This window comes from Schistocerca serialis, chromosome 6, assembly GCF_023864345.2.
Source record: "Schistocerca serialis cubense isolate TAMUIC-IGC-003099 chromosome 6, iqSchSeri2.2, whole genome shotgun sequence".
In the NCBI taxonomy this organism is placed as follows: domain Eukaryota; kingdom Metazoa; phylum Arthropoda; class Insecta; order Orthoptera; family Acrididae; genus Schistocerca; species Schistocerca serialis.
This window is the reverse complement of record NC_064643.1, coordinates 310895960-311040138: the sequence shown is the minus strand read 5'-3', so window position 1 is coordinate 311040138 and position 144179 is coordinate 310895960. Positions and strand designations below refer to the sequence as shown.

General features: G+C 42.6%; 3 protein-coding genes across 3 annotated transcripts; 2 read left to right on the top strand and 1 right to left on the bottom strand.

Annotated features, from left to right (window-relative positions):
* The first annotated feature begins 9009 nt into the window (after nt 1-9009).
* LOC126484016 (ejaculatory bulb-specific protein 3-like) lies at nt 9010-11878 on the top strand. Its single transcript, XM_050107340.1, has 2 exons — nt 9010-9258; nt 11620-11878. Exons 1-2 carry the CDS (start codon nt 9063-9065, stop codon nt 11808-11810), a joined length of 387 nt encoding a protein of 128 aa, XP_049963297.1. The 5' UTR covers nt 9010-9062; the 3' UTR covers nt 11811-11878.
* An 11721-nt stretch (nt 11879-23599) lies between these two features.
* On the top strand, nt 23600-111219 carry LOC126484841 (uncharacterized). The gene is made up of 4 exons (XM_050108436.1): nt 23600-23832; nt 25632-25788; nt 107282-107685; nt 110963-111219. Exons 1-4 carry the CDS (start codon nt 23637-23639, stop codon nt 111151-111153), a joined length of 948 nt encoding a protein of 315 aa, XP_049964393.1. The 5' UTR covers nt 23600-23636; the 3' UTR covers nt 111154-111219.
* LOC126484015 (ejaculatory bulb-specific protein 3-like) lies at nt 55793-58945 on the bottom strand. The gene is made up of 2 exons (XM_050107339.1): nt 58712-58945; nt 55793-56119 (listed from the first exon to the last, which is right to left on the bottom strand). The coding sequence occupies exons 1-2, from the start codon at nt 58905-58907 to the stop codon at nt 55929-55931; spliced, it is 387 nt and encodes a 128-aa protein (XP_049963296.1). The 5' UTR covers nt 58908-58945; the 3' UTR covers nt 55793-55928.
* Nucleotides 111220-144179: the final 32960 nt, after the last annotated feature.

Sequence of the window (144179 nt, the reverse complement as noted above, 5' to 3'; positions counted from 1 at the left end):
ACAACACTGGAGAATCTGGTAGGAATTTACTATGAGCTTGATAGGGATCAGGTATGGTTGGCATCTACAAGCAAACGATACAAATGTGACTTTTCTGCTCGATGGAACGCCCAAGAAATATTTCAGTTTATGATTAAATGAGAATTCATCATCATCATCTTGGACAGTTTCCAGCCACTGGCTGGGTCTGTCGGGAACACAAGCCTCTCCATCGTGTTTTGTCTTTCCACCATTCCCCCTCTTCCACCTTCGTCCAGTTCTCTCCTCTTCTCGTCACACATTCCTTCACTCCCTTCACCCATCTATCTCTTGGTCTTCCCCTGGGCCTCTTCCCCTCCAGTTGCAGATCAAATATCCTCTTTGGAATTCTTCCCTCATCCATTCTCTTCATGTGTCCATACCACTGCAGTCTTGATTTTTCTATCCTGTCCTGTACTGGTTCCACCTTTAGTCTTTCCCTCACATACACATTTCGCAATCTGTCTCATCTTGTTACACTCAACCTGCTCCTCTGGAACTTCATTTCACTAGCTTGTATTCTACTTTTGTCGCTTTTGTACATTACCCATGTCTCACTTCCGTATGCCAGTATGGGGACAAAGTAGGTTCGGTATATAATTCCCTTGGATTTCTGTGGCACCTCCTTGCTCCAAATAAGCCCCCTAATGCATTTGAAGAACTGCCCTGCTTTTCTGCACCTTTCATTTATTTCCATTGCGTTCCCCCCCTTACTTTCAATCATGCTTCCCAGGTACTTGAAGTTCTCTACCACTTGTAGTTTTTCCCCTCCACAAGTTATATCCACATTTGGCCTATTCTTCTTCCTTGTTGTGACAATTATTTCACTTTTCTTTGCAGAGAAATGCATTCCATATTGTGCTGCCGTTGCCTCCCATACATCTAACTGCTCTTGCACCTCCTTCTCGCAATTTACCCATAACATCAGGTCATCGGCAAAAAGCACTGCTTTCATTTTATGATCTCCAATTGCATCTGATACTTGCTGTAGGATTTCATCCATAACAATAATAAACAATAAAGGCGAAAGTGCACTTCCCTGTCGCAGCCCATTTTCCAGCTTGAACCATGCAGTACGTTCCCTCCCCACTTTCACACAACTCTCACTTCCCTCATACATTTTTCTGACTTTTCGTGTTATCTCTTCATCTATCCCTTTTGCGTTCAGCACATCCCAGAGCTTGCCCCTATAGATACTGTCATACGCCTTCTCAATATCTAAAAAGGCCATGATTAAGTCCTTCCCGTACTCATAGTGCCTTTCCTGCAGTTGCCTTACCTCAAATATGAGGTCCGTTGTTGATCTTCCCGGTCTGAAACCATACTGCTCCTCCTGCCGTCTACTTTCAATACTGGTTCTTATTCTCTTCTCCAGGATCTTTTCATAGATTTTTCCACAGTGGCATAGCAGGGTGATTCCTCTGTTCTCACATCTCCTTTTATCCCCTTTCTTGAAGATCGGGACTATAATTCCTTTCTTCCAATCCTCAGGAATTCTGTTCTTCTTCCACACCACCCTCAGCACTCTGTATAGCCACTGGATTCCTGCTGCTCGTATCATATCCACTGTTACTTTGTCCCAACCTGGTGCCTTGCCCCCTTTCATCCTCTTTATGGCTTCTTCCACTTCATTCCAAGTTAGATCATCAAGTTCCCCACTATTATAATCGTCTGCTGCCTTAGACTCTCCATCGCTGTTAGTTACCCGCTTGACGGCATTCAACAGATCTTCAAAGTACTCCTTCCAAATCTTTTTGAGCTCATGCATTTCCTCCACAACTCTTCCATTATTATCCATGATCCTCAGGCACTCGCTTCTGTCGTTCCTCTTATTTCTTACCACGGTGTAAAGTACTTTTTTGTTCCCTTCACTGTCCTCTTCTAACATTCTTGTCCATTTTTCCATCCACTTCTTCTTACTATGGTCTGTGCCGCTTTCTTGCTTTCCTTATATTTTACCCTAGCTTCCTCTGTTCGGGTCTGGAACCATTCTCTGAAGGCTTTGTTCTTTCGAAGTACTGCCTCTTTACATATGTTGTTCCACCATGGGGTTTCCTTACTTCTCCTCTTTGTGCTAGTTCTTCCGCACACAGTCTCAGCTGCCTCAACTAGAGCCCTCTTAAAATCTCCCCATTCTTCTTCCACTGTTCTCTGATCTTCCTTCCGCAGCTTCTTCCTGATCAGTGTCTGGTACTGGGTCCTCCGTTCATCCCCTTTCAGCATCCATGTCTTCAACCTTTTCTCCTGTATGTCTGTTGCCCTCCTATCTTTTTGCTCTCTCAGGGTGGCTACCAACAGTCGATGGTCACTGTCTAAGGCCTCAGATGGAATGACCTTAACATCTGTGAGGCTGCTCATCATCTGCCTATCCACTAGTACATAGTCTACTACTGAAGTTTGGACCAGTCTTCACTGTACCAAGTTATTTTGTGGCTACTTCTCTTCTTGTACCACGAATTTGCGATCGCCAGCCCATTCCTCTTGCAGAATTCCAGCAACACTTTTCCTTCTCTATTTCGGTTCCCCCAGCCCTCTGGTCCCATTATCTCTTCGAATCCTTTCCTGTCTGTGCCAACATGTGCATTGAGGTCCCCTATTATAATCTGATTACCTCCATTTAGCTGCTTTTGCATGTCATCTTCAAATTCCTCCTTCTCCTTTTTTGTACACCCCACCTGTGAGAATTCAGTGAATTATTATCGTAAATGTCACTTACTATTCAATACTTCTAACCAATTGCGTCTTATATGCATCATGAGAGAGAAGCTTCTCTAAGCTGAAACTAATAAAAAATTATCTTCGCTCTTTATGAAGAAACTACCTCGTACTAAAGTTACAAAACTAACCTGGTATTATAAGTGTACAAGCTTTGTCTCTAGAAATGTGAAATAAAATGTAATTTTGTTCTTCTATTCTTTATTATTTCTTTGCACTTCTCTTGATGGCTGCTGCGCTAAATGCTTATTCGTATTCTAGGTTTCTCACTTATATCTTCAATTAGGTACGAGGGCTACTCAGAAAGTAGGGAACGTTTTGGCATTAAAAAAAAACTATGTATAAGAAATACATTTTATTATATGCATTTGAAAGAGCGATTGACATACTGCTTTTCGCGCTGCAGTCATGGACTGTGCGGTTGGTCCCTCGGGCATGGGTGTGCGTTTTTGTCCTTAGGATAATTTAGGTTAAGCAGTGTGTAAGCTTAGGGACTGATGACCTTAGCAGTTAAGTCCCATAAGCCCCATAAGATTTCACACACATTTGAACAATTTTTTTTAACATAACGCTTTTCCACATAGTCACCAAACACATTGAGGCACTTATCATAGCGGTCGACAAGGTCTGAAGGACCTTCGTCGTCACATTCTGCCGCCTGAGACTTCAGCCCGGACTTCCGCGCCGTGATCAAAGGGCAGCGTTGCAAGCTAGTTCTTCATCTTGGGGAACAAGTGGAAGTCGCTTGGTGCAAGATCGGGGCTGTAGGGCAGCTGAGGAAAAATTTCCCATTTGAATTAATTAAGTAGTTCTTTAGTGCACTTTTTCGTGTGAGGTCGGGCATTGTCGTGCAAAAACAAAATTTTGGTCGTCAGCTTTCCTCGGCGTTAGATTTTAACTGCTCTTCTAAGGCTGTGCAAAGTTTGACAGTACCGGGCAGAATTTATGGTTGCTCCACGTTCGAGAAAATCAATAAAAAGCACACCTTGCCTATCCCAAAACACTGTCATCATCAACTTCCTTGCTGACAAGGTTTGCAAACACTTTCTTGGTTTTTTTTTGGGGGGGGGGGGGGGGCTTTGTGTGCCCTCACTCCAAGGACTGTAATTTTGTCTCGCAACTGACGTGTTTCACGCAAGTCTCGTCACCGGTTACAATTCGATCCAGTAATGAATCATCATGTTTGTGGTAGGCGTCCAGAAATGTCAACATTGCCCCCATTCGCTGTTCTTTATGGCGCTGTTTAAGCGTTTTGGGCACCGATCGTGCACAAAATTCATGGCACCCTAGTTTTGAGTGACAATTTCAAACAACAATGTCCGTGAAACTCGTGAGAAAAGAAAGCGAAAGCTCCGTTATTGTGAAGCAACGGTTTCCACGAATCGTTGCATCAACTAAAGCGACAAGATTGTCAGTCACATTGTTTGGGCCTCCACGCTTCGCTTCATCATGAACATTGGTTCGGCCATTCTTAAACCGAATGCACCATTTCCGGGCGGAACATTCACTCATTACATTGTTTCCCGTACACTTCGCACAGTTCACGATAAATTTCTATAGCTTTTAGGTTTTTTGGCAACAAAAACCGTGTCACAGGCCGCACCTCACAACTGGCGGGATCTCCGATTGCAACGTACATTTCAAATTCGAATATCGAGAAAACCGGACGGGCAGAGACGTTCCCGCTATCACGGATGGATGCCGACTGAGCTGCCGAGCACGCACATACCAAAATATACGCGATCGGCGTCGCCTATCGGTGTCAGACGGAAACGTTCCCTACTTTCTGAATAGCCCTCGTATACTACGATTAACAGAGCGTAGAGTACACACAATATAAATGCTTAACTTTTTTTGTCAGACATTGCAAGTATATTATTTATGTTTTACAAAATATACATTATAAATGCATCAGTTTCAAAGCAGACTTGAGGCCCCATTTAATTACGATGTCACGTCCTCCCACAGGCTCAGTTCGACGCTGGTGTCTATCGAACATCCAAAGATTAAATTGCAGCCGTTGTATAACTGTCGTGAAGCTCCTGGATGTTTGTGTCAAATTATGTCACACGAATAGAATTGTGGCTGTGGCAGTGCGACTCCTTGAGGGCGCTGTCCGCGAGGCGGCTGCTACAGCAGCTCACGTACGAGACGCTGTGTGTGCGAAACCATTTGGAGTACTACCAACCAGTAACATGAGATGGAGCCCTGGAGTACCATCGGTCAGCCGAGAAGGACGGATTTGACACGACAGTCTGTTCCTGGCTGTTCCTAAAATGCACGAATTGGGGCAGCGTCTTGAGCTGTGTGTGTGTGTTGTCATACAGCGCTCTCCTCATTTCTGGCGCAAGTTGTTAACTCTCACTACCACTCATATCGTGATTATAGGTAACAGCAGACATTGGTACTGGTGAGTACATAGGCTCTTAGTCTGTGGAAGGGTGACTATATATTATTGCCGCCTGTTAAGCACTTCTGTGATAGATTACCTCTGATTCTCAGTACTTGTATTATAAGCTGTTTGGGCAGTTGTGCAGCAGTGCTCAGTAAACCACTTAATTCTACACCTGCATCTGTATCTACATGTCTATTCTGCAAATCACACTTAACTGCCTGGCAGAGAGTTCGTCGAACCGCCTTCACAATAATTCTCTGTCATTCCACTCTAGAACAACGCGAGGAAAAACAAACACCTATATATTTCCGTACGAGCTCTGATTTCCCTTAGTTTGTTTTGATGATCGTTTCTCCCTATGTAGGTCGGCATGAACATTTTATTTATTTGTTTTTTGCTTGCATTAAGAGGAGAAGGTTTGTGACTGAAATTTCGTGAGAAGGTCCGTCCACAACAAGAAACGTCTTTGTTTTCATGATGTCCACACTAAATCCCGTATTATGACTGTAACCCTCTCTCCCCTATTTCTCGAAAATACAAAACTCACCGTTCTTCTTTGAGCTCTCTCGGTGTACTCTACTAATCCTGCCTGCTAAAGATCCCACACCGCGCAGCAGGACTCCGAAAGACGACGGATAAGCGTAGTGTAGGCAGTCCCTTTAGCAGTTCTGTTGCATCTTCTAAGTGTTTTGTATTTGGTTAGATTTGCTCTGAAACAAAAAAAACTCATTTCAGTGAGGTGATGTTAGACCCATGCCGACTAGCGTGCCAAATTATTATAGTGGTAATTTTAAGTTTCGTAGTTTTTAGTAAGTACAGATTATTTATAAGCTTCTTTTCACGGCGCTTATATCTCGATACTTTTTTGCGAGTTATACAACTTTCTCCTGCCCAAATACAAGTTAACAACTATTCATGAACAACGCTGAATACACTACTGGCCATTAAAATTGCCACACCACGATGATGACGTGCTACAGACACAAAATTTAACCGACAGGAAGGAGATGCTGTGATATGCAAATGATTAGCTTTTCAGATCATTCACACAAGGCTGGCGCCGGTGGCGACACCTACAACGTGCTGACATGAGGAAAGTTTCCAATCGATTTCTCATACACAAACAGTAGTTGACCGGCGTTGTTGTGATGCCTCGTGTAAGGAGGAGAAATGCGTACCATCACGTTTCCGACTTTGATAAAGGTCGGATTGTAGCCTATCGCGATTGCGGTTTATCGTATCGCGACATTGCTGCTCACGTTCGCCGAGATCCAATAACTGTTAGCAGAATATGGAATCGGTGAGTTCAGGAGGGTAATAGGAACGTCGTGCTGGATCCCAACGGCCTCGTATCACTAGCAGCTGAGATGACAGGCATCTTATCCGCATGGCTGTAACGGATCGTGCAGCCACGTCTCGATCCCTGAATCAACAGATGGGGACGTTTGCAAGACAACAAGCATCTGCATCAACAGTTTTACGACGTTTTCAGCAGCATGGACTGTCAGCTCGGAGACCAAGGCTGCGGTTACCCTTGACGCTGCATCACAGACAGGAACGCCTGCGATGGTGTACTCAACGACGAACCTGGGTGTACGAATGGCAAAACGTCATTTTTTCGGATGAATCCAGGTTCTGTTCACAGCATCATGATGGTCGCATCCATGTTTGGCTGGTGAACGCACATTGGAAGCGTGTCTTCGTCAGCGGCATACTGGCGTATCACCCGGCGTGATGGTATGGAGTGCCATTGGTTACACGTCTCGGTCACCTCTTGCTCGCATTGACGGTACTTTGAACAGTGGACGTTACATTTCAGATGTGTTACGGCCCGTGGCTCTACCCTTCATTCGATCCCTGCGAAACCCGCCGGCCGCGGTGGTCTCGCGGTTCTAGGCGCGCAGTCCGGAACCGTGCGATTGCTACGGTCGCAGGTTCGAATCCTGCCTCGGGCATGGATGTGTGTGATGTCCTTAGGCTAGTTAGGTTTAAGTAGTTCTAAGTTCTAGGGGACTGATGACCACAGCAGTTGAGTCCCATAGTGCTCAGAGCCATTTGAACCACTTGAACCTGCGAAACCCTACATTTCAGCAGGATAATGCACGACCGCATGTTGCAGGTCCTGTACGGGCCTTTCTGGATGCAGCACGTACTCCAGATCTCTCACCAATTGAAATCGTCTGGTCAATGGTGGCCGAGCATCTGGCTCGACACAATACGCCAGTCACTACTCTTGGAGAAGTGTGGTATCGCGTTGAAGCTGCATGGGCAGCTGTACCTGTACACGCCATCCAAGCTCTGTTTGACTCAATGTCCAGGCGTATCAAGGCCATTATTACGGCCAGAGGTGGTTGTTCTAGGTACTGATTTCTCAGGATCTATTCACCCAAATTGCGTGAAAATGTAATCACATATCAGTTCTAGTATAATATATTTGTCCAATGAATACCCGTTTATCATCTGCATTTCTTCTTGGTGTAGTAATTTTAATGGCTAGTAGTATAGGTCTTGCAGGAAATCTTGCTTTCTCCCGAAATATGATGCGCTTGTGAAGCTTAAGATTAGCATTTTCACTAACGGCTCATTTTACTTGCTGTATGTCACAAAATAAAACTTCCAGCACTTCTCTGCTTGTTAGTAATATGAGTGTAGTTATTTTGTGTTTTATATCTCCTTCTAAAAACACGCTTTCCTTGGCACTGCGTAATCGAAGTTTAAATCTTAGTCAGCGACTGGAAAATAACTGCTACACGATCGCTAACAAATAAACAACTGACTGCAATGCAGCGGCACCCGCTGACAAGCTAGGGTGACGTCAGCGCGGCGTCTGTGGACATTCACGTTCAAGTCGGGACCATGCAGGAGTTACCAGTGGCTGATGCAGCCAAACAGTTAGACGAAAAGAGTAAGAAATGGCACAGATGGATATGTAATCCAGGTCTCAATAAAGAAAAAAAAAATAAAGAAAAAAATGTTCAAATGTGTGTGAGATCTTATGGGACTTAACTGCTACGGTCATCAGTCCCTAAGCTTACACACTACTTAACCTAAATTATCCTAAGGACAAACACACACACCCGTGCCCGAGGGAGGACTCGAACCTCCGCCGGGATCAACCGCACATTTCATGACTGCAGCGCCTGAGACCGCTCCGCTAATCCCGCGCGGCAATCCAGATCTATAGCCGGTAAACATAACAGTCGCTCACTAAAAGGTGTATGTTGTGTATCACAACTGTATAGAGTAACAATTTCAAAATCATCACATATCGCTTGTTTCATGCGAATGTAAATAGCGGTGTGCAACGCAAATGTTGTCCCGCCACCCCGTTTCGTGAACTTTCATCAGAACAATGCAAGTTACCATGCAGACCACAATATCCAAGAATCCATTTAGGTAAAGAATTACGAAAAGAAATGAGCCCATGCAGTCTCTTAAAGAGATTTATTTAATATGATGATATATCTGTTTCAAGGAGAGTATTTAAATGTAACCTCTTTCAATCACTAGCTAAAGCATTATGTCATGAACCACATCTTGGAAAATCTTGAATTGTATCAATTGTGGAAAACCTTTTTCCGGTATTTCCTATGGTTTTGTAGATATTTGATATTGACAGACCGGATTGTCAGTATCAGGAGGAGAAATATGATACATAAAAGCGCACTCTTTGCACACGATGTATGCTTTTCATACTCGTAAAAGGTGATTCACTCACAACTGACATTCGGAAACAGCTAATGAAAGCGTACGTGGATGGCTCTAAACTGGAATGGAAAAACCCGCTAAGCTGGTGACGCACAAACGCTTCCCAGGCCGGCAAAGACGCGTGCAGTTGCGTGGTGGGGGACCCGCCTGCTGTATATATACTGGCAGCAGGAGAGTGTGGGCATCAGCTGTGAACCCCGCACTGCAGACTCACCTCCCAGCAGACATGAAGGCCGCCCTGGTACTCGTCTCGGCACTGGCCGTCATTGTGGTAGCCGCCGCGGAGGAGAAGTACACCACCAAGTACGACAACGTCAATCTGGACGAGATCCTCGCCAACGACCGCCTGCTCAACAAGTACGCCCAGTGCCTGCTGGAGAACGACGAAAACAACTGCACAGCCGACGGAAAGGAGCTCAAGAGTAAGTTGCCTGGAGCGCCCGACACCGTTCACTACCTTCCATGTTCTGATGAGCCTAGAAAATGCATAAATATTCACTCACAATTTCCATTGCAAAGTGAAGATTCTGTAACTAACCAACTTCAATTAGATGCAGAGACTGAGTGATTTTGAGAACTGTGTAAAACATAAAACAGAAGATACACAGAAAACTTGTAGTATTGTGTTACTTGATAATAATGAAAAAATAATACAGAGACGTAGTACGAAAAGATGACACATGAAACAGTGGAGAAAAGGCCTCTGTATAAAATGTGTAAGAGGTGTGTATACCACTCTCTCATTAACGGGTGGATAGCTTGGCGCTAGATGATAAAGGCGAAAAAAAAAACCATGAGGACTAAATCAGAAAAGACGACAGCTGACAAAGTTTTCCATTAAGTTACACTGTCGGGTGTGAAGTGTCGAAACAGCAGGTTTGCTGCTTCAGGGGTTTATAGGAATTTTAACGGTAGTAATAATATAAGGAACAGAAATTGCTTCTGTCATGCAAATTGTCATCCCGCGGTAAGTGAGGACTAAAATTTTACAGACACCAGATTTATATGGATGAGAAGAGGTTCTCCAAACAATTTTCTAAGATAGCAGAGGTAAACTTAGTAGGATATAAGAAAGGACCCTGAGTGGGTTGGGTTAAGGGGTAAGTGGTGACATCTCTGACCAAACAAAGTGTAGGTTTCAGATCGACAGGTTCGAAGCTCTCACGATGCACAGAAATCTGACAATGGATGGTAATGGGGAATAAGATTCCTTGGCAGAGAAAGGATGTACCGATTTTGGCTGCGAAGAAAAGATCGAGTAATGTTTAATTGTTATTGAACATGGTCTTTAATGACCATCATCGAACTTACCGCAGCATTATCAGTGCCGTATATAAAAAAGAAAATTTGGGGAGCAAAATAACTGACGATGGTTGAAGTAGAGAGGATATAAAATGTAGACTGGCGATGGCAAGGAAAGCGTTTCTGAAGAAGAGAAATTTGTTAACATCGAGTATAGATTTAAGTGTCAGGAAGTCGTTTCTGAAAGTATTTGTATGGAGTGTAGCCATGTATGGAAGTGAAACATGGACGATAAATAGTTTGGACTAGAGGAGAATAGAAGCTTTCGAAATGTGGTGCTACAGAAGACTGCTGAAGATTAGATGGGTAGATCACAAAACTAATGAGGAGGTATTGAATAGAATTGGGGAGAAGAGGAGTTTGTGGCACAGCTTGACAAGAAGAAGGGGCCGGTTGGTAGGACATGTTCTGAGGCATCAAGGGATCACAAATTTAGCATTGGAGGGCAGCGTGCAGGGTAAAAATCGCAGAGGGAGACCAAGAGATGAATACACTAAGCAGATTCAGAAGGATGTAGGTTGCAGTAGGTACTGGGAGATGAAGCAGCTTGCACAGGATAGGGTAGCATGGAGAGCTGCATCAAACCAGTCTCAGGACTGAAGACAACAACAACACATAAAAAAGCAGCATGGAAGTTGTTTCAACTTGTAGTTGACATGCAAGAGACATTTCTTCATCAGAATTTAATTCTTATGCAGAAACAGATTTTTTTAAGTGTGTTGCCGTCTATTGTGCAGATCAAATTCGCAACCAGAATTTCAGTAAACTTGCTGCTGCTATATAACCGTGAGGATTCAATTTGAAAAGCATTTCACATTTATCCCTTTACTTAAATGAAGAAATGCTTTCTGTGGGCGTTAACATTGTGATGTTAGCTTGAATTATTGATGTACTGTACTGTACTAGTACTTTTATAAGGGCTCTAATTACAATGTTTTCATGCACTATTCATTTCCCTAATATAATGTTTGAAACACTTATGAAATATCAGCAGTATTGAGATAAAGCTGTTAGGCAGAAAGGAGATCCCCAATGTTTCCCTTATGTTCCATCCAATACTTCGTTCCTGTATCACAATTATATTTTGACTATTTCTGTTCATATGGTTGTCCCTGTCTGTCTGTCTTTTGGGACATGCTTAGTACTATCACTTGACCTAAAGCACATACTTCTTTGCAGGACACCAAAAATAAATAACTTAGAATTTGAAATTTCTAAAACACTGCTGATCGACTAAGGTTTCTTTTAAATATACCCTACTTCAGCTGTGACGTATCCGAAAGTAGAATTCATTGTTAAAGAATAAAGGCACTACCTTAGTTTCCATGACGAATAGAAAATGCGTACTGATTGGAAATACATAGCACAGTTGCAAGCAAAGAGTTGTAAGGACGGAGAGTTTTATTCACTAGTGAAATTACGAGACTCTACTTTGCATCTGACAAATTCTCAGGTTTACTCAATTGTTTTTCTGCCTGCAGGTCTCATCCCCGACGCGTTGAGCAACGAGTGCGCCAAATGCAACGACAAGCAGAAGGAGGGCACGAAGAAAGTGCTGAAGTACCTCATCAACCACAAGCCCGACCTCTGGGCGCAGCTGAAGGCCAAGTACGACCCTGAAGGCACCTACAGCAAGAAGTACGAGGACAGGGAGAAGGAGCTCCACGAATAAAGGCTGTACTCCCGCGTCTCTGTTGTATAAACGTTCTGTTATAATAAACTGTATTCTGTTACCACCTGCATTGGCTTTCAGGCAATAATTACTATTTACATCCAAAAACGAAAGAACCAGAGCTGCATTTATTAAAAACGCTGAGAGATGCAAATTTTCACTCACCATAATTGTTTACCTGTAGAACATTGTCAATATTTTGTGTTTGTCTTGTGTGAGAAGAGACATCGTACAGAGCCTGCCAGCTTTTGTCACTGCAAACCTAGACGCGTTGCAAAAGAGGTTTAATATTGTTTTCCTGACACGTGTGAAGGGCTTTCATAAAGTAATGCAATATTAATACTGTGTATTCAAGTTTTTAATAGTAATTAATAACGCATTTCTTTCTGGAAAGCGGTTAGTTTTGTTCAGGATTCCAAAACGTCATATTATCACCCACTTTCTTGGCACCAAAACAATGTTTTTAAACATTATCTGAGTTCACTTCGACGGCATTACTCCGCCTTAATGGTTGGGCCTATATGCCGGTATGGTATCACTCAATAGGTCGACGTCCGCACCAACGAGTGTGTAAGCACTACCGACAGAGACGTCCAGTTGAGCAGAGAGGTGTCTGATAGTGATCAGTCGATCACCTCGAATGAGAGCGTCCGCACGTCCCAACACTGCAGGAGTCACAGCTGTGTGCAGCCGGCTGCTCGTTGGAGATCGGACACGTTTGCGCGACGTTGTTAGGACAATGACAGACGCCTAGCCCAATGACTCACTGTGCTTTTGTTCACTGCCAGGGGTCCGCAGACATTCTGCAAGCCGTTATGAATACCTTACATGCTCTGGCTTTGGTCAAAACGAACTCAATGACAGCTCTCTGCCTGGAACGGATCTCTATTGCAGATGCCATTTTGAAGGCTACTTACAGCGCCAAGACTTATGTGAAATTCATGAAACTACAGGGGCTGCAGCCGGAAAATTTCACGAAGTCCCACCACTAACTTAGCATTTTTTCTTCGTAAACTTTCAGAGAAAAAACTGTGTAGCATTAATTATTGAACGTCCACTTACGAACAGTTGTTGTTTTATCTGATATTTTTCTCTGTGACTTCAGCACAACTTACAAAGCGCTGTAGTCATTAATCATCTTTATAAAGAAGATAACATTAGTGGTCTTGGAGTCTCTCATGTAAGATACTCAGGGGATTCAATGGATAATGTTAGTTTCGCTGTGGAGATGTCTGTCATACAAGATATAGAGATGGTTGCATTATACATCATCTGCATGCCACTGGTATCGGATTCCTACGACTCGTTTCCACATGTGCATAGACAACTGCATAAAATTCCCATTATTAGTGTGATCTGAATTTAAGAAAGTTATTACGAAATTTCAGTCCGAATCACCAGCACAGAAAAGTGGAAAGTGGCTGTATGTATCAGTGCGTTTGTGACTGGAACGAGAGTAAGCGGCAAGGGCGGCAGCAATTCGTTTCCTTAGTGTGGGTTGCCTATATCATGTGCAGGTATGCACATTTGAGATATTCTTCCCCCCTCAGCATCCCCCCCTTCCCCTTGGGAAACCGCCAACACACACCATCCCCATCGCTGCTACAGGAACACGTTCAGGTCTGAGTTACTGGAGTAGCCCCTCTTACTCTTATCAATTTGATTGGCTAATTAATTAAATTGATCAATTAATTAACATCTCTCTCTCTGGTAAACCCCTTACACCCCCTGTTTTCCTCCCAGAAATTGGCGGGCAAAGGGCTCAGTTGATCGGTCATTTAGGGGGAATTCGATTGCAGTCTACGGAATATTGTTAAAAAATTTAGACAATGTTTGGTATACCGTTTATTTAAACAATTTATGTGATTCAGGACAGTGTATGGAATATAGTTTATTTGTTTAAAGAATTTTTCAGGAAATCTATTCCCCCCTCCCCGCCATCCCATCCCTCCTTCTTCCCCCAGGATCTCACAAAGGGAAATTTAAGGGGTAAATTGTTAATTTATAAAAAAAAAATAGTTTGCAGGGCTTACATTTCTCTTGCTCATCATTCCGTGCTGTTTGCAAAGATGCAGGTCTTGTAAGAAATAATTAAATCGATCCCCATTCTTTTAATTGCGATCACACAGGAAATATTGTCATGAAACATCTATCACACATAATTACACGGTTAAAAACATTTAGATCGTGAAGCACTCACCGCCCACTGTCCCCTGTCCACTTGATTGCACAGAACGCCACCGCACACAATCCCAAGAGTCAGGATGCACATGCGACCCGACAGAGTGATGATTTGGCCGTCAGCTGCCGAATCACAAGCAGGAGCCAGTTCGGGTCCCACGAGCATCAGGTGTCAGCATCCCTTTCATACTTCACGCACCTGAGAAATACCTGTCATAACACGTGTCTACCTAGACACCATTGCTGGATCCCTGATGCATAGCCTTTGCACGTGCGGTGTAGCGTGCGTTCGTATAGAGGATCATCCTCAGCGACATGTTTGCATAGCGGCTCACAGGTGTAGGTGAAAGGTTGTCAGGGGTATACTGACGCCACACGTCTATGTAAATAATAGTCAACACCTTTTGCAATGGGCTACAGAGACCTTTTGCAATGCTCCGCAGAATAACACAGGATACATTCTTGCTAGCGATCCTAATGGGACAGCCCACCAGATACTGTTAGTATGCTTCAACATGTCTTTGAACATTTGCTTTTTCAGAACTTTCCATACATACCTTGCTTCCATCTTGTTCGAACTAATTTGTAGAGGCTCTTACGCCCCAGCACAAAGGACATCTTGCGAATGAATGGGGTATTCTGACTGGCTCTTACTGAATTTACCGTCCAAGTTACTGATGGTGCCATTGTGAGAGCACTGTCCGCCACTTTTTTCTGCAGACGAGACTTTCAGTGACCAAACTATTTTGTACAGATCGCCATATTGCACTGACTCTTAAACCCCGCAAAAGTGGTTTACAGACCGTCAAATACATCCCACTTACCCACCATGCCATTTTGCAGCACTGATGGAGGAAACTGCCGCCGTCAAAGTGGCCCATGACCACAGCTGCGGAAGAGCGTGTCCGCCAGAGAGAGTCCAACTGGCCGTGAATGACCCCACACCCCAGGAGAACCTCAGTGGTAAGAGTTCAAAAACACTCGTCGTATTGAATCTTCTCAAATTTGCGCAGAGTATACACGCGACAGACTTGGTCCCGATGGTGACTTAATGCAAACTTGGTCTTAGTTCACTATTCACCCGTACAGGGGAGCCGCGAGCTAAATTGCCATAAGCCAGAAGCTTTCGTGGACTTTATGAACTGGTGTGCAAAAGGATGGGCAAGCCCCATATTCGAACAAAAGCATCTGCTGAGATGGTGTTTCCTGTTCCGACCTACTTGTTTGATACTGTGCTTTCTACGGCTATCTCCAGACTCACAAGAACCAGGCGCATATTTATCAGTGTCACTACAATTAAATATTAGGATTGCTGCCACAGTCTGACACGGATCAATGTACGGGAAATGTCTCCTCTTGACGGCCGTGGTTCTGGAAAGAATCTCAATATCTATAGGCACATAATTTTCCATGTAAAAAATATCTTTCATTCCCCTTATGGCTATGGATGTGCTGAATCTATACCTACCTCACGATAGGACACACAGTAGTGACCACCAGACTCCTGTTCATATACCGTGAAGATTATTGTACAAAGGCTGGGTCAGTTCATCTCAGCACAAAGGCGTCACTGTTTATGGTCCCAACATTCTTGCTTACTTTCTACACCCAACTCCAGCCTCTGGGATTACAAGAACACATGTATTTTCACATGATTTGCCAGAATATTATACCACTTACGCGATACTTCTCGATATCAGGCACATAGTAATATCGCTTGAATAGCAGTATCGTTTGCACAGTGTAATTCCGAAGATATGGACTGGAAATTATTTATCTTAAAACCCAAAACTTAAGCGAGGTGCAGCATGCTGTAAAACACTGAGTTACTATAAACTTAGCCCATCTGCGAAGATCTTATCGTGAACACTTGAAATAAATAGAGGAAACTGATATCTCCACTCGCGAACACCGATGACGGTGATATAACAGATTCAAAAGTGAGTGGTGACATGCTTGCCTCCCACGCAGCAGGCCCGGGTTCGATTCCCAGCAAGGTCGGAGATTTTCTGGGCTGGGTGTTGTCCTCATCATTATTTCCTCGCTATAAGTGGCATGCAAGTCACTCAATGTGGCATCAACGGAAATAAGAATTGCACTCGGCGGCTAAACTTCCCTGGATGGGGCCACCCGGCCAACAATGCCCCACGCTCATTTCAACAGATTCCAAATCATTCTTATAATTTAAAAGTCGCGTGTAGAGGACCAGAAAACGTGTCTTAACCCATCTTTCACCTGCTAGATGGGCACGACACGATCGATGTTCTCTCAACCAAATAAAGAAAGGAAATATGCAGAAGTAGTCAATCGGAAAAGGTCTCTTTAATTTTCCTGTAGACAGTATCTATCTTACCCCTAGTGAGATAAGCCTCTACATCCTTAAATTTGTCCTCTAGCCATCCCTGCTTAGCAGTTTTGCACTTCCTGTCGAACTCATTTTTGAGACGTTTGTATTCCTTTATGCCTGCTTCATTTACTGCGTTTTTATATTTTCTCCTTTCATAAATTAAATTCAATATTTCTTCTGTTACCCAAGGATTTCTGCCAGCCCTCGTCTTTTTACCTACTTGATCGTCTGCTGCCTTCACTACTTCATCCCTCAGAGCTACCCATTCTTCTTCTACTGTATTTCTTTCCCCCATTCCTGTCAATTGTTCCCTTATGTTCTCCCGGAAATTCTCTATAACCTCTGGTTTAGTCAGTTTATCAAGGTCCCATCTCCTTAAATTCCCACATTTTTTCAGTTTCTTCAGTTTTAATCTACAGTTCATAACCAATAGATTGTGTTCAGAGTCCTCATCTGCCCCTGGAAATGTCTTACAATTTAAAACCTGGTTCCTAAATCTCTGTCTTACTATTATATAATCTATCTGATACCTTTTAGTATCTCCAGGGTTCTTCCATGTATACAACCTTCTTTCATGATTCTTGAACCAAGTGTTAGCTATGATTAAGCTATGCTCTGTGCAAAATTCTACCAGGCGGCTTCCTCTTTAGTTTCTTACCCCCAATCCATATTCACCTACTATGTTTCCTTCTCTCCCTTTTCCTACTCTAGAATTCCAGTCACCCATGACTATTAAATTTTCGTCTCCCTTCACTACCTGAATAATTTCTTTTATTTCATCATACATTTCATCAATTTCTTCATCATCTGCAGAGCTAGGTTGCATATAAACTTGTACTACTGTAGTAGGCATGGGCTTTATCTTGGCCACAATAATGCGTTCACTATGCTGTTTGTAGTAGCTTACCCGCTCTCCTATTATTTTATTCATTATTAAACCTACTCCTGCATTACTCCTATTTGATTTTGTATTTATAACCCTGCATTCACCTGACCAAAAGTCTTGTTCCTCCTGCCACCAAACTTCACTAATTCCCACTATATCTAATTTTAACCTATGCATTTCCCTTTTTAAATTTTCTAACCTACCTGCCCGATTAAGGGATCTGACATTCCACGCTGCGATCAGTAGAACGCCAGTTTTCTTTCTCCTGATAACGACGTCCTCCTGAGTAGTCCCCTTCCGGAGATCCAAATGAGTGGCTATTTTACCTCCGGAATATTTGACCCAAGAGGACGCCATCATCATCTAACCATACAGTAATGCTGCATGCCCTCGGAAAAAATTATGGCCGTAGTTTCCTCTTGCTGTCAGCCGGTCGCAGTAGCAGCACAGCAAGGCCGTTTTGGTTAGTGTTACAAGGCCAGATCAGTCAATCATCCAGACTGTTGCCCCTGCAACTACTGAAAAGGCTGCTGCTCCTCTTCAGGAACCACACGTTTGTCTGGCCTCACAACAGATACCCCTCCGTTGTGGTTGCACCTACGGTACGGGCATCTGTATCGCTGAGGCACGCAAGCCTCCCCACCAACGACAAGGTTCATGGTTCATGGACAGTAATTCTCTGTTATTCCGCTGTCGAAGTTAGTGCGAGCTCTGAGTTCCCTTATTTTATTACGATGATCGTTTCTCTCTATGTAGGTCGGCGTCAACAAAATATTTTCCCATTCGGAGCAGAAAGTAAGTGAGAAATTTCATGAGAAGTTCCCGCTACAACGAGGAACGCCTTTGTTTTAATGATACCGGCACCAAATCCTGTATCATGTCCGTGACACTCTTTCCAGCATTTCTCGATAATAGAAAACGTGCTACCCTCCTCTGAACTTACTCTGTGTACTCCATTGTTGCTATATTTCAAAGATATCACATCGCGGCAGCAGTATTTCAAAAGGGAAAGGACGAGTGCAGTGCAGGGAATCTCTTTAATAGATCTTTGCATCTTCCCAGTGTTTTCGATTTGGTTAGATGCACACTGAAAAAAAAAATCATTTCAATAAGATGACGTTAATCCATGCCAACTAGCCAGACGAATTGTTTATTTGGGAATTTGAGGTTTCTTAATTTTTATTCAACCCAATTAATTTACAAGCTTCTCATGGTGTTCACGTTCGAACCAGTGCAATCCAAATATTACAAAGAAAATGAAGTTTTTCAACATTACAGATTAAAAAAAAAAAAAAAAAACTTTAGGAATCTATCATGCGTGAAGTAATGCTGCGGAGGCCTGCCAGATAAAGTAAAATGTACAAATGTGATACTTCCGAGTTATGAAACGTAAGCTTCTGTGTTACCACAAAAAGTTATGAAACGATAACACATGCTGTACACTAGACAATGTCACACCGCAGTGGTGTCATAGTATAGTGCGACGCTATTACTACGCACATCTGGTCACTTTTTTGCGATTTACGCGACTTTTTCCCCTCCGAACGCAAGTTAATAACTATTCATGAACAATGCTCAATAGCTCTTATAGAAAATCTTGCTTTCTCCCGAAAAATAATGCACTTCGAAGCAGAAGATTAGCACTTTCACGAACGGTTAATTTTACTTCCCGTATATTATACACAACTCGCCATTAAAATAGCTACACCACGAAGATGACGTGCTACAGACGAGAAATTTAACCGAAAGGAAAAAGATGCTGTGATATGCAAATGATTAACTTTCCAGAGCATTCACACAAGGTTGGCGCCGGTGGCGACACCTACAACGTGCTGACATGAGGAAATTTTCCAACCGATTTCTCATACACAAACGGCAGTTGACCGGCGTTGCCTGGTGAAACGTTGTTGTGATGCCTCGTATAAGGAGGAGAAATGCGTACCATCACGTTTCCGACTTTGATAAAGGTCGGATTGTAGCCTATCGCGATTGCGGTTTATCGTATCGCGTCATTGCTGCTCGCGTTGGTCGAGATCCAGTGACTGTTAGCAGAATATGGAATCGGTGGTTTCAGGAGGGTAATACGGAACGTTGTGCTGGATCCCAACGGCCTCGCTAATCACTAGCAGTCGAGATGACAGGCATCTTATCCGCATGGCTGTTACGGATCGTGCAGCCACGTCTCGATCCCTGAGTCAAGAGATGGGGACGTTTGTAAGACATCAACCATCTGCACGAACAGTTCGACGACGTTTGCAGCAGCACGGACTCTCAGCTCTGAGACCATGGCTGCGGTTACCCTTGACGCTGCATCACAGACAGGAGCGCCTGCGATGGTGTACTCAACGACGAAACTGGGCGCACGAATGGCAAAACGTCATTTTTTCGCATGAATCCAGATTCTGTTTACAGCATCACGATGGTCGCATCCGTGTTTGGCGACATCGCGGTGAACGCACATTGGAAGCGTGTATTCGTCGTCGCCATACTGGCGTATCACCCGGCGTGATGGTATGGGGTGCCATTGATTACACGTCTCGGTCACCTCTTGTTCTCATTGACGGCACTTTCAACAGTGGATGTTACATTTCAGATGTGTTATAACCCGTGGCTCTACCCTTCATTCGATCCCTGCGAAACCCTACAATTCAGCAGGGTAACGCACGACCGTATGTTGCAATTCGTGTACGGCCCTTTCTGGATACAGAAAATATTCGACTGCTGCCCCCTCCAGCACATTCTCCAGATCTTTCACCAACTGAAAACTTCTGGTGAATGGTGGTCGAGCAACTGGCTCGTCACAATACGCCATTCACTACTCTTGATGAACTGTGGTATCGTATTGAACGTGCATGGGCAGCTTACCTGTGCACGGCATCCGAGCTCTGTTTTACTGAATGACCAGGCGTATCAAGAAGTGGTTGTTCTGGGTACCGATTTCTCAGGATCTATGCACCCAAACTGCGTGAAAATGTAATCACATGTCAGTTCTAGTATAATATATTTGTCCAATGAATACCCGTTTATCATCTGCATTTCTTCTCGGTGTAGCAATTTTAATGGCCAGTAGAGTAGTTTAATGCTTCCAGCACTTCTCTGTTTCGTAGTAATATGTGTGCGGTAATTTTGTGTTTCATACATCTTACTAAAATGACGCCTTCCTTGGCACTGCGTAATCGATGTCAACATCTTAGACTGCGACTCCAAAGTACGTGCGACACGATCGGAAATAAATAAACAACTGACTGTACTGCAGCAACACTGACTGATAAGCGGAGGGGACGTCTGAGCGACGTCTGTGAATATTCATGCTCAAGTCGACACAGGTGCAGTGCTGCGGCCGGAACAAAATTTTGTACAGCCTTGTTTTATAGTCATTTAAACAACACTCGAGGGTGACTACTCAAAACACTGAAGTCTGAAAAGGAACACCCTAGTGAGCATTGCATGTTCCTGCCAATGTCTTTCCCCACAACGCTGGTTTTGAGGTTCTGACAAACTATTATGGGAAGTTATTTGTAAACACTATATTATTGTATTGTGTTTTAGAATTGCAATAAAATGCCTTACGCCTTGTTGGAGTTATTGTCGTTGGCAGAGACTGTGGGCACGATCGTTCAGGGCAAACATTCATAGATATATGTTGTCACAGTTACAGTAAGTAGTTGATTCATTTTTAAACCTGAATGTGTTTTAAATTGTTGTCAATCCAGATGCTGCCTCAGTGTAATTTCATGACATTATTTAGTTTTAATTTTGTGACAAATATCTTGGGGTCTGTTACCTGGTTCCTGGTTTTAATTGACAGTTATGGTCTTGAATTTTGCCTTGACTGAAATGAGTTAGGTTTGTGATAGTAGTGGTACAACAATGAAGACTTTTCCGCGGCATACGTTGGTTTGGAGAGTTCCATGAGAATTATCTTCGGACTGAAGGCCGCAGCCACAACACCATACCTTGTTCACAAGATGCTACGTCCTGAGAGCCGATGTCTATGCACTGTTCAGTGATATTTCCAGTTTCCAGTCAGGAAATCAATGAATAACAGCCACAGCAACTTACGCATTCACACTTGACAGTAATGTTACTGGGAAGAAGTGTTGGCGCATACACTTCGACATGCAGTAAGAATCTCACCTGCTTCAGTGAATGTGTGCAGCTCGCAGACCTATCCTATACGTGTATTTTTACATCAGACACATCCTAGCCTAGAATTCCGCAAGGTGTCTTCTGCTCTCTTCAGCCTCTTCGAGTTGGCGGTGGTTGATGCACTAAAACATTTAGATGAGAGAGAGCTGACACACTGTGTTCTTTGACGAGTAATTAATCGCACAGCTTGTTGAGGAATCCAGATCTATAGCTGGTAAACACAACAGGATGTAAGCTGTGTATCGCAGCTGTCTGGAGTGACAATTTTTAAACCATCAGCTATCGTTTTGGTCATGGACGACAGTTACCTGCAAATACAAATAGCGCTGTGCTACGGAATCGATGTCCAACAACCCCATTCCCTGAACTTCCATCAGGACAATGCAAGTCACAATACAGTCCACAATCTCCAAGAATCCTTATAGGTGAAGAATTTCAGAAGGAAATGAGTCCATGCCAGTCTCTTAAAGAGATTTAGTGAACATGGCAATATATTTGTTTCAAGGAGAGTATTTAAATGTAACCTCTTTCTGTCACTAGCTAAAGCATAATGTTACGAACCACATCCAGGAAAATCTTGCATTATATCAGTTGTGGAAAACCTTTCCCCGGTATTTGCTACAGTTTTTTAAATATTTGATATTGACAGATCGACAATAGAAAACGTCAGACCACAGTGGTGTGACAGTACAGTGGGAGGCGATTACTATGAAACATATCGCTCCGGGCCTAGTCCTGTGAAATCGTCCTATTGGTTGTGGTGGCGCCAGAGCCTGCAGATGGTGGGCGGCAAAATCTCATTGAAGACAATAAATGATAACGTTGAAATGGTTCGGGGCCGTAGTCATGTAATTGTTTTTAATTGAAAGTTCCTCCATTTGACTGTATACGTCGTTTATTCTGATGTACAATAATGAATTCGGCCTTTGGCTATTTTCAAGTACGACAGTTCTGGGCATGATCAGACATCTATAAACGAAGTCATCGTCGAAATATGTTAAATTTAATTAAATAATGGAGTTGTCACAGCATAAAAACGGTAATATCTTGACAAAATGTTACCTTTTATTTCTGCCAGACATTTTCTGAATGTGTTCTCGTTTTTATGCTGTGACTCCTGCATTATATAACCATATTTAATATGCAGGGTATTTCGACGATGGCCACTTTTATAGAAGTGTGATCACGGCCAACAGTGTGATACCTGAAAATGCCGAAGGGTCGAAATCAAGATTTTACAATAGAAAAAACCAATCTATACACTCAAATGGCGGATCTTTCAGTAAAAAAATAATTTTAACTGTTACCCTCTTTCATCTGGAGGAGATTATCGGTGGGAAGTGTTAGAGCCTCTGTACTGACAGTATGTGGCGACCTTCCCTTCCATGTAAAATCTAGATCCATAAGTCTGTAAATGCCTGTACGTATAAATTTTGTTTCGTTCTTAAACTGTAGTATTATCACAAGGCCAATTTTCTCGTAAGACTTACCAGCACATAAATAAAACTACTACTACTACTAATAGCTTTTGCAGTCTCTTAGTCGTATCTGAGACGCTATGTGGAAGTAGTTGTACAGGAGTAGTAGTAATATTAAGTGGGCCTAGGAGGTCGAAGAGAGGCTGGAAGATGGTTAATAAAGTGATTTAATAACATAGAGCGCAGAGAATAAATCTTAACCCATCAATAAATACTTCGGAATAATCCAGTGAAGCAACACGTCACATAATTTGCCCCATGAACCGTAAACCGGTAGAGTGTATGAATTCTGGACACAGCTAGCGGTTGAACTTCGAGTTACTCTACGATCTCTCCGAGGGAGGGACGAAGTAAATGTTTCACCTAGTCAGATAACACGTACGCTACTGCAGCAAATTGTGAGAGGGTATGGAATGTCAAATTCTGAAATACTTGAAGTTTTGTTTCTCAGTTAATAAGTGAAAGCTCACCACCCCCTAACCGGAATGTCGATATCACAGGAGAAGAAGAATGAAAGATAAAAGCGCATATGCTGAATGCTTTGCATACTCGCAAAAGATGGTTCAGTTACAACTGAGATTCGGAAATATTAAGGAAAGCGTACGTGGATGGCTGTAAAGTGGAATGGAAAAACACGCCACGCTGGTGATGCACGAACGCCTCCCAGGACGGCAAAGACCCCTCGGTTGTGTGGTGGGGGACCCGCCTGCTGTATATATACTGGCAGGAGGAGAGTGTGGGCATCAGCTGTGAACCCCGCACTGCAGACTCACCTCCCAGCAGACATGAAGGCCGCCCTGGTACTCGTCTCGGCACTGGCCGTCATTGTGGTAGCCGCCGCGGAGGAGAAGTACACCACCAAGTACGACAACGTCAACCTGGACGAGATCCTCGCCAACGACCGCCTGCTCAACAAGTACGCCCAGTGCCTGCTGGAGAACGACGAAAACAACTGTACGGCCGACGGAAAGGAGCTCAAGAGTAAGTTGCCTGGAGCACCCGACAACGTTCACTACCTTCCATGCTCTGATGAGCCTAGAAAATGTATAAATATTTCGGTTGCAAAGTCAAGATTCTGTAACTAACAAATTAGATGCAGAGAATGAGTGATTTTGACAACTGTGTAAAACATAAAAAAAAGATATACAGAAAACTTTTGTAGTACTGTGTTACCTGATAATAATGAAAAAGTAATACAGAGACTTAGTATGAAAAGATGTCACATGAAGCAGTGGAGAAAAGGCCTCTGTATAAAGTTTCATTAACAGGTGGGTATCTTCGTGCTAGATGATATAGGTGGAAAAGAACCATGTGGGATTGTCTTGTAGAAATTGTTTAGGATTCTATCTGATACGTACACGTAGTGAGTGTATTAGTGATGAGTCGTACTGAGAACTAAGAATAGACGCTAGCTTACATAGTTTTCCGTTAAGTTACGTTCTCAGGTGTGAAATGTCAAAACAGCAGGTCGTTGTTTCAGAGGTTTATAAGAATTTTAACGTTACTAATAATATAAAGAATCCGAAAGTGTTACTGTCCTACTAATTGTTACCCTGTAGTAAGGGACTACTAAAATTTTATGGGGATCAGTCCGGGATGGATGTGAAGAGATTCTCAAAACATCTTTCTACGGTAATTGACAATAGACGTAGGACGTAAGAAAGGATCCTTAATGGACTGGATTATATGGTGACATCTCTGCCGACAAAGTATAGGTTAGAGGTGGACAGGTTTGAAGCTCTCACGATGAATAGAAACCAGACAGCGGATGGCCACAGGGAAGAAAAATCTTGGCAGAAAAACGACGTACAGATGTTGGCTGCAAAGAAAAGATCCAGTTATGAGTAATTGTTACTGAACATGGTCTTTAATTACCATCATCGCACTTAAAAACAATAATCGCTGCATTATCAGTGTCGTATAAAAAAAAAAAAAAAAACAGCATGCAACTTGTTTCAACTTGCAGGTTAGCTAAAATACAAATTTCTTCATCAGAACTTAATTCTTACGCAGGAACATAACTTTTCAAGAGTGTTACCGTCTGTTCTGCAGATCAAATTTGCAACCAACTACGTCAGTGAAGTTGCTGCTGCTATATAGCCGTAAGGATTCAATTTGATAAACTTTTCTCATTTATTCCTCCACTTAAATGAAGAAGTGCTTTTTGTGGGCGATAATACTATGCTGCTAGCTCGAATTATTGACGTACCATGCTGTACTAGTACGTTTATATGAACTTCAATTACATAGTTTTCATGTATTATTCATTTCCCAAATATAAAGCTTGAAATACTAGGAGGATATTAGGAGTATTTAGATCAAGCTGTTGGGCAGAAAGTAGATCCCCTGTGTTTTCTGTATGTTTCATACAATACTTCGTTCCTGTATCACAATTATATTTTACTTACTTCTGTTCATTTCTGTAACTGTCTATCTTTTTGGGCTTGTTTAACACTATCATTTGACCTAAGGCACATACTTCTGTGCAGAACACAAAAATAAATAACTCAGAATTTAAAAAACTGCTGAACCTCTAAAGTTTGTTTTACGTATGCCCTACTTCAGCAGTGAAGCATCTGAAGGTGGAATTCATTATTAAAGTATAAAGTCACTATCTAAGTTTCCAGAACGAATAAAAATGGTGTATTGATTGGTAGTACATAGCACAGTTGTAAGCAAAGACTTGTAAGCACGAAGAGTTTATCCACAAGTAAAATTAGTAGACTCCGCTTTACATCTGAGAAGCTCTCAGGTTTACTAAAATGTTTTTCTGCCTGCAGGTGTCATCCCTGACGCGCTGAGCAACGAGTGCGCCAAGTGCAACGAGAAGCAGAAGGAGGGCACCAAGAAGGTGCTGAAGCACCTCATCAACCACAAGCCCGACGTCTGGGCGCAGCTCAAGGCCAAGTACGACCCTGATGGCACCTACAGCAAGAAGTACGAGGACAGGGAGAAGGAGCTCCACCAATAAGCACTGTACTCTCGCGTTGCCACTGAATAAATGTTCTGTTATAATAAAATATATCCTGTAACTACCCGCGATGTCTTTCATACAATTATCAATAATTACATCCAAAAATGGAAAAAAATCATAATTGCATTGATTAAAAACGCTGATAAATCCAAATTTTATCTCACCTGAATGGCTTGCCTGTAGAATATTGTCAATACTTCGTGTTTGCGTTGTGTGAGAAGAGACATCGTACATAGCCCGCAGCTATGTGTCAATGATAATCTAGACGTGTTTCAAAAGAGTTTTAATAACGTTTTGCTGACACATGTGAAGGGCACTCAATGGGTAATGCAACATTAACACTGTGTACTCAAGTTTCTAACAATGATTACTAACGCAATGCATTTCTTTCTGAAATGAGGACGGTTTTATTCTTAATTACAATAAACCGTATAGTTACCTATTCTGTTGGCTACAGAACCCTGTTATTAAACGTTCAGTGCGACGGCATTATTCCGCCTTAATGGTAGGGCCTACATGCCGGTATAGTATCACTCAACAGGTCGACGTCTGAGCCATTGAGTGTGTAAGCACTACCGACAGAGACGTCCAGTTGAGCAGAGAGGTGTTTGATAGTGGTCAGTCGATCACCTCGAATGAGAGTGTCCGCACGTTCCAACACTGCAGGAGTCACAGCTGTGTGCAGCCGGCCGGGATGCGGGAGATCGGACACGTTTGCGCGACGTTGTTACGACGATGACAGACTCCTAGCCCAATGACTCAATGTGCTTTTGTTCACTGCCAGGGGTCTGTAGACATTATGCAAGCCGCTATGTATACCTTACATGCTCTGGCTTTGACCAAAACGAACTCAATTACAGCTCTCTGCTTGAAACGCACCTCCACTTCAGATACCATTTTTAAGGCTACTTGCAGCGCCACCACTTATTTGAACTTCATGAAAGTACAGGGGCTGCAACGGGAATATTTCACGAAGTCCCACCACTAATTTAACATTTTCTTCGTAAATTGGCCGAGGAAAAAAAAATACTGTGTAGCGTTAATTATTGAACGTCCACTTACGAACATTGCTCTCATCGACAAAAAATGCTACATGCAAATCACCGTTGCTGTTTTATCTGAAATTTTTCTCTTTGACTTCAGCACAACTTGTAAAGCGCTGTAGTCATTAATTACCTTTACGAAGAAGATAACATTAGTCTTGGTCTTGGTGTCTCTCATGTAAGATTTTGAGGCGGAGCTATAGATAACGTTAATTATGTTGTGTATATGTCTCTTATAGAAGATATCGAGACGGTTGCATTATACTTAACCCTAGGACGACCAAGCCTTTTTTTCTAACTTGGATGCCTAAGGGGGGAGGGGGGGGGGGGAGGTTCGGCGAGCCCATAGGTATTAAGTAAGTTTACTGACGAAAAATTACAACTTTCAAAATGGTTTATGCATTTTAACTTCACAATTTCTTCTGAATGTGTGTTACACACATGTTTATGACACTGACCACAATACTGTTTTGGTTTACTTAGATTGTTGTACTTGTGCTTCTTTGTTTTAGCTTCTCTTACACAAATATGATACCGGCCTTTCCCTGCAGAAGGCTGACGTGCTTCTGTTGTCACTTCTTTGATTTTCTTTCGTAGAATAGTCTCTATTAATTGAACAATTTGGTTAGACAACCCTCTTGCATTGGCATTTCTGTCTTCTACCTGCAATTACACTAGTTCCATCCCAGCTTGCAGAAGGTAAAGTTTCCGTTTGTTGTTTTTCTTTTCATTCCATCTTGGATGTTTCTGGATGAATATTGTGGTTGCATTGATAGCACAAATGCCGATGAGAGAGTAAAATACAGATAGAGGACATCTTTTTCTTCCTCTCTTACAGGTGTACATATGTGCCATTTGATCAATGGTATCAATTCCACCTTTAGTGGAATTATAATATGCATTTATCTCGGTTTATTCTTCTCTCCTCCAACAGTGCCTTTATCTTGGTGCATTGTTGACAACATCAGTAAGTTTTTACTTGGTTTCGTTTTTGCTATGTAGGACACCAAAGTTACTGGAGGCCTACCTGTTGATGGGTCTGTGAACAAGAACACTGATGAATATAGCTCTCAATTTGACGTGTTCTTCGTTATGTCTGGAATATGCTTCCTGTTTGACTGGAGAGCTCCTACTGTAGTAACTTTGTAGTCTTGGTATAACTCTTTCGCTAAATCCACCGACGTGTAGTATCGGTCTGTAGTAATATTTCGACGAGTATTTTTCACAGGTGCTACCAGATGTTTGACGACAGCTGCTGAACCCTGTTCTTCTTTCGACAAATTCCGAACATTACCTGCGTAGGGTTCCATATTCAAGAAGTATCTGTCAACTGCATCGGACATCATGCGTATAAGGATGCCATACTTGCCCGGTTTATCGTTCATAAATACTCTGAAGGTGCAGCGCCCTCTAAATGAACTGAGCATCTCATCAATGGTGAGGTGGAACCCTGGTTTATACAGTAGTGGAAACCTGTCATTCACTTTGTTGAAAACATCACGGATTGCTGTGAACTTGTCTGCTTCCCTTCTTAGCTGGCGGGTACTTTTGTCATCAAATCTTATGATTGCAATAAGTTCCTTGAAACTTTCTCTTGCCATAATACCCTTGTAAACTGGCCGACTCACTAAGTCTGACCAAAGATCGTGTACACTGACAGAATTGTCCTTATTTGCCCCCATAAGTATCAGGATTCCTATAAAGGCATACAATTCTTTAACATTAGTCAAAGTAACATTTCGCCTAACTGCCTCTTCATTTGAATGTATTAGTTTTCTTTCATGATGTTAGGCGTAAGAAGTAACTTCAAGGCTTCTCCAGGTGAATGGCAAACACCAGCTGGAGTTACTCCTGCCTGCTCTCTTACTATATTAGGAACAGACCTCCGAAGAATTCTAAGCTGTGTGGTTACGTACATTCTTCCAGACTTGGCCGCAATAACATCCTGATGGTCACTGCCTGAAGCTGCGCTATTTTCATCTTCTCTAACATCCACATCTCTTTCCCGATCTGAAGCATACTCTATAGCACCATCCTCATAGTCACTTTCACTCCCCGAGTCAGAATCTTCATCTAAAATTTCTTTCAGAACTCTTTCTAAAGACGAGTCACGTATTCGTTTAGTCATTTCTAAGTCTGGGTGTGAAGAGTAGGGAACTGCACTTACTCACTGCAAGTTTACAAGATAAATAACAACTGACTGACATCAACAATCCCTTCCTCTGAAAGTAAACCGATTGTTGTGAATATCAAGAATACCAACCAACAAGAAACTAACTTGCATTGTTCTAGAGATGAGAAATACGAAATCCTACTAAGAGAAATTTTCTATAGGATGGAAGCCTAAAGGAGGGGGCGGGGGTTGTTGGACCCATAATAAGTTTATTTATTTTTTCTTTCAAAGCAGGAATTTTCAATAAAATTTATTGACACTAACGTTTCATAGAATAGCCAACAAACAATAACTCAAAGGGAATATGGAGTATGAAAGTTATTTGGGCAAAAGCAGAGGACATAAAAAAATTATGCGTTCAACGAACCCCCCCCCCCCCCCCCCCCTTAGGCGTCCTAGGGTTCTGCTAGGCATTGGTATCCGATTCCTACGTCTCATTCCCACATGTACACTGACAACTGTTTCAAATTCCCGTTATTAGTGTGATACGAAATTTTGAAAATAATCACGATATTGGAGTCTCTACAGTCTGTATCAGTAGCACGGAGCAGTTATGTTATGTTAACGTGGAAAGTGGCAATATGCATTTGTGACTGGAACGAGCTTGAAACAACCCATTTTTCCTTATGGTCTCAGTATTTCTTATATGATGAGATTGCAGCAGTAATCCGTCAGTTACAAGAGACACCAAGATGCGATGAAAAATATGCGTACCGACACACACTCTCGAGCTAAAGCATTATGACCATCTGCTTCATATCGTGCAGGTCCGCCTTCGGACTGGGATACTGTTGTGTACATAGTTCCGCGTAGTCAGCGCGTACACAACTTCCCCACTAAAGCGCGCCCTGCTAAGCACAACAGCGCAGGTGCAGCGCTCGTCCGTCTCCGCTCTACGAGATGGCGCTGCCATAAAGACGGACCAAATTCTGCTTCCGCCGATCCGCGTATTAATATGTAACGCAGCCAATGAGATTGCTGCTAACGTAGAACCTTTTCTCCTCGCGGATCACACTCGCGCAGTGATACCTGAACGCGCGAGGTACTATAACGAGTGTACAGACCTCCGATCAGTCTGCATTTGTCTGCACCAGTCTATAGTCATGTTTCAGTCTGCGCCTAATAAGATTATCATATTCCTGTACATAGCCACGAAGAGAAATGTATAGACACTTTGTCAAGCATCAGAGATGTGAGAATAAGATTAACGTACCAAGACCAAAGGAACTTCAGATTGTCAATTTTAACAGCATCCAGAATCAAGTTACGTAATGTCTATATTTTTTATTATTTTAATAAATGTGTGTGAAAATTAATCAAGTTCTGTTGAAAGTTGGTCACCGTCAATCTGCTACTCTAAGCGTGCAAGTGGCATTTCTATCGTCTGACCTAACGGCAGAAGATAAACACGCCACGATAAGACCACGAGACATATTGCTGACACTCGCCTACTTCGTTAGAGCGACAAGTCAAATAATCTGATGGTGTGTGTACCGAAGGTCTTACAGTACGCACACCACAGATACCGCAGTGGTTCTGTGTGGCAGGGATTCGATAACTGTTTGGTATCCTTCTGGAGAGATCAAATAGTTTCCGTACCTTATGGATCGGTAGTTTGAGGACTTGAATCTTGCAGCCAGATGTATTGCATGGTATTGAGATCAATCGAGTATCGCGGCTAGAGCATAAGCATGAGTATACTATATAAAATTATAAACAGCCGACCAATTGCAATGGATAAAGAATTCTTTACCTAGGTTTCAACAAATTTAAATTTGTCTTCTTCAGAAGGTGGCAAATTAGTGCGTGGATCTTGCGCAGCTCACAATCGGTTGTGAGCTCTGCAAGATCCATGTACTAATTTGCCACCTTCTGAAGAAGACAAATTTATACATGAGTATACTTTCTTTTTCCTGAAACCACGATTCCTCGAAGTACCATTCTGTCGATGTGATACGATGTTGTCCTACTGGAAGATACCATCGCTGTCCTAAAAGACATCATCCGCGAAGCGATGCAGACAGTCCGCAATAACGTTGTCGTAACCTACAATTGTCACAGTGCCTTTAATTACTACCACAAGTTCCACAGAATCCCATATCACTGTCACACATAGCGTGATTCTACCCCCATCAGCCTGCGTGCTTGGAAGATTGCATGTTTCGAGGAGCTGTTCACCCGAAGGACCGCGTATCCAGACAAGACCACTGACCTGCTGTAACAAGAAACGTGATTAATCCGATCAGGCTACACGTTTCCATTAATCCACGGTCCGTTCTCGATGGCAGTTTGTATATTCTTGACGTTACCAGAACGTGAGTGATCTGTAGCATAATGAAGTCTGGAAAAAATCCAGAGGCAAGGCTGGTAGTAAAGTATTTATTAAAATGACCAGTTTCGATATAGCTACGATACCATCTTCGGATTTTCAACTTTACAATATATAAACTCTCCGTAATTTGTGATATGACACGGTGTACAAAGCGTAGATAGTGGAGATTATATGAATTGTAAAGTTGATATTCCAAAGATCCTCACATAGCCTTGCCGAAACCAGTCGCTTAAATAAATACTTTACTAGCAACTTTGCCTGTCTGGATTTTTCCAGAGTTCGATCACACTGTGTCCACTGCAAGTGTAACTGGGAATGCCGTTAAGCCAACATGCGAATACGCAGGCGTCGTCGGCTGTTGAGCCCCATGCTCAACAGCGTGCACTGAACGGAGTGCTGTGAAACAACTGTGCCTACACCAGCGTTATTCACTGCCTTCAGATCTGCCACATCTCGCCGCCTATCCTACTATACAGAGTGAACAAGCATCCGACTTGCACTTTATGTGATGCTGCGTGGACATGCAACACGTTGTCGCCTAATCGTGGCCTTACCATCTACCAGCCACTCCACAAATGCTTACAAAATTAACACGCGAACAGCCGACCAACTTTGCTCATTCCGAGATGATCATTTTCAGGCAGTGGGCCGTAACTTTTGTCAGTGTCGATTATGTCAAAGAATATTCTCATGTTTTCTCATTTACGGCCGTATCGTGGCTAGAACGATTTTCTATTCGACTCTACACAGCTTAAATAATTTACTTAGCGCTTCATCTATCCACATCACAATCAAGCTTCAGTCAATCTCGCAATGGATACTGGTTTTAACGTTTGGCTCGTGAGCGCATATTTTCGAGGGCTTTACTGCTAAAATGTAACAAGGCGAAGTGGAATAGAAGACATTCGAAGACAAAATGAAACCATACAAAGCAGTTTCAGACAGTAAGGTCCTAAAAATCAGCAGAGACAACACCCAACAAAGCGAATGTGTGTAACCAGTTAGTTAATGTTTTTTAGTCTATAGATCATATTCTGATTGGTATCAGACGTGACACGCTATCGGAATAAAAAAAAAAATTAAAATTAACTGATTTGTGCACACAGTAATATTATCTTTGTACTGTAGAATTTGGGTGGAGTGCGCTTCGGGCTAGCGTTTGTGCATGCAGCAGATGTTTAACATCTAATTTGTTGAACATAAAAGATTCTTCTCGACAACAGAGAAATGATAACAAAGCAGAATTAATAGTCCAATACAGTTCTTGAAGGCAGGGGTCAACAAGAGGACAACACGGTACCTTTAACATAATGGAAACAAAATTCAGTCATAATGGGGCCAAAAATAGTTTATGGTATTATAATATCTTACAATATCTAGCTCTTGGCCACAAACAGAAAAACGACAGTAAAAATTAAATTATGCAGTTAACTGCAGGGAAGCAAATGCAAGACAACTCTCTGATTGAATTAAGACTACTTCCGTTAGCACTCAACTAAATATATACAGAACAGCCAAAACATTATGAACACCGGCATACTGTCGATATAAACCCGTCCAGGCGATAGCAGCGTCAACTGGCGAGGAATGATTGCTGCTCAGATACACGCATGGTACGTGTATTATCAGTGAGCGTGCTGTTCGGGAAAGCGCACAATCTGCCTGAGTTTGACCGAGACCAGATTGTGATGGGCTGTACCCTTGGCACGAAATTGTCGGAAACTGCACAACTTGTCGGGTGTTCGAAGAATACTGTGGTGAGTGTCCTGAACAGGGGGCGAAATCAAGGTGAAACCACGTCCAGACGTTGTATTTTGGGTGGCGGTCCTTTATTGCATATCTCGGACGTCGAAGGCTGAACAGACGATGAACTGTGGTGGAAAGAACATCAGACTTTAAAGGTGAGCAGAGTACAAAAGTGTATCTGAACACACGGTGCGCCGAATATTCCTAATGATGGATCCCACAGCAGACGACCAAGCATGTGCCAATGTTAACACCATGACATCGGTGACTACGACTGAAATGGGCGCGTGACCATCGACACTAGACGTTGGCGCATTGCCAGAGCGCTGCATAGTCGAATGAATCCATCTACGTTCTTCATCATGCAGATGGGAGATCACGAATTCTTTGTCTTCCAGGGAACAACTCATTGACAGCTGCACTTCGGGATGGAAACAAAGTGGCGGCGACTTCATTATGGTCTGCGGAACATTCACGTTGGCATCCATGGGTCCAGTGGAGCTCGTGCAAGGCACCATGGCCGCCAGGGAGTGTCTCACACTGGTTGCAGACCATGCACACCCTTTCATAACTTCCATGTTTGCCGACGGCAGTGGAATTTTTCTACATCATAACGCTCCAAGTCACAACGCCAGGAGTGTGACAGAATGGTTTGAGAAAAACAGTGGCGCGTTCCAGTTGACGTGCTGGTTCCCAACTCGCCAGATCTTAACCCGATGGAACACGTCTGGGATGTGATTCAACATGGCGTCAGAGCTCATCACCTGCCCCTCCCTCCAATTTACTGGAACCAGGTGAATTTTGTGGTGCCAACTCCGTCCAGTGATCTACCCAGATCCCATTGTTTCAACGAAACGATGCGTCGCCGCTGTTATCCGTGGCAACGTTGGACATATTGGCTATTAGGCAGGTGGTCATAATGTTCTGGCTATCAGTGCTGGTCTATGCCTAACCCCTTATGGTCACTAAAGCAAAGCTACTATCAACCATTTACAGGATTACCTACGCAAATTTATCAATATAGTTTTCTGTACAATATGACAGACAGAACAGATCAGTCTTACAGGGTAAAACAACAAGATAAATGTCGATACAATGGCTTTAACAAAATCGTTCACCCTCACAGCGTTATACCAAAAGATCTTATTCTGCATAACTGCACGTATAAAATCAGTCACGCTCAGACAATGCAAATAACAAAATCAGTATCGCTCTCGCGTAAAGATAACATCCACACACTCAGTGCGCCTTCACATACTTATCCGTAACCGACGCACTGTGCCCATGGATCTATCGTTTGTAATATTACTGGTCATCTGATACACCGAATGCACCACGTGCGCTTCACTCTACACTTCGTTACATCACTCGCCCGATCAAAATACAGCTGTCGGCCTCTAGAGCACACAGTTAGAGCTCCTCCTGTGATCTGGAAGCCCCTGTCACCTTCCTCTCGCCCGGAAAAAGACACCAACCGCTCCACTGGGTTGCTTTTGTCCACAAAGTGGCCATGCCCCGCACTGACCGTTAGTGAGGTCCCACAGACAGATCCTTAGTGAACCAACTTGGAGGAGGCTTCTCGCGCTTGGCTCTCCACCAATTGACTGACTCTAACTGCTACACGGGAAAGCACTGGTCTTCATGGAGGGGTCAGTTTAATGGTACGCACGGTGTCAGCGACGACTGCGGGCCGCCGTCCCTTGCCGCCATCGTAATGAAGTCCGCCGTGCACCGCTGCTCGCAGTTCAAGGCCCGACTGCTCTGTCTGGCGCGCCCTCTGGTGAGTCCAAGACTCTGACATGATTGCCGGTCAGCCCAAAATCCGTTTTGTATGAATGCATGGTGTCTATTCTTTCGGCCGTGTCCGACGGAACAGGCACCACACAGGATCCGCAGCTGTGATATAATGTAAATTGAAAGTGGAGGGGGGGGGGGGGGTGGGGGGGAGGAACTAAATGAAAGGAAAGGGAAGGACTAAGATATGACGTGCATCGGGACTTTATGCGGAATCGCAGCGACAAGTGAAAACGGCCATCTAGGCGAATCAATTATACACAGCGCCCCACACAAAACTATTATGCCTCACTACCGATTAATCATATCTGTCGAATTACTTATGAAGAGGTAACAATGTGTCGAAATGCCCATGGCCACCACTTCCAGCAACGCTTACGAACATGTACTTCATGCTTTTTGTGTTACTTTTTTAGTTAGTTCATTGCTACTTGAATCTCAGTCGTGAGGCGCACCGGTTTTATGCGCAACACCCTCTGTGTATGTGTGGTCTTTGTTCTTTTCGACATGTCGGAAAGAACAGACACCACGCATTCATACAGCTGATCCGCCTCGATGGGCGACCAGTCCACAGATCCACTGCGGATGCACATTTACGTTCATCCTCCACGGAGTATCTAAAATTAGCTAGCATGGAGGACATAGCAGAAGATCTGTGTTCGAGTGCCAGGCCGACACACATTTTCACTTGTCGCCTCTGATTCCACATAAAGTTCCAATGCAGTTCTACATCTAAATCTACATACATACTCCACAATCCACCATACGGTGCGTGGCTGAGGGTACCTCGTACCACAACTAGCATCTTCTCTCCCTGTTCCACTCCTAAACAGAACGAGGGAAAAATGACTGCCTATGTGCCTCTGTAGAAGACCTAATCTCTCTTATCTTATCTTTGTGGTCTTTACTCGAAACATAAGTTGGCGGCAGTAAAATTGTACTGCAGTCAGCCTCAAATGCTGGTTCTCTAAATTTCCTCAGAAGCGATTTAGGAAAAGAACGCCTCCTTTCCTCCAGAGTCTCCCACTCGAGTTCCTGAAGCATTTCCGTAACACTCGCGTGATGATCAAACCTACCAGTAACAAATCTAGCAGCCCGCCTCTGAATTGCTTCTACGTCCTCCCTCAAGCCGACCTGATAGGGATCCCAAACGCTCGAGCAGTACTCAAGAACAGATAGTATTAGTGTTTTATAAGCGGTCTCCTTTACAGATGAACCACATCTTCCCAAAATTCTACCAATGAACCGAAGACGACTATCTGCCTTCCCCACAACTGCCATTACATGCTTGTCCCACTTCATATCGCTCTGCAATGTTACGCCCAAATATTTAATCGACGTGACTGTGTCAAGCGCTACACTACTAATGGAGTATTCAAACATTACGGGATTCTTTTTCCTATTCATCTGCGTTAATTTACATTTATCTATATTTAGAGTTAGCTTCCATTCTTTACACCAATCACAAATCCTGTCCAAGTCATCTCATATCATTAGTTCCTTCTCTTTCCTTTCCTTTCCTTTCCTTTCCTTTCCTTTCCTTTCCTTTCCTTTACTGTCGTTTGTCTCATCTCCGCCCTCAATTTTCATAAAACGTATCACAGCTGTGGATCCTGCATGTTGTCTGTTCTTTCGGGCATGTCAGAGAGAACAAAAAACATGCATTCATGCATCGTTGGGCAAAGAATCCACAAATTAGTGAGCATGAAAGAAATGGATGATGGTTGCTGATAGGTGGCGCTATGCGGGAATGTGAGTCGAGCGGGTTGCATGCCGAGATATTCTGCGCATTTGCAATAAACACTGAGTACAGGTGGGACAGTGGTTAATGCAACTGCCTGGTAAGCAGGAGGTACCAGGTTTGAGTCCCAGTTCGTTAATCATGTTCTCACGTCGCCTCTGATTCCGTGTTAAGTCCCGATGCAGCTGATATCACTGGTTCCTTCTCTTTCCTTTCCTTTCTTCTACCTCCCTATTTAATTTTCATGACGAAATCCTTTCTGACACTGCCCCTTCCAAGCTCAGTCTCCAAGCTCTCTACCCTGTCCACCCTCTGGTCCACCGGATTCAGGACTGCCTCCACTTGCTCCACTTGTGGGGCGTCTCTGTGGCGTTCCTCTGGATCCCAGGACATGTTGGTATCTGTGTAAATAAGGCGGCCGATATAGCGGCCAAGGCTGCAGTCTCTCTTCTTCGGCCAGCTATTCGCATGATTCCCTTCGCCGATCTAGGGAGTGTTTTATGTCTTCGTGTTGCTCTTTTACGGCACGCACATTGGTCGACACTTCCCAGTAATAAATTGCGGGACGTGAAAGCTCTTTCCTGTGCTTGGACCTCTTCCTCCCCGAACTCGTCGTCGGGGGAGGTAATTTTAATTAGACTCCGGATAGGGCACTGTCTTTTTAGCCATCGACATCTTTTAAGCGGCGATCCTCCCCCACTTTGTCCTCACTGCTCTCAACTGTGGACGGTGTAACACCTTTTACTTGAGTGCCCCTATTTTACTCCGTTACGCGCCCGTCTACAGCTGTCGCCTGATATATCTTCCATTTTAGCAGATGACACGCAATCAGCCGATCGCGTTCTCGAGTTCATTAGTGCCAGTGAGATGACGTCAGTAATTTGAAGCTCTTTTTGGGGACCAACAACCCCCCTTCTATAGTGGTTTTTTAAGCTTTCCTTCTGTTTTTGGGTTCCCCACGTTTTTGAGTTTTGCTCCCATTGCTGCTGGTTTCCAGTTTGGTTTTTTAGCTTTTCCGAAGTCACAGAGCGGGCGCTAATGACCGTAGCAGTTTTGCGCCCTAAAACTATAACAAAAAAAAAACACATCAAAGTTTTTCTAACACTATTTATTTGTATCACATCACTGTACACTGTGTACACTAAACACACACACACACACACACACACACACACACACACACACAGCTGGCATCAGGATCTTGACCATTATGTCACCATTCTATTGAATTCTTCGTATTGTCCCCCTGCCCTGTCTTTTAAAGCTGTTTTTCATACCACAATGAATAATTTCTTGAGCTCAAGAAACTGGAAAATATTTAGACTGGTCCTTCTCAAACCCTGGGCACAGTATTTTACAGTAACAGTGATTAAATTAGAGCAGTTTGTTATAGAATGATAATTGTTTATCAATAAATAAATTGTTATTTTTTTTAGCTCACGCTATTATGTGTTATATAAAACAATCCTTGACTTTGTAGTACGAGCTCTTTTCTAGGTACGCTTTAACTGACTTTTCAAGTATCTAGATTTTAGTTGCCTCTTTAATCTCGTTGGGCAGCTTATTGTACAGTTTTACGCCCTTACAAATGGCATGTTACTGTTACGCAGAGCCTGTGAACGAGTGTTACTGTCTTGAGCATCTACGGAAAGAGACAGGACAGTGAAGCTACCACTAGAAGCTAAATGGTTGGACTTCCACGACTCTTCACACAACGCGGTGTTCGGAGGTTTGTCTGCTCTGTAAAATAGAACAGATGGTGATCTGTGGCATCTCTGCCTAGAGAGCGTACCGTTCATGCACAAGTGTTTCGGAGCACACCGTTCATCGTACATTGTTTAACATGGTGCTCTGCAGCATACTACCCCTACATGTTCATATGTTGACCCAACGGGGACCACCGAACAGTGGAAACCTGTTGGCTCTTCGGGTGATTCACATTTTTGCTACACTAGGTCGATGGTCGTCTCCTCAAACGCAGTCATCGAAGTGAACGACGAGTCGAAACGTGCAGCACTCCACGGACGCAGGCTGGTGGGAGCAGGGTTACGCTGTGGGAGCATTCCCGTCCGCTTGCATGGGACCTGTGGTAATAGTCGCGGACACTCTGACTGCTGAGAACCACCTCCACGCCCTTCATGCTTGATGTCTCCCCCGGTGGCGATATCATCTTTCAGCAATACAGTTGTGTGTGTCTTGGAGCCAGAACCGTGCTACAGTGGTTTGACGACCACTTTACTAAACTAACGTTGATGTCTCAACTACCAAATTCGCCTGATGCAAATTCTATGGAACCCATCTGCGTCACTGTCGGGCCCACGTACAAAATCAGCGGCCCCTTATTTACGCGTATTACAAGACCCGTGCGTAGACATCTGATGCCGCACACCTCCACAAACCTACCAACAAACTGTCGGATCCCTGATACACAGAATTAGATACGTATATCGTTCCACAGACGGACAAACCAGCTATTAAGCAAGTGGTCTTAACATTTTGGCTCGTCAGTGTATATTAGTTTGGTCTGATTCTTTTCTCATGTTCATGAATGCTGCTGTTTGTAAGTTAATTGTTGATGTTTTCTTCACGTGCCTAACAGATGGTGATACACTCACTTTGCGCTGTGAGTGCCCCAAGCTGGTTTAACAGATAATTACGGGCAACTCGGTTACTATTTTCAGTTATTACTAGAACAACCTTTTCTCTAGGTTGAAGGCAGCGTCCATCTTTTCTTAATGGGACCTTCAAAAGAATTAGTCCATAGCTAAAGGCGGAGCATGTAACTGTAAAGTACTGCCTTGGTTTAATGCGGCCCACAACGAATTTATCTCCAGTACCAATCTTTCCAACCTCTTAGCAATTGCAAGCTACTTCGTCAATTATTTGCTGGATGTATTCCAATATTTGTTTTCCTCTGCATTTTTTACTCTCTGTTACATATCGTTAAATATTGAGGGCAGAGCTCTTAAGGGCATAGCATGCTGATGACTTATTTTTTTGTAGTGTATTTACCAGTTCTTTGGACTTCAGATGACACTCAATATTAATTACTAAAAATTTAGTGATTACGATAAAGTATATGAGATATTCATCCATACCTAATTTTACGCAATTGTCTTCCCCTTTTGAGCAGCTGTAGCTGTTGAAACGCCCCTAGTGAGAAAAAAATTCCCTATCACAGATCTCTCTTAGTACAAGGTCGAAGAAGAGAAAAAGTTGTGTTGTTTGGGAAAAATGATTAAGCAAATATGTTTATATTTTTGCATTAAAAACTCTACTGACATGTAAATAGGACACATAAATATGGAAGGCAATTTGTATAACGTGCCACTAGAGCAGAGAACTGTATCTAAGAAAGACATGGATGACAAAAGTGACAGGTAGAGGGAGAGGAAGGAAGAGAGAGAGAGAGAGAGAGAGAGAGAGAGAGAGATGAAACATAAATCGGAGCTACAGGACGGGTTCAAGCGCCGGTAACGATCTCATCTCAAGGTTACTGATAAGGACATCTGGTGTCGGGCTAGACATTTACGTTTTTTGGCGCCCGACTCCCTCTCTCCTGGTGAACCATTGCGAATTAATCAGGGCCACCCAGTGGAGCAATCTAGAAAATTGTGTCACGTGACATAGCAATGGCTGGAACCCCCTCCTCACCCCTCTGGACGGATGAGGACCATGAACCCCCTCCCCATCTTCGTCTTTTATAACTGGGACAATAGTGTGTGAGGGTTTACTCAGGAGGGGAGAGAATGTGTCAATTTTTTAATGATAAATAACGTTAAGTCACGTCACTTGAGTTCTATTTGTTAATATCAATATTACGTGACACCAGCAGAGGCCACACCCAGACAGAAAATATGTAAGTACTCTTAGTTTTACGTATTTTGGGTATTTTTGTCAATTCTACGTATTTTTACAGGACTTTTCGCAATTTTACGTATTTTGTCGTGTCGATGTCATGATGTTCTCAGGCAAACATAGCGCAGAATTAGATATCACTGTTACTAAGTAAGGCACGCCTCCCATACTCCATCTTTCATTACTGGAGACGCTCTGGAGCTGTGTTGCACAGGGATTGACTGTGTCTATTTCTTTATAAGTAATTATATCGTTCTAGGTCTAATTGTTAATGACAATATTACGTTGCCCCCCACCTAGCCAGATATGTAAGTTCTCTCAGTTTTACATATTTTCCTCAATTTTACGTATTACAGCGTTTCCCACAATTTTATGTATTTTGTCCAATAAAGTAACACTGTTTCCGATGTCAGGTCGACGTCATGATCCTCTCAATTTTGGTCCCGATTTACGTATAACTACCAATGTGTGACGTCATAGTATTAGAAACGACAAAACGACCACGTTGGTAGAAATGATGAGGTCATATATAATTCTAGAAGACAAAGATATTGTATAAGACATACCACGCTACATGACTAGATTACGTCACGGCATAATAAAATTCTGATGCCTATAACCGAAGACACATTTAGCACACATCTAAAGAGAGGCTAACCGTATCTGCACCAACCCCAGCGAAAATCACGCCGCCTGTTCGAGGGCAGATCACCCAACGCTCAGAGTCCGACGCGACGGGACAGAGCCGCGAACGCCGATGATCGCGAACATAGTGCCCAGCAATTGCCGAGAGAGCTGCCGTCGGTGTCAGGCTATGCTGGCTGAAAGATCTCACGCAGGCGGTAACAACGGCAAACTGATCCCAAAGACATACACACTATTCTTCTCATATAGGTACGAAACGAGGGTTTCTATGCTTTCCGATACCTAGTTTCGACTACTCTTCAAGGTCATTGAACTACATACAACCCGTACACGAAATGCATGCGGTTTGATCGTAAATAAGACAATTATTAGACTTTTCTGTGTTGACGAATAACACAAGCAAATATTCTCGTACAAAAACTCTACTAATTTCTACATATGAATTTACACACAGAAAACAACCTTTTCTTTATGTTTGTTTAGTGTAGTTTTGATAACATTCAGGTTAATTTTTAATTTATAATTTAAATCTTTGGTGGACTCTGCTAATTCTTTCTCTCCCCAGTAACTTGACAGGTACAGAGAAGGTATCTTGCTGAATTCCAATGTGTATTTAGTTTTTTTCCTATAACTACCTGTTTTATAGCTTCAACAGCTATTTCCGGTCCTTCGAACAATGGGTAGTTTCAGCACCTATCATTGTGATGATATATAAGGTCCCGATTTTTGGTCACGAGACAGTCTGTCCACGGCCGAATTTCAGACGAGGAACCTGTGTTGGTTAGTACTACAACAATGCTTCAACTTAACTGTGGAATAAGTGTTAAACAATTAGGCCTGTGTAAAAACAATGACAGTGTCTGCTCCATACGTACCTGATTGTTCTTCAAGAACCGTGAACTTTGTGGTTAGGTTTTACTGCTCATACACGTTCAACAGAAAGCTATTGTGGAGATTCGCCTGCAAACTATTAATGAAGCTTATGGAAAATTTGAACAATAGTGCACTGGCCATACATATATAACTGTGTAACATTGGGGGGTTGTGCAAACTGAAAGTAAAGGTACTGTGAAACGCAACTGTGCGTCTATCGGCTACATTAGTTACTGTAGTCAGTGTCGGAATCCATAACCCATTTTTCAGCCAGTGTAGCAACACAGTACGTCGACACTGAGGACAATCAACGACCGAAGAAATAAAAGCAGGTGGAACCGCTACAACGATACTCGACTGGGAGAAATACACTCCTGGAAATGGAAAAAAGAACACATTGACACCGGTGTGTCAGAGCCACCATACTTGCTCCGGACACTGCGAGAGGGCTGTACAAGCAATGATCACACGCACGGCACAGCGGACACACCAGGAACCGCGGTGTTGGCCGTCGAATGGCGCTAGCTGCGCAGCATTTGTGCACCGCCGCCGTCAGTGTCAGCCAGTTTGCCGTGGCATACGGAGCTCCATCGCAGTCTTTAACACTGGTAGCATGCCGCGACAGCGTGGACGTGAACCGTATGTGCAGTTGACGGACTTTGAGCGAGGGCGTATAGTGGGCATGCGGGAGGCCGGGTGGACGTACCGCCGAATTGCTCAACACGTGGGGCGTGAGGTCTCCACAGTACATCGATGTTGTCGCCAGTGGTCGGCGGAAGGTGCACGTGCCCGTCGACCTGGGACCGGACCGCAGCGACGCACGGATGCACGCCAAGACCGTAGGATCCTACGCAGTGCCTTAGGGGACCGCACCGCCACTTCCCAGCAAATTAGGGACACTGTTGCTCCTGGGGTATCGGCGAGGACCATTCGCAACCGTCTCCATGAAGCTGGGCTGCGGTCCCGCACACCGTTAGGCCGTCTTCCGCTCACGCCCCAACATCGTGCAGCCCGCCTCCAGTGGTGTCGCGACAGGCGTGAATGGAGGGACGAATGGAGACGTGTCGTCTTCAGCGATGAGAGTCGCTTCTGCCTTGGTGCCAATGATGGTCGTATGCGTGTTTGGCGCCGTGCAGGTGAGCGCCACAATCAGGACTGCATACGACCGAGGCACACAGGGCCAACACCCGGCATCATGGTGTGGGGAGCGATCTCCTACACTGGCCGTACACCACTGGTGATCGTCGAGGGGACACTAAATAGTGCACGGTACATCCAAACCGTCATCGAACCCATCGTTCTACCATTCCTAGACCGGCAAGGGAACTTGCTGTTCCAACAGGACAATGCACCTCCGCATGTATCCCGTGCCACCCAACGTGCTCTAGAAGGTGTAAGTCAACTACCCTGGCCAGCAAGATCTCCGGATCTGTCCCCCATTGAGCATGTTTGGGACTGGATGAAGCGTCGTCTCACGCGGTCTGCACGTCCAGCACGAACGCTGGTCCAACTGAGGCGCCAGGTGGAAATGGCATGGCAAGCCGTTCCACAGGACTACATCCAGCATCTCTACGATCGTCTCCATGGGAGAATAGCAGCCTGCATTGCTGCGAAAGGTGGATATACACTGTACTAGTGCCGACATTGTGCATGCTCTATTGCCTGTGTCTATGTGCCTGTGGTTCTGTCAGTGTGATCATGTGATGTATCTGACCCCAGGAATGTGTCAATAAAGTTTACCCTTCCTGGGACAATGAATTCACGGTGTTCTTATTTCAATTTCCAGGAGTGTATGTTTCTCCTGCTGTAATATACCACTTCTGTGTATTACTTATATCTTCTTTGTTGGAGTAAGTATCAAAAACCTCCACGTTTTTTACTGGCAGATAATTAAGACCGAATGCAGACAGAAAAGAGTTTATAATCTTTTCTCGGTCTAGAATGTCTGGTAGGTTTGTTTGTACACCAGTCAAAAAAATGGCTCTGAGCACTATGGGACTCAACTGCTGAGGTCATTAGTCCCCTAGAACTTAGAACTAGTTAAACCTAACTAACCTAAGGACATCACAAACATCCATGCCCGAGGCAGTATTCGAACCTGCGACCGTAGCGGTTTTGCGGTTCCAGACTGCAATACACCAGTCAATTTTCGGGTTTGCTTATTACCACAACAGACAAACCTCAAAACGTTGTTACACACTTTACTGCAGCTGTTCTCTAAGATATTAGTTATCTGGCACCACATGGATGTGAGTGGCACACAGCACAACGCAGCACTATGTAAATAGTGTTTGTTAGAATTTAGAACACTTAAACAGTGTCACGCAAGATCAAACACATGATCTATTCTGTAGTTTTATATTGTAGCCTCCAGTCTAGCAATACCATGTTTTTCAGCCAAGGAGGACGTAAAAGTTTCTTGTATTCGCATGTCTGGGCACTTTAAAAATTCTATAGGGTGATTACCGATAACTTTGTTCACGCCTGGTCTTGTGATGAATGGTTGGTTGGGCTTGTGATCTGACATATAAGTTTATTATAGATCTTTACTCTAAAATTAGAGGTCATCCACTTCAAACAATCCAATTAAACTGTCGTATCGTTGTCTATGATCACATTGATATTCCCCTGGACGTCTCCTTCCATACAGAAGTCGTCCATTGATATTAAATAGTTCCATACATCTACTTCTATTGGAAAAAGAAAATGCAGATGTTCAAGCGAGGTTTACATATTGGTTTAAATACAGTGTGTGGCTACATTCAAGGACATACGAAGAAATCTGTTTACAAAGCTCCATTCCCACCCGAATCTGCTTAAAAATGATAGTAATATTGGATGTTGTGCACCTCGCAATAGAACAACCGTCTGCAGAGCTTAAAAGTAACATAACAACAAAATTTAATGTTAATTCGTTTGCGAAAGCTGTAAACTTAAAATTCTACATGGGAAGTGCGAAAGATTGTGCCGTAGAAGAGATCGTGGTGTACACCTAGGAAGACATAGAGTGTTATAACCATTGTGTTATGCAGAAGATAAGAGGTAACGTTAAACTCCCCCAGCGCTCTCGGCTAGAAAATTTGCAGGAAGGATCCGAAATAAATGTTAAAGCTGTAAAACAGTTATAGGGAAAAAACTAGATACATATTGGAATTCGGCAACATAACATCTTTGTGCCTGTCAAGTTAGTGGACGGAGAAAGAATTAGCAGAGTCCACCGTAGATTTAAATTATATATTAAAAATTAAGCTAGATGTTATTAAAACTACACCAAACAAACATAAAGAAATGGTTGTTTCCTGTGTGTGAACGTAAATGTTGAAATTAATAAAGTTTTTGTACTAGAATATTTGGGTGTCGTATTCGCTAACATAGAAAAAATCCTAACTGTTATCCTATTTACGATGATCTAAGCGCATGTGTTTCGGATACGAGTTGTGTGTAGTTGAGTGAGCTTACAAAGTAGCTAAAACTAGCTAGTAGAAAGTATAGTAACGCTCGTTTCGTACGTATACGAAGAGACCAGCGCATAGATGAACTGGTTATAAAAGATGTTAGGGAAGAGTATGAGGTGGAAGGGGGGTAGGGGATTTCCGTCATTTTTATCTCGCGTGACACAACTGCCTGGGTGTTTTCCCTTAATCAGTTGCCGGTGATTCTCAGGGGGAAAGGGGTTACGGAAGCAAGGTGCGCAAGTGTGTAACCCAACAATGGTGTCCTTTTATCTAATCAGCGGAATGTGCTGACATCAGCGTTCGTTGAACGGAAACCGGCCTGGTATCCTACTAATGTAGAAGTACAGAGTGAAATTTAAAATTTTGGATTAAGCAGACTACTTGAAAGAAATAAGTGCAGAAAACCTGTCAGAATCCATTGTGAGAAGAAAGGAGAGATTACTGGATCATGTGCTACGATGCTCAGTAATAGTTATTTTGGCATTGGAAGTACAAATGGACAATAGAAATAGGAAAGGATACAAAGAAGAGATTATGTAAAAGATGTTGTCCGTATCGTTAGGTGTGGAGATGAGAAAATTTGCACCTAATGCAACGATTTGATCGGAAAAGATTCTAATATTTCATTTCGAGTTCAGGTATGGCACGAGTAAAATTCATTCTGACTACATGACCCTGCTTTACCTAAAACGACGACTCTTGGGAAACTGTTCTATTCATGTGAACGCAGGTCAACGGGCATAAGACACGGCCAACTATCTACTATGTCGCAATACTTATCGATACATTTAAAACTGAAATAGGAATAAGGGTTACGTTTCAAAGACTAGATCATTGCAGACGAATAAAGCGGATGATGATTGGCCTATACTGAGAAATTATTCCTTCTATAGGTGCGCCGCAGAGTTGTTTCACAACGGGTCCTCTTAATTCGTGCCAGATATTAACAATTGGCTGTTAAGAAAATGTTAGGACTTCCTATCAACAAGAACTGTAAGATAACCATTCGGAAGGGAAGGCCGACGCAATCTTAGCAGCAATGGCACATATTGCGGGCTGAAGAGGTGCTTCACTGCTTTCTCACTATAAGCCTATCGATCTGCCTCACTTTTCATCCATAAACATTAATTTTTCTTCGTGAATCTCTACTATATGTCCTATGGCGGTAAACACACGCCAAGAACTTATACCTCTACACCTACTTATATACTCCACATTCCACCTTACGGTGTGTAGCGGAAGGTACCAATGTTGCTTCCCCGCTTTCGTGTACCAGACGTAGAATTAGCGAGGGTAGAACGAGTTTTGGTAAGTCTCTTTATAAGCTCGAATCTAGATCCTGAAAGAAATGTGCAGAAAAACAAATAATTACAACTTCAGAAAACGTGGATGATTTATTCAAGAGAAAGAACTTCACAAACTGAGGAAGTCAAAGCGTTGGTCCACCTTTGGCAATTATGCATGCAGTTATTCGGCTTGGCATTGATTGATAGACTAGTCGGATGTCGTTCTGAGGGATATCGTACCAAATTCTGTCCAAGTGATGTGTTATATCGACAAAATCTCGAGCTGGTTTGAGGGCCGTAATCATAATGCCCCAATCGTTCTCAACTGGGGATAGATTCGGCGACCTTGCTGGCCAAGGTAGGGTTTGGCAAGCACGAAGACAAACAGTAGAAACTCCCTCCTAGAAACTCCCTCCTGCTGAAATGTAAGCCCAGGATGGCTGGCTATGAAGGGCAACAGAACGGGGTGTAGAATACCGTCGACGTACCGCTGTACTGTAAGGCTGCCGCGTTTGACAACCAAAGGGATCCTGGTATGAAAAGAAATGGCAGCGCATACCACCACTACTTGCTATCGTGCAGTATCGTGAGCCACAGCCACTTCGGTATCCCATCGCTGTCCTGGGATTCTCTAGACGCGTTCTCGCTGGTCATCGGGGCTTAATTCGAAGCGGCACTCATCACTAAAGACAGTTCTACTCCACTCAACGAGATTCCAGGCCGAAGGCATGTCTGGAGACGCCCTAGACAGTTGTGGAACACCACCCTAGCTGTCGTCTGGCATACCGGCCGACAACCAGGGGTGATTGTCTGGGGTGTCATTTCTTTTCATAGCAAGACCCATTTGGTAGCCATCCGCGGCAACATTACTGTTGTGGTTGGCAGGAGAGCCAACACCGGGTTACTAGAGGAAGCCGAAAGGCACGCGTTTTAGCTCACGCAGGCTGGCGTGAGGTCTGGAACAGGACAAGGAAATTAGACTTTAGAAAAAACGGACGTGGCGGGTGGAATACTTAACTTTAATCCATTAATGATGAACGTCGCTCTTGACGGTACATGATTTACAGTATCAATAGTAACTGGTAATGGCGCCTTGCTAGGTCGTAGCAAATGACGTACCTGAAGGCTATGCTAACTATCGTCTCGGCAAATGAGAGCGTATTTTGTCAGTGAACCATCGCTAGCAAAGTCGGTTGTACAACTGGGGCAGTTATAGGAAGTCTCTCTAGACCTGCCGTGTGGCAGCGCTCGGTCTGCAATCACTGATAGGGGCGACACGCGGGTCCGACGTATACTAACGGACCGCGGCCGATTTAAAGGCTACCACCTAGCAAGTGTGGTGTCTGGCGGTGACACCACATTCCTCCCTCGCAAATCGGCGTACGGTTGTGGCATAAGGCTTCCGCCCGCCGTGGGGAGGACCCCATGTTGACGTATGCGACGAGGTGGGGAGCCTAACAACAGGCGAGGCTGTGTCACCCGCACCCTGCCATTCGGACCGCGGGGAGCTAGGAAACGCCTGAAAACTTGCTCCAGGGTGCACGCCAACATGCGGTGTATGCGCTCGCAGAGAGACAGGAGGGGCCGATGGGTCGATCTCCATCGGGCTGGGGCACCCGACGGGCGAAGACTACATATGGTCCGGAGCGGGCAAGAGTGCCACGTCGGAGGACAACTGGTCACGGGAAGCGATCGGCGGCGCGTGACCCAGGGAGGCGCCCGGCGGTTGCAGCGACGCGTCCACTGCGGGTGTCGCCGGCGGGAGAACAGGCTGCGGCGGGGTCGGCGGCGGCGGCTCGTCGCCATGTTGCAAAATGTAAGGCAGCGTCGGTAACATCTGGGGCCGAGGCGAGCCAGTAGATAGGTCCCCAGGGTGCTGACCGGACGGCACCGTCGCTGAAAGCAGACGGGGAGCGGCAGATCTCGTGCGACTACAGAGGCGCAGCTGATTGAGATGCCGACGCACCTCGCCAGAAGCCCCCAAAACCAGATACATAGCGCGGCCGAGGCAGCGAAGAAAGCGCCCTTCGAGCCAACGCCGTGAACGTCGATAGTGGCGGTAGTAGACAAGTCGCCTGGGGCAAAAGCAGGTGTCTGCCGCTGCACAGGAACCTGATGCGGCGGATGTAGCAAAGACGAGGGCGACCCTGGAGCAACTCAGCCGGCGAGCGACCATCTCGGGGCTGAGAGCGATACGAGGACAAAAAGAGCAATAACGCGTCCTCCCGAGAATGCGATTCTTTCAACTTCAACATCTGTGACTTGAAAGTCCTGACCAATCGTTCAGCGGCACCGTTTGACTGTGGCGAAAACGGCGCGGACGTCAGATGTTGAATACCATTGGCCTAGCAGAATGACTGAAATTCTGCGGACATGAATTGTGGACCATTGTCGGAAACAATAGTCTGTGGAAGACCTTCAATGCAAAAGATAGCAGATAACGCTTGGATGGTGGCAGATGACGTCGTGGAAGACATCCGGACAACAAAAGGAAAATTACTGAATGAATCTACCTCAACCAACCATCGAGCATTCCATAATGGACCAGCAAAATCGATGTGTAAGCGTTGCCAAGGGGAAGTGGCTTTTGGCCATGCAAAGAATTTCCGCGGTGGTGCTGATTGTTGTGCGGCACACACCATGCAAGAAGAGCACATATTCGTAATCGCGGCATCGATTCCGGACCAAGTACAGTGCTGACGAGCAAGTTGTTTCGTTCTTACTATACCCCAATGTCCTTGGTGGAGAAGCTGTAACGAACGTGGTACCACTACCCTGGACTGATCATTATCTGAACGCAACAGCAAAACACCACGTCGTACAAAAAGTCTCTCCTGGTGAGCAAAAAATCGGCGAACCAACGGATCCCCGATCCGTGACTTTGACAAGGGCCATTGCGTAGCAACAAAACGCAGAACGGTAGCAAGGACAGGGTCGGCAGCTGTGGCTGTAGCTACACGACGAAAATCAATCGGAAACGATTCGACCACGTCATCGGTTTCCGAATCAATGAACATGCAAGCAAGTTCGGAGGAATCGAATGCTCTATCCTCAGCAACAGGCAAACGGGACAACGCATCGGCGTTTCCGTGCTTAGCAGTGGACCGAGACTAGATATCGTAGCGGTACTGCGAGAGGAAAATAGACCAGCGAATGAATTTCTGCGCTGTATGTGGAGGTACAGGCTTGGTCGGATGAAAAAGCGATGTCAAAGGTTTGTGGTCTGTGATGATGGTAAAGTGACGACCATACAAGAAATCATGAAACTTTGTAACACCAAATACGAGAGCAAATGCTTCTTTCTCGATCTGTGAATAATTTCTTCGCGCAGACTAGAGCAATTTGGACGCAAAGGCAATAGGGCGATCGTGCGAACCATCTTTGCGCGCAAGCACAGAACCGATCCCGAAATCCGATGCATCCACCATCAACAAAAGGGGCTTCTGGGGATCGAATGGCGTAAGGCGAGTATTGGAAAGCAACGCCGATTTCAACTGGCGAAAGGTGCGTTAGCATTCCGTCGTCCAGACGAACAGAACACCTTTACGGCGCAAGCGATGAAGTGGAGCTGAAATGGAAGAGGCGTGTGGGACATAATTGTTATAGTAATTTATTTTTCCCACCACAGTCTGCAGCTGCTTCAAATTCTGCGGCGAAGGCAAGTCTTGTATGGCACGGAGGTGCTCTGGACTGGGATGTATGCCTTGGGCATTGAGTACATGGCCCAGATAGGGTAAGTCACGAGCAAAAAACACACATTTGTCCTTCCGCAAGCGAAGACCATTTTGTCGCAAGACCTGAAATAATGTTCTGAGATTGGCTAAATGTTCTTCTTCCGTCTGTCCGGAGATCACTATATCGTCCAGATAGGTTACTGCAGTAGGAACCGACACACAAACAATTTGTAGATATTGCTGAAACAATTCAGGGGCGGATGCACACCTGAATGGCATTCGTCTGAATCGATACAAACCCAGATGCGTGTTAACCACCAAAACGCGCTGGAATTCTTCGTCCACCAGTAATTGCAAGTACGCATCTGCTAGGTCCAACTTCGAAAAATATTTAGCCGGGCACAGTTTGTCAAAAAGATCTTCCGGGCGGGGAAAGGAAAAGTTGCAGTCACTAGTTGTGGATTCACTGTTGCCTTGAAGTCCACACAAAGTCTCAATTTTCCCGAAGGTTTTGGCAAAATTACCAAGGGTGATGCCCAGAGAGAAGCCTGCACACGTTCAATTACACCTTGTGATTCCAAATCGTGTTATGTTTTTGCGACCTCATCACGCAATGTGTGGGGAACATTGCGCGCTCTGAAAAATTTCGGTTGCTCGTTTACTTTCAGTTCCAAATGTTCTTTATAGTTCTTAGCGCAACCGAGGCCCGGTGCAAAAATGTCTGCAAATTCGTCACATAGACGAGAAACACTGTCGGAAGGCACAGTCTGGTTCACTGATAGGACCTGATTTACTATAGACAAGTTAAACAACTGAAATAAATCGAAACCAAACAAGTTCACTGCAGAAGAAGAACGAAGGACGTAAAATGACACAAGTTTTGTTTGTCCCTTGTATGTTGCAAGAAGGCTGCACTGTCCTAACAAAGGGATGTCTTGAGCTGAATAGCTAGTTAACAGTTGCGGCACGCAACGGAGGTGTGCCCAGCAGTTTGTAAGTGCCTTGATGGATCAGTGAAACTGCAGCCCCGGTATCGAGCTGGTATGGTATCACTTTGTCGTTAATGTCCAAGTCCACAAAAAGTTTATTGTCCTGCTGATGACAAGAGCGACTGTCTCATGCAACGTGAACTGACACTGGTACAAAATCACTTGCAACTTGACAGGAGTTCCGGCGATGTCGATGCACACTATTTGTGGGACGAACACAGTCACTGTTAGAGAGAGTGGCACTGGGTGGAGTGGAATGGACTATATGAATTTCCACGGGCAAAGTTTCACGAGCCTGAGTATCCTTGGTTCGATTCCGATTCCGGTGTGAAGCAAAGGGCCTGGAATGATTTTGAGTTTCTGATCTGAGATTTTTCTGGCAAACACGTTGGACATGTCCTTTTTTATTACAGTAAAAGCAAATAGCTTGGCGTGACGGACAATTCTCACGCGAATGTCTAGTAGCACACCGCCGGCATGATTTTAGCACTGCATTTGCTTGCCGGCGCGGTACACGTGGCTGAGAGCCTGGCGGCAGCAGCGCGGCGGGGTGCAAGGGCTGTTTACTGTTCCGTGCAGCTCGCCTGGCGGGCCGTTTAACCTGACACACGGGTGGCGAAGTTGCAAATGATTCCTGAGCAAAGTCAAGTGTGTCCTGCCGATCCAATATGTCCATCACTTGTTGAAGGGGGGAATGACTAGTTTCAAAATCTGTTCCCTTATACGAACATCAGAAACGTTCTGTGCAATTGCATCACGTACCATAGTATCTGAATAAGGGAGTCCACAGTGACACTCAAAAGCACAATCCCTAGTAAGGCCTTGCAAGGTTGCAACCCACTCCCGCTTAGTCTGACCTGCCATACATTTTGTACGAAAGAAGGTATACCGTTTGGCAACTACATTGACTGAGTCTTTGAAATATGCATCTAATGCAGACAAAATTTCGTCGTAGGACAGAGTTGCTACGTCGCGTCGGGGAAATAATTTGACTATCATACGGTACGTTTGTACGCCGATCGAAGACAACAAAAACGGCTGCCGCTCGTTACCTTGAATTCTGTAGGCGGCGAGATGGAATCCAAATTGGCGTGACCACTCCGCCCAGCTTTCCAGTGCAGCATCAAAAGGACGAAAAATTGGTGCAACTGCGTGTTGTGGCTGCCTTAGCGGTTGAGCGGCGGCTGCCGCATCGTTTTGCATCGCACGTTGACCCTGGACGAGCTGTCCAAGGGCATCCAGTAAGGCCTGCGTCTGTTTATTCTGTAAGCGATAAAATTCGGACAGTACATCTGGAGATGATGGCGAAGCCATTACACAAGTAAATCAGGGCAGTATAGTTAAGAACGTGGTATTGCCTCGTCGCCAATGTTGTGGTTGGCAGGAGAGCCAACACCATGTTACTAGAGGAAGCCGAAAGGCAAGCGTTTTAGCTCACGCAGGCTTGCGTGAGGTCTGGAACAGGACAAGGAAATTAGAATTTAGAAAAAACGGACGTAGCTGGTGGAATACCTAACTTAATCCATTAATGGTGAACGTCGCTCTTGACGGTACATTATTCACAATATCAGTAGTAACTGAACATGGCGTCTAGCTAGGTCGTAGCAAATGACGTAGCTGAAGGCTATGCTAACTATCGTCTCGGCAAATGAGAGCGTATTTTGTCAGTGAACCATCACTAGCAAAGTTGGTTGTACAATTGAGGCGAGTGCTAGGAAGTCTCTCTAGACCTGCCGTGTGGCGGCGCTCGGTCTGCAATCACTGATAGTGGTGACACGCGGGTCCGACGTACACTAACGGACCGCGGCCGACTTAAAGGCCACCACCTAGCAAGTGTGGTGTCTGGCGGTGACACCACAATTACAGCAAAGTGGGAGGTCGTCGATATTCTACGCCCCGTTTTGTTGACCTTAGCTGCAAGTCATCTTGGGCTTAAATTTCTGCAAGATAATGCTTGCCCAAGTTCCTACTGCTGGTCTCCATGCTTGCCAAACCCTACCTTGGTCAGCAAGGTCTCCGGATCTCTCCTAAACTGAGACCGTTTGGAGCATTGTGGTTATATCGCACTAACCATCTCGGGATTCTGACTATCGAAGGCGCCATTTGCACAGTTTTTGGCACGCTATCCCTCAGGAGGACATCCAGCAACTCTATCAATGGCAAACCCAGACATTGCTTGCGTAAGGCTAAAAGATGGACCAACGCTTTATTGACTTTGTTTGTGAGAATAAATCGTTCAATTTTTCTGAAATTTTAATCATTTGTTTGTATGTACTATTACATCACACATGCCGATATCTGTCCCATCCGGATAATTCCTTCGTGAAACGTCGTTTTTTTGTGCTAAGCTGTATTTTGATCTGTAGGGTCATTACGTTTTCAGAATTTTAACAGGAAACCATTTCTTCATGCATGTCGGTCCTCTAACATCTTCCATTGCCGTTGGATGTGTGGTTCCTTATTGCTTTCGCATTTACTAAAGGAATCTGTGACTAATCGACTGCTTTACTTTGGTTCTTCTCTATTTTTTGTATCAACTCGACCTGACAAGTTCCTAGTCTGTGTAGCAATACTCAGGTGTCGGCCAAATTAGTATTGTTGGCTTCCTCCTTGGTGGACCATAATTATTGACTATTCTCCAAAAGCATCTCAGAGTAGCACGTGCCTTTTCTAGGATTAGTTTTATGCGTTCATTCTTCATTAAAGAGCATACTCCGTGGTATTTAATGGTTATGTTTGCAGCGGTTTCTCGGCAATCGAGTAATCAAACAAGAAAGTGACATTCTACCTTAAAGTAGTTCATTTTGAGTCAACAGGCAAACACTACACCAAGTGCCGATTCTCTGAAGGTTTTCCTGCGCTTTGCGACATTCTTATGGTGTTATGCCGGCCGGAGTGGCCGATCGGTTCTAGACCCTACAGTTTGGAACCGCGCGACCGCTACGGTCGCAGGTTCGAATCCTGCCTCGGGCGTCGATGTGTGTGATGTCCTTAGGTTAGTAAGGTTTAAGTAGTTCTAAGTTCTAAGGGACTGATGACCACAGCATTTAAGTCCCATAGTGCTCAGAGCCATTATGGTGTTATGATTTTACGAACTGTGTCCTGAAACTTCAGAAGATATACTCTAGTTCTTTTAGACTGTGAACCTCCACTGACTTAACATTTCACTAACCACAAATTTTATCTTATTTCGGTGTTTGGTAGAGTCATCGAAACTATAGTCACCAGCGTGTCACTAAACATCAAACCAACACCATTTATGTTAAGTATTGGCGCATATGCCTGAAATAATATGCAGTGATCATTCCATCACCTCACACTTCCAAGATCCACTGGGTGAATAACCAGGATCACATAATTTTCGTGTTCAGTGACCACGAAAAGGCCTACGATAGTAAAATGCATTGGAATCACCGTTTCAAGCTCTTCATTGCGATAATATTGTCAGCCATGCTGCCCCCTTCTTACCCAGCCATGTAATTGTTAATAACTGTAATGCACCTGTCCTCCATTTCAGCGGCTGTGCTTCTCTCAAAATCGCCCTTTCCAGGCTATTTTACGGAATTATTAACGTCAGTCATCAACCACCTATTGGTCCCTTACTGAGAGATGAAACGATAGCATCCGATACAATGAACAGGATCAACGAAATAAGTCTGCATTAAACTGCTTACTATTATAAAACTATTGGCTAAACAGTTTTCGCTGGAATAGAATGTATCAGAACGAACTCAAGGAGATATAAAATACGTGTGTATCTTTGTTTATGAACACATAGTGTTTATAGAAGCAGATATGATACATGTAATAAATCTTTGTATTTAAATACAAAGCATTTGTAGAAGCAACTGTTTAGCCCTCTTTTTCCCTGTTTTACTTACTGTTGCTAAAAAAGTTCTAAGTGAGAAATGTGAATTAGGTGATTTCATTTTGGTAGAGGCAGGTGGTAAGAATTTCTTATAAGATATGTAGGCGTTTCCAAATTCCAGTTGTGACATAAGATGCATTATCCTGCTATTTATACTAAACCTGAAATATCTACTGTCACATATAAACTCTAAAGTCAAAGATACAGTATTAGGGATATAATGTGCTTGCCTCTAAACTTATCTTCAAAATTTATGATAACGAATCTTTCCAATTTGAAAAAAAAGTCTATGTCGTGCATCCACGTAGTTTCACACATTAACTAAATTTATAGAGAAATTGTATCTTAAAAGCATTTGCTTAGGATGACAATAATTGTACCGTTGATGAAAACTGTGTAATTGGTGTAGTCATATAACTAAAAAGTTGTAGTGGTTCAATGAGATACCACCCAGCAATCAACGAGGGCTTTCAAAAATGAATGACGTTGCTTAAACGGTTTTTTAAATATCAATATAATTTATATTCTGATAACAAATTTACATTTTGAAAGACAATGCAGGTAGTTACAGAACATAGTTTATTTCGACAGAACATTTATACAGCAGAGACGCGGGAGTGCAGCCTTTATTCGTGGAGCTCCTTCTCCTTGTCCTCGTACTTCTTGCTGTAGGTGCCGTCGGGGTCGTACTTGGCCTTGAGCTGCGCCCAGACGTCGGGCTTGTGGTTGATGAGGTGCTTCAGCACCTTCTTGGTGCCCTCCTTCTGCTTCTCGTTGCACTTGGCGCACTCGTTGCTCAGGGCGTCAGGGATGTCTTCTGCAAGCAGAAAAACGTACGAGTATTAGTAAACCTGCGCCACATCACGTGTGAAGCACAGCCTGGAATACCCGTCAGTGAATAAAATTCTTTGTGCTCAGAGTTTGCTTAGAAGACTGCTACTATTACAGATCGTTGTGGAAACTACTATCGTTCCTTAATTCTTAAGTAATGATCGCTTTGTTTTAGGAACTTGACATCTGAAAGGCATAACGTGAACTAAAAGTCGGTTATCATCTCCTTGCAAACTTCCAAGGTACTGATGTCCGTTGCTCAGTAAACAAGTGCACACATGAGCACAACACAAGCTTAGATTAAGTAATAATATTGATCATATCCCATATTGTAGATAGCATATAAACAAGAATTAATGAGTTACGAAGTCAAGGAGTCCAATTATGATTGTGAAATTCTAACAACGATTTATAAAGGGTATCCCATAAAACGTGTTTAAATTGCAGCAGACTTATTTTCTACCTATTGGGCTCATAATATTTCAGTCCTTTTAGTTGAGAAATTAGAATGATATGGAGTAATTGTAACATAACAAAAAACACCATTATCTACTGTGATATTTACTGTGGTATGTATCAATCGTATTTCATTCTTTCGTTGTATAGATTTTTATTATTGAACTACAGTGATATACAAGGTGGCCAGAAACCGTCTGAAAAGCTGCATGGGTGTTGCGGGTTACTTTGTACTGAGAAATAGTTGTTAAGCAAAAATGGGATACGCTGTACTGTTTCAGAGTTCAGTAGCATGGAAGTTAGCTAGTTAGGGTGCTGGGCGCGCAAAATTCAAGTGACTCGCCAGAGACGGTGTCGTCACACGTGCTCTTCGTATGGTTTTCTAAAACCAAATAAGGGCGCGATACAAGAAACTGGACATGGATGGGAGCGAGGTGGAGCCCGAGCCAAAGGATGGGCAGTACCGTGCGCTATCATCTACTCTATGAGAACCGCTGACTATCTCTAAGAGCTTTACAGACTGTATATTTCTGAAACTAGATGAAAATATTTATATTGCAGCAGTGTAATTGCTACTGATACCAAAGTTATTCTATACTGTACACTGGACAGGATTAAATTTGCCACTGAGGCTTAACACTGCGATTATGGTATTAGCGCACGAAAGCTAGGACATCATTTACAAGCTCAACCGCCTGTAATATCGCTGATAAAAATCCAACACTGAAGCTGCTTTCAGTATGACAGTAATCTCTGTGATACTGCTTCCTCTCTACTTTCACCTTCTGTTTGCACACAGTGAAAAACTAATTTATTTCTTCTTTAATTTAGTTACCAGACTGTCGTCTAATACATGACAGTTCCCCATATCTATCGATCCTTAACGGTTGTCTCATTTCTCCCTATGCACCAAATCTAGAGGACTGAGAAATTTCTGCTAGGAGTTGCAACAAATTTTTATTGCTTCTTCCTCATCTAGCTACAGACTATTTACTTTTTGGCGCCTTGTTACACGTCACATTGTAACAATGTGTGTAAATAATTTCCACAGACATCTTTCCTAGCAAATGCCCTTAAACATCTTTTCGTCTTTTACCTCTGCTGTATGGTAATTGAACTGAGAAGCTAAGTTAGACTTCAGCACGGGCGGAAATATAAAGATGTGAAACGAGCTTTGGCGTGTAGTAATGGAGGAGTGCAGTAGTGCTCCTCATTACTCTGTATATCTCTTCGATAAAATTGGACGGAACGTGAGGATTTTTACAAATAGTGCTGTTGTATGTAGGAAACTTGTGACGCCAAGAAACTGCAGCAAAACACAGGAAGATCTGTAGAGGACCGACGCTTGGTGCAGCACTGACAGTGCATAAATTAACGCAGTGCGGAGAAGTAGGCGCGAAAGTCCAATACTGTTTGGTTATAGTAACAATGACAAATCACTAAAAACCGGAAAAGTCTCGGAGCATCTGTCCTGAGCGACCAGAAGTAGAACGATCATATCAGACGAGTTGTAAGAACGACAGGCGACAGACTGCGTTTCGTTGGAAGAACCCTAGCGAGATGTAGTTCATCCACGAAGATATAAGCATACGACAGACGACCGAGGCTGAGTATTGTTCGGCAGCCCCGTTCCTTACCAGACGGGGTTAAAAAAGGAGGTTCAGCATGAGTTGTCATGTTTTTGTTTACTTAGAAAGTAACTGATCTGCTCAATAAACCTCAGTAACAGACACCTCGAGAGACGCGATGTGCCTCAGAGAAGGAAATAAAAACCTAAAAGGCGAACAATAACGCAATGTATAGACGTGATAAAATGAACGTGGCGGTTCAATGACACCAGTTCGAGCCCTTGCGGAGTGTCATCGAGTGCCCCTCGTCTGACACCTAGTGTAAACAGAACGTGAAAGGAGGAAGTTATAGTGGTACTGAAGCTCCTTCCGCCACGTGCATAGTATCGATTTAAATACTGATCTAGCTCCAGTTTTACATTGAAACTGGTTAGTATTAGAACTTCACCCACAATAACTTCCATAGAGAAAGGCTTTTAGCGGATATATGTATTTTCTGAGGCTATAAAATAATGAATAGTAGGGAAGGTTCTAGCGAGAACCAGGCAACTTACTCTTGAGCTCCTTGCCATCGGCGGTGCAGTTGGATTCGTCGTCCTCCATCAAGCACTGGACGTACTTGTTGAGCAGGCGGTCGTTGGCGAGGATCTCGTCCAGGTTGACGTTGTCGTACTTGGTGGTGTACTTCTCCTCCGCGGCGGCGACCACAATGACGGCTAACGCCGCGACCAGTACCAGGGCAGCCTTCATGTCTGCTGGGAGGTGAGTCTGCGGTGCGGGGTTCACTGCTGATGCGGACACTCTCCTCCAGCGAGTATATATACAGCAAGCAGGGTCCCCCACCACGCGGCTGCTGACGTCATTGACGTCCCGGGAGGCGTTTTTGCTTCCCAAGCCTGGCGTGTTTTTCCATTTCACTTTACAGGTAATTGTTTTACTCTCACGTGAGTTTTACGTAGCTAATATCCATATCGGTACGATATTACGATGCCTGTGTCATTCCGAATTACGATGCAAAGTTCCCAAGGAAGAGGCGCTGCGGCTACTGCAGCCTTTATGAAATGTAAGAAATGTATTCTCAGCTGCGGATATGGACAACCGTCAGCTGTATAATGTAATGACGGCAATGAAAATTTGTGCTGGGCCGGTACTCGAAGCCGGATTTCCCACTTATCGCGAACTGTCGCGTTACCATTAGGCTATCCGAGCACGAGGCATGGTCAGAACCAAACTTCCATATGTAGTCAACCAGGCGTCTACAACTTGTACTCATTCATCCATTATACAGGGTGTAAATTTTAAGTTGACAAACCAGAATAACTCGAAAAATAAGCTTCACACGAAAAAATGTGTAGAATCCAAAGTTGATTATTTTCGAGGGGGACATCTGCTGGTGCTAAAATTAGCCCACCACCTCATCCCCATGGGCGTGGGGCGGGAGACAACTTTAAAAATTCAAATGGGAACCCTCATTTTTTATGGCAGAATCATATTGTACATAAAAAACTACGTACATTTTGTCTTAAGCAATTGCTTTGATTCTTGGTAGTTGGCGCTGTAATTCAAGAAAATCCATGTACACATTTTTGCGTGGAAAATGGTTACGGATAAATGGAAAATACTTATTTACTTCATAAATTTTGATTCGGTAAAACTAGAACTCTCCTTCTCTCGCCATGGGGTGGGATTTGAGAGAGAGGATTTAGAGTTTTATAAATGTTGACCCAAACATCCGAATCTGCGGAAAAAATCAATTTTTTGGTCAAATAATCAACTCTGGATTCTACACATTTTTTCATGTGAAGCTTATTTTTCGAATTATTCTGGTTTGTCAACTTAAAATTTACACCCTGTATATATTCCCGTACAGGGGAGACATTTTACTTGAAAATCGCATGTCCGAAGGAACTTTGCTTGGTAATTCGGAATAACACAGGCACTGCAATATCGTATTTATCCGCCGACACCGGGAAAGCGACTTTCAAGTAAAATGTCACCGCTGTACGGGAATATACGTAATGGATGTATTAGTAAAGGGTGTAGGAACATAGTTGACGACAAATGGAAGTTAGCTTCTGGCCATGAATTGAGCTCGTGTTACCAAATGGTAACGTGACAGCTCGCGATAAGCGGGAATTCCGGGTTCTAGCCCCGGTCCGACACAAATGTTCGTTGTCGTCAATCCATTATATGGCTGATGGTTGTCCATATTCGCAACTGCGAATACATTTCTTGTATTGAATATCCATACCAGTTGTGAATGAATAATTATCCTCCTTTATTGTGATTCTATGGTTAATGCTTCTTATGCGGACATTGTGCCTTTAACTTTCACACTTTCGTGACATTGACGATGCGTTTAGAGGGCGATGTGCTTGAAGGGCAGGTGTAGGCCAAAATACATAATGACATTTAAACATCGACAACACTTACAGAACTACAGTCAATAAGCAAAACGTGAGGAGAATATTATGTAGAGCATAGTACACGATATATTCTGCAATTTTTGTTTGATAATGTTCATGGACGTGCATTATATGAGGATTTGAATGTCTATTTAGCAAGGTACATGTCATGTACCTTTTCTCATAATCTAACCAAGTACTAAAGCTGTAACTTTACAGCTTACTTAAGCGTAAAAGGCTGGTAAAACATGTGCAACAGATTTTTTTGAAGCTCTAGTTACAATCAAATTAACTTTTCACTTTTACGTAACCCTATAAAGTAAAGGAGAACCCTTCCAACCACACAGAACACAAAGAAAAATTGCTGTACAGTATTATTAAGTAAGTGATTTTCAAGGACTGTGTCAAATTTCAGGACGTTAGCTTTTATAGCGCCTGAAGAAAGGCACATTATATCTCAAAAAATCAATTTATAGCAAATCTCATTTTAAAGATTTTATTTCAGTTTTAACAGTATTGCCTTACCTCTGGCCACTAATGCAGTCCGTACCCATAACCCTCCTTCTGTTCCTTGTCTTCCGGCAGTGATCTCTTTCTCTGCTTCCTTTGCATAACCAACTTTTGCATAGTTTCTTCTGCTGTGTGGGCTCTGTCAAGTCGTGCTTCATCTGAAACACGTATGTAACGTAGCAGCGATGGTGAGGCATGATAAAATCTTTGACCAGAGAGCAAGTGTAACCTCCCCACAAAAATTTAAAAAGACAATATTTAATAGAAATGGAACCCAGCGTAACCTCCCTAGCAATTAAATTTAATGACAATAAAAATGAGAATCGCAATCTGACTCAAGGTGTAAACTCTCACGAAAATAATGAGAGACAATTTAATGCTAATGAAACTTCAGTGATAATGATAACTCAATTAAACCGAAATATCGGTCTTTGGCCCTGTGCAAAGAAAATCATGATTAATTTCTTACCTCAGTATAACTACATGTCAAATTTCTGCTCTTATTGTTGGCCACGGCTTGGAGGAAATGCATTGCAAATAATATTTTCTTTTTTTTTTTTGAAATTTAACTGAAACTTTACTTTAAGGGAAATGGAAGGAAATCATTGGTTCAATTAAATGGTTTTTTTTGTAAAAAAATTGCTTTGAAATGAAAATTATTATTGGGGCGATTATTGCATAAATTAGTTACAGTTAATTTACATTATTAGCTGAGCGCCATGTAAAATTTTTGTGGGAAGGTTACACTTGGCGACCCTGCCAGGATCGAATTTCGTTGAGAGTCTTTTGAACAACAGTCAGATATCTGCTCTTATTTGCTTAGATATAATTAGGATTTGGTGCAACGCTTTTACTAATATTGTGACTTTCTTTCTACAGGTCAACGGCAATTCGTTGCTCTGTTGTATTTGTTTGTTGCCTTTTTGTATTTGTGCTTATTTGTTTTGTGAATATTTGTTACTATTGTAAAAATGCCGCGAAAGACTGTGAATAGTGTATCGCGAGGTATTATGAATGAAATCACCGACTCAAACAACGTGACCGATAATAATTGTGACACGCAGTGTAATGATGACAATCCTGCGTTCACCGACAATCAGTGCGTTCCAAGCTCTAATGATGATTATTATCCTACTGATGAACAAACGAACTCAATTGTCTCCTCGGTTAATTTGACGACAATTGATGACGCGGGGAGCTCTATTGTAATGAGCGCTGCCCAGCATAACACACCCGTTTTGGAAAATTCAAGTAACATACAGACAAATTTGTCTAACGAAAATGGACAGTGTACTGAAAATACGACGGATTCATTTAATTCCGAAATAGTGACTGACAATGTACACTCGAGTGACAAACGTTTTTGTAAATTACAGAATGACCAAATGGTCACACAAAACGTGACAATTACAGGTACATCACTAAACAGCACAGAGAATAGAAATGCTAATTTTGACTTGGAACAAATTATGGCAAGATTGCTACAACAACAACTTGAAGATCTCAAACAACAACTTAGTGAACAGGACAAAAAATTTAATAAAATTGATGAAAATTTCAGACAACTTAATGAACAGGTCGAACAACAGAGTGTAGATAACAAACAAGATAACGAAAAACTCAAACAACACTTAAATAAAAAATTAGACAACCATTTCAAACAACTTAGCGAAGCAATTGATAAAAGTTTCGAACTCACAAGCGAAAAACAAGACGACCTTAAAGAACAGAACAAACAAGTTAGTGAGCAAATTACAGCTGTTACCGTGCAATGTCAAGACAGTAAAGAACAATTACGTGAGGATACTAAGGCTTGTGCTAATAACAGTAATGAAGAAGTTGGCACTGTTGCACAAGAATTAAGTAGCACACGTGTAGACACAACAGAATCACATAAAGATGACATTAATGCAGTCACTGAACAATGTTCAGCAAACGAAACACAGATACACGAAATTAATGCAGTCACTGAACAATGCCCTAAAAACGCAGTACAGATTCGCGACGAAGTTAATTTAGAGTCAGTGGAAGTTTCACACACTCCGAATACGGAAGTTGACGAGAAATTTGCACGACAGATCAACCAAATTGACGAAAGTGTTACAGTAACAGAGTTGAAAACTATTTCAGTCACCAACACGTCACAGAATCCGCCACGTTGCGAGCATTTATCAGAGTCACGTAGCGCGTATAATGTGTGCAATTTACTAAGACTAAGCGACTTAAAATCCGAAAAGCCACGCGACTTAAAATCTGAAAAGCTACGTAACTTGAAGTACGAAATGACACAGACAAACAAATTCTCACACAAACCCGAACGTGTTGTCAAATTCAGTGACGAGAACGTAGATTATGAGCAATTTTTATCCGCAAGAAAATGTAAAAAATTTAATAATGACAGAACACAGGTACACCCTTTGAGCTGTATGCGACAATTTATTTTTGTACTTTCACCGCTATTACCTGTAATGCAGAAGCTAGCTTTGAACCTGATGCGACAATTTGCTATTGCATTTTCATCAGCATTGCCTGTAATGAGGAAACTTGAATTAACATGGATACAACTATTTGCTTTTGAATTTTTACCGCTATTGCCTGCAACGCAAAAGCTAAAATTTATTTGCAGTGCGTAAAGGACCTCAGGGGATTCATTACGCTTTAATGAATATGTGCCGTAGCGTGCATAGGGCCCTGAGCTGTAGTAGTGCTGTTTCATCTTTAGTTTTCTGCACTGCTGCCTTCTCTTCTACTATCCTTTATATCTATCAAAACTGCTCTTTAACTATTGCTCTATCTAGAATTAAGAATATGTACCGAAAACCCGATGTGACAAATTTTACCGAAAATGACAATTCTCTTTAGGCACTCCAGAACTACCGGCGTAATTTTACTATCAGATAAAATTTTAATCATCAGTATGTGTAATATTAGCAGCAACAGCGAATGCATTTTAGTAACAATAGACGTTTTCCACCACAATAGCATGAAAGTCAGCCGCTTAGCATACCTAACCAACAATGCAATCTACAAGGTCAACCAAACTTTAATGTTTCGCCGCGTGCACGTATAGTCCCAGACCCAACAAATAGTAACGCACGACAGCAAGGAAACAACTACGTACAAAGAAGACAGTATTTCAATTCCTATCGCAATGCACCGTATAGGAATGACTTTCACGACAGACGTAAAAACGATGAGCACAATTATCAGCGTACATATAATAACAGTCGGTCATACCAACAGCAGAATTATCCACAAGAACCTATTCTCATGAATGAACCCGACAGTAGGTATCATCCAGAGCGTAATACGTCTGGAAGAAGTAATAGAACAGTTCAAATAGTAGAAATGCCACAGCTGAAAATAGTAACACATCAGATAGAATGTGACTAGATACTGTACAGGTCGCATCTTCCAATAATACAAGTACTACTTTAGACACACAGAATGTTATTCAAGAAAATGTAATTACTTTTGACGATATCAGAGACACTCTCTTGCAGGAAAGACCATTTGTTCAGAAAACTATTTCACATCCTGTTATCGAAATTAAAATTGGTTCATCGAAATTTTCAGCAGTAATCGATTCCGGATCACCTATGTCAGTAATAAATGAAGAAACTTTCAACGAGTGCAACAAAGCGAATACTTATCCCACATTACCTTTAGGCAAGACGAAAGTAAAAGGAGCAGTATCGAGTAAAGGACTAGACGTTAAATTACAGACGCATTTATCATTTTGTATTGGAGGTCATACTTTCCACTCAAATTTTTGGATTGTTCCTTTATTGACAACAGACGTTATTTTAGGTACGAATTTTCTGGTACAACACGACGCAGTCATTGATTTTCAGAATTCTTAATTAATGTTAAAGGATGAAAATGTACAACTTGCTTTAGAATTCCAGCACTCTTTATCTGCGGAAGAACAAACAATTAACCGCACAGAGGTCATTTCCGCAACACGTAACATAGACTGTAATCCCACATTGTTCACGGATACGTACGTACATAACTATAATACTCCAGACGAAGCTGACTACGACGTAATGCAGATGATTTCCGATAAAGTTAGACAAAGCAGTGCAACTACAGACGACGAACGAACGCACTTACACAAAATTCTTTTACTGCAAGCTCCAGTTTTTGACAACATTCCTGGTACTATGTCCGGTTTTATGTATGAATTTCAAGTCAAACAGCACGACACATTTAAAGCAAAGCATTATCCCATTCCATATATCCACAGAGAACAAGTTAAAAAAGAGTTGCAGGATATGCTTGACCAAGGAATTATTGAACCGGCAGTTAGTCCGTACATACACATACTCTCATTCCAAGATGTAATTAATTCCATTCCAAATGAATCCACTATGCTATCTCTGTCTGTTATACTGAAAAACGTTGAACCACCAAACAAAATTAAAGAATTAGTAAACTTCCCTACCTGTCGTCGACTAAGACACCACGAAATAATTGACATTGCGCTGAACAACATCAAACGTGCCGCAGAGCGCCGGAGAAGACAGCAAAAACAGGTTTGTACACGCCGCGACTTTCACGTTGGACAGAAGATATTAGTACGTACACACTATTTATCCAGCAAATTAAAAGGTAAGTGCAGTAAATTTGAACTTCTATACGCAGGTCCATATCGGATTCGCAGCATCCCTCACCCCAATGTTGTACACGTCGAAACTTTGAGAACCAGAAAATCGAAAGGCAACCACCATTGGTCAAATATTAAACCCTTTATTGAATGAAGACACTGTATGATTCAACACACTATGATGCCATTTACTAATGCAATTATATTCACATGACTAATTACTGATGATTATCGTATTTTTTCTTGGCAAGTGCCCGACAAGGTAAGGTTAGCAGGTCGCTTTTCTTGTCGTTACACATCAGACCGTGCACATTTTCCATTTTTTTTGTGTATATGATTGTATTCCAGTTTTGTTTGTATGTACTGTGAAATAGTTAAGATATAACACACACCTGTTGACTTTGACATTTTTGTTGCCCTATGATATCTCAACATCGTGACTGTTTTACATTTTTCTTTTTGCTGCTGCATTGTGATATTCTCTGTACATTTTGCCTCTGAACACTGTCAATGTCTTTGACATATTACGTTTTCTGTCATGTTATGCTGTATGGTTAATTATGTCACCATAAACCAGTCATTATTTAGTGGGTATATGATTTAAATGCAAGACATTAATCTTTGTTCATCAATTTCAGAAAGAAATGATGCGTGTAAGAAATAAATTCAACAGAAATGGGAATTTCACCTACGGAATAAACGAAAGAAGATGCAATAACTTTATGAGGAAGAGTAAATGGATCAGGATTAGCAAGCATTAACAAGAATATACTATACTCATCGTAGAATAGCAGTCTTAACTAATTTTTTCTTTCAGAATACAAGGTGATTGATGCAGGCTGTCAGACAGAACTACACATCTTAGTTTTCAGTGATGAAATATGCTAGAGATAAGGAATAGTTGTGTAATGAGTAATGAAGTGATTTTTTTTGCAGATGATAATGAATGCTGATGAATAATGATGAAGGATATGCTGTTATGAATAATGAAGTTTTTCTTTATAGGTGATGATAATAATGAAGTTATGATAATATGGATAATGAAGTGATTGATAATGAAGTTTTTTCTTTACAGATGAGGATAATGTTGAAGTTATGTATTTATGCTATGTAGTTATTTAAGTATTTGTTGCAGTTTGCTTTGACAGCAGGTGTTATATTGCATAGTAGGATGACGGAAAGTTTTGGAAAGGACAGCTATGGAACACATTTTTATACACATTTCACTACCTGTTAATTCGAAGTTCACTACTTTTCAGCAAAGTATGCGTTTCTTCTTTCAGGTCAATAATCCATTTTGTATGTTTTTTTTTTCTTTTCCAGGAGAAGCTTTTCATGATACTTACTAAACCTGTTACTTATTATACCTGTTCTAGTACTTGCATTTTTATTTTTTTACCCATTTGTGTCTATCATTTATAAATGTGATCACATAAACTGCCTTGTTACATAACCTTGCTACAGCTGACTCATGACGAATGACGTTACCTATCCTCATTTGCAGCAATAGGTCAAAAGCAAATATTGTTATGCCTCAGCAATTAATTATCGATCCCAACGCAATGCATTGCTAACAAAAAAAAAATGTATTACCAGTCCCACATAATGTCACTAGTTTATGATAATTCTGAATAATACTGATTAGCTCTGAATAGTATGTCACTTGAGTAATGACTTCTTAATGAGACAAAAAAATATATATATATATAAAATAATGCTTTGTAACTGGCTAATAACTGCCACTGTTTATTGTAATGAGACTACTTATAATGCCCATGATTATTAATGCTATGATTGTAATTAGCTGATTTTTAATAATGACTTCTTAATGATCTAAATAATACTGAATGAGGAACAATGTTTTATACTATTCGATACTTGATGGCCACTGAGTGCCAATAATTAGTGTCACTTAATGAATTATATATTAATTATGTCATCAATTAGCTCCTGTTTTCAATTATGACTTTTCATGTTATAATAACTGGCCACTGAGTGCCAATAATTAGTGTCACTTAATGAATTACGTTATTAATTATGCCATTAATTAGCTCCTGTTTTCAATGATGATATTTCATGTTCTATTACTGGCCACTGAATGCCAATAATTAATGTCACTAAATGGATTATGTTATTAATTATGCTGTTAATTAGCTCTTGTTTTCAATGTTGACTTTTCATGTTTTGGTAAATGGCCAATGAGTGCCAATAATTTGTATCACTCAATGTATTATGTTAATGCTAGGACAATAATTGACTCTCCTTTTCAATTAAGACGTCTGATGAACATTATTCTGTCATACTAAATATGCTTTGTAACTGGCCAAGGACTGCCACTGTTTATTGTAATACGATTACCCATGATGCCAATAATTTAATTTTATGAACATTATTCTGTAATACTAAAGACATGGTACAGAAATGTTCAATAACTAGGCTATGAATGCCGCAAACTACTACTGTAATTCTCAATATTATGTGACTTAATGTCCTTCACCTTATGAGCTAACTACCCTGAATTACTGGAATGTCGATTTGTCCTGTCCATCCTCATGATCATGGAGCACTATATTTGGTTTTTGCACTAATTCTACGTTGGTGTGCCTTGTAAGGGCGTGGTGTTGACACGACATGCTGTCCACCACCGTGAGCGATGAAGACGTTATTATGGTCGCACTGTTTGGTGTACCTAGTGTACTGCCAAAATGAAAACACGGAACATTACTACGACAGTTCAGTGTCTTGGCTACGCTGATAAATTCTGATGGGAAAAGAACTTCAAATTGTGTCACTTGGTGTTGTACTTCTGTGGAATGATATGGGCTTTCAGAACAGCTGTGTGCAATCTAAAGTGCTACAACCATGATGCAATCCTTCCCTTTCCTATCCTAATTCTTGTCACATAGTGAAGATCATTTTTTGCTAACATCATTTATGTTCATGGGTTATACATTTTTTTTTCGATTTGCTGAACTCCAGTGCGAGTACACTTATGGCACTTGTCGACATGATTTTTTTGCCATTATGTTTATTTGATGTGAAAATGCTAAAGACATTTTTTTCGATTTGTTCTGAAGTACAGTATATGTGCACTCTTGTTTTTTATATTGTATATACATTTTTATTTTGATGATATGTTCTGAACCACAGTGCATGTGCACTTATGTTATGTGTTAATATGTTTTCTACTGAACTTCAGTACCTGTGCACTTTTCTCATTTTTCAATATGATTTGTACTCATTCTGTATGTTCAATACTTCAGTGTGTATGCACTTATGTCATTTGTTACTCATTGTATATACATTTCGTCATTTGCTGATATGTTCTCAACTCCAGTGCGAGTACACTCATGTCAACATGATTTTCTGCCATTCTGTTTATTTGTTCTGAAAATACTAAAGAATTTTTTCAGTGCGTGCGCACTTTGTAATCTGTCAAATAATTTGTATATACATTTTTCTGATTTGCTACTATGTTTTGTACTCACATTTTGTCTTTGTCTGATATATTTTGTACTTGGTGCGTGTGCACGACATTTAATTTATGTACTACATTTGAATATTCTGTAAATTGTAAAAATTTCTTGCGATGGCAAGTCCAAATGACTCACCATCGCTGCCAAATTTTTTGCCCCCTAGTGGAGGGTTATGAAACACGTATGTAACGTAGCAGCCATGGTGAGGCATGATAAAATCTTTGACCAGAGAGCCTTTTATTGTGGTTAGTCTGCGCTTGACCGCGCGAGAGTTGCGAGCAGTACTCTGTCAGTAGTCGTCGGTAGTAGTCGGTCAGTAGTCGTCGTGCAGTATACTATGTCGGTAGTAGTCGTGCAGTACAGTTGCGAGCAGTCTGTCAGTGGGCAGTCTGTGAGCAGTGCAGTATGTCGGTAGTAGCAGTCGAGTGCAGTTGTGTGTGAGGAGTCGGCGGGCGTCGACATGGCATTCTGGTCAAGATTCAGGACGAGGTATATTATATTTTAAACAAGGTAATGAATCAGCAATGCTCAGCTAGTAATGTAAATTAACTGTAACTAATTTGTGCAAGAATCGTCCTAATAATAATTTTGTTTTCAATGCATTCTGATAAAGAACCTTTTAATTGAACCAACGATCTCCTTCCATTTCCTTTAAAGAACAGTTTCAGTTAAATTTAAAAAAAAAATATTATTTGCAATGCATTTCCTCCAAGCCGTGGCCAACAATAAGAGCAGAAATTTGACATGCAGTTATACTGAGGTAAGAAATTAATTATGATTTTTTGCACAGGGCCAAAGACCGATATTTCGGTTTAATTGAATTTTCATTGTCACTGAAGTTTCATTAGCACTGAATTATCTTTTTTCATTATTTTCGTGACAGCTTATACTTTGAGTCAGATTGCGATTCTCATTTTTATTGTCATTAAATTTAATTGCTAGGGAGGTTACGTTTGGCTCCCATTTCTATTAAATATTGTCTTTTTAAAAATTCTCCGGAAAGGTTACACTTAGATCAATGATCATTAGCAGTCTTAAATAATATTCATGTAAAATTTTTGTGGGAAGGTTACACATCGATGGTTCTAAGTATCTTCAGTGTGAATGCATCTGAATGGAATCCTAATATCTGGAGGCACTTAATCTGTCCTACATTTCCACTATCAAACACTAGACAGCTATTAGATGCAGCTGTCTTCACAACATTTGATGGCACATATACCTGTTTTTGGACAATACATTCATATAAGGTGATTGTAGTTCTTATCCGTATTTTGTGTTTTTCCGTATACACATTTTTTCAGCAGTTCAAGATTGGCTATGTATCTGAAAGTTACCTTTCTAACATTTAAAATGGGAAGTGTCAAACCATGCTTTCATTGACTTTTCCCGAAGATATTTGCACCACTGTAAGTGACAGAGGAAGTTCTGAGAATTAACATCTGCGGAAATTTTGTGGAAGACTATTGTGCACACCACTGTTTAATTATTTGCACACTATGTACACGGTCCCTGATAGATTTTCCATAATATATTTATGATGTGTGAATTTGTTTGACAACCTCGCTGTGGTAATCCATCTTGTAATTAATAATTTATAAAGAGAGAAAAATTTGCGTATAATCTTTGTGACAGCCTTCTAGATATACCTACAGTTCGTTTAGACTTTGTGACCGAAAAATGGGCACAGAAAGATGGCTAACATTGAGAAGGCATGGATAATAGATCCGAAGAAGGGGGCATGGCAAGTACTAGTGACCAAAGAAATAATTTTAAAACGTATTTGTTGACAGATTTTGATTATGAAAATGTGAGATGTCCTTCTAGAAGCATCAGTCTAATAAATTATGCAATGAAATATTTCGAATTTTTTTCGCTATTTTCCCTACATCTATTCTTAAATTATTGAGGCAAAACCTTACAGTTTAGAGCGTTCTAATAAAGACATTCCAGATCCCTGATTTGCTGAAGTAGCAGTACACTCCTTCTGACTGGTTATTGACTACCATTCTACATAATGTAGTGGATGTTGTGCTTTCACTTATTAAATAGGAAAGTGAGAAACTTGTGGCACTGGCGTAAATTACGTATCAGCCCCCTCATCGACTAGCTTGCATACTAGATACACTGCATGGCTGACTATCTCCTCTCATTGTATAGATCTGATTCACATATTTTACCTATTTTCACTATCTCTTACGCCTTGCGGTATTAGAATATTTTAACTTACATTTCATTGTGTTGTCCGAAATGCTCATTTTGGCTTGAACAACAGTTATAAGACCAGTTTGCCCTGCTTCTTTCCTACTCTGTAACATTATCAAATTTAATTTTTTAGGAGAATGATATTTCATGAAACTAGTGTTTCTTCACTTTCGTTCTCATTGTGTATCTACTCTACTCTGATTTATGGGTTAGTATATGCGAATCAACACTCTTTTCCTTTTACTTTGAACCACTTATCAGCGCGCAGAACTCAATCACTTCTTGACTTGTGGCAAGTAAACCGGTCTTGATTCGTCCCAGCGGTTCGAAGCGTCGTGAATAATTTTTCACAACACCACGCATTAGGAACTGGGTATAACGCTCTGCTCCACAACATTTTCTCCGAGGGCAGTTTTTAAAAAAGTAGGCAGACTTGCATTCAGCAAAAGCTTAGGACATGACACAAATCTTTTGATTAATGATCAATTAAGGACAGATTGCAACGGATACCCCGCAGATGGAATCCCATTGGCATCATTGCTCGTAATAAACCCAGATAAACATTAGGTATTTTTTATGTAATGTTCAGGTATCGTCAAGACGAAGGTAGTGCTTTGTTGAAAACGCATTCATTGGAGGAACCTAAACGGTAGCCGTATTGTGCCCTTTCTGTTCTCAGCATTTTATTTTTCTGAATCATGAGTCTTCTGACTGATTTGTTTTGGCCCGCCATTAACACCGGTCCAGTGCCTAACTTTTTATTTCAGAGTAACAATTGCAACCTACGACGTCAAGTGTTCGCTGTATGTATTCCAATCTGTCTTCCTCTACTGTTTTTACTCTGTACAGATCTCCCTTTAGTACGATGGAAATTATTCCCTGATGCTTAACAGATCTCCTATCACACTGTCCCTTCTCCCTGTCCGTGTTTCATATAGTCCTTTCCTCCTCGATTCTGCGATGAACCTACTCATTCAGTTCGTTATAGTTCCACCTAATTTTCGGCATTCGTCTATACCACAACATCTCAAAGGCTTCGATTCTCTTCTGTTCTGGTTTTCCTACAGTCAATGTCTCGCTACCATACAGTGATGTGCTCGAGGTGTACATTCTCAGAAATTTATTCCTCAAGTTAAGACCTATGTTTGATACTAGCAGACTTATATTTTCCAGGAATGCATTGCTCACCAGTGCTAGTCTGCTTTTTATGTCGTTCTTGCTCCCTCTGTCACAGGTTATTCTACTGCCCAGGTAGTAGTATTTCTTAACTTCGTCTACTTCGTGATTCCCAATTTTGTGGTTAAGTTTTTCACTCTTCATTTTTCTGCTATTTCTCATAACTTTTGTCTTTCTTTGTTTTACTCTCAACCCATATTCTGTACCCACTAGACTGTTCACTCTATTCAACACATCCCGCAATTCTTCTTCATTTGACTGAGGGTAGAAATGTCATCTGGTAATCTTATCACTTATATCCTTTCACGCTGAATTTTAATTCCACTCTTGAACCTTTATTTTATTTCCCTCATTGCTTCTTGAGGCATGAATTATTGATATGTATGAGGAACCATTTCTTAAAATCTGACGGTGCGAGCATGTCCGCGAAACTTTCCAGTGTGGTAAAATTAAATGATCTGTACAATGTTTTGTAGTTTAATATCGAGAGACTTAGCTGCTGGCGTCCTTATTATGAAAGGGATGTACCATGAACTTTTTTAATATTTGAACAATATCAGTGTAAATATAGACCAAATGGAGCAATGCATCTATGCCTGTACTCTTACTATGCTAATGTCTTTCAGTGTTGAGCCTGCTACTATAAAATCAGTGGAGGCTAAATTTACTGAAGAAATGCTAGTGTATGCAACTGCACATGTAGGTCTGAATACAATTCAGACTGAATTCGAAGTATATAAAAAACGTATGCATCTATAAAGCTGAATGACTGTGTGTAAATAAAAAAAAGTTCTATGAGGTTGTTCCTATTTGCTCCACACTACAGTAACTTTAATGGTGAAAGGATTAAGTAACAATAACGCAATTGTAGTAAATTAAGTCATGGTTTGTTATCAGAAACAATACATAAAAAGGGATTGTATAAATGCAGAGTATTTTTATTTATTTTCATAACAACTGATCAACTATTCAATATATACAGCAGCAGAGATACATTATATTAAAATAGAGGAGAACGATTTTTTTCTATTTTCAACATTTACTGTGTATGGGTACTAGTAGCAGCAGCAGATGAAGAACCACACACATATATATATCAGATATCTACTCCACACACACACACACACACACACACACACACACACACACACACACACATATACACACACACATGCACACACACACAATGTGACTCAAGCGTATAGTGTGAGAGCGGGAGGGTTTTGATCCCATCCACACAAATGAAGCGTTCGGCGTAATGACATGACAGACTTTCAGTTGCAGTTCAGTACACACCTCATGACCATGCGACCGAAAGATTGCTTGCTGCACCATTTGAGAAGACTCATCATCAGCAAGCATAAACTCTTTATAGTCTTTGATCGTAAGCGCCTGTGAGGCGGCAGATGTACATCCTAAGCCACTCTCTGGCAGGCGCCTGCATCGACACTGTGTGCAAATATCTTCTATCGGAGCCCTATAAACTCCATAATCTGAGAGCCGTTCGCCTCGCCTTTCATTTGGGTGATAACCTTTTTGTTCTGAGGTGTTTTGCCATAAGAATTACCGGCCACGTATCCAAACGTGTCGAATTATTTGGGGTTGCACCCAGCAGATGAAACTGTCTCTATCTGTATAAAGTAACCTGACATCAGCGAAGTTTGGTAACTTGTAGTGGAATCAGTACATGTGATGTCAGGGGAGATCCAGAGCGCACATATCGGTATAGATAGGCTTCGTGAACTCCACTAAAACATTAGCCATCTCCACAGCGACTAGTCCTTTATTTCTTAAGACTAGGCCTGGTGATATAATCTCCTGCACCGTAACGCCCAATCTTTTCGAAAGTCACTCACTGCGAGGACCCCTTGTTACGTATTTAAACCTATGTACTCCCTCAACCAGGAATGCTGGTCGAAGGAGATACCGCAAGTGATTCTAAGAAGCTGCATCCCCAGCCTGAAACATTGCTGGAGGTTTCTATAGTGTAGAATATATCTATGCTGATTCCACAACGTTGTCGTCAGCGTGGAGATGGAACCACTTCTTGTGGCTAGGCGCTCTGGACACAGAGACAACTCACTGCGCTCGTCATGTAATTCGGTGGATATTCCAGGTCTGCCTCAAGGACATATCCTTTACCAGCTACAGCAGCCACATCTTGGACTTCATCCTTCAATCCGACGATTGATATTTGGATAGTAATCGGAATCCTACAAACAGTAGAGTTTGTTGCATGGCTTGCTTGTAGAGATTGTTTACAGCTTAGATCGTTCGAGCGGCCGGAGTGGCCGTGCGGTTCTGGGCGCTACAGTCTGGAGCCGAGCGACGGCTACGGTCGCAAGTTCGAATCCTGCCTCGGGCATGGATGTGTGTGATGTCCTTAGGTTAGTTGGCTTTTATTAGTTCTAAGTTCTAGGCGACTGATGACCTCAGAAGTTAAGTCGCATAGTGCTCAGAGCCATTTGAACCATTTTGAAGATCGTTCGATGCCATAAAAAATATCTTTTTGCTATTAAAACACACATTGCATTCATCACCTTTCAAAAGCGTAACAGACGAACATTACTGCATGCAGACACAAAATGTAAGTTGCGGTCATATTTTAGTAAGTAAATAAAAATTTTATATTAATCCTTCTATGCCAATTTTTTAACATTGCGTCCCACAAAATCCCTGTCGTAGTGTAATAGAAGACGGGATCCAGAGTGTATGCGCCCATCTATACACTCTGGAAATTCTCAAAAACTTCTGCAAGCAAGCGGACATCGACCTCCACATAGAGTTTAGCATAGCCCCCTTAATCGGAGATGTTGAACACCTGCCAAACATTCACTGCATGGCTATACTCCGCACCCATTATGGCAGTGCCTGTGAGTTTGCAGGTGAGTGTGGTTATATCCTGCAACGTGGTTTCGGGGAGCCTATCCATCGAATCCAGGTTATTCCTATGGAAAGACCTCCTTCTTCGTTAAAAGTTGAAAATTTGCATCGTCGCAAAATGCAGCTAGAGTGATAAGCAAATCCTCCAGACGCATCTTCTCAGCATGTTCCTGAAGAAGTGCCTGTACAAATCGTAGCGAATCCCGGGAGCGGAGGGATATTCTTGGCGTGATTCGCTTGGAGGATGAAATGTTTTTTCCACATTGTCAGGTATGACACTGACTTCATCATCCTCCAACCCAAAGTCACCCAAGTGCTCAACAAGGTAGTGAGCATCGTACCCGCTCAAATTATGGAAGAAGACAGGAAAGAGTCGTGGCACTTTGTACTTCAAATTGCAAGCACTGTGACTTGCACCACGGAACATCCCCGTTAGACGGGTGTCTCTGCATGGAATTCCCGCTTTTCTGTCCGAAGGCAGGTCACAAGCATGACATTTAACTGCCTGCTTGTATTAGGCATCATTATCCCAAGAGTTGGTCGTTGGAATGTTTTTTGTATAAAGTCGGTCTACATCCCGCACATGTGTTTCCATCTCATAGAGCAACCGTCTCACAGGATTATCCCTGACATATGAGTCACATTTGTTGTGACTGCATCATATGAGCATACAGTTTGATACACTGTCACATGCGGTACCTTTCTTCCTGTGAAAGTTGTGTGAGAGGCATTGGAATCACCCTCGGAAAACGTAGGGGGAACTAGTAAGCACTCAGAGCCAGCGTGTGCAACAAAGGGACGTTTCGCCTGTACAAAGTGGAGTATTATTAGCCTAAATACACATAGTGCACCTACTTTCGAATGGAATTCTAACAATATAAAGTTAAACTTCGTTAGTCGTAAGAGTCTCCTGTATCATCTGATTGGCTTCAGATAGGGAATAAGGACTGGTACGAATTGCACTGCCGTGCTTACACTCTGTTTCATAGCTGTAGAACACATCTGCAGAGCCCGGCGCAGATCTGGCCATTCCACAGAGGACATGTGAAACGTGTCACCCGATAACTGGAAGTGGACCGTCTTACTCCACGAAACACAAGTCCCATGCTAATCAGACTTTGTGGAGGTGTTCAACAAAAATTAAATGATTACGCTTACATTACGTCCTTGTGTCCATCAACATCAGTATGAGGTGTGGCCTCACATGGGCATCAATAAACTGTTGTATTAATTGTGACAGTCTCCGATCGCCATCTTCAATAATTTCTTATCATGTCTCTGAAACACGTCCTGTGCAAGTTCATGAAGATTGCTGGTTGGAGTCTGCTATGAAGGTATTCGTCTTCCGATCACATCCCAAACATACTGTTTGGATGTTCAAATCAGGGGACACGGCAGGTCAGGCAGGAACCCCTAAATTCCTCAAGGCGTTTGTGGTGTGAGCATTAGTTATCATGACTATGTAGACTTTCCCGGCGTATTAGTATATCAAATTATTGTCGGGTTTTCAGCAGGATCAAACTGTTATCTGAGCACACTATTTCAGCGGTCCACCTGGTCACCTCCATCAGGAGAGAAAAGCTACGCTGCTCTCGCCGATAACTGATTCCACTCGGAAATGACTGCACCTTTATATGCATCGGAAGTACAACAGCGCATGCGCTGGATACAGTGCGCACGTGTTCAATCATTCCTGCTGCCCCCTGGAGGATTTTGAGGATACGGGCCTGAAAACATCTGTTTTGAAGCCTTCGTGTTTTCTGAGATATGCTGACGATATGTTTGTTGTTTGGCCACATGGAATAGACTCTTTGCACCGGTTACTGGGCCATTTTAACTGTCTTCATCCGAACTTCAAATTCACGATGGAAATTGGAAAGGAGGGAAAGTTACATTTTTGGATGTACTAGTTTATAGAAAAGAAGACAGAACTCTTGGACACAGGGTTTACATGAAACCGACTCATACCGACAGGTATTTACATGCTACCAGTTGCCATCCACCTTTTCAACGTACAGGAGTCCTTCGGACCCTGGTTAATGGAGCGTATGCTGTCTCGGGTGCTGAAAATTTACCACAGGAGCTGCAACATCTTAACGACGTGTTCAATAATAACGGCTATACGGACCGACAAGTTCGACGTGCTTTTGAGTTTGGACCTCCGCCTGAACCTTCTGAAGACACCTTTAGGTCTGTGGCTTTTCTTCCGTATGCTGGGAATGTGTGCGCCAATATAGATAGACTTTTGAAGAAATATGAGATCACATGTGTTTTTCGTCCACCAGCTAAGATTCGAGTGGCCGGCCAGTGTGGCCGAGCGGTTCTAGGCGCTCCAAACCGTCCGACCGCTATGGTCGCAGGCTCGAATCGTGCCTCGGGCATGGATGTGTGTGATGTCCTTAGGTTAGTTAGGTTTAAGTAGTTCTATGTTCTAGGGGACAGATGACCTCAGATGTTAAGTCCCATAGTGCTCAGAGCCATTTTTTAAAGATTCGATCACTTCTTGGCTCTGTCAAAGATGATTTAGGTTTGAGGAACTCTGGCGTTTACAAAATAGCGTGTGATTGCGGGGAAGTTTACATGTATTGAACATCATCACCATACGCGATTATTACAACCAGATAGACCTGCGATGGCTGAGGATTGCCTTACAGAGAGACACAGGATGTTGTATAATGAGGCGCAAGTAGCTGCAAATTCTTAGCGTATTGGGATTGTGTTCTAAAAAAATCTGTAGAAATCAGACTATCTGATAATATCATTAATCGTGATAATGGAATCCTGTTTTTTCAGACATGAAGAAACAACGGCATCTGAATCGGCCGGCTGTGAATAATCATTTGTAACGATATATCGTTTTCGACAGTGTTCACCACCGGAGGCGCTGCAACTCTTTTTGCCCCAGGGGGTAGCAGGAATGATTGAGTGTGCGCCCACTGTATCTAGCGTATGCGCTGTTGTACTTCCGATGCATATAAAGGTGCAGTCATTTGCAAGTGGAATCAGTTATCGGCGAGAGCAGCGCAGCTTTTCTCATCTGATGATGGCGATCAGGTGGACCGCTGAAATATTGTGCTCAGATGGCAGTTTGAAACGGCTGGAAACCTGACAATAATTTGATATCAGTTATCATGCTAGAATGTGCCATTTGGTGCCCCTATGATATACAGCTACATGACTACTCCGCAATTCACACTTATTTGCTTGGCAGAGGGTTCATAGTACCACTTTCAGTTAATTTCTTGACTGTTCCACTCCTGAACAGTAACACGAAAATGTTTCCTTGCGAGCTCTGATTTCTCTTCCTTCATTACGATGGTCATTTTTCCCAATGTACTTGGAATTCAACAAAATATTTTCGCATTCGAAGGAGAAAGTGGACGACTGAAATTGCGTGAAAAGATTTCGTCGCAACGAAAAACACCTTTGGTTTAATTACTGCCGCCCCTACTAGAGTATCGTATCGGTGACACCCTCTAGATTATTTAACGACAATACGAAATGGAATGAAAACAGGTTTCACCATTTTTGCCACATACTGGGTAGCATTCAGCCACCTTTAGCATTTAACAAATCAATTATGTTGTCACAGAAAATAGCTTTCCGCCCCATGATTCCTGGAGTTGCAGGCTTGTGGATCTCGAGTATCACTGGGTGCTATGATCTTTCACCAGAACGTCTACGGACACACTGGCGTCTCTCTGAGCGCCACAAGTAGAAGTAAGACTCATCTCAGAACATCACTGATTGCTACTCAGTGTCTCAGCTGATTCTGTCTCCCGGAAAAAACCACCACTCACTACAGGGGAAGGAAGTGATTGAAGATTCACGGACGAGTGACAAGGAAAGAAATAAACTAACCTATATGTACTATTTGGACAGGGTGTTGATCTAAAACAACCAAGTATGTTGGATCAATTTGGAAACGAAAAAGCCTCGATGTCATGTTCAGAAATAAAAAAAAAATGGTTCAAATGGCTCTGAGCACTATTGTCGTGTCCTACTGACGTGTCCTGAGAGGGAGTGGAAGGACTGCGTTGGTGCGCGTCAGAGAACTTACTTGGCATGAGGTCTCGGTGGTGTGGGCCGCCAACTCCTCACTGCTCCGTTGTAGAGAAGGCTGCAAGGTGAGCTAGAGTACGGAACTCGGATAGGATCTTAGGGAAGCTTTCGTATATGAACACTCGATGTATAGAACGATTATACTGGAAGTACCCCTGGCACTTGTGATTTAAATAAGGTTCTATATACAGTCTCCAACGATTGTCTATCTGGCTATGCAGTTGCCATCCCTAACTTCCCAAACCTAAGTCCTAATACAGCAGAGGCGAGCGCACCAGACTAAGTGTCAGCTGTGTCGATTCAGCCTAAGTCCCTACTTGTTGCTGTGCTCAATACTCTTCTGCAACTCTTGCAGCATCCCGACGCAGACTGACGTGGACCGGCTTCCTAAGTACCTCACTCCATCACTCTCTTTCGATCTAGCGGCTATCCGCTTTTATAGGGGTTAGTGCACCCGGCACCACTTGTTCTAGAAGGTTCTAGAAGGTTCTAGCACCCCGAACTTTGAGCCCTGAGTAGGCTAGTCACGCGGCAGCATGTGATGCCTACGTGATGAACTAGCCATTCTCCACTGTTTGCTGTGTCCACGGGTTGCCACTAACTGTGTTTGAGCCTCGTGATACTGCATACTCCGCTCTTGTTAGTCGAGTACACATTACACATTACACATGAGATAGTCTGGTCACGTCCGCCTCGCTTGATCTGTAGCAATAATTTTCCAGCCTACAGCCTACATGATTTTAATTCTATCTTCTACTATTCGCGACACCATCTTCTACTATTCGCGACACCTCCCCATCCCCAGGGGAAAATTTTGTAAGCTCGGTCCCTCGAGATTACAAAATTTTCGTTTTCTACTCGCGGTGCCAGTAAAACTTACCAGTCTTTATTGCCATCAAGACTTGACGTTATAAACATGAAAAATACATGGCACAAAAAAAAAATAAAAAAACACAAGAAGTTATAAGATACAGTTGAGTGCCGTCCATAATGTGCATAGAACAAACAAAATTCATGTCACATATTCAAAAATGCTGCAAATTTTTACCAAGAGCATACAGAATAGTTACATACATAAGTACACATTTGAGTTTTATACACATACAAAAGATTTGATTTGTCATCAATTTAGGATACATCAGGAGTGTAAGATTATCAATAAACATACAATTGTGTTATCTCCTGTCTGTCTTGGGGCTTGACAGCTCCATTGCTCTGGCACGGGGCTCAGAGAGTTGTGGCGTTTGACTCTGTTCTCTCCATTGTACCCTATCGGAGAGAGGAGTGCGACGTGTACAACTTAATTCATACTCTCCACCTTCTGCTGCCGCTTCACAGTGCTCGGTTTGTCGGGCAGGGGTGTACCGAACACTTCGTTCCCAGCGGCCATCCGCTACCACTGTATTTGTCACACACACTTTAGCGCAACAATGTCCTCCGATTTCACACAATCTTTTGCCACACATACGGCAACACAATAGATGCATAAACAACATGATATAATTAAGACAACTAACACTACTGAACCCGTATACCCCCATACGGAATATACGCTCTTAGACCATCCACTAAAGGTGGTTCGCTGCTGATATTCTATTTCACTCTGCAGTTCATCCACTTTGTGACTGGCTACCTTGAGGTCATCTAAGTGTCTAACAATATGTTCTAAGGGTAAATCTATAGGTATACGTGTGACCTCTTGCTTTGTTTCGTCTATGATACAGCAATCTATATTTAAGTTTAGCATAGGTACTATATCATTCTTACTTACATTAGTACTAATTATATGGTCAGCTTGTAACATGACCTGCGCACCGTATCCTTTACACTGACTCGTAAAGGTTAACTTTCCGGTACCCCTTACAATAAGGTCGTTTGGGGGTAATCCGTTACATAATATTGTCAGTCCTTCATCCTTGGGAGCGACATACAGCCACTCATTGTCCTGTATCTGCGTCCAGATACTTTCGTTCAGTATGACATACTTTTGATTGCAATCTTTCGGAATTTCCCTTATAGGCTGTAGCATTCGAGCTTCACATCGCTCGTGATCATAGGTCGACATCAGAACGAACCGTTGTTTACAAATTTGATTTCTCGCCGTAACCGTTTTACACTGCAATTGGTCCCGAGACAGTAGTGCGTACTGTCGTTTCGCATCGTCAATAAGTAGAAAGTTTCGTTCAGGCTCGATATACGCAAATAACTTCTTAGTTGCATCATATTCTGCGGGTAATGGCCATACTCTATATAAAGTGTATACACTACTATCCACTAAAGGTATATTTAGTACATAACTTAAGGTATTGCCGGCAAGAACTACATCTATATCTATTATACGAAGTAACAGATACCCTTGGTCCTTCGTGAGTTCAACGGGAAATTTCTTGTCTTTTAAGTCCTCCTTTATCAGTTCGAGATACGTGACTACTTGTACAGGGTTAATCAAGTGTGGTTCCAATAGCCCTTTCTGCGCATTAACTATGGCAGAGATCAATAGATCATATTCCCTTTCGAGCTCATTGAACATATTAGAGATTTGCATCAGTTGTTCCGTAATAGTCAAAACAATCAGGGTGTGTTGTATCTTCCTGTTGGTACTATTTTCGTAATCCTCGACATGTTTACTCAACTTCCTTATCCCATCCGCAATTATTTGAGTATTCCTGGTGACTGCATTAATTGTTTGGTTCACCCCCGTCAGTGACGCCCTCACAATGGTTACTTGTTCCTTGGACAATCGCAATAATTCCCTTTGCTGTTCCTCTAAAACATCTATCTTAGCTTTAAAGAATTCCGCATCATCTTCATCTAGTGTACCAAACAATACCTTGCTTGTTACCCCAATAAAGTTCAATATCCCCCTTTTGGTTCTGGGCCGTTCATGTCTAGCCAACTGGTCAATCAAGTCCTTTGATTTAGAAATCTCTCCCACCTGCCATTTTACAGTTTGTTGTACATTTTCACATTCTCTGGCATCTAACTTTGCTTGATTCATCGTACTTATACAATGTGCTATCGCTCTATTGGCCCCCACCTGCGTCTCTTCAAATTTGTCATGCAATTCCTTGAGGTTGAAATAGGTCACCACTCTCCACGTTGTGCTGTATAGTTTCACACTGCCCTGGTTGTCGTAATACATTCCTGGTGCAGACTGGAATTTTTGCACTCTTACATCTTGTGGGTTTGCCTCGCGTCCTGCGAGTCCGATCTGCCATATACTCCCGAATATCGCTGTCATCCACAACGCCCTCATCAGTGGCATCTGTAATAGAAACGCACGTGCCACTCTCCTGTTTTGCTATCGCCTGCAATCTGTTCACTTCCTCTACCACGAACAACTAAAAGATATTCTTGCCTGCTTAGTAAAATTCCTTCAGTCTATTCGCGTGCACTTTTATACATTTATTTCCTTTCAGTCTAATTATCACGTTCGGTCCCTGTACATCTACTACAGTAAACGGTCCTCGCCACTGGCTGTCTAACTTCCTTGAGCGTCCCCGACGCACGCTTTCATCATACAGTAATACGCGATCGTCTTTTTTAAATTCCCTCGGGTTCTGTGTTTTATCGTAATCGCTTTTATTCCTGATTTTGCTTTCCTGTGTTGCCTTACGGGCCTCTTGGTGTACTAACTGCAGTCGCTGTCGGATTTCCGTCACGTAATCATCATAATTGTAGATCACGTTGGCTGGCTTCTTCTGTAACCACCCTGGCAGATTACACTTCCTGCCGAAGAATAACTGGAATGGAGTGTATCCCGTGGTACTGTGTGGTGTTGTGTTGTACACAAAACATGCGAACGATACCCATTCGTCCCAATCCGTCTGGTCCCGGTTCACGTAATGTCGTAACATCTCTGTTAGCGTGCGGTGCGTACGTTCTAATGCTCCGTTCGACTGCGGATGATACGCCGTTGTTTGTATCTTCTCAATTCTCAGTAATTTGCAGACTCGTCTCATCGTATCACCAATAAAATTACTCCCCATGTCACTTAATAGGGCGGTCGGAACGCCGAACTTCAAAATAATGTTTTCTACTAACTTTCGAGCTACTGTATCCGCGTCCTGTCGAGGTATCGGTTCAGCTATTACAAACTTCGTAAGAGAGTCTTGAAAGGTCAAAATATACTTGTGGCCAACTCGGGTAACTGGTAAGGGACCTACTATATCGATGTCACATCGCTCAAATACGAATTCGGGAGTCGGCGTTAGTTCCATCGGTTGCTTCGTTTTTGCTTGGGTTATCTTATTCTTTTGACAACTTTCACACATTCTTATGAATTTTTCTATATCGGCTTTCATACCCGGCCAGGTACAGTACTGCTTTATTCGCGCATATGTTCTTCCCATTCCCTGATGGCCTCCTATGGGAGATATGTGCATCTGTTTTAGGATTTCCAATTTGTCCTCTGCGCTTAGAGCGTCTTCTTCGTTTATCGGCGGTGCGGCTCCGTCTTCACTTATCTCGGTCGCGTCAGCTGTTTCCTCGGGGTCTGTTATCTCAGCTGTCGCTACCGCTTCTGTCGCTGCCTCGTTATCTACTTCTCGGTTCTCGTCCCGCTGCGCGGCGTCCGCCTTTATTTCCTGCGGTACTTCCTTATCGCTGTCTTGTACACTCCGAATCCGTGATAATGCATCAGCTACGCGGTTTTGTTTCCCTTCCTTGTACAGGATTTGGTAATCATATTCCTCCAATTTTAGCCGAAGTTTCATTAATCGAGACGATGGATCTGTGATACTGCCTAACCACATCAGGGGTTTGTGGTCCGTGAGTATTTTGAATTTCCTCCCAAACAGATAAGGACGAAAATATTTAACAGCCCACACTATAGCAGTTAACTCTCGCTCTATTGTACTATAGTTTATCTCTGCTTTATTGAGAGTGCGCGATATATACGCAACCGGTAAATCTTTTCCTATAGGACCTTGACTCAGATACGCTCCTACCGCGTATTTGCTGGCGTCTGTGGTTACCAAAAATTCCTTAGTGAAATCCGGGTACTGTAGTATTGGAGGTTTGGTTAACTTCTCTTTCAAGGTCTGGAAAGCTTCCTGTTGCACTTCGCCCCATTCGTACGGAACTCCCTTTTTTAGTAGTTCATGTAGAGGCTTGGCAATTTTACTAAAATTGCTCAGAAACCGTCGGTAATATCCGACCATTCCCAGGTAACATTTCAATTCCGTAGTTGTCTTTGGCGGCGGGTAATTTTCTATTGCCGTTACTTTCGTGGGATCGGGTTTCAAACCTTCTGCCGTTAAAACGTGTCCTAAGAACGTAACTTCTGTCCGCAAGAATTCGCATTTGTCGACCTGCAACTTCAGGTTCGCTTTTCTTAAATGTTCAAATACTTCTTCAAGGCGTGCGTTATGCTCCTCAAGCGACGCACCTACGATGACGATGTCATCTAGATAAATGAACACTTTATTCCCTTGCACGCCCGTCAGCACGGTGTTCATTAGCCGTTGAAATGTAGATGGGGCCGTTTTTAAGCCCATGGCCATTCTATTATATTCGTAATGTCCCGTCGGCGTACTAAATGCCGTTTTTTTTCGATCCTTCTCATCTATTAATACTTGGTAGTATCCCTTCGCGAGATCTAACGTTGAAAAATATTTTGCCTTTCCTAGGCTATCTAGAATTTCGTCAATTCTAGGTAACGGGTAAACCATATTTATCGAGACATCATTTAGTTTCCTATAATCAACAACTACTCTCCATTTGGGTTTACCACTAGCATCAAGTTTCTTTGGCAATAATAACAAGGGGAAATTAAATGGACTGGTACTCGGCGAGATTATGCCGTCTCTCAACATGCCCTGAATTTCCGTTTGCAGTGCATCCTGCTGAGCTTGTGGGATGCGATACGGTCTTTGATTTATAACTGTCCCTTCAGCTTCCGGCGTTAGTGGGATCTGGTGCTTCACTACGGTAGTGTAGGTGAGCACGTCCCCTGGTAAGTGAAACACGTCGTTATACGCCAAGCACAATTCCCGTATGGCGTTGTGCTCCTCCCGATTTAAGTGGTCTATACGCATATTTTCCGTTAACAACTTTTGCCGCGTTTTTCTCTCGATCCTCCTGTTCTGGGGTGCACGTCTAACTTTGTAGCTACTGGGCGGTGGGACCTCTTCTGCTAGTACTTCCGGCACCCTAAACCGCACTTCTTGGGTTCGGGTATTCATTACGCTCGTTATACATGTTCCATCTTGGACGGCCACTATGGCTTCTGGTATATAGACCCCTGGCCTAATCTCTTGTTTGGGAATTACTGCCTCCCTACCTATTTTTCGCGTCACGCGGACTCTTATAAACCTCTCTTCCCGGGGTCCTATCCTGACTTCTTCCAGATCCTCCGGGGCTAGCGACTTGTCACGCCTACTCGTCGTGATATTACAGGGCTTCTTTGCTCGTTCTGGCAGCTCTTCGTTTGGAATAACTTCACTGTCATCTGGCGTCGCACAATTCTTACAAGTTGGCGCAACCGGCACTCGGCTGTCTCGCCTCGTCGGGTATTTGGAGTAACCGCCACCCTTACTGTCTGTATAACTTGGACCGCTATCTCTTATTTGTTTCCCAGCGACTGCGCGCGCGCGCGTCGTAACCTCGACCGGCGCCTTATCTCCTCGCGCTACATCTGCGTAACTGGTTCTTACCTCCGTCCCAATCTTACCACTTTGCGCAACTAATCGATTTGCAGTGTCCTCTTCGCACGCTTCTCGTAATTCTACCCATTCGTCTTGCACATACATTCTCCGTCGCCCATAATCCAGCACGACTTTATGTTCGTCCAGGAACTCCCGTCCAAGTAACCCATCAAACGGCAGATCAATACATTCATTTACAACTTGAAACTGAGTAACCCATTTTCTTCCTATACCGCTACTTAATTCGATTAATACAGGACCCTCCGTCCTGACCTCTTCGTTGACGATACTCTTTATTGTCACTGCCCTGTCGGTTTCCTTCTTTACACCATCCCTCAAAACCCTGGATTTAATGAGGTTAATGTGGGCCCCACTATCTATTAGTAATCTCGTCTCAGTTCCTTTTACATCTTTGCTCCTCACACATATATAGTCATTTTTGCCCGTGCATTCGGCAGCTCTTATTATTCCTGACGCAGCGTAATGGAACTGCGGCATTACGCCCTCTTCTCGTTTCCCTGCATATTCTTCCCACGGATGTTAACCCATTTACTTTCGTGGCAATCTCGAGCATAGTGTCCGTGTCGGTGACACGTGAAGCATGTCACTGGTTTGGCTTTGGTACACGGGGGTGTGTGTCCCGGTAGGTTACATGCTGTACACCGTACGGGTGGAGGACACTGAGCTCGTCCCCCATTTCCCCTAAATTCCCGCACGTCAATTTCCTTGACTGGTAATCGATTTCGGTCTGTCCCCTGGGAGCCGCCCTTTACCACGTCTGTTTTTCGGACGGTATACTTTGTTCTACATTCACGCGCTACATGCCCTTCTTTTCCGCAACTAAAGCATTTCATACTATTTTTCCGTCCTGTCCTGCTTGCAGTCGCCACTCGGCGTTTATCTCGCTCGGACGTTATCGCACATTCCTCCGTTGCGGATAAGTCAATAGCCTCTGACAAGGTTATCCGTTCGCCTTGTGCCCGTATTACTGTTTTTATTCTCTCGTCGTATAATCCCTGTATGAACACGGCCCGTCCTAGCTTCCCTATCAGCGCATTGCATCCTGCAATCTCGTCCTCATCCATGACCCTCTTCATTGCCTCTCGAAAGTGGAACTGCATAGAATCAACGCGAGAGCCCCATTGAGCCACACTTTCACCGTTTCCCTGCCTACTATTAAACATAGTACAAGCATAGTAGTCAATTGTGCGTTTGCTCTCATAATTTTCCAACAATATAGACCTCACGGCAGACCAAGTCTCTGTATGATCCCTAACCAATAGTTTACTGCGGGCTGAGCCCGTTATCTGACCAATAATGAACTTCAGAAACACTTGCTTATAACTAGGGTTCACTAAATGGTACGCATTATCGCAATTATCAATAAATTCGGACAATCTTTCTCTGTCCCCATCAAATTTATGGGGTACCAACTTGGTAGCCTCACTATAACTTAAATATAGCCTGCTTACACTGGAGAGTGTCTGCGGGCCTTCGCCCGAGTCTACTTCATTGGAGGTTGACATCTCCACTAACCTTGACTCCTGCTGGCTGGTGCTGAATGTGGCGCGTCGCGGTGGCGGCGCGTAGATCCGCTCGAGATGAGCGCGGTGCGAGACGGTACAGCTGCTGGGACGGCGCGGACCGGCGCCTCTCTACCCCGGCGGCGGCGCGATGCGACGCTGGTGCTGCGTTGGCGTGAATCAGCACCTTCTGCTTAGACGTGCCGCGGCGACCCCCTGGACCCGCGACGGTGCGCTGCGTCGACCCTCTGGCTCCGCAGCTGCGCGATGTGTCGACCCTCTCGATCTGCGACGGCGCGATGTGTCGACCCTCTCGTTCTGCGACGGCGCGATGTGTCGACCCTCTCGTTCTGCGACGGCGCGATGTGTCGACCCTCTCGTTCTGTGATGCTGGTGCTGCTTAACGCCCCTCTGCCTATTCCAGTCGCTTCTTCACCCGTAGATACCTCACCTATACCCCACACTTGGCACCAGAAAAATGGTCTAAACCTCTGTCGTGTCCTACTGACGTGTCCTGAGAGGGAGTGGAAGGACTGCGTTGGTGCGCGTCAGAGAACTTACTTGGCATGAGGTCTCGGTGGTGTGGGCCGCCAACTCCTCACTGCTCCGTTGTAGAGAAGGCTGCAAGGTGAGCTAGAGTACGGAACTCGGATAGGATCTTAGGGAAGCTTTCGTATATGAACACTCGATGTATAGAACGATTATACTGGAAGTACCCCTGGCACTTGTGATTTAAATAAGGTTCTATATACAGTCTCCAACGATTGTCTATCTGGCTATGCAGTTGCCATCCCTAACTTCCCAAACCTAAGTCCTAATACAGCAGAGGCGAGCGCACCAGACTAAGTGTCAGCTGTGTCGATTCAGCCTAAGTCCCTACTTGTTGCTGTGCTCAATACTCTTCTGCAACTCTTGCAGCATCCCGACGCAGACAGACGTGGACCGGCTTCCTAAGTACCTCACTCCATCACTCTCTTTCGATCTAGCGGCTATCCGCTTTTATAGGGGTTAGTGCACCCGGCACCACTTGTTCTAGAAGGTTCTAGAAGGTTCTAGCACCCCGAACTTTGAGCCCTGAGTAGGCTAGTCACGCGGCAGCATGTGATGCCTACGTGATGAACTAGCCATTCTCCACTGTTTGCTGTGTCCACGGGTTGCCACTAACTGTGTTTGAGCCTCGTGATACAGCATACTCCGCTCTTGTTAGTCGAGTACACATTACACATTACACATGAGATAGTCTGGTCACGTCCGCCTCGCTTGATCTGTAGCAATAATTTTCCAGCCTACAGCCTACATGATTTTAATTCTATCTTCTACTATTCGCGACACCATCTTCTACTATTCGCGACACTATGGGACTCAACTGCTGAGGTCATGAGTCCCCTAGAACTTAGAACTAGTTAAACCTAACTAACCTAAGTACATCACAAACATCCATGCCCGAGGCAGGATTCGAACCTGCGACCGTAGCGGTCTTGCGGTTCCAGACTGCAGCGCCTTTAACCGCACGGCCACTTCGGCCGGCTCAGAAATAAAAATAAATTCAGATAACGTATGCGTACAGGACATGAACGTTAGAGGACAGACCAACAAGAAATGCAGATGATAAACGGAAATTCATTGGACAAATATATTATACTGGAACTGACATGTGATTACGTTTTCACGCAATTTAGTTGCATAGATCCTGAGAAATCAGTACCCAGAACAACCACCTCTGGCCGTAATAGCGGCCCCGATACGCCTTGACAATGAGTCAAACAGAGCTTGGATGGCGTGTGCAGGTACAGCTGCCCATGCAGCTTCAACACGATACCCCAGTTAATCAAGAGTAGTGACTGGCGTATTGTGACGAGCTAGTTGCTCGGCCACCATTGACCAGACGTTTTCAATTGTTGTGAGATCTGGACAATGTGCTGGACAGGGCAGCAATCGAACATTTTCTGTATCCAGAAAGGCCCGTGCAGGACCTGCAACATGCGGTCGTGCATTATCCTGCTGAAATGTAGTGTTTCGCAGGGATCGAATGAAGGGTAGAGCCACGGGTCGTAACACATCTGAAATGTTACGTCGACTGTTCAAAGTGACGTCAATGAGAACAAGAGGTGACCGAGACGTGTAACAAATGGCACCCCATACTATGACGCCAGGTGATACGCCAGTATGGCGATGACAAATACACGCTTCCAATGTGCGTTCACCGCGATGTCGCCATACACGGATGCGACCATCATGATGTTGTAAACAGAACCGGGATTCATCCGAAAAAATGACGTTTTGCCATTCGTGCACCCAGGTTCGTCGTTGAATACACCATTGCAGGCACTCCTATCTGTGATGCAGCGTCAAGGGTAACCGCAGCCATGGTCTCCGAGCTGATAGTCCATGCCGCTGCAAACGTCGTCGAACTGTTCGTGCAAATGGTTGTTGTCTTGCAGACGTCCCCATCTGTTGATTCAGGGATCGAGACGTGGCTGCACGATCCGTTACAGCCATGCGGGTAAGATGCCTGTCATCTCGACTGCTCATGATACGAGACCGTTGGGATCCAGCACGGCGTTCCGTATTACCCTCCTGAACCCAGCGATTCCATATTCTGCTAACAGTCATTTGGTCTCGATCAACGCGAGCAGCAATGTCGCGATACGATAAACCGCAATCACGATAGGCTACAATTCGATCTTTATCAAAGTCGGAAACGTGATGGTACGCATTTCTCCTCCTTACACGAGGCATCACAACAACGGTTCACCATGCAAAGCTGGTCAACTGCTGTTTGTGAATGAGAAATCGGTTGGATACTTTCCTCATGTCAACACGTTGTAGGTGTCACCAACGGCGCCAACCTTGTGTGAATGCTCTGTGAATGCTCTGAAAAGCTAATCATTTGCATATCACAGCATCTTCTTCCTGCCGGTTAAATTTCGCGTCTGTAGCACGTCATCTTCGTGGTGTGGCAATTTTAATGGCCAGTAGTGCATATGTTCACACGACTCCACTTAATATCATCAAGAGTGAGTGACAAGAAGACGGAAACGTAAGTTTCACTAATGCTTGAGGTCTTTACTAATTTTGGTAGTCATCGGAGAAAGAACATTAATTACTCACTACTGACTATTAATCAAGATTATTGATACGCTATATAGGAATCTAAAATCGGGAATTAATAGTATGTAGCTGTAGCTAAATGAGTGAAGACTGATGGGAAAGTGAGATGGAAAACTAACCAGCGAAGCTTCCATCGGAGCTAAGAAATTAGATGCAAACTGAAGTGAAAAAAGTTGCTAGGTGAGTGACGCAGTGCACCTGCGCGAATGGAAAGACGTGCCTTGCGGAATGGGGGTGCGCCTGTTGTGTGTGTTTATATATATGCGCAGAGTACCCGGTCCTGCATCTGCAGTGGATCCCGGAACGTATCGTATCCGTGACACGCTCTCCCTTATTTCGCGGGAACACAACAGGATATGAGAATAGGTTGTACCATTCTTGTCACATACTGGTAAGCACTCAGCCTCCCGTCTGCAGTTACCAAGTCAGATCTGGTGTCGTAGCCAATAGCTCCTCGCACCATTACAGGTGTCGAGAATCGTCGGAACCCATGGTCTTTCACCAGATCGTCTACGGACATGTTGGTGTCGCTCTGACTGCCACAGAAATGGAACTCATTTCAGAATACCACTGGTCGCCCCTCAGTGTCCCGATTGAGTCTGCTTCTACACTATCCAAACCTCGGTTGTCTCTGGTAGACGATGATGATATATACGATGTTTCAAAGTTCGTGATCTCAATCCAGCATCCAGGGTCTGTTCCCAACGATTCTCTGTGACACACTGCCTATAGCCTCTGCCTGGATTTCAGCTGTGGGCATCCGCCTGTTTGCCAGCGAAACGATCGATCTTACAACTTCTATTACAACAGTCCACATGGAAGAACCGTTTCTTAATCCACTGCCACCTCGTCGTAGCTCGTTGCGCAGACACGATCTCTCTCACATTTCGAAAGACGGCAACAAACAGCAGTGTGCATAGTGTGTTGCGACGTCCACCTAAAGATTTCCAGTAGTTTCAGGCATACCTGCAGCCATCTTGTACTCACACTATTCTTCTTCTGTAGGAACGGTTTTTGTCTGTACTGAAAATAAGTTATCGTATAAGTAAGGTGTAGTTTTAATCAAATCTAGCAGACTTGGAAATATTAGAGTATTAGTCTGGTAGTGTTCGGAAAAGGAGTTTAAGGTGTAAGACTTCCCATTTTCGTCAGTTTACCGTATGCTTCGTAACCCCGCCCTCAGTGATCATAGGAGTGGCAGCTGATGTACAGTTCCACAAAATGCATGATGATTTTCGACTTCCATTGCACAGGCTATCAGCAGACTTGAGTGTAACAAGAAACTTATATCAAGAAGAAGACTCCTATTACTCTTAATTGTCTCTTAGGCTAGAATGTCATTCAGTACAAGAAAGCTCTGGATAGCCAGCGCTCTAGTGCACAAGAGCGCAAGTTACACTTGGGGTTTCTCCAAAGATACTGATGCTGCTTATGTACATGGTGATTAACAAATTGTACATCAAATCAGAAACTGTTCTGAACATTCGGTGGACTAGATGAAATGGGAGAAAATTTTCGTATAATATGACTTCATTTTTATTGTGTTTACTTTCTTTGTAATATATCTTAATATTTAAATACCTTATGGTCGACTTCTATCTATTCTTTCCTATTTTTAAATGAGTTTCAAATTTGATACGCGTAAATAAATAATGTCTTCAGAGGTGATGATAAGAATGTTGGTAACTTCCTCGTTTCCGCACTTGTTAATGCTCCATTGGATTCCACTGGACGTCATTTTCACTGGTGGAACACTAACGTGCTTGGTTTGTGTTCCATCAGAACAGACACGACCAGTGTTTTTAATTTTCCTAAGTGCCTCTAAAACATGAAGCGACTCACGACCACTTTGAAAAAATATTCTTAAAATCTCTTACAATGAATGGATGGCAATTCCAAATAAAGATTTTTGCGTCGTGTAAGTGTAAAAATATTAATTCTGTAGTTTCTTGCCGTGTTGATTTGCAGTGTGTCTGAGGCGATTCGTCCCACACTCTCTTGCCACCTTCTGGTAAGTATTAGAAGAAACCACATACGGTCTCTTCTCTGTGCCTACTTCTAACCTTTTTTTTTTTTTTTTTTTTTTTTTTATTGAGCAGCGCGATTTCCTTGGCTCTCTTTTACACCGAAATATCCTTACGGTTCCAAGGACCTCACTTACGCAGATGTGATTTGTGACGGATAATTCGTCGCGGCGCACTGATGGAAGTGATACAGCGCGCTGGCAAGAGTGTACGCTGACACAGAGCGACGTTATGTTTCATGTGCACCTCACAATGCCGCATATGTCGAAACTGACAGAATGACATAAAATTGTTTATTCTAGCTGACTGGTCTTTGCGAAAATGTTGCCCTTCTTGCAACAGAGTTATTGGTATGGGTATAGTAAACAGGTAAACAAACGGAAGTGGTACAAGACATGCAAAGATACGGATTAGAAATTTTAGGAATATGTGAAATAAGAATAACTGGATTTGGAGAAAGAAGAATAAAGGAAGGACATATCCTTCTCTATTCTGGAAGAAAGGATGAAACCCAAAGTGAAGGAGTGGCATTAATATTAGACCAGAGAGCGAAGCAGTCTTTGACTGAGTGGTACCCAATTCAAAGAGAATCATAGTCGCTCGCTTTGCAACGAGGGTAAGACCAGTGACCACTGTACGATGTTACGCACCAGCAGAACTGTCTGAGGGTGAAGAGAAAGACAAGTTTTATAGCAAACTCCAAGAAACACGGCAAAAGTGTCGAAGAAGAGATATACTACTGCTGATGGATGACATTAACGCAAACATTTGGAATGACAAGGATGGGATAGAGCAGATTATCGGGCAACATGTATTGGACACCCGAAATGCCAATGTCGGACGTCTCATATACTTTTGCGGCATATTTAACCTGATCATTGGAGGTTCCACTTACCCCGATAAACGTTAGCACGAAGTGTCCTGGATTTCACCAGACGGCGGAACAGAGAACCGGATAGACTACTCTGAATTTAGCAGGACCTGGCAAAAATCACTCCTAGATGTGAGGAATAAAAGAGGATCAGATGTCGGAAGCAACCACCACCATATGCTGGCAACGGTCCGTCTAAAAATAGCTGCACACAAGAGACACTGCAGGCAGAAGAGGATTAAGTATAATTTTGGAAAGCTGGACAATACAAAAGCGATAGGAGTTCTCGATCCAACTGAGAAATCGTTTCGAGGTGCTTGGCACAGGAATTGAAGAGAACGACATGGAGGGTCAATAGGATTCAGTGGAAACGACCTGTGCACAGACTGCTGAAGAAATTCTTGGAACAAAGGCCCACAGCAGACGAGACTGCATCTCTGACCACACATGGGATGCAATACAACAGAGGAAGGCAAAACTCCGGCTAAATTGCTCACAGATAAGGGAAGTAAAAGGAGAACTCCAACAGGAACTTGCAGATTAAATAGGATGGTGAAGAGGAGTTACAGAAAAGATAAGAGAACTTTCATCAGAAATCTCGCAGCTAAGACGGAGGCATCAGTTAACAGAGACAATAACAAGACACTATATAAAATCATACGGAAATTGTCAAATAAGAAACTTGGGGATGATATGCCAATTAGGGACAAGCAAGGAAAACTACTCACAATTCGAGAAGACCAAGTGCAAAGGTGGAAACAACATTTTGAGAACGTTCTGAAGCTTGAAACTATAGATGACAGTGTACTCAACTACATATGGATGGGGAAGGACTCTCACAAGATATATAAATTAACCGCCATCCAAAGAGGAAATCGCTAAACCAGTCCAACAGATAAAGAATGGAAAAGCTCCAGGCCTGGACAACATCAGTGTAGAGTTACTTAGAGTAGATTCCCGTATAACGCAGAAATTTTACATCCACTCCCGACAACCAAATGAATGAATGAAAAAGTACCAAATTATTGGAACAGATGCTTGCTCATCAACCTCCCCAAGGAAGGAGACCTAACTGTTTGTCATAATTGGAGAGGTATCACCCTACTGTCAATCCCAAGCAAGATCCTCTCGCGAATAAAGCTAAATACGATAAAGAATATGTAGACATGAAAATAGGAAGAGAACAAGCAGGATTCAGGTAAAAACCTTAAGAATAATAGCTGAACATTCATACGAATACCAGTCACCGCTTTGCATACTGTTTGTAGACTTTGACAAGGCCTTCCTCAGTATAATTACGAGTAGAACAAAAATAGGGAGCTCAGTGCAAACGTTTGGAATTCCCAAGGAAATAACTGTTCTTGTCAAGTGAATGTATGAAAAATACGCGTGCCAGGTTCAATATCAATGTCTGCTTTCAGATCCAATAGCAGTGAAAACAGGAGTTAAGCAGGGCTGCATGCACTCACCGATACTATTTAGCATAGTACTGAATCTTGTAATGGCGCAAGCAACGAATAATGAGAGAGGAATAAAATGGAGCAATGAAACACATCTAGAAGACCTAGATTTTGCAGATAACCTTTGCCTTCTGTCCCACATCCTCAACGACATGAAAAGGAAAGAAGAACATATGAAATCTGCTGCGAAGAAAGTGGGTTTGAAAATTAATGCCCCAAAAACAAATGACATGCGGGAAAAAGAAAGCAACAGCGTATAACTTAAGCTTGGGTGCCAGATAATCGAAAGGGTGGATAAGTTTTGCTACCATGAAAGCATGATTATGGTGGTGCAACAAAGGACATTAATAGCCGCATCAACAAAGCAAAAGGCGGTTTTACAACCCTCCGCTCTATCTGGGGATCGAAAGACATAACATTGAGGACCCAATTGCGGATATTTGAAAGTAATATATATGGATGTGAAACATGGAAAGTGACAAAACAGCTAATCCATAAGCTGCAGACATTCAACAACAGATGGCTGAAGAGCATCCTGGGGCTACGGTGGCTAAATGTCATCTCTGGGAAAGAACCAGCCAGAAGCTGACTGAGCTGCAAATAAGAAGCAGGAAGTGGAGATGGTTAGGACATACGCTTAGGAGACCAAATGAACACATTGCGAGGGAAGCCCTTCGTTGAATCCCGCAGGGACGACGGAGACGACGCAGGCCCAGAATGACATAAAGACCATCAGCTGGAGCAGAAGGTCAACAGCAAGGAACAGGATGGGAAGAAGTGAAAACACTTGCAGAAGACAGAACAAGATGGCGATCCTTTGTTGCAGCCCTATGCTCCACATAAGGAATTAAAGGAATTAGTAATAACATAACAATAATAGCAAAGTATGGAAATATATGCGGTAATATTGTAATATTGCTACATTAATTTGCTATGCTGAAATCTGGTGCTAATAGTAGAATAAAAGCGGGTTAAAAGATGTGAACTGTCTGGGGAAGTTAACCGTGGATTACTGGGCAACTGTTTCATCAGATATTTAGTCTAGGTTTACCAAGCAGACTAACATTAATGATAATCTTTTAATAGTCATACAAAACCGGTAATATACATATATATAAAGAGAATTTAAATAAAAAGAAAGAAATCAGTTTATATTTGGAAATTTATTTTAAGATTGTTCATTGAAATTTCAGCATATTAAATTCTATTCGTAACAAGCTGGTGCCTTATTTAGGATGGTGAAAATCTTACGGAACACATCAAATATGGAGCCAAGATTGGGAGACTGGATACAACACTGGATTCATAAAACAACACACAAAGAACATTGAAACACATGCAAGAGAAAGTTAACCACAACCAACAGATTCAGTTTTCACCCAAAGAAATTACGTTCGTAGCACAATCCTGTCCGTCATGTAATTACCACACACTGGTATACTAAATTCATATTAACTCTTTGTGAAGTCTTCGCAAAAAGAATAGCTGAGGGCTACTTTGATGATTACACCACATGCTCCACGTGGTCAACTTGGTTTACACAAAGCGTACAACTCCACAATAATTTTGATAATTAAAATACATTAGATCGAAAAGCAATTGACAAAAGCAAAACCTTGAACTGGTTACTAACGTCTTACTATTAACCTGATGGGTCAAACAGTTATATAAGCACGTGGTACTGGTCTCGCAAAGTACACCCCACGTGGGTTGAACATAAAGAAAAGTTGCTATATTGAAAATATAGTCAAGACGAGACGTTATAATCCCACAAGCATTCGCATTTAAGATTAATCTTAGTTAGAGTTACTGATCAACACGTGGTTCCACTTTACTCACAAAGTAGTAACAAAGCAACTACCGGAAACTAATCTGAACTTCACACGAGAATAATACTGCGCTGCAATTTAAGATAACATCGGATATTTTAGAGCTAAACCTGAAATCACGGTGATTAAATTCTCAGTTAGGCTGAACTTAACAAATCCATTGTCCTACGGACTTAGCAGACACGCGCTTAGCCGGAGATCTTACCACTTCAGACGCTCGCCACCGCCAGACTGCCACTGCCTACTGCCGAGCGTGTTTCCTGAGGGTGGCTCACAAAGACAAACGGAAGGGGCCAGAGGGGCAGCTTCCTATACCAACATGACAACGGACGGACAGAACCATACTAAGGTTAGAAACCTCTCTGCTTTAAGAAAGCGTAGCTACCTGTTCCGACGTTGGTCCTACTGTTCTCTAGCAGACAGCCTTGTCTGCTACCCTCAAGCATGCAACTAGAAATACATATGCTCATTCATCCTCTCACACAAAAGGGAACGGGGATGACAGTATCTTATCATATACAGTATATAAAAGAAAGCGGATGTAGGTTCCGTATGAGACTGTGTGACATGAATTACATATAAGAATTACATATAAACTGTGCTTTAAAGTGTAGTAGTGTGACAGATCGTTCTTGTCTACGTGTAAAGGTAACACGTTCCACTACTCAGTCTCCTCCCAGATAGTCAGAAACGCCACAGTAAATTTAGAAGAGGAATTTATTCCATAAATGACAACAGATTTAAGAAATCAAACATGAAAGGAATCCAACAGAGACCTTTCATAACCCCAACGCTCCGGGAAAAGACTGTGCAGGGAATTTTCTGGCCATGCTAGGACATTCCCAAGCAGGCTTCTCACACCCTACTTAAACCAAAAGTGTAAAGAAAAGGCAAAAGGTCACCAGCTACTTGCTAAAACACAATAATTTCAACAAATCTTTAAAATCTACTAATTTCAAACAGAAAAAAAACACAATCTGTGACACCTATTTAAAAGATAGTGTAGACCTAATTCGGTCAGCAAGTAAAAACAATGGTTCCTGTGTCATTAATATGAAAACAATTTCTGGTTGTTACCCTTATGGAGTTCACCAGTATTTGCTCATTGCAAGAGCCAACTGATCACAGGCAAATTTATGACTGTTTATTAACAAGGAAAATTTATGAAAATAGCAAAGGTGCCACAGCAATTAAAAAAGAATATGAAATAACATCAGTATTATAAACCAGAACATTACAATGCACAATCTGCAAAAGCAAAAATTGATAAAAAAAACATGTTTTACAAAGTGGTTATCAAAAAAAAAATTCTATATCTTATAAAACTAATAATTTGTAGAATTAACATAACTATGTGGCATTAATTTAATCACTCTACTATATTTCAGTTAGTTAGCAAACAATGAGCACTGTGTCATTATACTGAAAATACAATTAATTATGTGATTGTTACCCTTAAGGGGTTCCTCACTATAAATATGCCCCATGCAAAGGCTAATCGATCACAGTCCAATGAGAATGAATAGCAATCTGACTGATAAACGAAGCAATGCCACATGAATTAAGTTACGAAACAAAATAACACAAATCTAATACATCACACAAGAACAAACATTGATCAATAAAACAGTACAATAGTCAATATCTAATAAAGAACACCAATAAATAAAACACCTGCAAAATACAAGAGTCAAAGTCTAAAATAAACAATAAATAGAACACCTGCAAAATACGAGAGTCAAAGTCTAAAAAAAATTAATAAATAGAACACCTGCAAAATACGAGAGTCAAAGTCTAAAAAAAATTAATAAATAGAACACCTGCAAAATACAAGAGTCAGTCTAGTAAACACCAATAAATCGAATCCCTGCAAAACACACGAGTCAAAGTTTCTGTGACAGAAGCACACGTATATGCATTGAACTAAGAACCGTATAATCACTGTTCACTGATACACTCACTAGTTCCACTGTTCCAAGGCACAGTATAAGGAGAGGGGAAGGGGGTGCGTCGCCGCAGCTGTCAGTGGGGATTTTTGTCCATCTGTTGCGTGCAATCCCGCCGTCTCTGCCCTCTCATGAAGTTTCTCTTGGTGGTCTGTGTCACGTACATCTCGATTTGGTTCCATGTTTGTGTTGTCAAATTCGTGCGGTATCCTCGATTGACACGCCAGGTTGATATTCCTGGGCAAGGATGACACTTAATGGCTCTTCTTTTGTGCCACCCTTAGCGACCAGAGAACATCGAACCACGATTTACTGTCGCTTGACAGTGGGCATCCGTCAGGAGATGTTGATAGGCGTCGTTGAAGTCTGCCAGTTTCTCTGGACAGTATGTGTCAAAAGGCTCCACGCCCTTTGTGTTGTTACATTCTTGAGTTATCCCCAATTGACTCGCCGGTTTGATATTCCTGGGCAAGGATGACACTTAATGGCTCTTCTTTTGTGCCACCCTTAGCGACCAGAGAACATCGAACCATAATTTACTGTCGCTTGACAGTAGGCATCCGTCAGGAAATGTCGATAGGCGTCGTTGACGTCTGCAAGTTTCTCTGGACAGTACCTGTCAAAAGGCTCCACGCCCCTTGTGTTGTTTCTCCGCGGCCGTCTCGTCACGGTCGCGTGCGTGTGGTGCGTTGCCAGCAGATGGATTTCCGCGCGGTGGACCGCTCGCCCATCTCAGGTCATCGCCTCGAGGAAGGGTCGCCCGGGGCGGCCGCCCATTAGCTCCAGGTGCAAGGGAAAGTGTTTGCCGCGTACCCTTCTTTTGTTGTCGGCCGCGCTCCCGAAGTGGCCTGGCTGACAGCGTGTCCTGCTGGGAAACCCGCCAGTTTACAACTAGTCCGGCTGCTCCCGCTGTCTCTTAAGAGTTTTGCCGGTTCGCTTTCACGTTCTCAACTGCATTCACAGAAATTTTTCATCATCCTTATGTGATTACACAATGTCATACATAATACCACTTAGTATTGTCTTTCACAATTTTTAAGAACAAAGTGAGACTTAATTTTTTTTTATAAAAATAATTAGATGAATCGACAATATAAAATAAAATTTAAATGACTTGACAATGTAAAAAAAATAAAAGTGAAATGACTTTACAATGTAAAAAAAATAAAAAATTAAATGAACTGACAATATAATATTTAAATCCACATCACTAATGTGGTTCACTTACGTTTTAATAAATCCAATGCTACTTATTAATTCACTAAAATGAATAGGATTATGCCTTGTGCAAGTATAGGTCAGGACAGCATAGGGTTTACATGTTATTTACACACACATACATGCACACCTGTTGTCTATTCTACAAACTAACTACCCATAAACATGCATTACTCAATATTCTACTTCTATCCACTACTAGTTAAGCCAATAAGCTACTTCAATGCTATTTCAACACCGTGTATATACCACTACAACATTGTTCTAATTCGTCCTCTTCTTGACGCTCGCGGCATACGTCTTGTCACATGATAAATGTGGAGAAACTTTCCTTAAACATACACAGTAAAAAGAACAATGGTTATTTACACACCAAAACATTTATACCAGTTCGCACACCTGAAAAGAGACTCGCAATTATACATTTATCATACTCATATATTCACACATAAAACAGTAAGAAAATTTCATCTAAAATTACGTTATCACAAGAATTAATCACACAGATGGCTCTGAGAACGGTAAAAATGTCTGCACTATACAGGTTATACTACGTTTTCTTACCCATTTTGCTGCGATTTCGTTCCTTCTTTAAGTTACCTCTCGTTTCCAAATCAGTCATTTCGCCTGTGGTGGTTATTCTGGATTCATTTCTCATGAATGGCAAAATTGTGATCACCTCTGTTCTGTAAAACAGTATCATCTTAACATATTGAACTTACAACAGACACAAAAGATCCGAATCCTCCTGCAGTTTAAATGACAAATGTTTTGCTTCATCCTTATTACCTTAAACCAAGCTTTCCTTCGTTCCCATAATCAAAATTATTTAATCATCCTCTACCTTCAAGAGGGCAATTTCCTCAGTACAAATCATATAGGCTGCAGTGCATCCCGCACCAGCGAAAACGGTAAGCTGTAATGCTCACAGCATCAGCAAAAATACATAAACATCGCTTTTCTAGGACAAGTATTAACGCAGAATAATTTTTTAGGCTCTGGCTCAACATCAATCAAGACTACCGAAAGGATCCACATTCCCGTTCCATTCTCCATTTGCTGGAAAACTGCTCGTATTTGACTGCCACAATAATATTTCAGGGCGACGTAAATTACACAAACCACAATTCTTCTTTCACCTTGAAGGGGATCAATCTACTTACGAAATCCACAGACAGCACTTTCCGTACTCAGTATAAAGAACAAAAAAGACATATATCATCAATATTAACATATCATCGCATATTGGGAAGCCAATGGTTAAACAATCATATTATCGCATTCTGTTTTCAAGATTCCAAACTTACTCATTCCTTTCTCAGAGTTCTCCTATCTTAAAATATTCATACAGCACGCATACTATAGTAAGAGATCCTCATTTATACTGACAGATATAGAATAGTAATAGATAGATAGTAGCACTGAAAGCAGAAAATCGGAAACAAGGCTACTAACAGCTGGGGACCTGGGTTTGCCAGACCCATAATACCCACAGATCGGATATTCCCCTGAGTTTATGCACTAATTCAGCAACGATCTTGCTTCTCTCAGGAGCGGCTCTTTTCAATTTACACACACAAAGAAAACAGCATTTCACTCGTTCACAAGGAAACCTTTTATCTTTACGTTTGAATCAAACTAAATCCTAATTGCACAAGGAAAGAAAACAAATTAACAACATCACTTCAATCAATCACATAAAAACATCTTTATCATTAATTTTTACCAACATATTATTCAAAATGCATGTCACAAATTTAAACTAATCAATTCTTTCTCCTCACCGTCCTCTCTACTTCTCACTGTCCTTTTTACTTATTTGCCATGTCGCTCATTTGTTCCGATTGGGCGCCTTCTGCACTGATCGTTAGTCATTGCCGGTTTTGCTCATTTCTATTTGCTGGATTATGTCTAGGGTTAGCCGGCCGAATTTCAACATCATGAGGTGCTCCGCCTACAGTCCTATTCCCACCGTGTTCACCGTGATATCGATTCTGGTTGCCGTACCTGTAGCGTTCACGATCTTGTCCACGTCCTCGATCATTTCCGTTGTTCCACCTGTGTTCGCGACTGTTACCCCAGTTTCTATACGGCCGGTCCCGATTATTGTTTCGTTCGCGTCGCGACGACCAGTCACGCCGTTGATTAGTAATACGGCCACGACTGCGGTCGCGCTGCTGTGCCCCGTAATAACTTTGTGCCTGATTAGGCGGGCATTCTGCTGTATTATATTCCAACTCTTGGAGAAGTGTTTTAAACGTTTCCACGTCCTCTTTGCATCGTCCCGCAAGAATGACGTGCCGCAAGTGCATCGGCAATTTGGTGATGCATATCCTAATTAGTTCCGCAGGCCCGTATGGGTCGTATAAAAATTGATTTGCCTGCAGCATGTGGTCGAATAGGCGTGCAGGGCTGCCGAAACCAGACTGGTTCAAATTTGGCAGCATAATTATGCCATGTTTGACCCTATCTTGTGCCGCTTCCGACCAATAGGCGGAGAGAAAGGCTTGTCGAAACTCCCGAGTGGAGTTGCAGTGACGCGCTGCCGACCTCATGCGAATCGCCGGTTCGCCTTCCAAATAGCCACACATATATTCTATCTTATGTGAACTTGCCCAGTCGGGAGGAAGACAGAACTCAAATTGCTCGAGCCATGCTCGTGGATGTATTCCTTTTTGCGAATTTCGGAATATCTCAAACTTTCTTACCGTAAGGAAATGTTTGAAATCAAATCCCCGCATTTCCTCCTGTCGAGGCCCTTGAATGTTTCTATTTTTCTCATGTCTGCCCCTCAAATTACATTCTTCCCTGTCGTCAAAATCTCCCTCGTGGCCGGAGTCCCTCTCTGCACTATTCCTACGGCTATTTTTAGTGCTATTGGCGAGTTCGGAATCACACGCCATGCGGTTTTCCAGATGCGCCACGCGTTCTTGTAATTCGCCTGTTACAGCCTTGTGTTGCCTGTTCACTTCGAATTGTCCCTTCTGAAATCTCAGAAGCGAACGCACTTCTTCGGTCTCTGCGGCCGCTACCGGTGTAGTATTGTTCTCGCTTTCCGTCAGCTTCATCGTGCCTACAATGTCCGCTAATGCCGCAGTCTTATCATCTATTTGTCTCTTGTCCTCCGCCCCAGTCTGCTTCAATTGTTCTACTTGCTGTTCCAACGCGTGGATCGCTAAACTGTTGTCCGCTATTGTGTTGCTAACGGACGTGGGACAATGCGTTTCTGCCTCTTGCACCCTCGAGAGTACCTGCTTATGTTCCCTTTGGCATTCTTCCCTCAGCTCTTGGAAATTCCTAAGTAGCCGTTCTTCGCTTTCTTTAGATTCGGCATAGCCACTCCGCTTACTCTGTTCTAAGGCTTGCAGACGATCATCGATTTGTTCAAATGTACGGCCTAATTCTTTCATAATATCACTTTTTATTTCACTTGCCAGATTGTTTATTCTTTGTGAGATATCATCGGACACTTTCTGCATCGACTTGTCGACTTTATTTGTCTGCTGGATTAGTTTTTCGTCTATTTGTTCGCCTAGCTCGCGGATAGATTTTTCAGATTTCTGCGTCATTTGTTCGCCTAGCTCGCGGATCGATTTTTCGGATGACTCGTTTTGTTCTCGGAACGATTTTTCAAATGATTCTTTATTTTGTTGCAATAAGGTTTTCATGAGTTCTGCCAAATCAATTTGGTTAGTAGGAGGCAAATTTATTTCTGGCTCTGCTGTGAGCCCGTTCGTCCTGTTTTGCATTTCGTCTGAAGTATTTCCCATTGTATGTTCGGAACTGCCCGACGCATTAACATTCGAAATCAAATTATTATCTCCTTGGTCCATGTTGCTTAAGTTGTCGGACCGCTTACTTTTAGCTTGGTTACGTGTCTGCATTAGTGCAATTTATACCCGGTACGTGACACACTAATCAAAATAAATGTGTCCCCCAAAAATTACGACAGTCACACGAAAGATACCCAACCTAGTATGCACTTTTTCACATGCAAAACAAATTTTTATCTTTGATCGAAACAGTGCAATGTACAAGCGAGAACAAAAAACACACACACATATAAAACACACAAATATAGAAAACAAAACAAGACAAACAACACAACGCCGATCAACAACGCCGTGAATCTTTTGAACGTCTGCTCGGAAACAACGCAGAAGTTGTTTTAGCGCTGTAGGGAAAAAAAATTAAGATTATAACACGCTCGCAATCTAACGTTTCAGAGATTCCAGAGTCTAGCGGAATCACAGAACAGGGTCGCCATGTGTAATGTTGCTACAAGAATTTGCTATGCTGAAATCTGGTGCTAATAGTAGAATAAAAGCGGGTTAAAAGCTGTGAGCTGTCTGGGGAAGTTAACCGTGGATTACTGGGCAACTGTTTCATCAGATATTTAGTCTAGGTTTACCAAGCAGACTAACATTAATGATAATCTTTTAATAGTCATACAAAACCGGTAATATATATATATATATAAAGAGAATTTAAATAAAAAGAAAGAAATCAGTTTATATTTGGAAATTTATTTTAAGATTGTTCATTGAAATTTCAGCATATTAAATTCTATTCGTAACAAGCTGGTGCCTTATTTAGGATGGTGAAAATCTTACGGAACACATCAAATATGGAGCCAAGATTGGGAGACTGGATACAACACTGGATTCATAAAACAACACACAAAGAACATTGAAACACATGCAAGAGAAAGTTAACCACAACCAACAGATTCAGTTTTCAGCCAAAGAAATTACGTTCGTAGCACAATCCTGTCCGTCATGTAATTACCACACACTGGTATACTAAATTCATATTAACTCTTTGTGAAGTCTTCGCAAAAAGAATAGCTGAGGGCTACTTTGATGATTACACCACATGCTCCACGTGGTCAACTTGGTTTACACAAAGCGTACAACTCCACAATAATTTTGATAATTAAAATACATTAGATCGAAAAGCAATTGACAAAAGCAAAACCTTGAACTGGTTACTAACGTCTTACTATTAACCTGATGGGTCAAACAGTTATATAAGCACGTGGTACTGGTCTCGCAAAGTACACCCCACGTGGGTTGAACATAAAGAAAAGTTGCTATATTGAAAATATAGTCAAGACGAGACGTTATAATCCCACAAGCATTCGCATTTAAGATTAATCTTAGTTAGAGTTACTGATCAACACGTGGTTCCACTTTACTCACAAAGTAGTAACAAAGCAACTACCGGAAACTAATCTGAACTTCACACGAGAATAATACTGCGCTGCAATTTAAGATAACATCGGATATTTTAGAGCTAAACCTGAAATCACGGTGATTAAATTCTCAGTTAGGCTGAACTTAACAAATCCATTGTCCTACGGACTTAGCAGACACGCGCTTAGCCGGAGATCTTACCACTTCAGACGCTCGCCACCGCCAGACTGCCACTGCCTACTGCCGAGCGTGTTTCCTGAGGGTGGCTCACAAAGACAAACGGAAGGGGCCAGAGGGGCAGCTTCCTATACCAACATGACAACGGACGGACAGAACCATACTAAGGTTAGAAACCTCTCTGCTTTAAGAAAGCGTAGCTACCTGTTCCGACGTTGGTCCTACTGTTCTCTAGCAGACAGCCTTGTCTGCTACCCTCAAGCATGCAACTAGAAATACATATGCTCATTCATCCTCTCACACAAAAGGGAACGGGGATGACAGTATCTTATCATATACAGTATATAAAAGAAAGCGGATGTAGGTTCCGTATGAGACTGTGTGACATGAATTACATATAAGAATTACATATAAACTGTGCTTTAAAGTGTAGTAGTGTGACAGATCGTTCTTGTCTACGTGTAAAGGTAACACGTTCCACTACTCAGTCTCCTCCCAGATAGTCAGAAACGCCACAGTAAATTTAGAAGAGGAATTTATTCCATAAATGACAACAGATTTAAGAAATCAAACATGAAAGGAATCCAACAGAGACCTTTCAATATCCACTGAAAACTATACAATAAGACCAGGCAGTTCACAAGAATAAACTTTCATAAAACTAAGGTTATTCCAGTTCTGTAAGTCACCGAGAGCTGGATTCAAACCAATAGAGCAATGAGTAGAATACAGAGCGTACGAATGAAATTCTTGGAAAAAAGTGCGCTATTACCTGTAAGTGAAACTTGTGCTATGAACGATCCAAATGGACGAAGAGACACAGGACGAACAGAAAATTGTGCAAATGTAACTTGTGACTGTGATCAGACTAACCAATAAACTACAGAAGAAGGAGAAAAATGTAGAAAGGAAAAGTACACAAACCCACAAAGCAGTGGAGGCTAACTGCGTGGAAAAAAAGAACTAAAAATCTTGTCTTTATTTTCGTTCTGTTCTTTCAATTTGAGACTGAATTTCGTAATATCGATGATTTGAAAAAGCAGGGAGAAAATCAACACGCACCATAGAAGAAAATGAAGTGATGGAAGACTCACAGGCTAGTCACAAAGAAAAAAAAAAAATAAACTGATCTACGTTCGCAGCTCTGGTAGTGTTTTAACTAAAAAGAATTGGGAACTTTGACGTATCAATTTGGAAACGAAAAAATCTTGATGTCAGATATACAATTAGGAATAAATACGTTCAGAACATGACTGTGGAGGAGGAGATTACTGTTTAACGTCCCGTCGACAACGAGGTCATTAGAGACGGAGCACAAGCTCGGATTAGGGAAGGATGGGGAAGGAAATCGGCCGTGCCCTTTCTAAGGAACCATCCCGGCATTTGCCTGAAGCGATTTAGGGAAATCACGGAAAACCTAAATCAGGATGGCCGGACCCGGGATTGAACCGTCGTCCTCCCGAATGCGAGTCCAGTGTGCTAACCACTGCGCCACCTCGCTCGGTAACATGACTGTGGGAGGACGGATAAGTTACACGTTCGGGCGACTTCCTATACTCGTAGACTATATCATTTAGAGTGAATAAGAAGCTGCAACGTAAGTTTGTGTAATCCTTAAAATATCTGGTAGCTATGGGAGGAAACGAAGACAGGACAATAACTACTCACAACTAACTACTCAACGAGGCTAGTAATATACTATAAAGATATCTAAACCAGGCCTGAATTGTGGGTAGCAGTATTCAGAGGAGTTATAGCGAAATGAACGAAGATTGACGTGCAAGTGAGATGAAAAATTAGCCAGGGAAGTTCCCACCAGAGCGAAGAAATTCGATGCAAACAGAAGTGGAAAAAAACCTGCTGGGTGAGTGACGCAGTGAGCCTCCGCGGACGCGCAAGATGTGCGTTGCGGAGTGGGGGATCCACCTGCTGCATGTATATATACACGCGCAGAGTACCCGCTTCTGCATCTGAAGTGACCCCGCAGACCCAACTCCCAGCAGACATGAAGGCCGCCCTGGTACTGGTCGCGGCGTTAGCCGTCATTGTGGTCGTCGCCGCGGAGGAGAAGTACACCACCAAGTACGACAACGTCAACCTGGACGAGATCCTCGCCAACGACCGCCTGCTCAACAAGTACGTCCAGTGCTTGATGGAGGATGGGGAAGCCAACTGCACCGCTGATGGCAAGGAACTCAAGAGTAAGTGTTCTGTAGGCAGTTGCGGCTCTCAGTGCCTTTCCTACTCAGATCACCTCGCATCAGAGGCGCTTTCCGCACAAGTGTCACTGCCCATGCCCTACTCCCATTCTGAGAGGAAATTCTTAAATGTATCTATCTTCAGAGCACCACTGAAAGATGTAATCGTGTCTTCATCATATATATTCGAAGCCTAACCCTTGTGAGCTTAGTCACTACGTTCCGTCTCCCAATATTCGTCACTTTGTAGATTTTCTGTACCAGTGACACAGAATATTTACTCTTGAGGCGGGCTCTATCCTTCCTTGTCAGGTATTTTGCCTGAAAAATGTTTGTTTTCCAATTTGTTATTACCAGATACTAACATTCCTCATTTATTTTTCGCTAAAGAGCAGCTTTTATCTCTTTTTAGCGCTTTCTCATGGTTACTCTCTGAATCCAGGTTATTCAGGTGACTTTCTTGTAATACTTTTTTTTTGTATCTTTGCGTTATCTTTTGCACCGCTTGGTCAATACGAACCTTTGAGGAAAGAACAGGATAGACAGAATCTGGAGGGCATATCTTGAGACTATTTTCACAGTGTTAATGATACAGAACCGTCCTTAAGTCGATATGAATGAATGCTATGAAAAATTGTGTCCACTTATGGTTCCACTGTAGGAGATTACTGTTTTACTACTCTGTGAGAAATAATACTGTGTTTGTCTCCCTTGTCTCAGAAATTTCTTTTTCTGAAAAATCAGTTCTCTGTACCTCAAGTCCCTGCTAGGTCGCTACATATCTCCATGGAAGAGAATCTTCCTACTTACGTGGTTCGCATGGGAGAATGCGTGTATGTTTGTGTGTGTGTGCCTGCGGACATTGCAATAAAATTGTAACATGTCATGTTTGAGAGCTACAATTATTTACTTTGCAGGTTCCATGTAATATTAATTTTCGCCCGTCAAGCACAATGAGTTAGCTATCGAAGTACATAACATCGTATTTCGTTTTTTAATTTTTGTTGTGATTTACCTTTTTTATTTTACTTACACACCATAAGTTGTGAGCAGGGACTTGTACCCGAGGAGAAAATACAACGCAAGGGGCTGTTCTTTTTTTCTGTTTTTCAATTTTTTTCAGATTCTAAAGCAGATCCCCAAACCATGCTTCCAGAGACAGCAGTGTAACACTGAAGGCTGCTGTTCCAGGCTGCTGTATGCGTCAAACGTGGTTCTGCCGCCTCACTTCTTTTGGAGTATATGTACATTTGTGTGTGTGTGTGTGTGTGTGTGTGTGTGTGTGAGAGAGAGAGAGAGAGAGAGAGAGAGAGAGAGAGAGAGACAGACAGGCAGACAGAGAAAACTTGCCAGAGGTGTTCCAGCGCGCTGATCGCTATGAAGTATCTAGCGATGCTTCACGAATATCAAGCGACAGTTGCTTCATTACCTTTCTGTTACCTCCTCCCATTTCTGCGGTATCTCTCTCGATTTCTAAAGCAGCGTCATTCTACATTATGTTCTCACAAAATTACCTTTAATATGTCACCTACATTACGTCTAAAATCAGAAGTACTGCTCAGATTGCAACCGTCCTCTAACGTTTGTTAAATGCATCAACGTTTTCCATTCCGGCAGAGAATAAAACCTTTCGTCTCACTTTCAGTTCTTGTACATATGCTGCTCTGTACGTTAATTCAAAACAATTTTAAGTCAGCTGATAATTTATAGGTGAAATAATTAATCTGGAAATAGATATACTCCTTTTCTATTATATACTTTTCGACTTTTTGTTCTATAGATCGGTGTTTGCTATTGTGAACAAATGTCTTGATTACTACAGAATCTGATTAAAGAGTATAATTTTCTCTCTATCCAGTCCTGAATCTCTAGAATTCATATTTCTCACTGACGCTATACCATTTGAATATTCACCACATTTCCTGTAAGTCAGCTTTTATTTCGGTATGTTGTGTCTATAGTGAGTCATTTCTTGTGTGCCGTGTAAAACTTTAATTTCAGGTCGTACTTTACCCTTTCAAGCAAAATAACAGCGTTATTCTGTGCTATTACCTTGTAGAAAAGTATTTCTCATTTTTTCCAGCTGATTAATTATTATTTATTTAAATCGTTTTATACATTTTTGGTGGTGTACAAAAGAAACCATTATAATAATTTACCCATTGTCAATGTTTTCTTTCGAGTCCTGTAACTTAGATTTGTATGTTTTAGGTTAACTAAATATTTATATGGGTTGTGCATAAAGTGCCCATTGAACATTCTCTTCGTCCTTGTAGATTCAAAATCATAAAACACTTTTGTGTGGAGGTATGACTAGCGCTGCACTGTAATTCACAGTACTTAATCTCGTTGTAATGCAAACAGAGGAATCACAGCAAGTTCTGTAAATTGAATTAGTGAAGTGGAGATGTTAGTGTTGGGAGGCAGGGTCAATGGTAAGATCAATAAAGCGACACCATAATTATAACTGGTTAAAGTATTTCAAATGAGAGTGGAACTACAAGTTGTTTCAACGTATTACGATTGATTAAAAACAGTCTTGATCACAGTAAAATATTTGTTTGTGATGGTAACCGGTTTCAGCCAGAATGTGATCATCTTCAGACTATTTATACCATGATGGTAAGCGGTGGTGGTGAGCGGAGCAGTTGCTCCGTTTTCCACTACCGCTTAAAATCATGGTACAAATAGTCTGAAGATGATCACATTCTGATTGAGACTGGTAACAACTGCAAATAAATATTTCACTGTGGTGAAGACCGTTTTTAATCATTTTAAAGATATTTTCATTATGACTGATATGTAGTAATCCACAGAAATATTCAAAAGAAATCTATTTGCTAAATATCCTTGTAGGGTGGCTGGTGTCGATTAGGTAACACAAGTCAGAAAGTATTACATATTATCAAAGAAGATAATCTTATACACTGTCTATGTCTGGTTCAGTACTTGGCAAATTCCACTGCGGAAGTCAATGGATACACGAGTATGTAGCATTTACACATTTTTCTAAATTCACGTCTGAATTACATCAGACCTGAAGTTCAGAGATAATGCCACAGTATAGATTTCCTGAAAATATGATGTGCATGATAATAATCATGCTTTAAATAAGGTGATTGTTAAAGTTTTTAGGAACAGTAAATAAATGTTGTATTTCATATACATAGGAGGTAGCAGAATTGTAAAGAGAGAGCCATTTCGCAGGAGATTTTGTTCTGTTCAGTTTAGATTAGGTTAGCGGGTCTACCAGGTCACTAAGTATTGTCTTTTCATACAGAAGCCGTCCCTGACGCGCTGAGCAACGAGTGCGCCAAGTGCAACGAGAAGCAGAAGGAGGGCACCAAGAAGGTGCTGAAGCACCTCATCAACCACAAGCCCGACGTCTGGGCGCAGCTCAAGTCCAAGTACGACCCTGATGGCACCTACAGCAAGAAGTACGAGGACAAGGAGAAGGAGCTCCACGAATAAGCACTGTACTCCCATGTCTATCCTATCTAAACGTTTTTCTTAAATAAACTATAACTTTTAACTCAACGCATGGTTTTTAATGTAACAATCCCAAAATCACGATAAAAACAGGAAATAAGGGAGTTTGCTTTGGCGAAAAACTTTGAAGAAGGCTCCTGAAAGTTGTTCGACGACTCTGACAGAATGGAAATTTAGACCTATCAGTTTAGCTGTTGGGATCAAAAGCGGGTTGCTGTCGATTATTTTTTCTGATTTATCTAACTCATACGATGGCGGACGGGGTGGATCATTAAGTAAGGGCAATTCCTTTCCTAACCTTCTCCAGTTCTGCTCCGTCTATAACGACATTAAGGTGAATGGAACCACTTCATTCCCTTTATTTATTTAATTTTATGAAGTGGGTCCATTTGTGCTGCGAGAATAGGGGGCTCATACAGAGAATTCCAGATGGAGATTCGGTCTGGTCTATGCAAGTATTCCGCCATTGTTCTTATAATGGAATGTTTAACAGCTTATTGTCGGCCCTAGCAGCTGATGTCTTAAAGAAACGGCTAAGACATAGGGCATTCTCGTGTATTCATATATTTCTCCTTGGCTATACGATTTAATGTGTTTTATTAGTTGTTATACACAACATGAACCCGATCATCAGGCTACGTCGACTGTCAGGAAGAGCAGCAAGTATGTAACTATAATTTAAAACATTTAGTCCTTTTATGTGTAAAAGCATGTGCACCGAAACTCTAAGAGTGCTATCAAATGAATTTTACATAAATAATTTGATATCGCGGACCTTATAAACATACTAGCAGCGTATTGAATTATATCGTTAATTCAGTTTGTTTTACGTACGCAAGTGATAGGCGGTATTATCTGTCAGCAGTCTATAAGAAATTATGATATAATGGCTCGTAGAATTGTCTACGTGGAGCAATTTTTTAACAGACGTACAATCGATAGAGGTCATCAGTATAATTTGAAGTGACTACAGCACTGATTACATTAGCACAATTCATGTAGGGACCCGCTAAGAAATGCGCATGATGTTGTTTCAGCATGCTGAAAGCTCTATAAATCAAAATGGTTCAAATGGCTCTGAGCACTATGCGACTTAACTTCTGAGGTCATCAGTCGCCTAGATCTTAGAACTAATTAAACCTAACTAACCTAAGGACATCACACACATCCATGCCCGAGGCAGGATTCGAACCTGCGACCGTAGCGGTCGCTCGGCTCCGGACTATAGCGCCCAGAACCGCACGGCCACTCCGGCCAGCTATAAATCGCTGAGCTGTACTTTGTAGCCATATTAGCGACAAGAGAGAAAGAAACAGGACAACGCTAAACAAGCGTATTCGTATGCTGCTTAGTCTGTCGCACGATGGAGTTGGCTTGTCTAGTGATTCCTTGCACGTACACAAGTACATTAATGAGTTTCACAGTTACATTAATTAGGACGACTGGTGTTTTACGGAGTGTGTGCTTTGCTAATTGCTGGGAATCCTCTAATGAGAGAAACCTTCTTCCCACAGACTGTGCCCCAAGGCCATGGGAAATGGTGAATAACGATTCATTCACAGACAGTAAAAGATGTTATGTAAATGCCAAAATTTGGGAAGAGGGAGTGGAAGTAGCAATTAGTGGTATCTTCAAAACACGACCTACCAGATCAGCCAAGGAAGGAAGATATTTGAAGCAGGCATGTGCAAAGGGAGGAATCTTTGGTTAATAAAAGGGCTGTGCTGCTATATAATATAAACGGAGAACTGATTTCTGAAACTGTCCGTCTGGAGGAAAGCATTCGATGGATGTAGATAATGAATAGTGAATACTACAGAAAAAGAAACTCGATGTATTTGAAGTATGGTGCTACAGGGGGAATGAACAGAGATGGTACGAAATATATAAATAAAAAACAGAATGTATAGTATGCGAAAGATTTCTATGAAACGCATCCTTAATGGAAGACAGGTGTGATTAGAGGCAAACAAAGAGTAATTAAAGCAGAAAACCAAGTGCATTTGGTATAGCCGCTAAAAGTCTGTCACTGATGGATCCATCTCCTATTTAGCGAGTCCACTGGAAATTCTCCGTACGTGGTTGCATAATTCTTGTCTGCAAAATACAATAATTTTTCAGATTTTCAACTGCCAACGTATGTCCGCGTTTCTCTTCTCTCTTCTGCTATGAACGCCCTAAAATATGTCAGTTGTGCAGCCTGAATTTCGTCTTCGTTCTTCTGTTTTAAAATCTGTTGATCAGTAATATTTAGGAAACTAGTTCCGGCCATGATTTTGTAGAATTCATTTGTTCAATATGTCTTAGTTCTCTGTAATGCTGCTTCTAAGGTTTTCCCACGTAATACTACAATTCTCCATATTATATTTTGAAGAGCCGAAGAAACTAGTACACTTGCCTAATATCGTTCAGGTTCTCCGCGACCACGCAGAAGAGCAGCAACACGACGTGGCGTGGACTCGACTGTCTCAAGTAGTGCTGTAGGAAATTGACACTATGAGTCCTGCAGCGCTGTCAATAAATCAGTAACAGTACGAGGAGTTGTAGATCTCTTCTGAACAGCACGTTGCAAGGCATCCCAGATATGCTCAATAATGTTTATGTCTGGGGAGTCTGGCGGCCAGGGGAAGTGTTCAAAATCAAAAGAGTCTTCCTGGAGCCACTCTGTAGCACTTCTGGACATGTCGCTTTGTTCTGCTGGAATGCTTACGTACGTGTCACCTGTCAGAGTCATATCTAGACATATCGCGGGTCCCATATCGCTTCAACTGCATACGCCAACACCATTACAGAGCCTCCAGCAGCTTGAACAGTCCCCTGCTGCCATGTAGGGCATGAAGCTATCTCCATACCCGCACACGTCCTTCAGCTCTCTAGTCATCAGCAGTCCAATGTCGGTGTTGACGGGCCCAGACGATGCGTAAAGCTTTGTGTCGTGCAGTCTTCAAGGGTACACGAATGAGCCTTCGGCTCCGAAAGCCCTTATCGATGAGTTTTCATTGAATGGTTCGTATGCTGTCACTTGGTGATCGCCCAGCACTGAAATCTGCAGCAATTTGCGGAAGGGTTACACTCCAGTGACAATGAACGATTCTCTTCAGTCGTCGTTGGTCCTGTTCTTGTAGGGTTTTTTTCCGGCCGCAATGATATCAGAGATTTGATGTTTTACCGATTCCTGATATTCACGGCACACTCGTGAAATAGTCGTATGGGAAAATCCCGACTTCATAGTTACCTCGGAGGTGCTGTGTCCCATCGCTCGTGCGCCGACTATAACACCACGTTGAAACTCACTTAAATCTTGATAACCTCCCACTGCAGCAGTAACCGATCTAACAACTGCGCCAGACACTTGTCGTCTTATGTAGGATTTGCCTAACGCGGCGTTGTTTACATATCTCTCTATATGAATACGCATGCCTATACCGGTTTCTTTCGCGCTTCAGTGTATTTAATATATTTTTCTGTCGGGTTCTACCCAACATCCTAGAATATCTAATCAGTAAGCCTGTTAAATGTTATGGCATCCGATGATTAGTTTAAATCGCTCTTGTTTGGTTTCTATGTAGGACCCAGCTTAGTTTTCAGGTATAGAGAGCATATTAAGAAATGACATACTGTTACATGAAGTAATCCACGACTATTGAATTACTGAAACGTTACAATCTGTTCAAATGGTTCAAATGGCTCTGAGCACTATGGGACTTAACATCGGGGGTCATCAGTTCCCTAGAACTTGGAACTACTTAAACCTAACTAACCTAAGGACATCACACACATCCACGCCCGAGGCAGGTTCGAACCTGCGACCGTAGCGGTCGCGCGGTTCCAGACTGAAGCGCCTAGAACCGCTCGGCCACTTCGGCTTTATTATTTGCAGATTATCTTTAGATCAACGTAGTTGCAGACTAACCAATCAGTTTCAGGTGCTGTGAACATAATGCGAAACCATAAATAAGGAGATGTTGTCCTGGAAATAAAATACCTGAAAGAGAAGAATAGTGTCTAGCAACAGAAGAGACAAGAGTTGTAGCATTATGTGTGTCTACAGTCTCGATCAACTGAATTAGCGACACCGGTCTAGCAGAATGTAGCAACCCCTTCCGCGTTGATGGCGGTGGTAATGCATTATGGCAAAAACTGCACTAGGCACCAGATGAACGCCCTCGCACCCGCTGCCCGAAAAGCACCGAAGCTGATCATCTTTGTGGTCAAAGCCTTTACATCTCTCTCCATGGCTTCCGATAGGGTTCTAACACGATTGAGGTCAGGTGTGTCAGGTGACCACTCAAACACTACCATGGCCTTGTTCCTGAAATCGTCCTATCTTGGAGGTGAAAGTTATTTTGGAGTACTGAGGATGAATAAACGGTAATAGGTCACCGTTGAGATAGGATGGTGGAAATATGGAAGTCCCAATTTAATCGCACTTAAACATACCCCGCAGGGGAATACACCCATTACCGGTCTGAATTGTGCCTGGTTGACAAGTGAGATGTATCGTTTCATGACGTTTTCGACGCACTCGCACTTCACTATCTGTGTGCTTCTATGTATATCACTATACACCAGTCGACTTATAAGTATACACTCAAGGGAAAACGACGCACCAGGAGGAGTTACGCAGATTGGTCGCAAAATGATAATCATACAGATTGTAGTGTAACGACGTAAGTTTTGTATAAATGATTTTCTTTTGACTTATGACCATGTGCAGACTTCGTCACCTACTTCTGTTACAACACACTGCGAAATTATTTAAATTCTTTTTAAAATTGTCTCTGAATGGGTCTTGAACGAAACTGTAATTAAAACATCATCATTTGAGTCGTATGCGCAGAATTACGTCACTCAGTCCAATTGGTTTGCGCAAACTTTTTCAATTTAGATGTCGTTTGTTTCTTCTCAGAAAATATATTAATGCAAGTTATCTGCTTTAATAAATATTAAAACCACATTGAATAAACTTTAAGACTAAAACTCGCGATGAACGTTGTCAAAAATTAATATTCTTGTCAAATAAATCAGTGATCTCTCTCTCTCTCTCTATTCGTTTAGTCGGTTCCGACTCTTCGTGACCCCATGAACCAAATCACGCCACTTTTTCCTGTCTTGCACTTTCTCCCGTAGACCTTCCAGGTTGGAACACATTGCTTCTGTGATGCCATCGATCCATCTCATCCTCTGACGTCCTCTCCTTCTAGTTCCTTCAATCTTCCCCAGCATTAATGTTTTTTTCAGCGAGGCATGCCTTCGCATTGTGTGTCCAAAGTAGGTCAGCTTTTGTTTTAAGATTAGACCTTCCAGGGAGAAATCTGGTTTAATTTGCTCCAATATTGATCTGTTAGTTCTCTTTGCAGTCCATGGAACTCTAAGTTTCCTCCAACACCACAATTCGAAGGAGTCAATTCTTCGCCGTTCAGCCTTTCTAATGGTCCAGGTCTCACATCCATACATCACAACTGGAAAGACCATAGCCCTCACAATACGGATCTTTGTTGCTAGTGTTATATCTCTGGACCTTATAACCTTGTCAAGGTTTGACATAGCCTGTCTACCGAGCAACAGGCGTCTCCGGATTTCATGGCCGCAGTCGCCGTCAGCAGAGATCTGGGAACCGAGATAACTGAATGTGGTCACTACCTCCATGGTTTCTCCTGCTATATCCCACGAATTGGTAGGTGTAGTTGCCATAATTTTCGTTTTCTTCACATTCAGCATAAGACCAGCCTTTTCACTTTCGTCTTTCACCTTCAGTAAGAGTGTTCTCAATTCTTCTTCACTTCCTTCTAACAGGATCGTATCATCCGCGTACCTGAGGTTGTTTACAATTATTCCAGCTATTTTAATTCCTGTTTCTCCTTCATCTAGCCTCGCATTCCTCATGACATGTTCTGCATACAGATTGAATAAGTACGGTGACAGTATGCAGCCTTGCCGGACCCCTTTCTGAATCTTTATCCATTTCGTTGCTCCATTTCTCACCGTGGCTTCTTGGTCAAGGTATAAACTCCGTATCAGATGAATGAGGTGATCTGGAACACCCATGTTTTTCAGTACGTTCCATAATTTGTTGTGGTCGACACAGTCAAAGGCTTTGGCGTAGTCAATAAAGCAGAGGTACACATCTTTCTGGAATTCTCTCGCTTTTTACATAATCCACCGAATGTTAGCAATTTGATCTCTAGTTCCTCTTCCTTTCCTAAATCCAGCTTGTTCTTCTGGCAGCTCTCGATCTAGATATTGGCGAAGTCTATTTTGTAAGATTTTCAATATAACTTTGCTAGCATGTGAAATAAGTGCGATTGTTCGGTAATCTAAGCATTCTTTAGAACTTTTCTTCTTTGGAATGGGGATGAATACTGATCTTTTCCAGTCTTCTGGGCACTGCTGCGTGATTCATATTTTTTGACATATTGAGTGCAGCACTTTCACTGCATCCTTTCCAGTGACTTTAAACAATTCTGCTGGTATTTCATAATGTCCACTAGTTTTGTTATCGGCCATATTTTCAAGGGCCCACTGGATTTCGCTCTCCAAAATATCTGGCTCTAGTTCTAAATTAACATTAACATCAGCAGTAGGAGCCCTGTCATGATGCAGTTCTTTCTTGTATAGGTCTTCTACATATTCTGCCCATCTTTCCTTAACATCCTCTGCTTCACTCAGATCTTTCCCGTTTCTATCTTTTATCATTCCAATTTTTGCCTGGAATTTTCCTTTAATTAAATCAGTGATACTTCTTCCTTTATATAATTTTTCATAAATACATTCTCGGAACACGTGTTTAAACTTTTATAGTATACACTAGTTTATTATCTTCCTATATACTACATATAGACGTGAACCTGAGCCTTGACAAGATAGGACTGAACATTTACAACATGATTAACTTTCTATGACGTCATTGTTGTACAAACATAACAAATTCTTATTTTTTCAGTTTTTAGAAGTAGGACGCAACAACTCGGTTTCAGGATCTTCTGTTGCTCCTTGGTTGTCGACCCGCGACGTATAGTGGCCAACAATTTTCTCTCTGGCCCCGGCAGTGAAGTTGCTGTCTCCGTTCGTTGCGCAGCCCTCTCCGTACATGAAACATAAAAAATAGATACAGAACTTTAGATAATTCACAGCATTTACAAAGACTACAAAAATTCATAAACAAAATATTAAATTAAACTTATATTCACCTGCAAACTGGGCTGACACTAGTGGATGGGTGACGCTTCAATTTCGCGTCCCACTACAAGATGCAGACGGAAAAAGGAAAATTGTATAGTTTGGTGGCCGATGGATGAGTATATGACGCTGCAGTGCAGTTTTACTGCGCAGTTGGCAAGGATAGCAAACAGGGGACATGTCGATACCAGAGAATAAAGTCTTTGCGAATTTCATCCCGTTTGTTGCTCAGTTAGATGACGCTCCTTCTCTTGAGTAAATTGTCCAGTTTTTCTGAAATTTTAAACATCTGTTTCTCTATACAGGCACATCTACCGATTTCAGTCTCTTTTGGATAATTCCCCCGTGGCGAGTCGTTTTTTTTGTTAGATTTTATTTAGGCCGTCCACCGGCGGTGTTTATTTTCCTACGCTATTCTCGGTGCTCTTTGAAGTACTGGCAGAGACACACCTATGGAGTGATGTCTACTGTGCCGCTTTAGCGGCTCACAGATCGTTACCGCCCTATACTGAACTGCGAGTGATTTCCTGCAGAATGACTCATCTAACCGCTGCTGCAATCTGCAGTAATCGACGATCATCAACGAACAGTTAACCACGGTACTGCAACCGCGCTGGTGTTTCCCTAGTCGAAACACTCGCTGTATGCTCTTGACAGTGTGGCAGGTGAAGATCGCAGTTCATGCATGATCTAGGAGATACAGAGGCCCTTTCGTATGGCGCACCTACGATAAAATGTGCTGATATAGCGGATATAATTCATCCTCCGCTCGACAGTCATATCGGCAGCCTGAACAAGGCCTAATGATATGATATGGCACACTGAACTATTTTATTCACCATGCTGATGGCAGCGACCCAACGTAGCAGTTACATCTGCTTCCACTTATCATGAATGTATGCGCCAGATGAGTGGTTAGACTTAGTATTCCAATATCTAGCAACCATTATGTCAACATGTAATGCAGCAGGAAATTAAAAGTAAAAATGTAACTGTTATTCCAATGTTACATTTCACAGTGTAGCTTATACTGTTCGATCGATGGATATCGTCCGCTGCTCGTGGTCGTGCGGTAGCGTTCTCGCTTCCCACGCCCGGGTTCCCGGGTTCGATTCCCGGCGGTATCGGGTATTTTCTCTGCCTCGTGATGACTGGGTGTTGTGTGATGTCCTTAGGTTAGTTAGGTTTAAGTAGTTCTAAGTTCTAGGGGACTGATGACCATAGCTGTTAAGTCCCATAGTGCTCAGAGCCATTTGAACCATTTGAGCCGATGGATATCTTAAATAACTCGGTAATTGCAACTTTCTTTGTCCATTCAAGAGCACTACTCCAAGAGTTTGCCTAGCATGCCAAGTTTTGTTATGCAACTTTCCTTGGATGTACGTCTAAGTCAAACTGGTTTGAAACTTACAGCTAGAGCAACAGCAGCTTTCAAGTGGTGAGGCATCACTAATCACTCGCATTTGGGTGTCTATAACCATGTTTGTGAAGCTTTTTTAAGTGAAGAGTGTTGTGCAGTCGTCGTCGATAAGAAATCGGGCCTCCAGTAGTATTGCTACTGCGTACATTCCAGGCGTCTTGGGTGCGTCGAAGAGTGTCGCCGAAATCAGGGCGTTGATATTTTGCTCAATATCAGAGAGGAAACCCACATGTAAAGGATAGAAAAACAGAGGAAACTCTGTTGAAGGTATCGAAAATGTTAACAGTGTGACATTCCGATGCAAATATTGCTGCGCTTTAAAGCAAATAGCCCAATTATTGTGTGTAGTAATAGACGTAACATTGTCATTGCTTGCCTTTATGTTTCAAAATCTTTTCTGGAATAACAATAAAAGAAATGAGAGATTTTCAAAATTCATCGTGACAAAAAAGGTCAGTGCAATGAATTAGATCGTACTCCTATCACATTACTACTGGGTCCTCTGTTATTGAATTTCCGAAAGGTAGTGTGGAGACCAAAGTCTTGACACCAACGTACAGCGGGAAATGTTCGACTTGAATATAGTGTTCAGGTACATTTGATGGATGGCTGAACAATTAATACAGTGTTCAGGTACATTTGATGAATGACTACACCATTAAAGTCAGGCGCATCTCTCCCATGCGTTACATGTTGCTTTACAATACACGCATTTAAACATTGATATGCTATTCAACACCCATCATAAATGAAAGCTGAACCATTTCAGAAAAACATGAACAGACTGAAAACCTTTACATCACATTAGTACCATGGCGGCAAGCAATCCATTACTTAATTTGAATGCGAATGACAAAGATAAAGAACAACGAAACGAATTAATTTGGCGTTACCAAAATTTTTTCTTTCTTACATTTTATTTTGATTTATTTACTAAGACAGGTATGATCTACTTTACTCACCCAGAAAAAATAAAATTCAGTTTTGTGGAATCACTAACTACCTTAAGGCGGCAAATAAAAGAAAGTCTTTCTGGTAACAATTATAGAGGGCTGAATATTTATTTTTCCACAACTACACTCCTGGAAATGGAAAAAAGAACACATTGACACCGGTGTGTCAGACCCACCATACTTGCTCCGGACACTGCGAGAGGGCTGTACAAGCAATGATCACACGCACGGCACAGCGGACACACCAGGAACAGCGGTGTTGGCCGTCGAATGGCGCTAGCTGCGCAGCATTTGTGCATCGCCGCCGTCAGTGTCAGCCAGTTTGCCGTGGCATACGGAGCTCCATCGCAGTCTTTAACACTGGTAGCATGCCGCGACAGCGTGGACGTGAACCGTATGTGCAGTTGACGGACTTTGAGCGAGGGCGTATAGTGGGCATGCGGGAGGCCGGGTGGACGTACCGCCGAATTGCTCAACACGTGGGGCGTGAGGTCTCCACAGTACATCGATGTTGTCGCCAGTGGTCGGCGGAAGGTGCACGTGCCCGTCGACCAGGGACCGGACCGCAGCGACGCACGGATGCACGCCAAGACCGTAGGATCCTACGCAGTGCCGTAGGGGACCGCACCGCCACTTCCCAGCAAATTAGGGACACTGTTGCTCCTGGGGTATCGGCGAGGACCATGAAGCTGGGCTACGGTCCCGCACACCGTTAGGCCGTCTTCCGCTCACGCCCCAACATCGTGCAGCCCGCCTCCAGTGGTGTCGCGACAGGCGTGAATGGAGGGACGAATGGAGACGTGTCGTCTTCAGCGATGAGAGTCGCTTCTGCCTCGGTGCCAATGATGGTCGTATGCGTGTTTGGCGCCGTGCAGGTGAGCGCCACAATCAGGACTGCATACGACCGAGGCACACAGGGCCAACACCCGGCATCATGGTGTGGGGAGCGATCTCCTACACTGGCCGTACACCACTGGTGATCGTCGAGGGGACACTGAATAGTGCACGGTACATCCAAACCGTCATCGAACCCATCGTTCTACCATTCCTATACCGGCAAGGGAACTTGCTGTTCCAAACAGGACAATGCACGTCCGCATGTATCCCGTGCCACCCAACGTGCTCTAGAAGGTGTAAGTCAACTACCCTGGCCAGCAAGATCTCCGGATCTGTCCCCCATTGAGCATGTTTGGGACTGGATGAAGCGTCGTCTCACGCAGTCTGCACGTCCAGCACGAACGCTGGTCCAACTGAGGCGCCAGGTGGAAATGTCATGGCAAGCCGTTCCACAGGACTACATCCAGCATCTCTACGATCGTCTCCATGGGAGAATAACAGCCTGCATTGCTGCGAAAGGTGGATATACACTGTACTAGTGCCGACATTGTGCATGCTCTGTTGCCTGTGTCTATGTGCCTGTGGTTCTGTCAGTGTGATCATGTGATGTATCTGACCCCAGGAATGTGTCAATAAAGTCCCTTCCTGGGACAATGAATTCACGGTGTTCTTATTTCAATTTCCAGGAGTGTATATCACTCACATCGAAAAGGGCAACGTTATGAAGCGTCTTTCCATTGCATAGTCCTTATTTTTTCGTAAAAATCTTTATATGAAATGTGCGAGGAGAGGAAACTCTTCCCAAGTGTGTCAGAGGAAGAAGGGAAAGGTGAAGTGAAGAAATTTCTAGTCCAGTAACTAGTTTGATTGAACGCTGGGTGGTCTAAGATCAGACAAGTTGTTAATGGCTCTGTAATGTTCCTTCGATATGAGGATAATCTTTGAGATGTTAAGGAAGTAAGACGTCATTTAAGTTCGTATCATAAATCCATCTAACGGGCGGCTTATCATCAGATATGCGGAACAGCACATTATCATTCTGTTACCAAAAAGGAGTGTGCAGGTAAGTGTAATCACTATCGCACGATTAGTAGCTAGTGACGCTTATAGCTGTTGATTATGATAATATAGAGAAAAATATAAATGTAAGACTTACGCGATGGTCGCTTTTGTTTCGGGAAAGGAAAAATACCAGTGAAACTTAGTAATGCAGGCAGCTTTAGAGGACACTTATCAAGAATTTCTGGACCCTGAGAGGGCCTTTGATAATGTAAGTTGGAATAAGATGTTTACAATCCACTGTTGGAGCTGAAGCACAGAGGCAGACGAATAATCTAGAAGTTCATGTTAAGAAGGGTGTGAGGAATATTTGAAACTTATTACCATTCTTGTTCTATTTCTAGGTCGAAGAGGAGATTAAATGAAATAAATTTCGTACTTACAAGACCTATTACAAGCAACGTACATACTACAGAACACGGAATAAAGCTTAAGAATAAACGGAGCGATGAGGAAGCTGATATAGAGTAATAGAAAGGGACCAACGACTTGCTTGATATCAGAATTGAGAAATGAACTTTAGTGAGCAAAGTGAAGAGGTCCTCTATCCAGGAAGCAGATTTCACAAGACTGTCGAAGCAATGAAGATATCAGGAGTAGACTCATACAGGAGAGGAAAGCTTTATCCAGCCACAAATGCATACTGGTATCAGAGACTGATATAGGATCTAGGGAGAAGCTGCTGGAAGTGCACATTTGGAGCACACCACTATATGCAGGTGCAGTAAGGACCATTGGAAATCTGGGGAGGAAGAAGCTGGAAGCTTTTGTAACACTATGCTATCAAAGAATCTAAAAAAGTGTGCGAACAGATAAAATAGGGAATCAAGAAGTACAATAGATAAAGGTGAGTAAACCAGTCCATGCCTGCCCGGCTAGCTGCGCGGTGTAACACGCTACTTCCGAGCAGGAAAGCGTGCTGGTCCCCGGCACGAATCCACCCGGCGGATTTGTGTAAAGGTCCGGTGTGCCAGCCAGCCAGTGGTGTAACGCGCTACACACACAAACCATTCCATGAAAGATGTTGAAAGTTGCTCATCACAACGACAACTTTCAGAATTATTTGTGTCAAGGTCTGGTGTGCCAGCCAGCCAGTGGTGTAACGCGCTACACACACAAACCATTCCATGAAAGATGTTGAAAGTTGCTCATCACAACGACAACTTTCAGAATTTTTTTTTCTCTTATATTGTGGAGGAATAAGGGAACCAGCCCACATTCGCCGAGGCAGGCTGGCTGGCACACCGGACCTTGACACAAATCCGCCGGGTGTATTCGTGCCGGGGACCAGCACGCCTTCCTGCTCGGAAGTAGCGCGTTGCACCATGCAGCTAGCCGGGCAGGCATGGACTGGTTTACTCACCTTTATCTATTGTACTTCTTGATAAAATAGGGAATCAAGAAGTACAATAGATAAAGGTGAGTAAACCAGTCCATGCCTGCCCGGCTAGCTGCGCGGTGTAACGCGCTACTTCCGAGCAGGAAGGCTTGCTGGTCCCCGGCACGAATCCACCCAGTGGATTTGTGTCAAGGTCCGGTGTGCCAGCCAGCCTGCCTCGGTGAATGCAGGCTGGTTCCCTTATTCCGCCTCAGTTACACTATGTAGGCCACTGCTGCACAAACACTGTCTCCACATATGCGTACACCATAATTACTCTACCACGCAATCATTTGGGGTTACACTCATCTGGTATGAGAAGTTCCCAGGGGGTGGGGGTCCACTGGGAGCCGAACAGCATAATAATCCTTGGTCCAGTGTGGGGTGGCGGTGGGGTGGGTGGACTGCTGTGGCCCGTTGTGGGGTTGTGGACCACTGAGGGCTACGGCAGAACGAAGTCTCTCCGTTGTTTCTAGGTCCCTGGTTCAATACACAATACACACACAAACCATTCCATGAAAGATGTTGAAAGTTGCTCATCACAACGACAACTTTCAGAATTATTTTTTTTTTCTCTTATATTGTGGAATGGCAAGGAAAGCGTTTCTGAAGAAGAGAAATTTGTTAACTTCGAATATAGATTTAAGTGTCAGGAAGTCATTTCTGAAAGCATTTGAAGTGAAACATGGACGGTAAATAGTTTGGACAAGAAGAGAATAGAAGCTTTCGAAATGTGGTGCTACAGAAGAATGCTGAAGATTAGATGGGTAGATCACATAACTAATGAGGAAGTATTGAATAGGATTGGGGAGAAGAGAAGCTTGTGGCACAACTTGACCAGTAGAAGGGATCGCTTGGTAGGACATGTTCTGAGTCATCAAGGGATCACCAATTTAGTATTGGAGGGCAGCGTGGAGGGTAAAAATCATAGGGGGAGATCAAGAGATGAATACACTAAGCAGATTCAGAAGGATGTAGGTTGCAGTAGGTACTGGGAGATGAAGAAGCTTGCACAGGATAGAGTAGCATGGAGAGCTGCATCAAACCAGTCTCAGGACTGAAGACCACAACAACAACAACAATATATTGTGGATCACACTCAAAGACGTTTCGTAACAAGCTGTGCATTGCTGAAGGTGTCACAGTCTTTAACCAGCTGCGGAAGTATATTTCAAATGAGACACTTCAGGGAACTGTAGCGGTAGCCAATTAGAAGTGAGCGCCCCCGTGTGTTTCTCTGGATGCAGGCCGTTTGATCTTTACGAAGTATTCTAGTCTTGTCTGGGCTTCCTATCAGCGGTTACGCGCCCTGTAGCCCTGATATTGATAAGTAATACGCTAACATGCTTTGAAGTTGCTTTCCGTTGGTCATTCTAAGGCCACGAGTTGCAAATGTATTTTCAGATTTCGGCTCGCATCTTACAGCTTGAGTAATATTGTTTGCAGCATTTTCAGATATTTAATGTGCATTTACTTATGCTCATACTCAACGTTTGTTGTTTAGTGAGGTGGATAGTGAAACGTTCCCTTTTAACAATTATACAAGACTGTGCTTAAACTGACACACATTTTTTTTTTTAGCGCAACGCAATCTGACTTTCAAAAATCCCCACAAAAAAATGGCCCTGACTAACATTAACCTATGCGTTTCACAAATCGCTTACCTCACAAAAATCTTGGTTACTCCCACTACTGCAATACAGCTAGCGCCACTACTGCCAGCTAAATAAAAGATTCAAACTATGGAAGGCACTAACTACTGATAGGGATAGTTAGCAAATGAAAGATATTAATAGAGAACAAACAATGTATTTACCTTAATATCATCATAATATATATAGCGGTTCATGACAAATTACAAAACTCCACCATCTCTCTCCCCACATCCACCATTGCTGGCGGCTCACCTCCAACTGCGCAACGCTACGCGCTGTTCACATCCAGCTGCCGCTGCCCAACACTACAATGGCAGACAACAATGCAAACCAGCCACAGACTGCACACAGCACAGCCAGTGATTCTCACACAGAGCGCTATGTAACGTTGCCAATAAGAAAACATAAACAGCCTACTTACATAGCCCCCATGCTCCCCACAAAAAATTTTACAAATTGTTTTGGACAGTGGCCAACAATGATTTGATAAAATTTTTCATAATTACAATAACAAAGATATCAAATGCACACACTTATTCATACAATGTTGGTCAAAAGCTAAAATTTTCTCACAGTCCATAAAGACAGTCCAGATTGTTCATCACAGTAAAATTCCAGTGTTTTTCTCAAAGTCTGAGCAGTAAAATAAAATGCACACGGACGTAGTGGATTTCCATGCAGTCTTGAAGAAGTAGTGTTGTCCTTCCAATGGAAAGACAGTGCTGACTCTTGACATGCAGACAAGTAATGGGCCACAACAGAGCAAACCCACAGCAGAGTCAATCGAAGTTTTGAAGAGTATTGGTAGGTCATCACAGAGCAGACCCACTGTAGTCCTAGTAGAGATTACGATATTGGTGGGCCACCAGAGGCGCAGACCCACTGCAGTCCTTGTAGAAATAATGGTACTGGTGAGTCAACAAAGACGAAGACCCACTGTAGTCCTTGTAGAGACGGCCAGCAGCCATCTGTTGCAAATGTGCAGGTGCACAATCACCATCGAAGAGTCTTGCGGAGAATATAGCAAGTCCATAAACCACCACATGTCCACTCACAAAAAATTTGTTTGAAATGTCTTTAGAACCAGCAATGCTGTTATCCAATCTCTTGCTGAATTATTAACACACGTGCAAACACTATCAGTCCCTACTTCTCACATATTGTCCATATACTATGACCAACAGAAACGTGTGCAGTGAAATGTAACTTAATTTGAAGAACTTTTGTCTATACAATTATATAACATAAGAATACAATTACAAAAGTACAAAACAATACAGAGAACATTTGTAGTACAGGCTTTACAAAAGAATCGAAATAACATATACATCAGTGTTACAGGAATTATGACATGAGTACATACATAAAAGATCAGAATAACTTTCGAAACATCAACTTCACATATGAGCAACAAAACTGAACAGATAAATAATGTCTAAACATCTTTACAAAGTAAATAACATATTATAAATGCAAATTATATTTGAGGATAACAGTATTCCTCATCATAGTGAATGTAGCTTAGTACTAGAACAGAAAAAAATTTCTATGAAACAGTACACAGAGACAGGAAGAAAAGAAATACACAAGGGTACACAAACACATAGCATAATAATACAAAAGGAAAGGACAGGGTTTGTTTTACTGCAGTATTGTGCAAACAAAACTTTCTTTACTTCTTGGAGATCTCCCTTCATTCATCATTATTCCCAAAAAGTCCTATCTATACCTGCTTTCTGTATTCTATTCATATTTCTTTCAAAATAATTATTTCTCAGTGCACAATACTAATTTTTGCCAAATCTGTTTCTTATATCTTCTCAATGCGTTTCTTCCAATTCATCGCAACTCATTCTCTTATATAGTCTACCCCCTCTTAAGCTAACTTAAATCTACTGAGCTCAGATGCTAAACTAAGGGACGAGGCAATGCAGCAGCACAAAACAATTAACACAAACAGCAAGGACAAAAAAATGGAAATTTGCAAAGCAAGCTACAGTAAATCTAAATTACCAAGCAATGCAACATTACAACTAATATGAGCCAATGTGCAGCAACAAGAAAAATAAATCAGTAGTAAAACTAGCTTAACAGAGTAATACAAAGTGAAATTTAGTAGCACTATACATGGCAAAGATCAAGCAGAAAAAATATTACACTAAAGACAACAATGCAGACAAGGGAAATGTCTATTCACATCTTAATGTCTATGTAATTAAAGTGGTGCACCACAACTATTTCTACAAAAGAAATTACCAAGTACTTGAAAAGAAAATTATGAATGCAGTTCCTGTGAAGGTAAATGTCTTTTTGTGCTCCCTCATTTTTTTAAAAAAATTATTATTTACTCGATCTGTAGACAGAAAATATTTATATTAGTACATCTATAAAATTCTATTTTAACCAATGCTGCAGTGCTGCTAGAAACTAGATATTAAACAAAATGAGCAATCTCTCAACTAGAAAGACAATGGATGTAAAATGTTTCTCATCATTTCATTACGCATTTTAGTAAATATCATAAATTAAGAGCTCCACAGTGTAATCATATGTTTTCAAGTTTGAGCGTGTCGTATTTGCGATACTTTCGACAAAGAAATGTCAACAGCGAGGATAATGGTCTCTCTCCCTTTTTTTTTTTTTTTCCTCCACCTAATGGCTTTCTATTGTCAGGCGGCTATCTCTCAGCTGGGCGCCCAAAACGCATTATGTCAAGGTCACTTACCTTTCTTACTGAAATATTTACGACAGCAGTTTCCACTACTGTGGCAGTCTCATATAAAAATTTCACAGGTCGAAAATTTACGTTACAAATGTGTAGAAACAAAATCTTGTAAATATAACAGTGTCCAAAAAATTTTCGTTGGCATTGTGGTACATTCAAGCATTTACACACATTTCATAAGTCTTAAAGTACGATTCTTGGTTTCCTACATCCTTTTTCACAAGTCAGAGTCCCTAACCACTACTCATTATTCCTTACCTTATTACACAAATACATATTCATCGTCGTAAAAATAACATCAAAACACCTCAGTCAAATCTCAAAAACGTCGTAGCTTTATGCAATAATTTCAAAACCTAAAGAAAATTCTCTGCTCATTTCAATAGTGTCATCTTCCTCAAACGTACTTTAAAATCATGCTCCCTTACCAAATACATCATTCAAAGCTCTCATAGTATCACAATGGTTCCGAAAAAATATGAACAGTTCACAAGGTACAGACAAAATACAATTTCATAAATGTGAAGTTATCCAACGGTGTAATTGCGTAAACATGTGTCACTGACATAAAAAAAATAATTGATTCTCTGTTAAATAATCAGATAGCTGTGTAATTCTGTGTTGGAGAAATATGGTACCAATGTGTAAAGTTGTATAAGCAAATACCATATTAGCTAGGGCTCCTTGTGCTTGCCAAACACATGGTACACAAAGTAGGCGTGTACCCCCCTGAGGATTAATGTAATTATACCCTCAGGTGTTACAGATTACAGCAATGGAATGAAATGTATTACGGAAAACCTTTGTATCATTGTACTTCCAATATCTTTAAAAATAAATGATTTAAGAACAAAATTAATCACTCAAATACGTGTACTGTAGTGCTAAACTGTGCGTCTTGTTGTAAGATAATCTCTGTGGAAGTGTTGTAGTTATCGTCCTCCAAAAGCTAAGTTCTGCAGAAGTCAATGTACTTACCTCATCATAAATGAAAGTGAAAATCTTTGCGTATAGATATCGTAGTTATTACGTACCTGACCGTAATCAAGAAAGTACTATAATGTAACGTATTGTTGTGCTACGGAAAAGGCTGTCTCATTGTAGCTATACCACAAAAGTTACTACTAAAACATGTTTTACTTTCCAGAATAATACATAAAACTGTGCAGACATAAAACAGAAACACCGCAAAAGCAACATTGTAAATTGTCACTCATTAGTAGCGTCGTGACAAAATCGTGTAGCTGTCACATAAACTAACCACTGTGTCATCTGGTATCTCACTGAAAGTACTTTAAATCCAGAATGTATTTTCAAGTAAACCAAAATGTTGCATTAAAATCTCATTAGCAGTACTGGTAAATGTTCTAAGTATGTAAGCCTTATAGTCGTTACATAATCATGCAACTAACAAGCAAGAATGCACACACACAATAACACTGGGTCGTCTCTTCACAATAACAATGCATTCGTAATTTCTGTTTAAAAATGTTCCCTAGGTTCTTGATTGGATATTTAACTTCAAACATTGTTGCATGGTAACAGTTTCTAAGTCTGACAATGCATACTAGAAATGTGATGTTAAGAGTTTTATGGCAAAGACTAAGTTAAAAAGCAGATTATCTCTCAATAAATGGTTTTACATGTGAAATGTGGTGTAACCCTTTGCTCTTCCTAGTACGCAGAGTTTCAACTTGAATGCAATTATCATGCGGTATTCGTCCGTAAAGAATACTGGAATTTTGCTCAAGGTTAGCGTCAACGTTATTTTTCCCTGAGCCAGCGGGCGCAGGTGGCTTCCTGTGCTGCGAATCATTGTCTGTTTCTTTGTTGGCGTGCGTCGTTACTGGGATATGGAGACCTAACTTCGACAAATTCGCCTTGCCCAGAGGGCCCAGCCTTGTTTAAATCCCGCCAGTTCTAATGAAATTCAGGTCTGTCGTTATGTCGGTAGATTCCATAGTTTCTTTCTTGCCAGACACGTGGTGGGGAATTTCTTCCTGAATCGTAACTGCGCGCTGAACTGTTGCGTCTGAAGTTATTCTGTCTCCCTTGATAATAATTGTTTTGGTTCCCATATTGTCTGTTTCTATGAGTGTCTCTGTCATATTCATTACTACGGAAATGCGATCTCTCTCTGTAACTATTACTCTGCCAACGGTTGTCATACGGGTGGTGTCTGTTTTGGTCACGATAAGTGTTGTGAGAATAGCCTTGTCGTGTCCAGTTATTATTTCTGTCATCGCGGAATTGTGACGGATGTGACCTGTAATTGTTGTGCTCCTGTTTTCGCGTTCCGCGAATGTCAGTGTCAATTTCCAGTTCTTGTAAGAGCCCCTGAAAAGCTTCAATGTCGTCTTTGCAACGTCCTGCCAAAATAATATGCCGTAAATGTTCAGGTAATTTGATTAAGCAAATGCGGATGAGTTCTGAGGGGCTGTATGGGTTTGAAAGATACTGATTCTTGTGCAACATGTCTTCAAAATATTTCACAAGACTGGAAAATTCGGATTGTTCGAATTGTTGCATCATTATGATGCTATGTTTTACTTGGTCTTGTGTGGCTTGAGACCAATATGCTGAGAGGAAGGCATGGTAAAATTCTCCTTCACTGTGGCAATCGTGAATGACCGATCGCATTCTTACAGCTGGTTCATTCTCTAAGTAGCAACACATAAATTCTAATCTGTGCTCTAATGACCAGTTGGGAGGAAAACAATGAGAGAATTGATGGAGCCACGCTTGTGGATGAATGTCGTTGCCAGAATTGTTAAATGTTTTGAATTTACGTGTAGTAATAAACAGCTTATAGTCAAAATCATCGTGTCGGCGAGTAGCATATCTGTCATTGTTACGTCGTGTCAGCGGTTCCATCTCAAAATTCTGTGCACCTTGCCAATTTCTTTCATAATTTCCGAAGTGTCCTGTGTTATTATCTTGTGGGTGTTCCGTATTTCTAAGTCCCTCTTCCCATGTTGGAGCGCGAGTGTCCTCTGAAATACATAATTCTCGTATTACCTGTGTCAGCTGATCTTGTACTTCCCGGATTTCTCTTTGATGTTGCGTATTAATTTGATTCAGATTTTGTTTCAGTTTCCTAATTTGTTCGCTCTCTTCTGTGTCATTAAAGACTACCGATTTTGTATCATTCAGATTATCATCTACCTTCGTAGATAAGTTAGTGAACTGATCTGAAAGTTCGGCTACTTTATCCGTTAGTGAAATTATTTCCTCTGTATGTTTTTCTGAACCAAGTTTCAGAGTGTCCATTTGTGTTGAAATCGTATCTACTGTGTCCTTTAAGTTTTCCTGAGTTTTTGCAATTTGCGTAACCGTATCGGTAGATGCAACTGAGTCAATTTTAGCTTTCAAGGTCTCATGATTTTCATGAACAATAATTTGCAGTTCTTTTATTGCTGCTTCGTGATTCTGTAATACATTTTCGTGCCGCGAAAAAATAGGTTGAAAATGCTCACAAATTTGTGTTTTTACGTCATTAGAGACTTTTTGACGTTTCGATTCGATGTTATGTAACTCAGTAGTTAAGTCTTCACGTGTTTGTTCAAGAGTTTGTTCCAATGAGTCTAACTTTTGAAGCTGTTGCTATGTTTGTCTCTGATTTTGTTCCATCGTGTCTAACTTTTGAAGATTTTGTCCCATTTGTTTCTGATTTTGTTCAAGTGTTGTGTCTAACTTTTGTAGCTTTTGTCCCATTTGTTGCATTAACTGTAATAACAATGCACTGGTGTCTGAAACATGTTCCTCAGTGCTTTTCGGCAGTGAATTTGCACCGGCAACATTGACATTTTGACAAGCAGAAAATGCGTCTTGACTTATTTGAGAAAACGGTGAGGACCCAAAACCTGAATCTGCAGTATTTGCAAGATTGTGTCCTGTCATTCCCGATTCCTGAGGAGAGCTGTTGCCGACCGATCGAACGATAATGCTTCCCTGTTCACTATTTGTTTCACTGTCTACGCCATTGTTTGCCGCCCGCTCCATTTCCCTATGCACTATTACCAAATTACTACTTTGAATGTCTGTTACTTCATTACACAGTGGTGCTGATAAGCTACGCTCGTCGTCACTAATATTTCTCAGTTTACTTTGGAGCCTAGTGTTACGTTTTTCACACGCCATTATTGTCACAATATTTCACACGATAACACAGAAAAGCACAATTTGAAGAGCAAAAATAAGAGAACACATTAACATAGCACTGAAAATAATATCTAGTTAATTGCAAGCGCAGCTGCGAAATACTTGCTGCAAATCTACGTGCATGCCACAACTGTTTTACTGTACAACAATGAAAAACTACAACTACAAAGGAAATTCTCTCTATAATTATGCGCTGGGAATAAACGAAAACTACACTAATTACACAAACTACAAGAAAAAAATCAGAAGATTCCAGTGAGGTATCCTAGGCTAAGGGTCGCCATATGAAACGTCCCCTTTGAACAATTATACAAGACTGTGCTTAAACTGACACACAATATTTTTTTTTTAGCGCAACGCAATCTGACTTTCAAAAATCCCTACAAAAAATGGCCCTGACTAACCTGACTAACCTATGCGTTTCACAAATCGCTTACCTCACAAAAATCTCGGTTACTCCCACTACTGCAATACAGCTAGCGCCACTACTGCCAGCTAAATAAAAGATTCAAACTATGGAAGGCACTAACTACTGATAGGGATAGTTAGCAAATGAAAGATATTAATAGAGAACAAACAATGTATTTACCTTAATATCATCATAATATATATAGCAGTTCATGACAAATTACAAAACTCCGCCATCTCTCTCCCCACATCCACCACTGCTGGCGGCTCACCTCCAACTGCGCAACGCTACGCGCTGTTCACATCCAGCTGCCGCTGCCCAACACTACAATGGCAGACAACAATGCAAACCAGCCACAGACTGCACACAGCACAGCCAGTGATTCTCACACAGAGCGCTATGTAACGTTGCCAATAAGAAAACATAAACAGCCTACTTACAATAGTTTCGAGGAATGTGGTGCAGAATTGGGTTTTCAGTGGTAAAGAACCAGGTTTTTGATCTTTGTCCCAAATAAGCAAAAGTTAACAATTCCGCAATTTAAATTTTAAAAACTGGCTAATCAAATTTTTTTTAAGAAACATAAATTCAAGAACAAAGACGCACATTGCAATAGTAAAGGAGAATTCCTGAAATTTAACAGCTCCTGATATAGAACAGAAGCAGTACAGGAATGTCTGTTTCTCAACCAGTGTCAAAAGTAAGAAATAAGTCCTTAGTACTTAAAGTAAATAAAGAAGTCTAGATTAAATGCACACCAAAATTACATAATAAGGAAATACCATCTGTTTTATTTTACCTTATTCAAGGAGGCTAGACACACAACGGAAACTACAGAGAATGATCAGAACCGAACACCATCACGTCGTTTAGAGACCATCGAAGCAACAGCGCCATTAAGTGCTAGGCAATTGTATTCAGCGTATCGAACAAACGCCGGTGATGTTGCCGACACTGTCTTGATATTACGATATTGTTCGCAAAGCATTTCGAATAAGTTTCATTATCGCGAACAAGCTAGCGTCGAAACAGTATCCTCACCTGCCACCTTCGGATCTGTATACGGATTTGTGGCTCTTTTGCAGTTGAGATCACGGCCACTGGCAATGGAAAGACGGCTACCACAAGCTCACTGTTGATCTCGCACAGGCTAGACCCGAGACTGTCACTGCCACACGGCTCTGTGTACACAACAGACGGACGGACTGCACTCTCACTCCTGCGTTGTCTCAACTCCTAGTAACCGCCAGCGTCAATACTGCACTCTCACAATCCGTATCACTTGCGCACCGGCTACGTGTTGGACCACTCCGCGCCGGCTCAAGGGTCTTACTTACCACGTTGTATGTTTTATGTTAATTGGGGACCTAGAAACTATGAAGGGTCCCCGTCCTCGCCGCAGCCGCAGCCGCAGTGGTCCACAACCCCACGACGACTATTGCAGTCCACTTCAGCCCTCCGCCGCCCCACACCGAACCCAGGGTTATTGTGCGGTTCGGCCCCGGTGGACCGCCCCCCCCTCCCCCCCTCCAGAGAACGTCTCACACCAGACGAGTGTAACCCCTATGTGTGCGTGGTAGAGTAATGGTGGTGTACGCGTACTTGTTTGCGCAGCAGTTGCCGATGTAGTGTAGCTGAGGCTGAATATGGGGAAGCAGCCCGCATTCGCCGAGGCAGATGGTAAACCGCCTAAAAACCATCCACTGGCTGACCAGCTCACTGAACCTCGACAGTAGTCCACCGGGCAGATTTGTGCCGGGAACCAGGTGCTCTTTCCCGCTCCGGAAAGCTGTGCGTTAGACTGCTCGGCTAACAGGGCGGGCCTAATTATCACGTTAGTCATGTGCCAGTTTTATATGCATAGAACGGATACGGTACGTCGGCCATTATGAACTTGCTTATTTCTGTATTTGGATTGATATATAGCAATATCATTCTTAAATTAGTGTTTGTGGACAGTTACTGAACACGACATGAAACAACATGACAAAGTGATATCGGTCCAGTTATGTTAAAGGGGCTACCTGTCCAAAGGTTGAATAACCACCTTTTGTAGCGCGAGACGTGCAAGAAGAGAGTGAGTGAGGTTCTGGAAGGTCGACAGGGATGTGCAGTCACGCCGACTTCATAACCTTGGCCAGTCGTGCTAGGATTCTCGGTTGAAGATCCTGGCGCGAACAGCGCCACCGAGATAGTTCCACAAATGTTCGACTGGGTTTAAATCCCTTGTGTCTGGTGGTCAGGAGGATATGGTAAACTCATCCTGGTGCTCTTCGACCAATGCACGAACACTGCGAGCCCTATGACACGTTGCAATGTCCTGGTAGTAGATGCCACCGTGCTGAGGTGAAACAGACTGAATATAGGGGTGGACATAGTCCTAAAGGATAGATACGTACTTATGTTGCTCCATTGTGCCTTCCAGAATGACGAGGTCATCCAGGGGACGGCAAGAAAATATTCCCCAGACCATAATGCTCCAACGACTATTGGGGGTAGTTTGCTTTCAGACATTTCACGCCGTACACTCAAACGAGCATCTCCCTAACTGAGCATAGAACGCGGTTTACCTGAAAAGGCTACTCGTCGGCACTCACTGGACGTCCGGTTGTGATATTGGTTTGCAAATTTTAGTCTTCGTCGCCCATGAATAACAGTCCACACGGGTGCATAAACCAGGCACCTGCTGCAGAAGCGAACGGTCATTAAGGAGACACTGATGGTACCCCCTTCGTTCATTTGGGCGGTCAGTTACTCAACAGTTGCACATCTATTCGCCTGTACACATCTCCACAGGCGCCGTTCACCGCTGCCATCTATGGCCTGTGGTGCACCACAGTTGGGTCAATGCCAGATTTGGATACTGTCATTTTTCCATGCATGGTATACTTTAACCACTGAACCATGGCGGTTCGGGAATAGTTTACATAGTCGTTTCTGAAATTCTTCCAATTTTATCCTGAAAGCCTTTTTGACAGCAGATAAATCGCTCCGTTTCTGCATCACTACAACAACTGCACTGTTTCCCATGTGCCCCCGATACTCTTCATGTATCTTCCACTCCTAGTGCTGCCACCTGCCATCTGTGAGTGGGTATTACCCGCTGACGTCCAACACAGGTGGTGGTCACGTTAATGTGACTGGACCGTGTGTCATTTTAGTTAACAGTCCGATGCTGGTTTGCTGTAGGTGTCTACACTAGTCTATCTTGTATCAGTTTCATCATAAATGTATAGCTAATGTGCCCTACATCTATTTTTACGTGCTTATTACACTGAGGGCTTATCCTGTCAAACAATACCTTCAAGTTGTGGCATCCAGCGCAGTTCTCCCAATTTCGATCTGGCACCTTTTCAATAGTTACGAAATACCGATCAAATCTTCAGCGTTCTTCTGCAGTATCACATTTGTAAAAGCTTTTGTTCGCTTGCTATGAAGTACACACTATTTTATTTTACCAAATCCATCTCCCTATAGTGACGAGGACAAACTACGCGATAATGTATGAATGCAGAGTCTCGCGGCGATTTTATTCAAACTATGCAATACTTTCTGGTGTACTGACCTGTTGACAGTGGCATCTATTCGAAATAGGTTTCTTTTTCTTCAAATTTTACATTTACAGAGAAGATATCGTGCATCGTCCATTAACAACAGCATCATTCATCTATTTGTCTTGATATACGAGTCGATGTATTTTAAGTAAGTACCATTTTGCCACACCGCGGCCGCGACGCTGTAGTCGGCGTTCTGCGCATGCGCACTGGGTACCTACATCTGTTGTCTACCCACTGACGTCATTACAGTCTGATTCTTCCCTGTTTACGTTGTGTACTCCTCCTCCGATAATCATGAGTCCCGCCGACTGTGATGTACGGGCTGTTATAAGATTTCTTAGTTCATCGTGAGATCTGTGCAGTTTACGGAGAAAACATTATGAGTGATGGAAAGGTACGAAAGTGGGTGAGAGCATTTAAAGATGGCCGCACAAATGTGCATGATGAACAACAGAGTGGGCGTCCTTCGGTCGTTAATGAAAGTTTGGTGCAGGAAGTGGACAATAAGGCGAGAGAAAACAGACGCTTTATGATTTCCTCCTTGCGGGATGACTTTCCTAATGTTTCTCGTAGTGGCGTTGTGACCGAGCGCTTGTATTACCGGAAATTGTGCGCATGTTGGGTACCGAAAATGTTGACGGATATGCACAAAACCAGTGCATTTTAGACAGTGCATTGACTTTCCTTGAGCGGTACCACAACAACGGTGATGATTTCTTAAGCCAAATTGTAACGGGCGATGAAACACGGGTGGCCTACGTCACACCAAAATCAAAGCAACAGTCCATGGAATGGCGGCATTCAGATTCACCCAGAAAAGTGAAGTTTAAGCAAACAATTTCTGCCCAGATGTGCACAGTTTTTTGGGACAGGAAAGGAGTATTTCTTGTGGAATTTCTGCCTCGTAATGAGACAATCAATGCAGCAGCTTACTGTAAGACATTGCACAATCTTCGCCGTTCAATTCAGAACAAAAGATGTGGCAAGGTGATCGTTTTGCTGCAAGACAATGCCCGTCCGCATTTGGCGAATCAGATCAAAGATCTCGTCACAACTTTTCGATGGGAAACTCTAGATCATCCCCCGTGCAGCCCCGATCTTGCGCCCAGTGACTACCATCTGTTCCTGCACTTGAAGAAATACCTGGGCGGTCAGCGTCTTCGAGACGATGACGAAGTCAAAATTGTGGTGATGCAGTGGTTAACAAGTCAGGTGGCAGACTTCTATGAGGAGGGTATTCAAAACCTGGTACAACGTTATGACAATATTGACGGAAATTATGTAGAAAAGTAGATTAAGGTACAGGCGTTCATGTAAAAATCAAATTATTGAGATATCTTAACATGTCTTTTTTTCCGTTTCAAAACGGTACTTACTTAAAAAACACGCCTCGTATGTCAGAGTCATTCTTCCACTAATTTCTGGGTGTAGTTCATAAACAAGACAATGTATTGGACAGTGAGCGTTCTTGCGGGATACGACTTAATACCGCCATCGAATTCCACTGTACTGAGTGTATCACAAGAGTCGGGCGACTCGTTGTAATTGGCGGGTGCTGGCGAGCGTTCACAGCCGGGCCGGCAGCACCGCGGCCTGTCCGCCGAAGGCCGACTGGCTGCCTACCCCGCCCCACGGCCGGAGCTCCTTTGTGTACGCCAGCTACTCGGTGCTACAAAAACCCCAACAGTACGCTACCATACGTACACACATTTCTAGTTATTACATCTGAAATTTCATTTCCGTGGTGCTTTATGAACTTCCAAACCATTCATAGGTGAAGCGCATAACCTGTAGAACTCGTACAAATACAATAAAAATTTTTTGCGAGACGTTACACAACCGTCAACGACTCGTCAATGAAAAAACTCCGCCCTACGCTAACGACCACGGGTGAAAGCCAAGATTTTCGCTGGGTAAACTCTAGAGCACAGAATCATCAGAGATAGAAAGTTTATGAAGGAAGGGTCAAAGAGAGATTAAGTTTTCATGTCCCATCCATAGGGAGTTCATCAGACACGGAGCACAAACTTGGTTGGGGTAGGAAACTGGTAGTGTCCTTTTCAAGCGAGTCATCCCGACATTTTCCCCCATTGATTCAAAGCAATCCGTCCTCAGGCCACAAGTGGCCAATCGGGACAATCAGACCGCCGTGTCATCCTCAGTTGAGGATGCGGATAGGAGGGGCATGTGGTCGTTATGATGGTTTTCTTTGACTGGAGCCCCTACTATTTGATCGAGTAGCTCCTCAATTGGCACCACGAGGCTGAGTGCACCCCGAAAAATGGCAACAGCGCACGGTGGATGTATGGTCACCCATCCAAGTGCTGGCCACTCCCGACTGCGCTTAACTTCGGGGATCTCACGGGAACCGTTGTATCCACTGTGGCAAGGTCGGTTCCCCTTTGATTCAAAGGAAAAGACAGAAAGCCTTTATCTGGATGGGCAGATGCGATATCGAACCCAGGTTCTGCGGAATGCACGTAAAGTGCCTTCCTTTTGCATAATTCCTTTATACCTTTTATTTTAAGAGCTAATGATGAGAAACAAGCATCAGTAAGATAGTAATACGGGATAATCAGATATATGGAAATAACTTCTTTGCATTAAACATGTAGTAATATATGTGGAATTTAATAACTGATTGACAAAGCGAGCAGTTATCAGTATTAGACATTTCAGCGCGAATCTTTTCCAACAAACCGTTTCTGCCTTTTACTTAGGGCGTGGCCTAACTGGTTCTATCACATCAGCATCCTTCAGTAGATCGATACAGTGTCCTTGTGATTGGGAGGTCTACACGTTTACCAAATACAGAAGAAACGTACGTACTGCACAAATTTGTAGCCCTCACTCCTGCTGTGATAATGAGTAGACGTTGAAATCTACGAACTTCATTTCAAAAAATACGATCAGTCACAAAATGAGTAAACGAAATAGTTTAGCTAGAGAGTCAAGATGCGTCCAAAATTTACACCCGGACAACTAAACAACGGTTTAGTAAGAATAAATACACTGATCAGCCAGAACATTATGACCACCGAACTACTAGCCACACAGACCAGTCCAGACGATGACAGCGGCACCTGGCGAGGAAAGAATGCTCGTATCAGTGACCTGTCCGTGTGTACGAGAATGGGGAAGGTGCACGATCTACCTGAGTTTGACCGAGGACGTCGGTCAGTGTGGCCGAGCGGTTCTAGGCGCTTTAGTCTGGAACCGCGCGACCGCTACGGTCGCAGGTTCGGATCCCGCCTCGGTCATGGATGTGTGTGATGTCCTTAGGTTAGTTAGGTTTATGTAGTTCTAAGTTCTAGGGGACTGATGACCTCAGATGTTAAGTCCCATAGTGCTCAGAGCCATTTTTTTGACCGAGGACAGAAGGTGATGGCCCGGAGGCTCGGCACGAATATTTCGGAAATTGCACTACTTGTCGTGTGTTAGAGAAGTGCTGTCGTGACTGTCTTCAACACGTAGCGAAACCAAGGGGAAGCGACGTCCAGACGTGGTGGGGTTGGGCGGTCGCCCCTCGTTGTCTGACTTCGTGGCCGGGGCAGACTGGTAAAACAGGACAGGTGGCGAACTGTTGCGGAACTAACAACAGACTTTAATGCTGGGCGGACTTTAATGCTGAGCAAGTGTGTCAGAACACACATTACATCGAACACTCTTAACGAATGTCCGCATCTCGTGGTCTCGCGGTCGCGTTCTCGGTTCCCGAGCACGGGGTCCTGGGTTCGATTCCCGGCAAGGTCAGGGATTTTCACCTGCCTCGACTGGGTGTTTATGTGGTCTTCATCATTTCATCATCATTCAAGAAAGTGGCGAGATTGGGCTGAGCAAAGATTGGGAATTTCTACGAGCGCTGATAACCGTGCAGTTGAGCGCCCCACAAACCAAATATCATCAGCACACTCTTAAGAAGGGCCTCCGTGGACCACGTCACAAGCATGTACCATTGTTAATACAACAACTGCGAGTGACCATAGGCACGTGACCATCGGCATTGGACATCGGCGCCGTGCTAGAGCGATGCATGGGCGGGCTAATGGCTACACCTTCTTCATAATGCAGATGGGATGGCGCGAATTTTTCATCTTCAAGGGGAACAACTTCTTGACACCTATACTGTGGGATAGAGAGAAACTGACCGCGGCTCCATTACGCTTTGGGAAACAATCATGTGGGCATCCATGGCTCTAGTGGAGCTCGTGCCTGGCAGCATGACGGCTAGGAACTATCACACACTGGTTGCAGGCCTAATATACCCCTTCATGATTATCATGTTTGCCGACTGCAGTGGCATTTTTAACTAGATAATGCAGCATGTCGCAAGGCATCTGTGATGGAGTGGTTCGAGAAATAGAGTGGCGAGTTCCAATAGATTTGCTGCCCGTCCTCGCCCCCCCCCCCCCCCTCCCAACTCGCCAGATACGAATCCGATCGAACACACCTGGGATGTGATTGAAAGTAGCGTAAGAGCTCATCACCCACCTCCCCCGAATTTGCGGCAATTATGTGACTTGTGTGTGCAGATGTGGCGCCAACTCCAATGTTACGAAACATTGTTTCTCAACCTTTTCAACTTCTGTACTTCCTTGCGATTCGGTTATCCATGTGCTACAGAAAAACTTTTAGCAACTCAGGCTAGAGATATGGATCCTATACTTGAAGGACTGACTCTGCACTTACGCTCTTTTGCTACAGCAGAGCGGCACCTTATCGCTCTAGACTGGAGAGATCGACGCCAGGAGACGTTTCGCGTGTGGTGAGTCAGTTGAGCCTGAAGAAGTCAGCCAAGTCAGGTCACGGAAGCTCGTGCTCCGAGCCCGGTGCTGAGCCGGAGCATACTTATATGGCAGATCCTGAAGGCCTAGGTCTCTTGCAACCGCACATAAAAGTGAATTATTTTTTTGGAAAGAATACTGAAAGTCGTACCAGAGTTAAAACGCGAGTAGGACGCATATGTGTGAGAACAAAGTGATGATTTTTAAATCATATTTAAATTTCGTATTATGGGAGTTGTTACGCAATGAAATGCGATGAAACATTAATGAACCTTCAATTGTAAACTCATACAACCTCGCAGTAAATGAGTGACTGCAATAGGAGAGTGAGTACAATTCGGAAAAAGTAGGATGTGTTATATGAATTTACAGTGGAATAAAATAACAGTATCGTACAAAAGAGTCACAGATTTCAACCTCCACATTATTTATAAAAATATTTTGGAAGGGACAGAATCATAGAAGAGTGTGGGACAGTATATGGGGCAGGCGTCTTACCCCCACAGTCAGAACTTATTAACGCATGTACCTTAGGAGTAAGTTTGCCACCATATCTGGCTACTTATTAATGTCCGATGTCTAATTATTCTAACCAGCCAGACTACAGCAAGTATTAATTACCTATAGTCATCGATAAAAACAAATAAACAGTATGCGGCATTCAAGCAATAACTATAGTTAATAACATTAACAACACTGATAACGGGATTGACAGTAACAGCAAACATTCAGAATAACAATAATATTTAATGCGGTACCCTTTTCGGGATAAAGGGGAGGGGGTGGGGGTTTGGGAAGTGGTTATCAGTCTTCTGTTAGGTTTGATGCGGCCTATAACAATTTCCTCTACTGAAGCTATTTCTTCAGTTATTTACAATGTGGTGACAAAAATTATGGGATACCTCGTAGTATCGTGTCGGACCTCCATTCTCCCGGTGCAGTGCAGCAATTCCATGTGGTATGATCGCAAGAAGTTGTTGTAAGTCCCCTGCAGAAACATTGAACCAAGCTGCCTTTACAGCCCTCCAAAATTGCGAAATGTGCAGCATTTCGTGCACGAACTGAACTCTCGATTCTGTCCCATAACTATTGGATAGGATTCACGTCGAGCGATTTGGGCGGCCACATCATTCACTCGAACTGTCCAGAATGTCCTTCACACCAAACAAAAACAACTGTGGCCTGGTGACATGGCGCAATGTTATCCATAAAAATTCCATCTATCTTGGTCCAGTCAACTGGACTGTATTGTTGACCCGGAAGGTAAAATATACAAGGTGGTTCAGCTGCCCCTACCTATGTGTTTTATGCAACCCACATCGGCTTCAAATGTTTTCATATTCTCTCGTTTCCTGCGCACAGACTACTAGTCCTACAGAAAAAAATAAGCAGGACGTTTTTGTAGGAAATTTCATGTAGTTAAATTTTATACTGGGATACGTTTTCCCTGTATGCGACAGTTTTCGAGTTATTCAAGAAAAACGCGTTAAGGTCACTATTTTTACGTTTTTCTTGAATGAATCGAAGTCTACAGCCTCTACCCGAAACTTATTCCGGTACAAAATTTAACTACGTCATCCCTAGGACGCCCAAGCCTTTTTTTAGAACTTGGATGCCTAAGGAGGGAGGGGGGGGGGGTTCGACGAGCACACAGGTATTAAATAAGTTTACTGACGAAAAATTACAGCTTTCAAAATGGTTTATGTATTTTAACTAAGGCATCGGTTTATAAATGTTGTTAAGTGTTATAAATATTGGATTAAGTGAATAAAAAATTGACATATTACAATACAAAATACAGATGTGTTCATATACAATAGACTACTCTGAGTCCTCAACTTCAAGGCAAGAGACACACTTCACAATTTTTTCTGAATGTGTGTTACATACATGTTTATGACACTGTCCACAATACTGTTTTGGTTTACTTAGATTGTTGGACTTCTGCTTCTTTGTTTTAGCTTTTCTTATACAAACATGGCACCGACCTTTCGCTACTGGAGGCTGATGTGCTTCTGTTGTCACTTCTTTGATCTTCTTTTGCAGAATAGTCTCCATTGATTGAAATATTTGGTTAGATAACCCTCTTGCATTGGCACTTCTTTCTTCTACCTGCAATTTCACTAGTTCCATCCCAGCTTGCAGAAGATAAAGTTTCCGTTTGTTGTGTTTCTTTTCATTCTATGTCGGATGAATATGGTGGTTGCATTGATAGCACAAATGTCGATGGGAGAGTAAAATACAGATAGAGGCCATACATGCGCGCCATTTGATGAGTGGTGGAACTATAATATGCATTTATCTCGGTTTTATTCTTCTCTCCTCCAACAGTGCCTTTATCTTGGTGCATTGTTGACAACATCAGTAAGTTCTTACATGGTTTCGTTTTTGCTGTGTAGGACACCAAAGTGACTGGCGGCCTACGAGTTGGGAACTGCACTAACTCACTGCAAGTTTACAAGATAAATAACAGATGACTGACATCAACAATCACTTCCTCTGAAAGTAAACCGATTGTTGTGAATATTAAGAATACCAACCAACAAGAAACTAGCTTGAATTGTTGTGGAGATGAGAAATACGAAATCCTACTAAGGGAAATTCTCTATAGCATGGAAGCCTAAGGGGGGGGGGGGGTTTGTTGGACCCATAATAAGTTTATTTATTTTTTCTCTCAAAGCCGGAATTTTCTATAAAATATATCGACGCTAACGTTTCATAAAATAGCCAACAAACAATAACTCAAAGGGAATATGCAGTATGAAAGTTAATTGGGCAAAAGCAGGGGACATACAAAAATTGTGGGCTCAACGAACAACCCCCCCCCCCCCTTCCTTAGGCGCCCTAAGGTTAAATTTCGTAGAAGAAGATCCTGTTTATCTTTCTGTAGG

Coding starts and splice junctions, on each gene's coding strand:
- LOC126484016 (XM_050107340.1), top strand. CDS start 9,063: ATGAAGGCCGCCCTGGTACTCGTCTCGGCACTGGCCGTCATTGTGGTA. Junction 9,259..11,619: donor CGACGGAAAGGAGCTCAAGA/GTAAGTTGCCTG, acceptor TTCTGCCTGCAG/GTCTCATCCCCGACGCGTTG.
- LOC126484841 (XM_050108436.1), top strand. CDS start 23,637: ATGAAGGCCGCCCTGGTACTCGTCTCGGCACTGGCCGTCATTGTGGTA. Junction 23,833..25,631: donor CGACGGAAAGGAGCTCAAGA/GTAAGTTGCCTG, acceptor TTCTGCCTGCAG/GTGTCATCCCTGACGCGCTG. Junction 25,789..107,281: donor GATGGCACCTACAGCAAGAA/GTACGAGGACAG, acceptor GAGATGAAAAAT/TAGCCAGGGAAGTTCCCACC.
- LOC126484015 (XM_050107339.1), bottom strand. CDS start 58,907: ATGAAGGCTGCCCTGGTACTGGTCGCGGCGTTAGCCGTCATTGTGGTC. Junction 56,120..58,711: donor CGATGGCAAGGAGCTCAAGA/GTAAGTTGCCTG, acceptor TTCTGCTTGCAG/AAGACATCCCTGACGCCCTG.